This window comes from Dendrobates tinctorius, unplaced genomic scaffold (assembly GCF_039654945.1).
Source record: "Dendrobates tinctorius isolate UK_male_01 unplaced genomic scaffold, ASM3965494v1 ptg000138l, whole genome shotgun sequence".
NCBI lineage: Eukaryota > Metazoa > Chordata > Amphibia > Anura > Dendrobatidae > Dendrobates > Dendrobates tinctorius.
In genome coordinates, this window is record NW_027361806.1 from 8,987,521 (window position 1) to 9,131,699 (window position 144,179).

Here is a 144,179-nt window from a genome sequence, read left to right on the forward strand (position 1 = left end):
AAGGCTTCAAATGTGGAGCTGTAAAGGCCACCTGTTCCCCTGGATTATTGCTTTTTCAGCTGGTTGCTAGCAGACTTATTGCACCCACAGCATTAAGGCTGTGTTTTTTGCTTGTTTTAAACTATTAAATATATAACAAAACAAAAACACCCTGATGATGTATTATTACCTTGAAAAACAATGGTAGCTAGAGATCAGGGACAGGACTATAAACCAAGATGAGCGGGCGAGGAAGGAGGCGTTTGTAGAATACGGTGCATTTATTGGGGGGGAAAAAAAAAAGACCTAAAAATTAAAACAGATCAGTGCAACAAATCAAAAAAATAATATATACAACACAATGAATAAAAATCAATTGGCACAAAACAGAGAAAACTCTTCAGCCTGACCCCCGCTCACATCAGACGCTCCTAAACCCCAGAGTTCCCTTTGCACAATGATATTGTCGGGGTTCAGACAAATTCCAGTTATAATGAAAAAGGCAGAAATAGCGAAATCGTCCTGTGTTACAGACACCAGAGTCCTGTGCAGGTCACCGAAAAACAGCACCCTCCCCCCCTCCCAAATTGCATAGTGGGGGAAAATTTGAGGAGTAAATTGATGAAAGCAGAAGAACTATAGATCCAAGAGCCTTGCATCATGGTATATAACAATGTAATATGCAAAAACTTAAAGGGGCAGCACGACTTTTTACTGTTGCCTCCTAGTGGACAGCAGTATAACACCCATGGTTCTGTGTCCCCCAATGAGGCGACAGAGTAATTGGTATTCATGAAGCTAATCCAGCTCCCATGTCCCAGAGGAGGAGTGGGGTGCAGAAAGCACAGACTATTAAATGCAAATCATCTCTGCAGGTCGAGGAGGGGACATGACTTTTATATATTTTGATTCCCAAGGGGAAAAAAAAAAATCTGTTCTTAAAAACAGGCCCAATGTGTCGACAAAACGCGTTAAGTTTCCGAATGGCTGTGCACAATGAGGCTCTTGTATACGTCACATGGCGACATACAGGTCGGCGATATGATACAAAGCACAACTCACCGTAATGTTACCTTGATCGAGAAGGGAAAATTAGAAAAAAAAAATTCATAACATTTTGGCGGATATGTACAAAAAAATGTAAAAAATTACAGAAATCATGTTTATTACAGGACACATACTATCCAAAATCACAAAAGTGTTCCTCGGCCCTAGACCTAAGGGAGTAACTTATGCAGCGAGCACAGATGATTGGGATGATGCAGAATCGACCCCGCGCCTCGTGGAGTAATAAATATTGGGCTCGGTCTGTAATAATCAGGCGGCTACAGCACCGGCAAATGTGCCATTGCAGCCAGCAAGTCCCAATCCATCTCTCAAAGGGAAAATATCCGAATATTACATCGAGAGTTCTAGTAACGGACATGTCTAGATGGCAGAAACCAGCAATTTGGGTTGAGGTCTCTACAGACGGTCCCTTCGGGGTGATACAAACTCTTGGACTATCCAGATGAGATTCAACTCCAACATATAAGAAGATGTTAGTTCTCCAGAATTGCCCTTTTAACTAATTTTTGTCCCATACCACCTCCCATAAGCTCTGATAGGCTAAGTCCACTGTGAATAAGGCGTCAGCTCCACTCTAAAGAGAATTGGTCGTTTGCCGTAAATGTGGATTTAAAAAAAAAAAAAAATCCTGGAGTAAATGCCGTGGTTTTCTTGAATCCGGTGATGTTTTTATTTTCTTTCTGTGCCTCTCTGTTCGTGAAATATGGCCCCTTCTTTCCGCTCTATAAATATACCAGAAAAAGGGGCCACATATAGAGGAGGCCATATCTCAGGAATGGAGAGGAGCAGAGAGAAATACATTGGCAGATTCAGAAAAACAGCGGCATTTACACCAGGTAAAAAAAAAAATAATACAGATTTATGGCAAGAGTCATACACTTAAAATGAACCCGGTAAGTCTGTAACACGAGACGATCGGCTGTGCATTGATTCCTATGGCACACTATAAATTATGGGAGACGTTTAATATAAAGCATTGCTTTTTTCTTTTACTTTTCTTTAAAAGATCGGATCCAAACTAAATGTTTACAAGTCTCTTCCACGTATTTATACATCATTTTAATATTCCTATTATTGAAAGATTAAAAAGTTGCCGGACAGGACTTCAGTTTTTTTTTTCTTTTTGTTACACTTTGTATAAAACTGAAAAGGAAAAAAAAAAAACCTCCGCAGCATTACAGAAAAAGCAACAATTGTACATTCACTCCTTTAATGCTCACGAACTTTAAAAAAAAAAAAATTCAGCCACTTGCCGGTTTTTCAGGTTTTTTTTTTTTCAATAAAATTCTGAGAAAAATACTTTGTATCCGTTGTTTATGCAGCGATACGATTAAAGTTCTCCTTGATGCAACAAGTTCCACAAATGACCTTGGCGGTGAGCGTTGCTGTCCGGTCTCTTGGTGACCTGTAGGATACACGAAGCCGCGGACTCCGTATCAAAAGTCGAGATGAGACTAGTGTGGTCTTCAAAGTGCGTTATTGTCTTCACAGCGTGGCGAGCGCCTACTCGTCTCTTTGTACCTGGGGATTCAAGGATCGACGTCCTCAAGGTCACTTTTTGTGTCTCCAAGGATCATCGGAGAGTCGGGGCCCTAAATATATAAATTTAAAAAAAGCATCAGGCTTTGGAAACTGCCCCTGTAGGAAGGCACTAACGGGGCATTTGTTGACACGGATCATGGATGTAGTGAGGTCACAAAACCAAGAATTAGTAACTGTACCTCCATCCTACTCAGTGCAAAAAAAACACTGACCCCCTAAACTCCTTCCCGCTGCAGCCAATTTTTCTAATTTTTTTTTTATTCCAGATTCCAAATTCAGTGAAAAAATAATTTGCAAGTCCACCAATTTCTTTGTTACATTTTTATGATGTTCATTGTGCAGTAAAAATGACCTGACAACATGCTTTACATCAGTATATGATTGTTGCGATGCCAAAGATGCATGTTCCTGCACACGAAGAACAATGGCAGGTTTGGAAGGAACTACTCCTATCATCCACATATCCGCCCCATCACAGAGTGTGATACGGGTGCCACACCTGCTGCATGCTCCGCTCTCCATTCTCATTGGCTGGACTGCTCTCCGAACCATTGCTGCTTCCAGACTGGTCCTTCTCGTTCAGCAGGGCGGTGGCGTAGGCTAAGGTGTCCTGCACAGAGACCGCAGTCAGTGGCGATATTGTACATATATTAGACATATAGATGTGTATGTATGTGTATATACACACATATATATATATATATATATATATATATATATATATATATATATATATATATACACACACACACACACACACCGTGTGACCCAATCTGCCCACATCTCGGTCCCCTACCTGTGCAGAGATGGTCCGCTGGAAGGTTTTGGCGGTTGACGTCTCGTTAGACACGTTGCTCTGCGGCGCCCAGCAGTGCTCAGACATCTGACAGGAGAGAACATCACCGCAGGGTAATAAAGACTAAAGCTACAAAAAGTTTTCATAGTATAATAAAAAGTTCTGCAACTTTCTAGGAGACTTGGGGCGGATACATTAAAACAGTTTTCGGCAGAATTCTCTGGTGTAAAACTGTTTGAAATGTTACAACATTTTTGTGGAATTTTATGACTTTTGGCTCTGTCTCCTAATGCACCTTAGTTCGAATCGACTTTTCATCAAGACTGTAGGGAAAAATGTCAGTTAATTATCAAGGCCTTGCTGCTTTAACAATGCAGCACACTCAAGATCTCCACTTGCTGTCAGTGAGGAACAGTATTTATTTTTTTTCATATCCAGGGGCAAATAAAAAATGTCCTGACTTCATACTGATCACACAGATGATAGTTTTGTTAAACCATAAATTCGGTCTATAAAAAAATAAACTAAAGCAGCAATAATCTCTGCTCTCCTGATAGTGCAGCTAAATTATCCAGACTACAACTATATGATGTTTTTAGAGTGAGTGACAGCTACGGCACAGGAGGGCTGAAGATCAGGACTCACCTTCTTCTGCAACCACTGCACGGCCCAGCTCCAGTGCTGAGAGTTGTCCTTAAAATATTCTTTAGCGGCAGCGCACCTGTCACCAAACGGCAACCTTTATTCAGTATTAAGTTACATTAATCTTTTATAGTCAAAAAGTTCACGTCTGAAGCAGAAACACAATCAGGTGGTCACCCAAAGAGCTTACAATTAGGGAACCGATTTGCGTTAGGTCATAGATTCCTACGATCCTCCTGCTACCCGCTGGCATCCCCGGCTGATTAGTAGTCCCTGCACGACATCACGCATCTGCCACACTGTAGCAGTGACGTTTCGCCAGGCCGACTAAATCAGAAGAGGTGTCGGGGATTACCATAGGTAGGAGGTGGTTTGCAGGACTCCCGTTCAGAGGCCATGAACTACTCATCGTGATTTACAATCCATACAGACATCTCAGACTTACTTCTGGGCCAGGGTAACGAGGAACTTGACACACTGGTAGCAGCGGCTGCTGTCTATGTGATTGCTATGATGCATTAATGCTAAGGAAACAAAAGAAATGGAGAGATAAGTAAATGAACCCCATGTCAGAGTTGAAGGATTCTCAAATCTGATGCTTCATGGTCTGAAAATCCTTATATCCTGGGATGCAATTAAAATACAACCAGATTTTTTTGGATGCTTATGCTCATACACACAGAAACCTAGTGTGGAGAAGGGAAGGGGATCCAAGGGAGAGGTGGCAAGACGCTGACCACCTGGACTCACCCAGCAATCCATCAGACTCAAATGCAAACTTCAGCCTCTGCAGCTGAATGGGATCTTCAATCACCTTAAGGAGATAAGGAAATTTACATGAGAAACCATAAAGGGAAGAAAAACTGTGAAGCCCTCCAAGAACTTGTTTCACCTACCAGTATATCATGGAGGAGAGTGAACATGTTCTTCAGCTCATGCGGGGGCGCAGATTCCAGCTGATTCTGTGAAAAAAAATGTGATAAGCATATTCAGAAGGTATCTATGTGCCAAGGAAAAAAAAAATGCATCTTCTGTATTAATGCTGACAGCGACGCATGAGACGTCTTCATATGCTGCAGGTTTCATAAAGAAATGGCAGACACCATGCATGGAGGTAATGGAAGCATGGCGTCTGCAGGAGAACATATCCCAACCTGGATTTGCTGCCAAGGATATTCCCATACTTGAAACCTCCAGTAACCGGTCACCATACTCCTGTGTCGTGGTCCGGCGAGACTGTGGCAGCATCACTCACCTTAATGAAGTTGAGAGCAGTCAGGGAGAATCTCTCGTTACAGTAACAGCAATAAACCAGCATCTCCATTAGGACCGACAGGGACCCGGGCAGCTCCCGCAGTGCAAACATCACCTGGAAGTGCAGGCAGCCATTGAGGAGAGAATCCAAAATCAGACCCCCACCCCAACCCCCAAACAATCGTACAGGTAGCAGCATACCTCCAGCAAGTACGCCTTCCCATCCTGCATGAACATCAACATTTCCACCTCTGAATGCAGCGGCAGCAGAGCACAGAGCCTGCCCCCCAAAAGCTGCAGCCTGGACACCCCCGGAGCTGTCGTACAAGATCACATTCATTACTTATACATACCGTATTTTTCAGATTATATGACGCACCACCTTAAATTCCTCAGGAAGTCTTAACGAAACGTGCGTTGGGGCGGCAGGGACAGCGTTTTACTCCATTATTGCCTATTTTTGTAAGTATTACTCATTATTGACTTAGCGGTTCACATGGGAGTTCAACAGCAGGCTAGCAGCTTTCATAGGAGGCAATGAAATAATGTTTTTTGCACTGATGCACTTTATGATAGATTGTTTAATTTCAGTCCTTTCATGTTAAGTGCTTTTGACTAGATACTGCATGCTTATGGCTCTACACTCACTTTGCACAAAAGAAGTATATTTGAAAATTATGTGGCTATGTTCAATTTAGCATTTTTTATGGCTGTCTTATGGAGATAACGGGTCTCTGATTTTGTGGCACCTTGCAGTTCTGATGTAATATTTTGCTGTATTTTACATCAATAAATATTGGTTTGTGATTTATACGCCTGGTGGTGTTTTATCCACAAACATTTTTCTGCTCACAGGATCAGTAATGTAATGTATGTACACAGTGACTGCACCAGCAGAATAGTGAGTGCAGCTCTGGGGTATAATACAGGATGTAACTCATGTTCAGTAATGTAATGTATGTGCACAGTGACTGCACCAGCAGAATAGTGAGTGCAGCTCTGGAGTATAATACAGGATGTAACTAAGGGTCAGTAATGTAACGTATGTACACAGTGACTGCACCAGCAGAAAAGTGAGTGCAGCTCTGGAGTATAATACAGGATGTAATTAAGGATCAGTACAGGATCAGTAATGTAATGTATGTACACAGTGACTGCACCAGCAGAAAAGTGAGTGCAGCTCTGGAGTATAATAAAGGATGTAACTCAGGATCAGTATAAGATGTGAATTGTGACTTATCTGTTCATGTAGATTACAATAATAAAGTTCTTACCTACGGTCTGATGTGGAGAAATGTCAGAATGTAGAACCAGAAGTGCAATTGTATTGTGCAAGAAGCCAAACTCGCGAGCCTGTGCTGGGCTCCAGCGGCGATTCTGGCAATACATGAGAGTTTTATATCAGAAAGAGCACAGTGACAGAACAATGAGCCATTATAGGACGCTGTACACACACGGGGTAATAAGTAAATGTACGGTATAAAGAAACACAACGTCTGGATACCTGGTTGTTTTTACGATTGGGGCCAAGCAGGAAGTTGACGAAATATCGCAGCGCAGAGTATTTCAGTAAAAGCTCCACAGCTCGCACTCCTTGCTGAATGTGAGAGAATGAAGAATTATACACTGTTATAGCATGCACAGATTTACAAGAGGAGGGAGGTCCAGGACCGGTATTTTAATTTCAATCAGACCCCCTGAGTTCAGTCGTAGATAACACTCCTGGAAATGCCGGTTCTGAGACTAACTTTCAGTGTGAAATAATCAACACAAACGATAAAAATTATTTGACCGTATTTCTCTTAAAATACGGGTCAGGGCTTGATTTACTTACTGTTCTGCCATTTGGCTAAACTGTAAACTAGTGATTTACTTCTTGTAAGTGCCAGCGTGCCTCATTACGGACCTGGTGGTGCAATTACTTTTACAAATTACCTTTAGCACAAAGTTGTTGAAGAGGATGAAGTACTGAGCGCAGTTCTTGCAGTTCTCTGGTACATCCTTGTCCAGCAGACCGAGCAGCATCTCAATCAGCAGGTGGACTCCATTAACCTGCAGCACCACGAACAGACATGTGGACGATGTTTAATGTCCCCCCCACCCCATAGCGCATATTACAACTCCCATTACCTTGTCTCTGTGAAGTAAAGCTCCATCTAGTGTCTTTTCTAGAATAGTGGCCACGGCGCATCTGACCTCTCGGACACAGCATTCCAGGAGAAATACCCTGTTAAGGAAAACAAAGTGGCTATCAGAGGTACAGAAACGATTACATCCATGTATACCAGCACTGAACATGAAGACTCCACTAGGGGGAGCTCACTATAAACGGTATATACATTGGACTACAGTAAGCGCCACCTAGTGGTGGTCAGGAAAGCAAACTTATTTCTTATTCTCTGCAATGGATTTGGAGCTCTTAAAGAGAAAGAACAAAGATCCATCATGATGGTAAAAAAAAATAATCACGTTAGACCTACTTGACAAGTTCTCTGCCTTCTGATCCAACAAAATATTCCACAAGCCACTGACAGGCTTCACAGCTCTTTGAAACTAAGGCCTCGATGGTCGCAATCCATTCCTCTGTGTCGACCCTGCAACCAGAACACACGAGATAATGCACGGTACAAACAACGGATGTGTGAATACCATTTAGAACCATATGACGGGAAACGTAAATGAATGGTTTTCTTACTAAAAATCTTGCTAAAATGCATGCTGTCAGTGAATGGAATTTTTTTTTAACTAGTGTGATCCCATTGACCACAGATGGGTGTCATTCCTTACCTAAGTTTCCGTTTAGTCCGTAGGTAGGTGTGAAAGAGGAAATGGATGGCGAGCTGTGCTCCGACCTTGGCCATTGAGGGGTAGTTCGGATGCTTGAGCTTTGTCTGGAGGGACAGAGAAACTGGTGAAACTGTGCAATCACAGGTCCTGGTAAAAAACATATCATATAGTACTTACTGCATTCACAGATGCCAGAGAGAGCACAAAACTGAAATAGTCGCTGTTGTAAACATCCCGATTCTTCATAAACTTTAGATTTTCATCTCTCACCATCTGTAAATGTAATGCAGTAACTATAACCAGGGCACACATAGGTAAATATCACATGTACCATATGGAGCTACAAAAGCCACGTCCCCCCTGCCTAATGGACATATTCTGCAAGTGTCAAAGACTCTCAAATATTACCCCCTCCAAAGACTCTTTTAGAGGACAGATCCGACAGTTTTTTTTAATCGCTTTACATCTCTGCTCTCATTACTTACTGCATCTAGAAAAAACATTGTATCTGGCCGGAAAGCGGCGCCTTACCTGGTATATCCGAAGTGGCATCTTCTCCACAAATAGACCTTTCTTCTCCCCCTTTCTCACCAGCTTGGTTAATATAGAGAGGCGGTCATTGGTCCGATGTGGCCGAGGAGAGGACTGGGGTGAAACGTCAGGAGATGATGGTGCAGACCTGGAAAGATGGACATCAGCCACATATTAAACCAACTTTATCCATAAATAACAAACACTCAAAATCCTTTTGGGCGGGTTCATGTGACCATATCACAGCCATATTTAATAGTCTATATTATTCGGGTCGGCTGTGGGTCTCAAAACCTCAATTAACTGTATCACATATTCTGCGGATGCTGTTACTTCAGAGACTTGTGAATGGTGTTACAATAAGGTCATGTGAACCTTTCCTTCAGGTGGAATCACACATGTAGTTTCTGATGACCCAAAGCCAGGATTGGACATAATGAGGAATGATGTATTCTACTTTTTCATGCTGGCTTTGGCTCAAACAAAGGCATCAAAATCTGCATCACGAGAGTCGTGAGCTCTTAATAATATCTATCTGCGGAGGGTAACTACTCACAGAGTGAGATCCTCGGCCTCTTGGCGCACAACGCTGACTCGGCTCTTCTTTGGTAAAACTGGAGAGTTCTGGTCTGAAACGCGTTGGTAGAAAAGCATGTAGGCGTTCCAGTAGCGCCGGCGCACATCTGGGTAAGGGTTGGCTGTGCAGAAAAAGAAAAACGCAAGTAAACCGTATGCCCGGTATACCGTTACCTAGCGCACATTAGGGGACCAGCAACTTACACTGATCATACACTTTGGGTCTGTACTCTCCACCAAAGCATTCGTACTCTATGGTCTCATCGTTGAGATCAAATTCCTCCACCACCGTGTCATTGAACTTGAACCATTTGCTTTTTCCACAGCTCCTGTGGCAGGACACAAAAAGCGATGAGACGCTGATGCCGCAGTTTTTTCCTGGTCGTTTCACGAGCCCTGAATGGATTTACCTGCGATCTTTAATAAAGGAGTAATAGTGACCGGCATGAGCCTGACCACTGTGCACAATCACACCAACCAACTCGTAATTTTCCGTGGGGGCTACTTTCTTTCGTGGAGAGCCTCCGCTGGGGTCTGGGTGCCTTCCGTTGTCTCCCACCTCTGAGGAGGAGTCCTGACGGGCCATCCCGGACACAGTGTATGGCTCCATATTCAGAATCCAAGGAAACTAAGAAAGGCAAAGAAAGCAAAATGAAGAAGAGCAAAGTCAGTGCCTGAATGCTGCAACTACATCCAGTGCATTTGTGCAGCCTGTTCTGTGTCGAACCTTGATTTGCTCATCATATTTAATGGAGCGTCCACTCTCCCAGTCAAATCCAAATCTCATCAAATGAATGACGAGGACACTGGGCAACGATTTGATGCACGTTCTCTTCACCGTCGTCCTCTGAAAACAAAGAAAAAAATTTAAGACAGCAAAATGGTTAAAATTGGACATATTTTTCACTTTAAATGATACCTTGAAATCATAAAATATTTGTACACAGTGCCTCAAAGAGCAGAATAGTGAATGCAGCTCTGAAGTATAATTCAGGATTAGCACAGATTAATTTCATATCAACATATTACTTATCATCTGAGCACTCACCTTTTCTTTGCACTTCTCACAGTAATATGCATTGCTCCCCTCGAGAACCTCTCCTCTCACAAACTGATCTAGGGAAATTTCAAGGCTCTGGCAGGAAGTTACCCCTAAATTCAAAGCCATAAATGCTTCCTCTCGCTCATATCTGCAAAACACACGTATCTAGGTGAGAACAACGCACAATGGGAATGTTGCAGAATTGTTCAGCGATAAACAATACAGGTAGATGGATATGTTACCCGCAGCGTATATTCCCAGCGCTCACCTGTGCGGACAATCCTTGCAGATCTTTTGGTCAGAGTAGATTCCTTGGAAGGTGTTCTTAAATAATTGTTCACGTCCCATTTTCTGAAAGTGGAAGAAAAATCAGAAAGCTGAAGTGAATATAATCTTATCTTGATATGAAGTCAATTATAGGATTCGTCTCGTCTTCTTGAGAAGACTTCCAACATTGTTGCCTGCCTGGGCTGAACTTTGTACGCTTTCAATGCTGCTATATGGAAGCAAGTCAGTAATAATAAAATAAAGTAGAACTGGTGGGAGAACGGGGACAAATTTTAATAAAAAGCATGAGTACCTTTAGATATTCATCCATTTGATCTATGAGGCTGGTGAAGAATTCGTAGGCGTCCTGCTGCTCACGAACGTACAACTCTTTGTTCCACATCTTGAAAATCTAAAGATCGAGAATGGTGAGTCACAAATGTGCAATAAAACGCGTCAGCTATGAGAATACTACCAGAAGCTATAGAAATGCATCTTGCTATCCTCCAGCTTTTCTGTAACTCACATTTATCTCCCGCGCCCACAATAACCATTTGTGGTTATTTGACCTCACTGTTTCCCGATGCAGAAGTGAGCGGCATGTTTTTTGCAAAAATTACCACCTCTGGCTTGTAATTATTTTGTGTAACTTGATTCACATTTACCGTAAAAAGCAGCAAATTTTGCTGCTCTCAGTCTGATTTTTAGGTGTTCTCCAGTGTAAACAAGTGATCAATTATCCACAGGAGAAGTGTCAAGTTGGAGATTTGTTGTGGTCCGATCACTGCACTGATTGGAAGAACGGGGACTTTTTAACCTCAAAAGTGCAGCAGTGCCCACGCTTGACTGCTGCATTTTCTATGGGGCTGCCGATTGCAGTGCTTGGATTTTTCCAGCGGCCCCATAGAGAATGAATAGAATGGCATAGAGTGCGTCATTCCCTCCAGTTGTACTCCCTATGATCAATAAGTTATCATCTATCCAGCTGATAATTCATAACTAGTTTTCTATCCCATTCACAGACTATATGTGGAAATCACCTTCCAAAAGTTCTCAGGGACGTAGTACTGCAGTTTGCTCTCCATCAAATGGCCAAACAAGGACTGCACTTGGTAGAAGACACTGTCGTCCGTATTGTCAGTTTCATCCTCCATCGAGAGCAAGGCCTGGCGGAACAAGGAGGGGACCTCGTGTTAGAATAATGAAGTAATCTAAGAGCAGACAATTATATGAAACATATGCCACAGTTGATAATACAGCCAACTACTAAGATATCCTGCCGTAGATAAATGGCAGAACAGTGTCGGCCTGCAGCCACTACTAGGGGGCGCTCTGGGATAAGACTAAGCAGGAGATAACACAAAACAGAGTATAAGCGATTACCGGACCTCAGGAAGACCTGGCTGCATATACAGCTGCTGGAAGACGGCGTTCATGTAGCACGTGGCGCCTCCATTCTTAAGACCGACAAATCCAGAGTTCGACCTGCTGTCGACTGGGGGCAGAAACTGGAAAGTTAAAAAGAAGAAATATCAGATAAGAAGGATAAATCTACATAATAGAAAAGATCGAAGATGCCAAATCTGTGTGTGCCGGCAGATCTGCGGTAACTACACTCACATCAAACTCCTTGGTGAGTGCGGGATCCGGCTGATGGTGCATGGACAGCAGCTCTGTGGTGATGAGTTGTAGATTGGTAAGAGAACTCTCTGCAAGCATCACCAGCACCTCGTACGCTGCAAGACGACTGTTCACTGAGCTGCACCTGCAACGATCCCCGAGAAACACAAATGTGAGAATATAGAATATATATAATCTTATCTATAAAAAGCAGCATCAGAGTATTCTTTTAGGAGCAGCATTATAGTAGTTATATTCTTGTACATAGGGGGCAGTATTATAGTAGTTATATTCTTGTACATAGGGAGCAGTATTATAGTAGTTATATTCTTGTACATAGGGAGCAGTATTATAGTAGTTATATTCTTGTACATAGGGAGCAGTATTATAGTAGTTATATTCTTGTACATAGGGAGCAGTATTATAGTAGTTATATTCTTGTACATAGGGAGCAGTATTATAGTAGTTATATTCTTGTACATAGGGGGCAGTATTATAGTAGTTATATTCTTGTACATAGGGAGCAGTATTATAGTAGTTATATTCTTGTACATAGGGGCAGTATTATAGTAGTTATATTCTTGTACATAGGGAGCAGTATTATAGTAGTTATATTCTTGTACATAGGGAGCAGTATTATAGTAGTTATATTCTTGTACATAGGGGCAGTATTATAGTAGTTATATTCTTGTACATAGGGGCAGTATTATAGTAGTTATATTCTTGTACATAGGGAGCAGTATTATAGTAGTTATATTCTTGTACATAGGGACAGAATTATAGTAGTTATATTCTTGTACATAGGGACAGAATTATAGTAGTTATATTCTTGTACATAGGGGGCTGTATTATAGTAGTTATATTCTTGTACATAGGGAGCAGTATTATAGTAGTTATATTCTTGTACATAGGGAGCAGTATTATAGTAGTTATATTCTTGTACATAGGGGGCTGTATTATAGTAGTTATATTCTTGTACATAGGGAGCAGTATTATAGTAGTTATATTCTTGTACATAGGGAGCAGTATTATAGTAGTTATATTCTTGTACATAGGGACAGAATTATAGTAGTTATATTCTTGTACATAGGGGACAGAATTATAGTAGTTATATTCTTGTACATAGGGGGCAGTATTATAGTAGTTATATTCTTGTACATAGGGGGCAGTATTATAGTAGTTATATTCTTGTAGATAGGGGCAGTATTATAGTAGTTATTTTCTTGTACATAGGGGGCAGTATTATAGTAGTTATATTCTTGTACATAGGGACAGTATTATAGTAGTTATATTCTTGTACATAGGGAGTATTATAGTAATATTCTTGTACATAGGGGGCAGTATTATAATAGTTATATTTTTGTACATAGGGGCAGTATTATAGTAGTTATATTCTTGTACATAGGGAGCAGTATTATAGCAGTTATATTCTTGTACATAGGGGCAGTATTATAGTAGTTATATTCTTGTACATAGGGAGCAGTATTATAGTAGTTATATTCTTGTAGCTAGGGGCAGTATTATAGTAGTTATTTTCTTGTACATAGGGGGCAGTATTATAGTAGTTATATTCTAGTACATAGGGACAGTATTATAGTAGTTATATTCTTGTACATAGGGAGTATTATAGTAATATTCTTGTACATAGGGGGCAGTATTATAATAGTTATATTTTTGTACATAGGAGCAGTATTATAGTAGTTATATTCTTGTACATAGGGAGCAGTATTATAGCAGTTATATTCTTGTACATAGGGGCAGTATTATAGTAGTTATATTCTTGTACATAGGGAACAGTATTATAGTAGTTATATTCTTGTAGATAGGGGGCAGTATTATAGTAGTTATTTTCTTGTACATAGGGGGCAGTATTATAGTAGTTATATTCTTGTACATAGGGAGGAGTATTATAGTAATATTCTTGTACATAGGGGGCAGTATTATAGTAGTTATATTCTTGTACATAGGAGCAGTATTACAGTAGTTATATTCTTGTACATAGGAGGAGTATTATAGTAGATATACGCTTGTACATTGGAGCAGTATTATAGTAGATATACGCTTGTACATTGGAGCAGTATTATAGGAGTTTCATTCTTGTACATTCTGTCAGTAATACAGCAGTTTTATACTTTGCCTTAAGTCTTGCAAAAAGTGATAAAAACTGAAGCTGAATGTTAAATTCTCATAAACCTGGAGGATATCTTACTTGGGGTGGAAGTCTTGCTGACTCAATGCTCCACTACCGGCGGGCGAGTTGCTGTTTAGAATTATTCTTGAGGCACGGAAGAGGAAATCATCCATCAGCTGTTTAATAAGAGAAGGACCTGTATACCATACACAAAGCCATGATTCAGAGAGAGGCGGCACTATGGACTGCTGTGTGTGGGGTGACTGTAGCTTTGTTTATACACTGACCGAGCATTTCTTTTTCGCCACCGCACAATGACAGGAGCGTCTTGATGAGCCTGAGATGACCAGCCAGCCACACGTTGTCCGCCTCGCTGGTTTCACACTCCGCTGTTCGGTTTGGCTCGAAGTTATCCAGCCACATTATCTCGTCCTCCAACATGGTCGCAGGGCTGATGCTTAACTGCTCCATCTCCGAGGCTGAGGGGAATGAACACTGTGATCAGAATCGCCTCCATCAGAGATAGAAGCCATACAATAACAATGTTAAACGGAATGAGCCATGTTGAAAATTGTATCTGATCTGCAGGTGCAATGTTGCAGAGCTGGTCCGGTATCTAACTTCATACATGCCCTTTAAATTGGGCTCAACATTGTTGACCGTAACTTCAGTCGTTAATAACCCTCCCATGGGAATAGCGCCTATAGATAGGTTGATGTTTACCCCTTTCTAGATATAGTAAATTAATGTATATAGTTATCTATTGATTGCAACGACACCTACTTGTGAGGTCATCGAGGAGCTGACAACGTAAATCAAAATACTCAGTGCACTGGGCCAATAACCTAAAAAGAAGAAACATTGAGGTTTTCATTCATTTCCATCAATGATCCCTGGCTGAACATTATACCTTTATATAGAGAAGTCCTACAAGGCTCATAAAGCGGAATCCAGAGCCGACACACGCACAGGACTTACCTCTGGTTGATTCCTCTCATGATGCTGGTCGGCGACCAGAGCGGCAGCTGTGCAGACAGGATGACGTTGAGAAGGAAGAGGTTGGGTTTCTGGACCTCGAGGTACGTGGAGGTGTCGGTCTGACTCAGGGTGTACAGCTGGTCACACGCAACACGTCTGATCTGTGGGGATGCACAAATTGTGTATTTGTGACTGTGTACATACATCGGATGTGATTTAGGAAATGTTGGACATCTGGAAACAATCCCGGGAGCAACTTACCTCTGCACTGGGAGACCCCAGGAGAATATCGATGGTGAAGTCAGTAACTGAAGGCAGATTGTAGAAGGATCCTGCATGAAACAAAAAGCAATTAAGTAATAAAGATATGACTGCAGCAATAAAAAAAGGCATGGACAATTTGTGTCTGAAGAGCACTGTACTCAAGCTTTTAATTTCTATGCAAATACTATAGGAGGGAGTGTAGTAAAATGCAGCTTCCACCCCTGTTCCTGCTATATTTGTTGTACCAGCAGCCACCACTAGGGGGAGCATGCAGTTCTGGTTTAGACAGTTGCATTGGGAGCTACGATATATACGTTATACAGTCAGCTCCCTCTAGTGGCTGCAATGTGGCAATGAAAAAATGTGCATAAAAAATGCACCCACATTCGAGACTTATATTAAGTGACAATAATATTTACATGACATTAAAATTCAAGGCATATGATGATAAAGCTATGTTTGAAGACATTTAATATTAAGAGGTTTTAAGGAAGATGGGTTATGGCATCTCATATGTACCCAGCTGTTGGCTGCGGAGCTGAAGACACGTGACCAGCAGAGATAAGGCCTCTCCAGCAATAATGGCATCTTTGGTGGACACAGACTGCTGCCGGACGCAGATCCAGGCATGTAGTGAAATGGCTTCTCCCTCGCTGCCAGAGCTGCAGTTACTTCCTGCAATAAAGAGAAACATGTGCTGACCACGGACTTGCCGACGAGACTTATACATTTTTTTTCTCCAGTTTGCAAACTTGTTACATGAAATATAGAATTATGTCCTTGAGGTTCTTTGTAAATAGACTGCATTATGAATTCATTATGAATTCAAAGTCACCTTCAGAGCAGAAATCTTACATAATTTGAGAAAAAAGAAAAAACAAATCTGAACTGAGAAAAGTTAATGTGTATGCACAATGTAAGTGCATATTAACACATGACCATTAACCAGAGAAAACAAAAAGCAAAAAACACAAATATCCTGAACTAAAAAGTAAAAAAATATACTGCAAATCATGCTAAAGGTAATAATAATAATAATAATAAGGGTATTTAGTAAACATAATTTTGATCAAAATAATGTACAAGCCATCCCGCCACGTCACGGCAACCCTTGTGGGACAGTCCCTACTCTAGTATTTAAAACCTTTTCACTTGCCAAGTGGCATAAATGTGAATAAGGGTTATTATTATTACCTTTAGCATTATTTGCAGTATATTTTTTTACTTTTTAGTTCAGGATATTTGTGTTTTTTGCTTTTTGTTTTCTATAATTTGAGAAGTGTAGTATTTACACCAGGCTATGTACACCAGCATAATAGTGAGTGCAGCTCTGGAGTATAATACAGGATGTAACTCAGGATCAGTAATGTAATGTATGTACACAGTGACTGCACCAGCAGAATAGTGAGTGCAGCTCTGGAGTATAATACAGGATGTAACTCAGGATCAGTAATGTAATGTATGTACACAGTGACTGCACCAGCAGAATAGTGAGTGCAGCTCTGGAGTATAATACAGGATGTAACTCAGGATCAGTAATGTAATGTCTGTACACAGTGACTGCACCAGCAGAATAGTGAGTGCAGCTCTGGAGTATAATACAGGATGTAACTCAGGATCAGTACAGGATCAGTAATGTAATGTCTGTACACAGTGACTGTAGTCAGTAGATAAACAGTCGCACTCAAGTGTGGATTAATCTTGCCAAAAAATCTTGAAGATTGTGAAATTTTGGGATTTTTATTTTATTTCAAATACGAGTATGAGCATACTATGGTTACGTTTCGACCTACTAAAGATTAATTAGAGCATTTCAAGAAGTCCCAAACAGGGGCTGATGTTTGGGACTTCTTGAAATGCTCTAATTAATCTTTTCCTTGATACTACTTGAGTATGGTTTGAGAAAGGCCTCTTAGTAGGTCGAAACGTAACCATAGCATACTCATATTATTTATTGTTATAGCGCCATTTATTCCATGGCGCTTTACATGTAAGGAGGGTATACATAATAAAAACAAGTACAATAATCTTAAACAATACAAGTCATAACTGGTACAGGAGGAGAGAGGACCCTGCCCGCGAGGGCTCACAATCTACAAGGGATGGGTGATAATACAGTAGGCGAGGGTAGAGCTGGTCGTGCAGCGGTTTGGTCAATCGGTGGTTACTGCAGGTTATAGGCTTGTCGGAAGAGGTGGGTCTTCAGGCTCTTTTTGAAGGTTTCGATGGTAGGTGAGAGTCTGATATGTTGTGGTAGAGAGTTCCAGAGTAGGGGGGATGCGCGAGAGAAATCTTCTATGCGATTGTGGGAAGAGGAGATAAGAGGGGAGTAGAGAAGGAGATCTTGTGAGGATCGGAGGTTGCGTGCGGGAAAGTACCGGGAGACGAGGTCACAGATGTATGGAGGGGACAGGTTGTGGATGGCTTTGTATGTCATGGTTAGGGTTTTGTAATGGAGTCTCTGGGCAATGGGGAGCCAGTGAAGGGATTGACAGAGGGGAGAAGCTGGGGAATAGCGGGGGGACAGGTGGATTAGTCGGGCAGCAGAGTTTAGAATAGATTGGAGGGGTGCGAGAGTGTTTGATTGGAGGGGTGCGAGAGTGTTTGAGGGGAGGTCACAGAGCAGGAGGTTGCAGTAGTCAAGGCGAGAGATTATGAGGGCATGGACTAGGGTTTTTGCAGATTCTTGGGTGAGGAATGAACGGATTTGTGAAATATTTTTGAGTTGAAGTCGTATCTTGAACTCATATCCTGGATTACGATATTATACCCACACTTTGGATACTTCTTTTGTCTGCGGTGTTACACTATTTGATGTATTTGAAATAAAATAAAAATCCAAAAATTTCACAAAATCTTCAAGATTTTTTGGCAAGATTAATCCACACTTGAGTGCGACTGTTTATCTACTGACTATTGTTTGTGGACCCTCCACGTACAGTCAGCACCTATCTCCACAGCAAGAGTGCGCGTCTTTCTTCTTCTGCGTGTACACAGTGACTGCACCAGCAGAATAGTGAGTGCAGCTCTGGAGTATAATACAAGAGGTAACTCCGAATTACCAGAAGAGATGGTATTTTGCGGCTTAGCTATCTGTAAGGCTAGTTTCACATTTGCGCTTTATAGCGCAGCGACGGCCTGCGCACGGCCGCCACTAAGCCCCGCCCCCTGCCCGCCCCATCCGGTCATCGCCTCCTACTAGCGCACATGGGCGCTTGCGATCTGCGCACCACATCTTTAGCAAAGGGTGCGCAGATCGTGCGCTGGCCGTGCGCTAGCAGGATTTTGCCGTGCGCTGCGCACTTTTGAAGGTGCGCCCGTGTGCGCCGAACGCAGCATGTTGCATTTCGGCGCGCACGGCACACCTTCAAAAGTGCGCAGCGCACGGCAAAATCCTGCTAGATAACGGCCAGCGCACGATCTGCGCACCCTATGCTAAAGATAGGGTGCGCAGATCGCAAGCGCCCATGTGCCCTAGTAGGAGGCGATGACCGGATGGGGTGGGCAGGGAGCCGGCAGGGGGCGGAACTTAGCGGCGGCCGTGCGCAGGCCGTCGCTGCGCTATAAAGCGCAATTGTGAAACTATCCTAATTTGTATAATGACTGCCTCTCACCTGAGCTGCTTAGTCGGCTCCGCAGCCCGGCAGGAAACAGAGTGTTGTTACTTTCTTTGATAGGTTGGTTGCTGCCGACAAGGTCTAATCTTCCAGCGGCTGCAGCCCAGGACAGGCGCATGAAGCAGGCGACTGTGAGCGTGAAATCATTTACCTCCATGGTCTGCAAAGATACAAAAGGGGAAAATATATTTACTTAGTATGGAATGACACAACCCTGACCTAGAGGACACATCCTGATGTCAGAAATCACCTGAATAGCAACTCGAGCGGCAGGAATAATCTCCTCCACTCTGATAGACGACCGGTCTGAGACAGACAGCTGTCGATACGAGGACTTTTCTGGAGTCCCACAAATGGACATCTGTCTACTAGACTGTCGACCAGCATTCCGGAAAGGTCTTGATGACAGCCCCTCGACGCCGTCTTTTGCCAGGTCTTCATCGAATGCGGCTGGCATGGTCTGCCCCACCAGCAAAAACCTGAGAGAAAGGCAACTCATTCACAACACGGGAAGAATCGGCCTTATAGGTCACTGATCCCTGTTAATGTGCAAACCTGGCGAGCTGCAGACAGATGGAGTAGACTCCTTGTCTTGTCTCGTAGTCCACCTCGGAAGGGATTGAGTCTCTCTGCATGACGTTCACGACCAAACTGCAGGGAAACAAAAGGCGACAGCGTGAATCAGTGACATAAGGGACTATATGACGCCAAGGGGTAAAGTGTCGCCTTGCGGACAGTGACATGTCAAGCCTGTCATGTCAAGGTGAGGAGACTTTTAAGCCTTACAATGTAAGTCCTCCTCCTCCGCATGTTTTACATAAATTTTGCTTGGAGGTATTTATAAGTGAAACATGAAGTACTGGTTTCAGCTATAAAAAATGCACAGAACAAATGTTTTAGAAACCAGTTGTAAAAATAGACGGTTTCACTTTCAGACAGCAAGCAGAGAATTAGAAAGTTGTAGTGAGCAGGACAGTAGCCGACCTTAATCCTCCAGCTTTAAGAAAGTTTTCACAGAAGGACTTGGCGCAGTTTCTTGCCATCTCATCATCGGCCGTCGGCATCAACTTGGAGCTGAGAACCTGAATGGGAAACAGAAGTAGTCACCGGCCGAGCGATGAGCAAAGAAAACCTGAGAAGAGCAGCAACCTGCAATATTATCTACACTCTTCCAGGAATGGTCTATCATCAACTAGAATTGCTTAATAGTGAAGCTTGTATATGGCCTTTTGTAATGCCATAAACCTAAAAAGGGAGTACCGAAATCAGGGTATACTTCACAGAGAGAAGTCAGCCTGGAGAGACGGAAAAGACGACGACATCACCGAAATACATTTCACACCCCAATGCTGCTGCCGGACCACAAATCATTATGTGAGCAGATTCCTGTGGTGTTACTTTTTTCTCAAGGCCTGATTCACCAATGACTCCTCTGGCAGAATAGTGAGTGCAGCTCTGGAGCATAATACAGAACGTAACTCATGATCAGTACAGGGTAAGTAATATAATGTATGTACACAGTGACTGCACCAGCAGAATAGTGAGTGCAGCTCTGGAGTATAATACAGGATGTAACTCAGGATCAGTAATGTATGTACACAGTGACTGCACCAGCAGAATAGCGAGTGCAGCTCTGGAGTATAATACAGGATGTAACTCAGGATCAGTACAGGATCAGTAATGTATGTACACAGTGACTGCACCAGCAGAATAGTGAGTGCAGCTCTGGAGTATAATACAGAACGTAACTCATGATCAGTACAGGGTAAGTAATATAATGTATGTACACAGACTGCACCAGCAGAATAGTGAGCGTAGCTCTGGGGTTTAATACAGCATGTAAGTAATGTATGCACACAGCGGCTTTTATGTAGATCATATGTATGTAAGAATACATATGTTATTCAGAGGTAACATTCTGTGATTACCTCTAAATTGTACAGGACACGGAAGGTGGACATGCCAGGGGCAGAAGATCTGAACAGACTTTCCAGGATGGAGCTGGCGCTGGGTTGGTGATGATGTTTGGAGGACAGAGATGGGGATTTTGAAGGCTGGGACTCTGACAGAAGTGTCTTCTGAGTGGATAAGAAGCATTTATTAAAAAAAAAAAATGCTCAGTTAGATTGTGGGGTGCAATGACTTGAGTGAGTGGAAACTTCATTTACCTTCCTGCCCAGAGAGTCAAGCTGATCCAGTGCTTCCTGCACTGCTGGATCTGTAGGAATCAGCAGAAGAAGTTTCCGAACTCGTAGGGTGATCCTGCAGAGATGGACGTTCATCAGTGCACTCAGTATAAAGTAGCTTGATACATACAGTAACATTATGGAAGGCTGAGGTATAACGCACAATTACCTGGGCTCTTCCAGGTTGGCTAGTTGATAGAGCATGTCAAACACATTGCAGACTAATGCCATCACCACGCCTGGGAGGGACTTTTCCTGGAAAGAGGGATCGGAAACAAGTCACAAAGATACTCAATTTAAGTCCTCTAAAAATAAGTCCACCTATAGAGGAGCCATTAAGGGGTAAAAAGTATGCGTCGTCCTTACTGATGGCCCTGGACTTGTGTTGCTGGCCTTACCCTACATACCTGTTCCATAACATACGATGAGCTGAAGCCGGCGCTGCTGCTGGAAGCAGAGGAGGTTTCTGTGGAGCTCCCAGACGGGGTACCACTGCCTGTGGTCTTCACAGTGAGTGACTGGTCATCCGAAAATCCCAACTGATGGAGCAACTTCTGGTCTTTATTCACCGTCAGCTACAACAGAGCAGACGCCAGGTTACTGAAGACGTAAGAGTGAGTGCTGCTGACCCAAAGGTGATTTATTTCATGTAGTACCTGATAATGAAGAAATCACTCTCAAAAAGGTATTTTTACAGCTTTCTTAGAAGAGCAAAGGGACAATTCGGAGCTCAAGAACGCTACTTACCAAGCTCTCGTTAGCAAATATTTGCATGTTTTCTATGGGACAGTTCAGGTGCCGGGCTATCTTCCAGCGGACGCTGCCGATCGTCTCATTGCTGTGGGCCTGGTACATAAATGACAAGTCTTATCTGCCTGCACACATCACACAAATAAATATTCCCTGTATTACTTTTTACTGGTATATACCATAATGTGTTGGTTTCAGATATTTTGTTTGACTACACTAGTTTTTCCCAATATTATAATATATATTTGCATGGTAAATAACTGCTCACTGTATGGGGTCGGGTCCATATATTTCTCCTAAACAAGTTCTGCATCAGGACAGGAATTATTTTCTAAAAGTAACTTATTGCACACATTGGATATTCACGGTCCAATTACATACCACAATGTCTGGGTCGGCCATGGGTCTCCTGACCCAAACTCAACATCCTTGTTGTCATAAATGAGGCTGTCAAGATCAGATAAGGAGACACATAGCCACTCGGACTGTGAACGCTGGCCTTTTGAGACCGGCCAGGTCTGATACATCTCCCAACAGATGTTCATGGTATATCCACAAGACACCCATAAACGTCTAACAGAGGCAGGTCACACCTGTACGAGTATCTAGAGTCCCCGTTGGTGCTTGACCTGTAGTAACAGGAGAGGTGGCGCAGACTCTCTATTCACAGCTTTGGGATTTCCCAACACAACTGAGTGCACTTATTCTATCAGACATTTATGGAATATTTTATCTTTTTTCATTTTAATTTCCCTTGTAAATAACCAGAGCAATTACAACCCCTCGTAATCAGATACATCAGAATATTGACTCCTGTAACAGAGAAATAAATATATGAGTGCGCACAGACCTCTATGGTGAATGTATCTTTGGTAGACTCATAAGTAAGGTTCAGCGTCAAGAGATGCCCATGAAAAGAAGCACCGTGAGGTAGAATAGTTCTGGGAACAGAGTACAGATCCTGCAGTGGGAAAAAAAAAATAAAAGTCAACACCAAAGAAAAGCAGTGACGCTGTAGAGATGAGCACAACCCAATAATTTGCCAAAAAATGCAGCTAGTACAGCGTGTAACTGTCTGTGCAATACGGCTACTGTAGACTACCAACTTCTATGTTCCTATATTATCATACATCTCTAGCTCACCAAGGTTAGTTATTTTATGGCTATGGTCTTGTGTACCCAGAAGTGCCAATGGCCCATTTACCTCGATAGTGATCACATAGCGCTCTGCCAGCAAAAGAAGCCTCTCGATTATGACCAATTTGGTTGACCTGCCAAAGAAAAAAAAAAAAAGATGATTGCAATAATGTAAAAACCAAAGACAATCAGCAGTAATTGCATTGTAAAGGGACGCTAAACCTAAACATCAATGTGGAAAACACACAGCTTAGTTTAGGATGAAATAGGGATTTCTACTGCCATCTACGTCCCACTTGGCTCTGCGGACCCTCACCTGTATGGAGACTGCACGGAGGTGGCCACTGATGGCATAGCAGTGGCAGTCAGCATTTTTGTAGCTCTGGTGACTGCATGGGTGAGAGTGGGGCCTCCGAGTGCAGAACTTGCAGCCTAAAAACAGAAAGGAAAAACGTCTCTGCCTACAGCACAAAGCAAAAATAACCTGATGCGGTGAATTTTGCCTTACCGCATTCATCATTCCCACCCTCTAGTAGTATAGATCCAAAAGATTAGCACATTCATCTGCTGAAATACTCTGCGCTGCTCATGACCGTGCTCCTTTCACTATGTAACTTCCACTCTCCTCCTTACATGCTGACACTGAATGTCATACACACAACTGTCCTCCCTTACAAAGCAGCTTTTACATCAACGTCCTAAAATACTCTGTGCTGCTGTGATCAATCCATTTAACCTGAATAAGGGTAAACACATTACAAAAACAGGCAAAGCAATGCAAGCTCGATTCTTACCTCTAGCCGCGTATAGCAATCGGCTATGAATTTCTTGTGCAGAGAGACCGAATCCTGTAAAATAAATGGACACATATCTGGATTTCACCGATACACAGATTAAATTTCTATTTGCTCACAAGACATGCACTCGCTCACTTTTTTCAGCCGGGGGTTGAGACTGATGTAGCTGTAGTTGATGATCAGCTGTATAGCTTCGTTGGCGATTTCTTCATCGGGAGATTCCACTGCCACTTTCCAGATGAAATCCATGCCGATCAATTCCAGTTTCTCAACGTGCTGCCAAAAAAAGTGAATGATGAAGACCAAAAGAAATAATAAAAGAAGATAACTTATATGTTTCTTAACTCCCACCCCGGTACAATAAATGAGGGGAAGCAGAAAACAACTGCACTCACTGAAAGGCTCTGGCTAATGGTGAAGGATCTCCATCTATGGTGTCTATCTCAGCCCCATTACCAGGATACTGGTTCGACCCCCAGTAGTTAGTAACTTATCCCCCCATCCGAAAGAACAGCAATGATCACGAACTGCCCCATTGGTCAAACAATCAGTAGATTTGGTTTCCAGTACCATCTCTATGCTGATGACACCCAATTATACACTTCTCCTGATTTTACACCTGTCTTTTTAGAAAACTCCAGTGATTGTCTTACCGCTGTCTCTAACATCATGTCCTCCCTCTATCTGAAACTGAACCTGTCAAAAACTGAAATCCTTGTGTTTCCTCCCTCTACTAACCTACCTATGCCCGACATTGCCATTTCTGTGTGTGGTTCCACCATTACTCCTCAGCAACATGCCCGCTGTCTTGGGGTCATACTTGATTCCGAGCTTTCATTAACCCCCTCCACATCCGATCATTGGCTCGCTCTTGTTATCTGCACCTCCAAAACATTTCTAGAATTCGACCCTTTCTACTTTCGACTCTGCAAAAACGCTTACTGTTTCTCTTATTCATTCTCGTCTGGACTATTGTAACTCTCTACTAATCGGTCTCCCTCTTACCAAACTCTCCCCTCTCCAATCTGTCTTGAATGCGGCAGCCAGGATCATATTCCTCACCAATCGTTACACCGATGCCTCTACCTTGTGCCAGTCATTACACTGGTTACCCATCCACTCCAGAATCCAGTACAAACTTATTACCCTCACCCACAAAGCCCTCCATGGCTCAGCACCACCCTACATCTCCTCCCTCGTCTCAGTCTACCACCCTACCAGTGCCCTCCGTTCTGCTAATGACCTAAGGTTAACATCCTCAATAATCAGAACCTCCCACTCCTGTCTCCAAGACTTTTCATGTGTTGTGCCAATTCTTTGGAATGCACTACCCAGGCTAGTATGATTAGTCTCTAATCCCCACAGTTTTAAACATGCCCTAAAAACGCATTTATTCAGATTGGCCTACCGTCTCAATGCATTAACTTAACTTATCCCCGTGTTGCCCATACAAATTTTTTTTTTACCATAACCAGGTTCCTCACATCATGTTCTCACATGCTTTAAGCATTTAATAGCCCTCTGTGCCTGTATTGTTACATACTTAGGCTGATAACCGTTCATGCAGCAACAGGAACACCCGATTCTTACACTTTAGCTGGTCCGAACAACGAAAGCAATTGTTACCATGTACCTTTCGTGTCTCCCCTTTTTCCTCATAGAGTGTAAGCTTGCGAGCAGGGCCCTCATTCCTCTTGGTATCTGTTTTGATCTATGTGTCTAATGTTATGCTATAATGTCTATTGTCTGTACAAGTCCCCAATAAAATGTAAAGTGCTGCGGAATATGTCGGCGCTATAGAAATAAAAATATTATTATTATGCATTTGATTACATCAGGTCCATTAGTTGCCTGAAAGGTAAGCGGTGCCATAAGCGCCTGGCACAAGCACATTTTTTTCACCATCTCCTTGAACATTCATGTGGGAATCAAGGCGTGAAAGATTTTTATATCACAAATAAAGAAAAACTTCAGACTGCAGATTTGCGGTAAAATATTCCAGATCTCAGGAGCGCTCACCAGTTGTGTTCCCTGACGCTTCAATCGATGGTCACAAAGATTGACATTCTCAAAGAATGTCTTGAAGAGGTTGAAACCTGCAAGTGATATACAAGCATTAAAGGCAACATTATTACCTAACCCAGGATCTTCATATCACATATTCTAGATTACTGCATCGTTCTTAAAATCTATGTAAAATTTACTAGACAGTTAAAACAGGATTTTTGGGTTGCTTACCGTAAAATCTGTTTCTCGGAGCCTTCATTGGGGGACACAGAGACCTTGGGTGTATGCTGCTGCCACTAGGAGGCTGACACTATGCACAAAAAAAGATAGCTCCTCCTCCGCAGTGTACACCCCACCGACCGGCAGAGAATTCCTCAGTTAGTGAGAAAGCAGTAGGAGAAGTAACAGAATAGGTTGACAACATAAACAACTCAACTGTAACCATTCAACCAAAGTAAGAACAGGAGCTGTAAAACATGGGAGGGTGCTGTGTCCCCCAATGAAGGCTCCGAGAAACAGATTTTACGGTAAGCAACCCAAAAATCCTGTTTTCTCGTTCGCCTTATTGGGGGACACAGAGACCTTGGGACGTCCCAAAGCAGTCCCTGGGGTGGGAAACAAACTTCCATCAGGCCAGCGGACTCACCACCGCGGCCTGCAGAATCCGTCTACCTAGGCTGGCGTCCGCCGAAGCGTAGGTGTGGACTCTGTAGAATTTCACAAACGTGTGAACCGATGACAATGTTGCAGCTTTGCAAAGCTGCAGTGCGGAAGCTCTGTGGCGCACCGCCCAGGAGGCACCCACTGCTCGAGTAGAGTGGGCCCTGATACCCGGAGGGGCTCCGCGACGCTTAACACGGTAGGCTTCCAGGATAGCCGATCTGATCCAGCGAGCAATGGTGGCTTTTGACGCCGGGTGACCTTTCCGCGCTCCATCAGGGATAATGAAAAGAGACTCTGTCTTTCGCAAGGAAGTCGTCCTAGACAGATAGACTCTTACCGCCCTAACCAGGTCCAGCTTGTTCAAGGACCGCTCTCGGGGATGAGTTGGATTCGGACAAAAGGACGGGAGCACGATATCCTCGTTGAGGTGAAACGAGGACACCACCTTCGGAAGGAACGAGGGCGGAGGCCGCAGAACTACCTTATCCTGGTGGAGAACCAGAAAGGGAGAGCGGCACGAAAGAGCTGCCAATTCCGACACGCGCCGGACGGAGGTGATGGCCACCAGAAAGGCTACCTTCCAAGAAAGGAGAGAAAGGGAAATATCCCTGAGGGGTTCAAAGGGCGGACCTTGCAGAACCTCAAGAACCAGATTAAGATCCCATGGATCCACGGGCGCCCGGTACGGCGGGACCGTGTGAGCCACGCCCTGAAGAAAGGTCTTAACCTGAGGACGGGAAGCCAACGTTTTCTGAAACAGAATGGACAGCGCCGAAACTTGACCCTTCAGGGAACTGAGGGCAAGCCCCGCATCCAATCCTGCCTGAAGAAACGCTAGGACTGAAGGGAGCGAAAAGGACATGGGCGCGACGTCATTGGTCTCACACCAAGTGAAATAGGCCTTCCAAGTACGGTAGTAAATCTTGGAAGATGATGGCTTTCTGGCTCGGATCATGGTCTGAATTACGTGGTCGGAAAATCCTGCTCGTTTCAGAACCTCGGTCTCAACAGCCACGCCGTTAAATTGAGCGGCCGAGAATTGGGGTGGCAAATCGGACCCTGAGACAGCAGATCTGTTCTGTCTGGAAGCTTCCAGGGGGCGTCCGCGAGAAGGTTGACAATGTCCAAGAACCAAGACCTTCTGGGCCAATTCGAGGCGATGAGAATGACCGGAAGTCCTTCTGCCTTGATCTTCTTCAACAGCTTGGGAAGAAGAGGCAGAGGAGGGAACAGGTAGGGAAGTTCGAACTGGGACCAAGGAACGGCCAGGGCGTCGGCGCCCACTGCCAGAGGGTCCCGAGACCTGGACACGAATTGTGGGACTTTCCTGTTGAGGCGAGACGCCATGAGGTCTACATCCGGGGTTCCCCACCGAAGGCAGAGCAGATGAAACACTTCCGGATGTAGGGACCATTCTCCCGCCGCGAGACCCTCGCGGCTGAGAAAATCGGCGGCCCAGTTGTCTACGCCGGGAATGTGAACCGCGGAAATTGTCGGGACGGAAATCTCCGCCCAACGAAGAATCTTGGACACCTCCGCCAGGGCTGAAACACTCCGTGTTCCCCCTTGGCGGTTGACATATGCCACCGCTGTGGCGTTGTCTGTCTGAATCCGTACCGGCAGTCCCTTGAGGAGCCTTTCCCAGTGGACCAGAGCAAGATGGATCGCTCGAATCTCCAGAACGTTGATCGGTAGCGCTGATTCCCGATCCGACCATCGACCCTGAACAGTGTGGTTGCGGAACACAGCACCCCAACCGAGGAGACTGGCATCTGTGGTTACTATCTGCCAGTGAATGGGAAGGAAGGATCGACCCGATAGAATGAGAGGTGACGACAACCACCAGTTGAGACCGCTTGATCCGGTAAGAAAGATGGACAGGGCGATCCAGGGACCGAGGCGACCTGCTCCATTTCGACATAATGGCCTGCTGGAGAGGCCTGGCGTGAAATTGGGCAAAGGGAACTGCCTCTATCGCCGCGACCATCTTTCCCAGGACCCTCATGGCTGTACGGAGGGATGGGAATCGCGAGGTCTGCAGCGATCGTACTTCCTGCTGCAGAGAGAGAATCTTTTCTTGTGGGAGAAAGACCCTTGACCGACGAGTGTCGAACAGAAGACCTAGAAAGACCAGGCGTTGGGTAGGAACCAGACAGGACTTTTTCCTGTTGACGATCCACCCGAAATTGGAAAGAGTGTCCAGGACGATTGACAAACTTTGGTGAGCCTGTTGGAATGAGGGAGCCTTGATCAGAATATCGTCTAGGTACGGGAAAAGAACGAGGCCTCTGACTCTCAACAAAGCCATCAACGCAGCCATGATCTTCGTGAAGACTCTGGGAGCGGTGGCAAGACCGAAGGGCAGTGCGACAAACTGGTAGTGGTGCTGTCGAATCGCAAAGCGCAGGAACTTCTGATGTCCGGAGAAAATTGGAACATGTAAATAGGCATCTTGGATGTCTATTGAGCACATGAATTCCTGCTCCTCCATGGAGGCGATGACCGAGCGAAGCGACTCCATGCGGAAGTGGCGAAGGCGGACCCTCTTGTTGAGCAGCTTGAGATCCAAGATGGATCGAACTGCGCCGTCTTTTTTCGGCACTACAAACAGGTTCGAGTAGAACCCCGTGAAGCGCTCCGATTCGGGAACGGGCACAATCACCCCGGAACTGAGGAGAGCGGCGATAGCTGTAGAGAACCCCAGGATCAAGGCTGGATCCTTTGGAGGCCGGGATTCGAAGAAACGATCCCGTGGGAGAGAGACGAACTCTATCTTGTATCCTGAGGATACGACCTCCCTGACCCAGGCGTCCTCCACGGCGGCCAGCCAAACGTCCCTGAAGGAAAGAAGTCGACCTCCCAATTGGAAAGGCCCTTCGCGTGCCCGATGATAGTCATGCAGAAGTAGACCGTCCAGATCTAAATCTGGACGGTCTGCCCTGGGAGGAGTGGGGTCGCCAGGAAGGAGTGGGTCTGAAGGAAACTTTCCTTCTCTCCTGGCGAGCCTGCGGTCTCTGTTGGCTGGAGGAGTTGTCCGCCGTATTGAAACGGCGGAAAGTCCGAAAGGGTCAAAACTGACGCCTTAGTGGGGGTCTGCGAGGCTTGGACTGAGGGAGGAGTGAACTCGTGCCTCCGGTGGCGTCCTTAATAATCTGGTCCAATTGGGACCCAAAGAGGCGCACCCCCTGAAAAGGCAGGTTAGTGAGGGACTTTTTAGAAGACAAGTCCGCTTGCCATGCCTTTAGCCAAAGTGTACGTCGAATTGCAATAACGTTGCTTGACGCCTGAACTGCACAGGATGCAGCATCCAAGGAAGCGGAGAGAAGATAGTCCCCAGCATGGGAGATCTGATTGGCGAGATTGGCCAAATGCTCCGGTTGCGCCTTATCTAAGATGCCCTGCCGAAGGTCGTCTGCCCACGTGGCTATGGTCTTTGCTGTCCAGGATGAAGCAAAGATTGGACACACCGCCGCTGAAGCCGCTTCAAAGGCAGACTTCGCCAGGGATTCTATAATCCTGTCATTAGAATCCTTTAGGGACGCCACGCCTGAAAGCGGGAGAACCGTGTTATTGGATAGCCTGGACACGGGCGGATCGACCGAGGGAGAGGCCGACCAGTTGTCCGTGAGCTCCTTAGCAAATGGGTAGAGTATGCCGAGACGTTTTCCTCTTTGAAAGCGTCTGGTCGGATCCTCTCTTTCCTTGGTAAAAATTTTCCCAAACTGGGAATGGAAAGGAAAAACCCTGGAGGGAGTTTCTGCCCGTCTGAACGAAACCTCCTGATCTGAGGATTTCGCAGGGGAGTCAGCAATATCGAAGGTATGATGGATCGCAGCAATGAGGTCCTGCACTGTGACCTTCATGCTTGCATCCTGGTCTGAATCCAGCTCTAAAATCCCCTCAGATGACCTGTCCGAAAGCACTTCCCCTGACTCGGGAGAGGAGGCCCGAGAGGGAGACTGGTGAGAAGGGCTATGCGGTGAGATGGGACTAGGAGAGGATTCCGGCTGGGAATCTTGCCTGGGTCTTTTGCGACTACCGCTGGCTGATTCAGATGGAACAATTTGGGACCTGCTTGGCCCTGCTGAAGAGTCCAGGGGCAACTTATCAAGAACGGCCACCAGGGACTTAGACACCCTGGTGAGGTCTGCCACTGATTGAGATAGCGAGGAGGCCCAGCCAGGCATGGGGGGCTCACTCTCACCTGGGGCCGCAGATGGCTCCTGGACGGCGTCAGGCTGAATTGGATTGCTACAATCCAGGCAGAGGGGAGTGGACTGGCCTGAGGGAAGTTTGCGATTGCACGAAGAACATGCAAAGTACTTGACTAAAGTGCAGGGGGGGGCGGTAGAGCGGGTACGATCAGACTTAGACATAGTGAAAAGCTGAGGTAATGCCGGAAGGTTGGGGGACAGAGGGCGGAGAAGGGTCAGTCTGCAGTGCAGAGCTACTCACGGTCCGGTGTCCCCAGAAGCGATGCTCTGCGACCTGTCAGTGGATGCAGGTCAGAGCGAAATCAGGCTGACAGACTTCCTGAAAAAAACCAGCTGGAGAAGATGCTGTCCAGTGAGGAGCTGGTGCCCGGCTAACAGGCTGGGAAAATGGCGCCGTCCTGAGAAAAAGCGCGCCTTAGGAGAGGAGGGAGGGCGGAGCACCACGCAGGGTTAACGATTCACCGCCCTCTAGCCAATAACAGGCTGGGCAGGTGAAGGACAGGCGGTGGGAGGGCCTGGGAAGAGCGGGAGAGAAGCCCGCTTAGAAGAAAGGGGCGGGGGGCGTGGCCGCGACGCAGCGGTAGGCCCAAACTGAAGCCGGGGCCTAAATTAGTTGCGGCGGCCGCCTGTCAGCAGGGGGTCGGCGCGGAGGTCCGAAAAAGTGGGACGCCGCAGTCGCAAGTCGCTCCCAATGGGAAAAAACCCTGTGCTCCCTGTACCCAGAAAGGGGGGAGGGAAGCCCAGCAACATTGAGCTGCCTATAGCCTTGTGGCGACTGCGAACGACCGCAGCGCCTACCCCTGTGACCATTGAAGAGGTGACCGTCGGGAATGGGCAGCCAGGTAAATAAATATGAAGCCGGGGCCTAATACTCACCCATCCACGATCCGTTACCTGTCTGAAGAAGTCTTGCGTCTCATCCAACCGACAGGCTCTGGTAGGCGAGTGGGAGGGAGACTGGCGACAAGGACCCCTGGAGTCGCTGGCACGTCTTGTGTCGGCGTCCGTCTGGCTGGTCCTGCCGCGGAGAACTGCAAGGATACGGGGTGGCAGTACACGCCGTACTTGCAGACTCCATGTGGGAGTACAGATGTGACTTTTCACTCTGTATCCCTCTGTAGAACCTGAAAAGGAACGACGCACGACGAGGTAGATATGGGTCTAATAAAAGACCCGTGTCCACCTCCTACTGACACTAAGCTACTGACACTAAGCTAAACTGAGGAATTCTCTGCCGGTCGGTGGGGTGTACACTGCGGAGGAGGAGCTATCTTTTTTTGTGCATAGTGTCAGCCTCCTAGTGGCAGCAGCATACACCCAAGGTCTCTGTGTCCCCCAATAAGGCGAACGAGAAAAGAAAATACTATTACAATGAGTAGTTTTCATTCCGTTTGGCCTCATTCACACGTCAGTACTTTTGCATCAGCATTTCTATGTCAAAACCAGGAGTGTCTCCAAAACAGGTGTTAATCATAGATTTTCTCCAAGTTCCACTCCTGGCTTTGGCATACAAACACTGATGAAAAATTACAGACGTGTGAATGATGCATAAGGGTGTGTGCACACGCTGGGGATTCTGCTGCGGATCCGCAGCGGATTTGGCCCTGCGGATCTGCAGCAGTTTTTGCTGCATTGTACAGTACCTTTATTTTCTATGGAAAATGAAAAACGCTGTGCACAAACTGCGGATTTTTCCGCACGGATTTGCTGCAGTTTCAAATCCGCAGCATGTCACTTCTTTGTGCGGAATCCGCAGCAGTTTTACACCTGCTCCATTGTACAGGTGTCAAACCGCAGGGGAAAACCGCAGATAAACTGCAGGTCTTTTGACCTGCGGATTTTGCCAAATCCGCGCGGAAAAATCCGCAGCACAATCCGCAACGTGTGCACTTACCCTAAGAGTTTTATGAAAATGCAGGTTATGAATCTTTCTGGATTATTGCATGCTGTATTAAATGATGTTCACAAGAATAACACAAAAATATACAAATTTTATATTCCAGACAGGTGTTTGAGATCAGCATGTACCGTCTGCCCCCACCCCTTGATTTCTCATACCATTCATTGTGATTTCGTAAGACTCCAACTTTAGTATTTTCTCCTTAAAAAGTTGCTGCTGGACGTCGCTTTCGAGGTCATGCTGCCCTTTAGTAAACCACTCAAAACACATCTGGGGAAAAAAAAAATACAGTAAGAAACTGTGCAATATAATGAGCATCTAATATAAAAACATAGACAGTGCTCAATCAGACATCAGTGATTTTCCTTGCACACTAAAAATCGGTCTGAGTTTCGTCAGAGTTTCATCAGCTTCTCTCAGAGGTAAAAGAAAAATAAAAAATAATGCTAAACGTTTTTCCACCTTCTCTGATTTAACAGTCTGTAAAAAAAATGGACAGCACATGGATGGCATCCGAACGTGCTCAGATTTTTTTCACGAATCCATAGACTTGCATTGGAGAGTTTGAGCGTTTCATCCGAAAATAAATTGACATGTGAACTGCTCCATAGATTACAATAGGTAAAAGATCTACCAGTGAAAAACACGGATAGAAAACAAACGTGAAAAATGTACAAATGGCCAACATGAAACACATCCAATCGAGCCCTAAAGCCACATATGGCAAACGTAGCAGTATTGCAATCTTTTCAGGTACCCGGAGGGATACAGTATGAATAGTCACTACTAGAGTTGAGCGACTTTGGTCGGATCGGGTTTCATGAAACAAAATTTATTTCAGATGAAACTGGTCCGACTAGGGCAAAAAAAGTCGGAGTTTAGTCCGAAACCTGACCCCAATGCAAGTCAATGGGAAATAAAAGTCAGCTTTGAGCAGATGACATTCATCCACTCAATGCCGACTTTTATTCCCCATTGACTTGCATTGGGGTCGGGTTTCGGACGAAACTCCGACTTTTTTTGCTCTAGTCGGACCAGTTTCATCTGAAACAAATTTTGTTTCATGAAACCCGATCCGACCAAAGTCGCTCAACTCTAGTCACTACTGTACTCCTACGAAGAGACTATGAGTACGGCGTGTACTGCCACCCCGAATCCTCATACGTCTACTCGGCAGGACCCCAGCCCCTAACACAGAAGCGTGTTCACGTGATCCGGACCCAATCCTGCCTCCATCTCCCATCCACTCGCCCACCAGAGCCTGTCGGTTAGAGGAGACGTGGATGTCCCACAACGCAGCATTTTCGGACGTCCGATCTATTCCGGATGGGGAGGTACTTTTCTCTCCCTCCAGGTGCCAGTGAAGGAGTACAGAAAGAAGAGAAACCAAGAAGATAAGATCGAAGGGAAGAAAAAAACAAAACAAAACATTTTTTCTTTGTTTTAATAGAGGATTTTAGGGGTCTATCCCCTTTAATTCACGTATACCTTTGCAGCGTTTTTAGGGCCCTCCACTCCGCTCCCCATGCTCCAGCGGTCACCAGCTGTACTCTAGGTCCCAGCTTCACTCGGGCCTAGCAGCAGCGTTGGGCATTAGGGGGTCTTTCCATTTAATTCCAGGTGTATTGGGAGCACCAAACATCCCTTTACGGCGTTTTTAAGGCCCTCCGCGCTGCTCCCTCATGCTCCAGCGGTCACCAGCCGTAGTCTAGGTCCAGGCTTCACTCGGGCCTAGTTGCGGCGTTGGCTCCTCCCCCTTTCTTCCATGCACTTCGGACGGGCTTTTTTCCTGCCCGTCGCTTGAGGCTTCTGGACTGCAGCTAGCCCCGCCCCCTCAGCTTCTCTGCCTGGAGCCGGCGCCATGCTTGGCTACGCCCCCCCCCTCCGGCCTTACAGCGGGCTCTTTCAGCGTGCATCCCTGCAGTGCACGCTTTTACCCTTTCGATCCCTGTCATTCTCCTTGCGGTTGCCATTTTTCCCGGCTTGTGGATCCAGATGGTGGCCCTCTTCCTGCGGGACCCTACACCTTCACCGCTAGTGGCCCTACAGCCTGACAGCAGAGCTTCTCCCAGCACCTGGACCCAGAAGGCTGCGCTTGATCCAGGTAACAGGCGGGGTGCGAAGTATAAGCCAGGCACAGCAAACAGTTCAGACGGGTAACACTATCTGTGGGATCAGTGATTGCTGAGAGTCACCATCATTCCTTGGGGCTGGTGTATTAAATACTCTAGAGCAGTGCAGTCACTGGTGTAATATGTGCTCTAGAGCAGTGCAGTCGCTGGTGCAATGGTACTCTAGAGCCGGGCAGTCACTGATGTAATAAGTGCTCTAGAGCCGGGCAGTCACTGGTGTAATAAGTGCTCTAGAGCAGTGCAGTCACTGGTGTAATAAGGCTCTAGAGTCGTACAGTTACTGGTGTATTAATGCTCTGCATCAGTGCAGTCACTGATGTAATGTGTTCTAGTGCCGGGCACTCAACGGCAATGGGTACTGCAGTACTCCCCATGCTCTGCACCCTCCACAGTAAGAGGGGCCTTTATAAGTCATGCCGTACACAGTTTGCTCTGTAGAATTTTCTCTTGCAGTCTTCAGAGATTGCCGTTACGTCACGCTGCTGTTGTGATTTCTGCTATTACACATCTGTACCTTGATTTCAGCGGAGCATGGCACGGCTATTAGTCTACACATAAGGATGCTAGTGCAACTGGCATATCATATGCTTCTACACTCACAGGCACTCTCCCTGCATCTCCCAGCAGCCCCTCTCCTGATGCTAGAATACTCTGTAAGCAGAGAAATGAGCTGCTTAAGACCCTGTGACTTCTAAGATGAATCCCTGTGCCTTCTTTTCTCGAAAGTTCTCCCCATCTGAACGCAACTATGACGTGGGGAATCGGGACCCTTCACGACTGCAGTGTTGGGGGACCAACTTCCAGCTGTGTAAAAGTCTGTATTCTCCAGCAGGTCTGCCGTGGCTCAGTGGACAAAGAAACTGAACACAAATCGCAGGCCCAAGGGTTTTAACCCAGGTGCACAACAGAGAGTAGAGTTTAGTCTCCCCCTGATTTCAAGCCTACAGCTCTGCCTTCTGGAGAAATGACTGTACAGAATATACCTCAGGACAGACTGCGTGGTGTGGCTTACTACACAAGTGAGACTGTTATTCTGCCTAATGCCGTCAGGTATCCAGACCTAGACCGCAACACAGAATTGCCTCTCTCCCATACCCTTCTCCAGGGTTCTCTCCACGCTAATGTAGTCGCAGGATGCTGAGAGCCGATCGCAGCAGTACTCTTTCCACTATCCAGGTTTCCACGCACCACCTACCAGGTACAGTAGGGTAGTTTCAAACTATCGGATTTTCAGTGGATTGGATGGGTCTTGAGTGGACTGCTGCAGTGGTGCTGGTGTTCTGTACTGTATCAGGTGAGTCAGAAGAATTTTCCTTCATGTTCCCCGCGTTCAATTGCAACAGTACTCTATCTGCTATCCAGGATTTACAGGTGCCATCTACCAGACACTTTTGGTCAATACCGCCAGTCTTTCCAGTGGTTCAGATGTGCCCGAGGTCGAGTGCTGCATCGGTCCTGCTCTTCTGTCCTAGAGTCAGGTGAGTCAGGAACGCCCTCTTTTTCGTACCTTAGGGTCTTTTGCAACATCTGCCTAGGCTCCCTTCGGTTCACCACTCAGTGAGAGGCGGCAGGTATTCATTACTTCTGGTTGGCTGCAGCAGAGGCTACAGTCCGCTTTCAGGTTAGTCAGAGGCACCTTCTGCGTGTTTCATGGTCAATAACATCTGAGGTCTATTAACAGAAAATCTACCACGTACAACAAGGTGGATCTCAGCAGCAGCATGAGTGGCCAGGCCACTTTCAGACACACTGGTGTCAGGTACCGGATGGTCGCAGTTTTTTCTTCAGCCACGCACTGGGCCCTGTTTGCATGTTGCTCCCCAGGGGCCTGTCCACACCATCTGATTATTCGGGACTACCACTAACTATCCGTAGGTCAGTTTACAGTGCTCCTCAGGCTATCTTCATTATCCAGTGCATTACTCCTATCAAATGATTTACCAATTACTGTTTATCCGTTCTGGCTGTCTTTACTGAGTCAGCACCCATATGTATACCATGACTCTTGACTGTTCACTGTTCTGTCCTAGGGGCCATTGAGCTACCTCAATACCAGAGCTCGCTATCTATTTGTCAGTACTTACCTCTTCTTTCTTACAGACACCAGATAAAGTCTCGAGCAGCTCCAGGATTTCATTTCCAAGGGTGGCAGGATCAGGTTCTCCCACCTTGGACAAGAATTGGATCTCACTCTGCGCACGCATCAACCAGTGCGGGACGCTGCTCCAGGCCTGAATCCAATGAGGAGTTTGGTGATAACACGTTTCTTCCTTCAGCAAGATTCGTATCTTTTTCACTGGTATCTTCGGCTGTGTGGCGTCTTATACTTAGGTAAATGGGTCCACACACTACAATCCTCTCCCCTTTCCAGAGGGGCCAGGACACACAGGGTCGCCAATGTCATCATAGGGAAGGATCTTCCTTTCGTCAGTCAAGTTTCTTCTGGGGTCTATGTGCTCTTTCCTAGGGCCAACTTTCCATGGAATTTACATATTCCATGTTTTTTCATGGACTTTCCTCCTTCAACTGCTCACATTTTATTGTGTCTCCCAATACCCAGCTGGATCCTCATCCCTGTACGATTGAGTTTAGCTGCCAAATCTTCCAGTAGTTTACATTCTACCTGCTTATACAGGCAAGCTGTTGTCTCTTTAAACGGTTCTCATGTTCTGAACTGTTTTCTTGGTCAAAATAGAGCCTTCATTGCTGTGATGAGAACCAGGGACCACCCCCAAGGTCCCCTTTAGTACGTCTTCAGCGTCTTGCCATCTAGCAGGTCCACAGTAGCCTACTCTCAAGTCTTTCCTTGTCAATTCAATTTAATGGTCTTTCCTTGTCCTTTACTCAGAATCTTTAGTCCAGCCGCTTCCAAAGAGGGAAGCGCCTCGGTATCCTATATCTCGTCTCTCCTGAGCTCACTGCGAACTGGACCACTTCTGCGACTAAGGTCCCTATGGGTTTCCAGACTTTCCACCAATATGGTCTTTCCTCTCCCAGTCAGAGCATCCCTCAAGGATACCAACGGTGGACTCAGTCATTGGCAAGGTCAACCTTTGAAGCATCTGTCGCAGCATTGTGCCCTGCCTTTGCCTCCACCTGGGTAGCAAGTTTATAGTCGCAGAGACTAAGCTGTTCCTTCAGGGCATTCTTTCTAGAGCCTGATTGGAGGAATTGGCCACCCCCGCGAACCAAATTACCCTGGCAGGGAAGTACATGGTATCCGCCTTCCCCAGTCGCCGCTCAGGTGCTACTCGGGCATCCAGCAATACCGTGGAATTACAAAGAACCATTTGACTTACTGCGCGGCAGTAGAACTTAACCTCAAAGAGTCCCCTACCTACTTGCCTTTCCAGGGTTCCCATCAGTTTGGCTCCAAGTTGAACCACATTATTGAGATCACTGGAGGGAGAAGCTCTCGCCTTCCTCAGGCTAAACCTCGTTGTTCTCCTGGTGGCTTTTTTCCCTCAGCGTGACTCGTCGGGGATCTAAGATTGCTGAACGGAGGAGTCCATCCTTGTCTTTTCAGCATGAAATCTCTTTGTTCAGTAATTGCTTCCTGGGAACAGCATGAGCTTTCCTTTGTCCCATGGAAGCCTTTATCCAGGTCCTGATTTCTTCAGGGCATCGGATATTCCTGCGTTTTTGCGAGGAGCGCGTCCTTTTGCATTTTATAGCTTTCTCTTTCGGGCTCCCAACCACTCAGAGCTTCAGTGCTCTTCCTGTATCTCGCCGATGTTCTCCATGGCCCTGTCCTTCATTCCTCATTCTTTCCTTCGCCTGGCTCGGCCTCATTTTTCGTAGTGCTCTATCATCAGGCTACCTGACCAGGGCGATGTGTGTCTGTCCGGCTAAGTCCGCCCCCTCCCCCTTTTCAGAACACGGGCTCGGCGTATAGAGGTCCTCCGGCCTCCAGGTCGGCGAATGCTTGCTGAATCTAGTAGACATTTATAGGTTTACCAGGTCAGAGCAGAGCACCTTCTTCTGGGTTAAGGCACACACTACCCGGGCAGGAGGAGCTAGTGGTTTTTAAACATCAACTTTTTTTCTGAGAATGTTTTTCCTGGAGATGCTATATTGATGACGTCCTTTTGATTTGGACTGGCACTCTAGATGATTGTAAATGGTTTGTTGATGATTTGAACAACAATTCTCTCAACATCAAATTGACTTCTACTTTTTCAGAAACTACAATAGATTTTCTCGATATCAAGTTGATGGTTCAGGGTAATAAGATCAAGTCTTGCCTGTACCGTAAGGCAACCACAACCAACAGTCTCCTAAATTATGACAGCTTCCACCCAAGACATCTTAGAAATGGAATCCCAAAAGGTCAGTTTCTGAGACTTCGTAGGAATTGTAGTGCTCGGGAAGATTTTCAAATATGTGCTAAAGATCTTTCTTCACGTTTTACAAATAGAAAGTATCCAAAGAAGATAGTGGTTAGTGCCTATCAATATGCCAACAGTGTAGAGAGATCAGCACTTTTACAGACACGGACACCAGGAGAGACCTTGCCATAATTACAACTTATAATAACCAATGGACTGATGTCCACAAAATTTTGTCCAACAACTGGAACATCTTGTTAAGCGAGTCTAGACTTTCTAACTATATCTCCCCAGTCCCCAGAATGGTGGCCAGACGTGCACAAAATTTGAAGGATCAGCTGTGTCACAGCCACTATCAGAGACCAAAAGCCCACTTGGGGAGGGGTACTAGAGTCTATGGCACCTATGCATGTGGGGGGTGCAATGTATGCCAATATATGATCTCACAAGATGGCTTTTCTATCCCTACGATACAGTCTCCAATTAGACCTAAATTCTTTTTTAATTGTAGGTCTAAAAACATTGTGTAGCTCTTGATCTGTGGATGCCCGAAACCATATGTGGGTCAAACAACTCAGGAGCTAAGAAGACATGTTCAGCAACATCTATCTAACATCTCCACCGCCAAGAAGGACCGTGAGAAAAATAAAGCCATCTCTTCTGTGGCGGCCCATTTTCTGGACGTACATGGAAGCAGCACAAGAGGAATAAAAGTTATGGGACTTGAGCTAGTCAACATTAACATCAGGGGAGGAAACATCGTTCCCAAACTCCTGAGATGCGAATCTAAATGGATCTTTGACTTACGTAGTCTAGCCCCACTGGGCATAAATGAGGAACTTTTGTTTTCCGGTTTCTACAAGCAACTCTAACCATTGGGATTCATACGATGACTTCTATCTATTCATTGTTGTTTTTTTGTATGATCATAAAGTCATTCTATTGTGCTTGTCCTCTAGTATCATTATTAGAAATTTTTGAGACATGACTGGCTTTCGATTGTTCGATTCCGGATGGGATTCTACCTGTACGTTGGTGTTGTTGGCATCAAATAAAGCTTGTTATTTACATAAGTTGTATATTGAACATTAATGGTCTGACAAAGTTTGCTCTATTCAATTTCGGTGGTATAAATCCTGCCTGATTTTGTCATTTTCCCTTTCCCTTTCCTCCCTCCTTGGATTATTCCTTTTCTACTGAAGATTTTGCTTGTATCCTGAAGAAATCGTTAAACAACTCTTAGATATTTTGTCCACCCAAGGTATGCATGGCTGATCTTTGCCTCTTATTTATATTTTTAAATAATGGGCCTGTATCACTCCTTGTATCCTCCCTTATATTGTTGGCATCAAATATGGTCCTTCTATCCTTTGGGAAACCATCAAGGAATAAAGGAGATTTTTGTGTACTCGCCGTAAAATCTCTCTTAGCCTTTAATTGGGGGACACAGAACCGTGGGTGTTATGCTGCTGTCCACTAGGAGGCGACAGTATGCATAATCTGAAAAAGATTAACTTTGGCTCCTCCTCTGCAGTATACACCCCTGGACGGCGTCAGCCTTCTCCAGTTTTGTGCAAAAGCATTAGGAGGAATATACCAGAAACATAACCATGCCTGTAAGAAGGCTACTATAAACGACCTCAAACAACAATATGAGAACCCAACCGTAACAACGGCCCGCAAGGGCAACAGGGTGGGAGCTGTGCCCCCAATTAAAGGCTAAGAGAAAGAGATTTTACGGTGAGTACACAAAAATCTCCTTACTCTGTCGCCTAATTGGGGGACACAGACCATGGGACGTCCCAAAGCAGTCCCTGGGTGGGAAGCAGTGGACGAATATTGTGCTGACAGTCCCCTAGATTTGGGGTACTGCCGCCTGCAGGACCTGTCTACCCAGGTTCGCATCCGCTGAGGAATGGGTATGCACTCTGTAGTGTTTTGTAAATGTGTGCAGGCTAGTCCAAGTGGCTGCCTTACACACTTGATGTGCCAAGGTTTGATGCCGAATGGCCCAAGAGGCCCCTACCGCCCGCGTAGAGTGTGCCGTGATACCGGCCGGAAGAGAATTGTTAAGGCGGTAAGCCTCTTGTATGGTGGACTTGATCCACCTAGCAAGGGTGGCCTTGGAAGCCGGTAGGCCCTTGTGAACGCCTTTTGGAAGAAGGAAAAGTGAATCAGACTTCCGGAAGGGAGCAGTCCTAGACACGTAAATACGCAATGCCCTGACAAGGTCAAGCTTATGCAGAGCCTTCACTCTATGAACGGGAACCGGGCAAAGAGATGGTAGTGAGATTTCCTCATTGAGGTGGAAGCTGGACACAACCTTCGGAAGGAAGGATAGGACTGTACGGAGAACCACCTTGTCCTGATGGAAAACCAGGAAGGGTTGCCTGCAGGAAAGTGCTGAAAGTTCAGACACCCTGCGTAGCGAGGTGATTGCCACCAGAAAAAACCACCTTCTGTGATAGAAGGCGGAGTGAGACCTCCTAAAGGGGTTCGAAAGGAGGAGTCTGCAATGCTGTCAAGACCAGGTTGAGGTCCCACGTCTCCAATGGATGTTTGTAGGGGGGAACCAATCGGGAAACCCCTTGGAGAAAAATCCTAACTTGCGGCTTGTTAGCAATACGCCTCTGAAAGAGCACTGAAAGCGCTGACACCAGGCCCTTAAGCGAGCCCAGGGATAGCCTGTGAAGAAAGCCTTCCAGGTACGATAGTAAATCCTGGCTGAAGCTGGCTTTCGAGCCCTGATCATGGTTTTAACGACGTCCGGTGAAAAACCTGCTTGGGTCAAAACCCAGGTCTCAATGGCCACGCCGTCAAATTGAGAGCCCCTGTGTTCTGGTGGAAGAACGGGCCTTGTGACAGAATGTCGGGACGTGTGGGGAGACGCCAGGGAGCGTCTGCTGTGAATTGCACGACGTCGGCGTACCATGTACGCCTGGGCCAGTCTGGAGCAATCAGGATGGTGGGAACTCCCTCTTGTTTGATCTTCCTCAGGACTCTGGAGATCAGGGGGAGGGGTGGAAAAATGTACAGAAGCTGGAACTGGGTCAAGTCCTGAACCAGGGCATCTGCTCCGAGCGACCGCGGATCGCGCGTCCTGGCCATGAAATTGGGAACCTTGGCATTGAGATGGGATGCCATCAGATCCACGTCCGGGGTCCCCCAGCGATGGCAAATCTGACTAAAAACTTCGGGATGGAGAGACCACTCCCCCGAGTCCATTCCTTGCCTGCTGAGATAGTCGGCTTCCCAGTTGTCCACACCCGGAATGTGGTCTGCAGAGAGTACCGATCTCGCATTCTCCGCCCAGTGTAGGATACGTGTTACTTCGTTCATCGCCTGGATGCTGCGGGTCCCGCCTTGATGGTTCACGAATTGCGAATCTGAGGAATCTCTGATGGGCGGGAGCAATCGGTATATGCAGGTATGCGTCCTGTATGTCTATGGAGATATTCTCCTTTGTCCATGGACGCAACGATTGACCGGAGGGATTCCATGCGAAAGTGACGAACTCGAACATACTTGTTGAGTTGCTTGAGGTCTAGTATGGGTCGGACGCCATCTCCCTTCTTGGGCACCACGAACAGATTGGAGTAGAACCCTCGGAAGCGCTCGTCTGCTGGAACCGGTACTATGAGAAACCGCTTGATGGAAGGCTCGAGCTTTGAGTGGAGGTTTTGGAGGAACGGAGAGAAAGAACCTGTGCGGTGGGCTGGTAGTGAACTCGATCTTGTATTCTGAAGACACTATTTCCTTGACCCACTTGTCTTCTGTAATAGGCAGTCAGACCTGCTGAAAGAGTAGCAGTTGTCCGCCTACAAGTGGGGTGTTTTCCGGAGGGCATGAGTCATGATGAGGGGAAAGTCTGAGCTTTTCCTCCTTTGGATTTTGCCTGGCTTACTTTTGACTGCCAGTTCCTGTCCGGCCTCTGTGACGCCCGTGTGTTGTCTCTGCGGGGGGAGCGGTTACGATTTTGTGCTGGGCGCGAGACGGACCAGCCAGAAGAATTCCGAAAGGATCGGAAACGATATTGATTACGTCTTTTAAACATGCGTTTTGGTTTTAGTTGAGGGAGAGAAGTACTTTTACCCCCTGTAGCATTGGATATCATTGTATCCAGCTTTTCACCGAAAAGACATCCACTGAAGTACGGGAGATTTGTTAGGGACTTTTTTGAGGCCGCATCCGCCTTCCATTCTCTCAGCCAGAGAATACGGCGGATTGTGATGGCGTTTGATGCTATTCCCATTACCCCTCTTGCAGAATCCAACGCTGCATGGACCATGCAATCTGCCACTACTGCAATTTGCACCACCTGGTCCGCCAGCTGAGGGTTTGAAGCTTGGAGGCCCTGTTGCAAAAGATTAGCCCAGGCCATAATGGCCTTGGCTGCCCAAACTGAAGCAAATGCGGGAGCCAGACAGGCACCTGCCGCTTCAAAGATTGAACGAGCCATGCGTTCTACCTGTCTGTCTGCTGTGTCCTTGAGGGTTGAGCTGTCCGGCTGTGAGAGAAGTGTTTGTGCTGACAGCCTAGAGACTGGAGGGTCCACTTCAGGCGGATCTGTCCAATCCTTAGTGTCCTTCTGTGGGAAGGGGTACTTTGCTTCCAAGTATTTGCGATTGGCGAATTTTTTCTCAGGCTGCGAAAAATGCTAAGAAAATATTTTTTGAAATTCCGGGTGATTAGGGAAGACCTGACATGGTTTCTGTACACTTTCGAAGGAAATCTTGTGTTCTGGTGCTTTCGGGGTTGGATCAGAAATGTCCAGCACCCGAAAGATGGAAGAGATTATATTCTCAACTAGCGGCGTATTGCTAGGCGGACAAGGGACCAGAGTGTTCTCTGTTTCATTATCTGAGTTAGAGTCACATATGCCCTCTGAGTCTTGCGCATCGCTAAGGAGCTCCCTAGCGGGCGAACTAGGGCGGAGGTGTTCTGTGGTCTGGGATCGTTATGGAGATCCGCATTGTCTTTCTCTATCAGGGGACGGTCTCGGTGACCTGGAGACACTGTGTCTCTCCCTGGAGAGGGACGACCTAGTGCTATGTGAGGACGCAGATGAACGCGACCAGTGGGTCCGCTTACGTCTCAAACTGTCGGAAGCAACCTGTCCCCGAGACCGGATGTCCCCCTGTGCTATGGGTACAGTCCCGGCAGTGCGGGTACGTGCTGCCGCTGGGGAGAGTGGCCTTGCAGGCTGTGCAGACTGCATAAAAGCAGTCTTGTCTGGTCCTTTTCCTTGAGCCCGACAGTGTCTAGAGGCTAATTAGCAGAGGCCCTACATGGGTATCTACGCAGAGGAAAAGGAATAGGGGAGCGTTATAGGTTATATGAACTCACAGCTGAGTACAAAGAACCCAGCTGTGATCTTACCCCACCCCTGTGCGCCCCCTAGGTCCAGCGCCGATAAATCCCCGTCCTGTGCCCCCCAGAGACCGCTGTGCTGCCTTCAGCTATGTCTTCAGGTGCAGCACAATGGCCACCGGAATTCTGAGGTGGAGGGGGAAGAGGGCGGAGAGCTGAAAAGGGCGCGCGGAGCTATGTAAAAGCGCGCCCTTCCTGTCTCGATCCGCCCCTTCTATGACACTGCAGTGTGTCATTTTCGTCATCCGGGGGGCGGGAATAAGGTGGCGACTTCGGCTAGGCCGAAGCAGCGGCCTAAATTTGATACCTCATGCCGAGAAGGGCTCCAGGACGGCGCGGTTGTCCGGGGGGCGGGGCGTCGGATTCAAACCAGACCCCCCCGGATTGAACGGTAGGCTAGCGGTGGGGTCATGAGCGCAACCTGGGCCCTGTGGGGGGGTCCCTTTGAGGCGCTATGCAGCTGGTGCTGCCGCAGAGACAGGGGTGCAGGGAGCCCTGTCTCTGACAAGTGCCATGCCTGCCTGCACCTCCCCCAGTCCCATCAGGAGCCCGCAGCTGGGCTGGGGTCCCTGGACTTGTAAGTGGCCGAATGGTGCCTGGTACAGGCCCTACCTGCAGTGTCTCAACCTAATGCCCCCAGAGGGGGATTAGGGAGGGTGTTGCTGTCACCGTCAGGGGGCTTCATCCTATCCTCGACCTCAACCCAGAGCCCAAGCGAACTGGGGAAGGAGGGGGGGGTCTCGACTTTGAACCAGTACCCGAGGGACTGGGGAAGGAGCGACATGGGGGAAGAGCTATCTCGACCTCAACCGGGTACCCTTTAATAGGGGACCGAGGAGGGAGCCATGCCGGGAGTCTCGCTGGAGACCCGCTTTTCTTCATCTGTAGTCCGTTGAAAAAAAAATCAAGGAAAAAACGGATTAAGAAAAAAAAAATATCTTAGGTGTGCCTCCTTGCGACACTAAGCAAAAACTGGAGAAGGCTGACGCCGTCCAGGGGTGTATACTGCAGAGGAGGAGCCAAAGTTAATCTTTTTCAGATTATGCATAGTGTCGCCTCCTAGTGGACAGCAGCATAACACCCACGGTTCTATGTCTCCCAATTAGGCGACAGAGTAATTAGGGTTTGATGTGATATATTTTATTTGATTATGGTCATGTGATTTTTGACTGGTAGGCGATGTATTCTTACCATCGCATGATTTGTAGTCATATTTGGCAAAGTTATGTTTCTCAAACCATAGGGTTGGGCTATAAACTTTCCATCTGCTACCAATACATCAAAGCTCCTAGCTATGATCTATACCTTTGTATGGGCTGAAAGGCGAACGTAGCCTTTGTATAATGTACCATCCTGGATGATTATATGACGGCAGTCATTTATTATATATCTGCCTTTTGGTTTGAATCGCTTTTTGTCTCTTTTCAATCTCTGAGACCCAATAACATATGTATTGATTCATTATTACAGATGACCCTAATGTGACATCATTTATGTGATAATGGGACTCTTTATGAGACCCATTGATTGATATTCTTATTTTATAGACCTGGTGAACGTATGTCTGTAATGAATGTAAACAATAATGTCTATTGGCTTTAAACTCATTGGTGTGTGCTAGTATATTTATATTTTGCACTTCAAGTGAACCTCTTAAATAACACCGGTCCTTTTCATAAGTGTTGGGTCCCTATATGGAACTCATAGACCAATATGACAACTGTTTGGACTAAGTGAATACATATTTCAAAGTAAATTAAATGCGTATTCAAATCATTATCTTGGTGATTTGCCTTCTTTGGTATTTTAATCCGACGTGTATATGCCATAATGCCTATTTGTATGTACCAATGGTATTTTGCTCTATATTCCGATTGTACGTCTGGAATTATGCTGACATTGTACAAGTTTTGTCACCTAATGGGGAACTAATAGATGGACATGATCATTTCTGGGAGTTGGTGATCGTATGCCTTTGATGAATAAAAAGCACATTTCTTTACAACTTTGTGGGGCATGCATATGTTTTGAGCCTAATCATGTGTACCAAATTTATTCATGCTAAATACCCCTCTCAGGGATGACATCATCAAATTGCTGCTATTCTACCTTACCTATTTGACCATTTCTTATATGGTTATAATAGATGGAGTAATCTGTTTAAGTTCATGTGTTGGTAGTGAACTTAATATGAAGTAAAAAACAGGATTTTTGGGTTGCTTACCGTAAAATCTGTTTCTCGGAGCCTTCATTGGGGGACACAGAGACCATGGGTGTATGCTGCTGCCACTAGGAGGCTGACACTATGCACAAAAAAAGGTTAGCTCCTACTCCGCAGTGTACACCCCACCGACCGGCAGGGAACTCCTCAGTTAGTGAGAAAGCAGTAGGAGAAGTAACAGAATAGAGTGAAAACAGAACAACTCAACTGTAACCAATCAACCAAAGTAAGAACAGGAGCTGTAAAACATGGGAGGGTGCTGTGTCCCCCAATGAAGGCTCCGAGAAACAGATTTTACGGTAAGCAACCCAAAAATCCTGTTTTCTCGTTCGCCTTATTGGGGGACACAGAGACCATGGGACGTCCCAAAGCAGTCCCTGGGGTGGGAAAAAAACTTCCATCAGGCCAGTGGACTCACCACCGCTGCCTGCAGAATCCTTCTACCTAGGCTGGCGTCTGCCGAAGCGTAGATGTGGAATTTGTAGAATTTTCACAAACGTGTGAACCGATGACCAGGATGCAGCTTTGCAAAGCTGTAGCGCGGAGGCTCTGTGGCGTACCGCCCAGGAAGCACCCACTGCCCGGGTAGAGTGCGCTCGATGCTTAACCCGGAAGGCCTCCAAAATTGCCGATCTGATCCAGCAAGCAATAGTAGCTTTGGAAGCCGGGTGACCTTTCCGCGCCCCATCTGGAATGACGAAGAGAGAGTCTGTCTTCCGCAAAGGGGTCGTCCTAGCTAGGTAGACCTTCATCGCCCTGACCAAGTCCAGCTTGTTCAAGGACCGCTCCCGAGGGTGAGCTGGACCCGGACAAAATGACGGGAGAACAATGTCCTCATTCAGGTGGAAAGCTGACACCACCTTAGGAAGGAAAGAGGGTGGAGACCGCAGAACTACCTTGTCCTGGTAGAGTACCAAGACAGGAGAGCGGCAAGAGAGGGCCGCCAATTCCGACACGCGCCGGATGGAGGTGATGGTTACTAGGAAGGCTACTTTCCATGAAAGGAGAGATAGGGAAACTTCCCTGAGAGGTTCAAAGGGAGGACCCTGCAGAACCCCGAGAACCAAATTAAGATCCCAAGGATCTATGGGCGCTCGGTACGGAGGAGCCGCATGAGCAACACCTTGAAAGAAGGTTTTGACCTGAGGACGGGAGGCCAACGTCTTCTGAAATAAAATGGACAGCGCCGAAACTTGACCTTTTAAAGAGCTGAGGGCAAGGCCTGCATCAAGCCCTGCCTGAAGAAACGCCAGGACAGAAGGGAGCGAAAAACGCATGGGCGGAATGTCGTTGGCCTCGCACCAAGTGAAATAGGCCTTCCAAGTACGGTAATAAATTCTGGAAAACGATGGCTTTCTGGCCCGGATCCTGGTCTGAATAACTCGATCCGAAAAGCCTGATCGTTTCAAAACCTCGGTCTCAACAGCCACGCCGTTAAATTGAGAGGCCGAGAATTGGGGTGGCAAATCGAACCTTGAGACCGCAAATCTGCCCTGTCTGGAAGCTTCCAGGGGGCGTCCGCGAGAAGGTTAACGACGTCCGCGAACCAAGACCTTCTGGGCCAATTCGGGGCGATGAGGATGACTGGAATTCCTTCCACCTTGATTTCCTTCAACAGCCTGGGAAGAAGAGGCAGGGGAGGGAACAGGTAGGGGAGCTCGAACTGCGACAAGGAATGGCCAGAGCGTCGGCGCCCACTGCGAGGGGATCTCGAGCCCTGGATACAAACTGTGGGACTTTCCTGTTGAGGCGAGAAGCTAGCAGATCTACGTCCGGGTTCCCCAACGACGGCAAAGCTGAAGAAATACCTCCGGATGTAGGGACCACTCTCACGCCGCAAGACCCTCGCGGCTGAGAAAATCGGAGGTCCAGTTGTCCACGCCGGGAATGTGCACCGCGGATATAGCCGGGACTGAAACCTCTGCCCAATGAAGAATCTTGGACACCTCTGCCAGGGCTGAGACACTCCGTGTCCCCCCTGGGCGGTTGACATATGCCACCACTGTGGCATTGTCTGTCTGAATCTGGATAGGCAGGCCCCTGAGAAGTCTCTCCCAGTGAACGAGAGACAGAAAAATCGCTCGTATCTCGAGAACGTTGATCGGCAGGGCTCACTCCGGCGTCGACCACCAACCCTAAACAGTGTGATCGCGGAACACTGGTCCCCAGCCGAGGAGGCTGGCATCCGTCGTCACAATCTTCCAGTGAATGGGGAGGAAAGACCGTCCTAGGGAGATGAGTGGAGACCGCAGCCACCAATTGAGGGACTGCTTGACCCGGTATGAAAGACGAACTGGGCGGTCCAGAGGAAAAAAAAAAAAAAAAAAAAGACCTGTTCCACCGAGACAAGATGGCGTGTTGGAGAGGTCTGGTGTGAAATTGGGCAAAGGGAACCGCCTCTGTCGCCGCCACCATCTTTCCTAGGACTTTCATTATTGTCCGGAGAGATGGAAGTCGTAAGATCTGTAGCGATCGTACATCCCGCTGCAGGGAGCAAATCTTTTCTTGTGGGAGAAAAACCCTTGATCAACGAGTGTCGAACAATAGACCCAGAAACACAAGACATTGTGTCGGAACCAGGCAGGACTTCTTTTTGTTGATGAGCCACCCGAAATTGGACAGGTGTCGAGGACGATGATAATACTTTGGTGAGCTTGATGAAAGGACGATCAGAATGTCGTCGAGGTACGGAAAAAGAACGAGACCTCTGATTCTCAACAAGGCCATCAACGCCGCCATGATCTTTGTAAACATTCTGGGTGCGGAGGCGAGACCGAACGGTAGTGCAACAAACTGGTAATGTTCCTGGCGAATCGCGAAACGCAGGAATTTCTGAGGGCCGGAGAATATGGGAACGTGTAGATAGGCATCTTGGATGTCTATTGAACACATGAACTCCTGCGTTTCCATGGAAGCGATTACCGACCGAAGAGAAATGAAATTCGGAAATGACGCAGCCAGACTCTCTTGTTGAGTAACTTGAGGTCCAAGATGGGGCAAACTGTACCGCCTTTTTTCGGTACCACGAACAGGTTTGAATAAAACCTTGTGAAACGTTCTGATTCGGGAACGGGCACTATCACTCCGGAATTGAGGAGATAGGCGATGGACGCAAAGAACCCCGGAACTAAGGCGGGATCTTTTGGAGGTCGGGACTCGAAGAAACGATCCCGGGGACGAGAAACGAACTCTATCTTGTATCCTGATGATACAACCTCCCTGACCCAAGCGTCCTCTACTGAGGCAAGTCAGACGTGTCTGAAGAAAGGGAGTCGACCTCCTAATTGGGAAGGACCCTCGAGAGTTTGTTGATAGTGATGCTGACGTGGACTGTCCAGATCTGGATCTGGAGGATCTGCCCTGGGAGTTGTGAGATCGCCAGGAGGGAATGGGTCTGAAGGACACCTTTTCTCTATCCTGGCGTGCCTGCGGTCTCTGTTGGTTAGAGAAGTTGTCTGCCGCATTGAAGCGGCGGAAAGTCTGAAAGGGCCGAAACTGACGTCTTAACGGAGGTCTGCGAGGCTTGGACTGAGGGAGGAGGGAACTCGTGCCTCCAGCGGCGTCCTTAATAATGTGGTCCAGCTGGGATCCGAAGAGACGCGCTCCCTGAAAAGGCAGATTGGTAAGGGACTTTTTTGAAGCCAAATCCGCCTGCCAAGCCTTGAGCCAAATTGAACGTCGGATTGCTACCACGTTGCTTGACGCCTGAACTGCGCAAGACGCGGCATCCAAGGAGGCAGAGAGCAGATAATCCCCTGCATGAGAGATCTGTTTGGCCAGTTCGGCCAATTGCTCTGGTTGGGCTTTAACTAGGATGCCCTCGCGGAGTTCCTCTGCCCAAGTGGCTATGGCCTTCGCTACCCAAGATGAAGCGACGGCTGGGCTTAGCACTGCTGTAGCCGCTTCGAATGTTGACTTTGCTAAAGATTCTATAATTCTAACATTAGAATCCTTTAGTGACGCCACACCTGAAATCGGGAGGACCGTGTTGTCAGAAAGTCTGGACACGGGTGCGTCTACCGAGGGGGAAGCGGACCAGTTGTCGGTGAGCTCCTTGGCAAACGGGTACATCACGCCGAGGCGCTTCCCTCTTTGAGAGCGCCTGGTTGGATTTTCTCTTTCCCTGGTAAGGATCCTGCCAAACTCGGATTGGGAAGCGAAGACCCTGGAAGGTGTTTCTGCCCGTCTGAACGAAACCTCCTGTTCTGAGGATTTCGCAGGGGAGTCAGATTTCGAAGGTGTGTTTAATCACAGCAATGAGGTTCTGTACCGTAACCTTCATGCCCGCGTCCTGGTCCGAATCCAGCATTAAGATCTCTTCGGATGACACATCCGAAAGCGCTTCACCTGACTCGGGTGAGGAGGCACGGGAGGGCGACTGCTGGGAAGGACTATGTGGGGATGTGAGGCCAGGAGAGGATCCCGGCCGGATGTCCTGTCTGGACCTTTTGCGGCTTCTGCTGGCTGGCTCAGATGGAGCATCATGTGACCTGCTGGACCCTGCAGAAGTGTCCAGGGGCAACCTATCAAGGACGGCTACTAGGGACTGAGACACCCTGGTGAGGTCTGCCACAGATTGAGAAAGAGACGAGGCCCAACCAGGAATGGGGGGTTCGCTTCCACATGGCGCAATAGATGGCTCCTGGACGGGGTCTTGCTGAATGGGGTTGCTGCAGTCCAGGCAGAGGGGAGTAGGCTGTCCTGCTGCCGGAAGGTTGGGGAGTAGGCTGTCCTGCTGCCAGAAGGTTGGGGGACAAAAAGGCAGAGGAGGGTGTCAGTCTGCAGATGCAGAGATACTCACGGTCCGGTGTCCCTAGGGAACGTGCCACACGACTTGTCGGAAGATGTAGGGCAGCGGAGAGCGGTGTCCGGCTGACAGGCTGCGGAGAGCGGTGTCCGGCTGACAGGCTGCGGAGAGCGGTGTCCGGCTGACAGGCTGCGGAGAGCGGTGTCCGGCTGACAGGCTGCGGAGAGCGGTGTCCGGCTGACAGGCTGCGGAGAGCGGTGTCCGGCTGACAGGCTGCGGAGAGCGGTGTCCGGCTGACAGGCTGCGGAGAGCGGTGTCCGGCTGACAGGCTGCGGAGAGCGGTGTCCGGCTGACAGGCTGCGGAGAGCGGTGTCCGGCTGACAGGCTGCGGAGAGCGGTGTCCGGCTGACAGGCTGCGGAGAGCGGTGTCCGGCTGACAGGCTGCGGAGAGCGGTGTCCGGCTGACAGGCTGCGGAGAGCGGTGTCCGGCTGACAGGCTGCGGAGAGCGGTGTCCGGCTGACAGGCTGCGGAGAGCGGTGTCCGGCTGACAGGCTGCGGAGAGCGGTGTCCGGCTGACAGGCTGCGGAGAGCGGTGTCCGGCTGACAGGCTGCGGAGAGCGGTGTCCGGCTGACAGGCTGCGGAGAGCGGTGTCCGGCTGACAGGCTGCGGAGATGGCGGCCGCCTGAGAGGAGCAGGAGGAACGTGCGCTTTCAGAGGAAGAAGGGCGGCACTAGCCGCCGAAGCTGAAGGAAGGCACCGCCCGCTGGCCAAGAACAGGCTAGGATCAAAGAGAGCGGTGGGCGGGCCTAGAACGGGCGGGAGAGAAGCCCGCTTAGGAGAAAGGGGCGGGGGGCGTGGCCGCGACGCAGGCCCGAAATGAAGCCGGGGCCTAAATTAATAGCGGCGGCCGCCTGTCAGCGCGGGGCGGCGCTTAGGTCCCGCAGCGCTGCCGCGGCAACCGTTCTGCAGAACGCCGCTAATATCTGCTGCGCCAAGGACTAAAGGCGGGGGAAAACGCCGGGCAAGACCCCTACTGATGCCAGGGCCAGGAGTAATTGCGGCGGCCGCAGTGGCCACTTTGAACAATATTGGAGCCGCCGAGATGCCCATCTAGGGATGAGGAGGACGCGACTCGGCCCCCATACTTACCTCCGTCTTGTATTCAATAAAGGTACCTCATTATCCCACGCTGTCTGATCCGTCTCTTGTTGTGGCCGTGTCTCATCCAAACCGACAGGCTATGGTGGGCGAGTGGGTGGGAGACGGGGAGCGAGGACCATCTGGATCGCTGGCACGCACCCGTGCTGAGCTCTTGGTCCCGCTGTGGAGAGCTATGAGGATACGGGGTGGCAGTACACGCCGTACTCATAGCCTCTTTGTGGGAGTACAGTTGTGACTGTTCACACTGTATCCCTCCAGAACCTGAAAGGGAACGACGCACATCGAGGTAGATAAGGGTCTAATGAAAGACCCGTGTCCACCTCCTACTGACACTAAGCTAAACTGAGGAGTTCCCTGCCGGTCGGTGGGGTGTACACTGCGGAGGAGGAGCTAACCTTTTTTTGTGCATAGTGTCAGCCTCCTAGTGGCAGCAGCGTACACCCATGGTCTCTGTGTCTCCCAATAAGGCGAACGAGAAATACATTATTTTGGTGATCTGTCTCATGGTCTAATTCTGCGATCTGATGCTTATATGCTACGAGATGCATCCCTGTGCGACTACCTTACCATGTTTTGTATTTTGAATAATTGCCTCAAATGATGCTGACACTGTATAAGTATTGTGAGTTTCTAGGGAACTCACAGATTGACTTGTTTATCTGGTGTCCATATGCTATGAGACGCCTCCTTATATGCACTTTTAGTACTATGCTTTGCATTTTGAGTTATTACCTCAAACTATGTCGATACTGCACAAATGTTGTGAGTTTCTATGGAACTCACAGACCGACATGTTTATTTCTTGCTTATATGCTATAATATCCTTTTGTGCGTGTTTATAGCACTATGTGTTGCATTTTGAATACATTTCTTAAATAATGCCGACTCGATATAAGTTTTGTAATCTCCTTTGAGGGTACTTATAGATCGGCATGTTCAGTTTTTGGTGGATAAAAATGCAATATTTTGTCGCTGACACCTCTATTGTTAATTAATTGCGGTATATACCGTATGCCATGATTATATTTATGTGCATAATTCTGACCTATTCTTAGATGAGTGTTTTAAGCTGCCACTACTTGTGCTTATCTAATTTTTGTCTCATATGGTTATAATAGATAACCCCATTTGCCAAAGTAGCGCTAAACTGTTATAATTTCAATGCCACACTTTAATCATATGCATGGAATTCTTGATATCTGGTTCACCTACTTTATTTCATGTTAATAATGGAAGAACAGAGTGGTTTAAGCAGCGTTATTTTTCAGCATTAGGACCTGCCAGAATAGGTCACATGACAGAGACAGGACCTTCCAGCGCTATTTTGCAGGCGGGGAAGATATTGAGACTCACTACCTTTGTCTTGGGCAGACGCTGGTTTCATATAGCGTCTGTGGTCTCCATGGTAATAGTTTAGCATATGCGCCTCTGCACTTTCCGCCTCAGTGATTACATGCTGCCACCTGAAGCGTCCTCCTTGCGGTGAGTCTCCGCAGCTGTAACAACTAATGAGTATTGCTGTGCATATTTAAACTCAGTGGATTTACAAGTGCCATCACCTCATTGCGCCCGATTAAGTCACAGTTGTGACGACACGCGTCGGGTTATGGGAGCAATCCCTGGTCCTCCTACACCATTTTTATGCATGATGGTTATTTATACTCAATGAGCATGTCCGTCATTATTCTATCTGCCTGCCGCCTTGAGTGGTAAAGTATATGGGAGGGGAGGTGTATTTCTTATCTTGCTAATTATGCAAATTGTCTCTTCAGAGAGGAAGAGGACTAGAACTCTAGTGCCACCTATTGGAGGTAGCAATCCTTAAAGTCAATGTTGACCCTTTAACGAGCCTAGTTACATGACTTAGGATAAAAGCCAAACCAGAATCTCCATTTGCAGACACTGTTTCGGGGTACTGCCCCTCATCAGTGCAAAGTGGTAGATCTGGTTTGGCTTTTGGTTAACCCTATAGTTCCTCTTTGAATTTTTGAACACGGCTTAATATAGTGACCTTTATTATAGTTCACTATACTGGACCATTATTTGATGCCACAATACTCCATTCTGATTGATTTAGAACTTTTATGGTGTGTATTTTCATATACTTATACCCCTGTTTCCTCCTTCCCCTTACCTAAATATTTGCATGTAGGTTAAATTTGCTGCATAAAGCCAACCATACACATTGTGTGTCTTTTTGCCCCCCGAATGCATACTCATAAATATCTGCATTTTGGATTTGGCTCTTGGCGTATTTAAATTGATGTACCTTGCCATATTATATATCTAGATCCTTTGTATAGGGCTTAGGGTATTATACATATTATATCTGTTATGTGGACTTCCCACACACATTATATGTATATAACCGGGTGGTGTTTTGTAGGGCTTGTTATTGCTCCCAGGGTTATAGGTTATGCTAATAACCTTTGTCTATTTTAAATGTTTTTAATCTTTTTTTGGTGTCTTGTATATCTCATGTAATAAAATTGATAATTTTTCTATGGTGATCCCTGCTTTTGATGTATGTCTTCTTTGTTTCTCCTGGTGATTCTTCTGGGTTAAGGCACACTCTACCCGGGCAGGGGGTGCCTCGTGGCGGTACACATAGGTATTCCGCCCTGCACCTCAGCAGAGCAATGGTCTGCGCTCTGCCGACTTAGCTAGTAAGACCTTGCAGGTGTTGGAGGTGAGTTCTCTGACCTGATTGGAGTTATCTGCTGTTCCTCCCCTTGGGTACTGCTTTGGGAAGTCCCTTGGTTTCCTGTGTCCCCCAATGAGGAGATAGAGAAAACAGGATTTTTGGTTGCTTACCATAAAATCTGTTTCTAGGAGCCTTCATTGGGGGACACAGTGCCCTCCAATGTTTAACAGCTGTTTTCTTGTATTATATTGTGTTTTCTTTCCTTTTTTACATGTTGCTTCTACTGCTTTCTCACTAACTGAATATCCTAGGCCTGGTCGGTGGGATGTATACTGCAGAGGAGGAGCTAACTTTTTTCTGCATAGTGTCAGCCTCCTAGTGGCAGCATAGCGTACACCCCATGGTTTCTTGTGTCCCCCAATGAAGGCTCCGAGAAACAGATTTAACGGTAAGCAACCAAAAATCCTGTTTTACTGCAACTAAAAATGCAGTTCCCAAAAGTAGTCACGCGACATAATGTTGTGGAGCCTGAGGGCAGGTTCACATTGTTGTAGAACTGACCCACTCATCTTAATTAACCCAATTCAGATGACTGACAGTGAAAATTTTGCAACAAAATCTGCAATCATATGTATCGCCTTGCATCATCTTTGCAAAACTTGGTCATGGGGGGCATAGTCCGGCATCAACCTCCATATCTCAGTAACAGCCTGATAACCAGTGCCGGTCAGGATATGGAATAACGGTCAGGTGATAATCAGCAGGACTATGAAATGCAGTCATCTATTACTTACTTCCCGGTCCAGCTCACACACATCATGTCCGGTCACCAGACATTCCCAGATCTCTTTGGCGCGACTCCAGCCAAGATACAAAGTTGCTTCTTGTAGGAAAAACGCCAGGAATTTCAAATGAGCCTCTAAATACTGCAATAGGGAACAGAGAGGGCATTATTTTTTTTTTTTGATGGTGCATTACATATGTCATTCATGCAGCAAACTGAATATTTCTAAAACTGAAAGTACATTAATTAGGACAAGGGAAAAAAAACAAACATTTTTACGTAAAATGTTTGAATTTTAGAGAACCCAGATAAGCACAACATCTGCACTGTCTGAATGAGGCGACAATTCGCCTGCAGCTGTTGTGTAATCTGGGGGTTTTAAAGGGGACATCGCCCAAAACTTCTAAACTCAATGATGCATCTATTGGGGATGTTAGGATTCTCCCTATGGATGTGTTTCTAAATAATGTTTTTTCCCTGCAGCAAGACGTTCAATGTCAGATACCTCCCGGTAAGTGTATCTGCCGTCAACCAAAGATGATCCAGCCAGCCCACCCGGACCAACGGTGGATACCGCCAATCGATGGCATGCCACTAAACTCGCCGTCACCAACTTAACGATTTCAAAGTTCTTCTTCAGGTCCTGAATGATACTCTAGAACCGCAAAATAGAAAAAAAAAAATTAATAAATGCACTTCTCATGCCACATGAAAATCAGATCTAAACACCAGAATTAAGAAGTAACCAAAGGTTTCCATTTTACATAAAGCAAAAGACGTGAATCATATGCACAATGTTTAACGGGCCTTACCTTGTCTTGCTTTTGATAGGTTTGCTTGTTGAATGAGCGAGTGATCTCGTGGAGCTGACGTAAGGCAGGCACTACCCACACCACCTGAGGGTTGTTGTGCTGGGATGACTGGATCAGAAATAAGAAAGTAGCATTTATATTATTAATCTACATAATCATCATTTCATGCACTTCCATGATTATGCAGACTGTCTGATCCCTATGAATTTGCAAGCATCTACTGAACTACTTCGCTTGCAGTAAATATGGATGCTCAGCAGAACTGCACATGCATTTTTATGGTGGGGTTTGGGAAGATAGCGGTCAGGTGTGTCTGGCTAGTTTGTGGTTGATGCAAATGGGTCAGTCTTTTTCCATATACTCTATAAAAAGGGGTAATTCTTATATCAAAAGTTCACAAAATATAAAAGAAATACTAAAAAAAAAACCGTTAATATTTCATTTCACATTTCCCCTAATCTGTGCTTCCAATCAGTCTCCTTCCCCCTCTGGCAGCCGACAATGTATTCCCTTCTCATTTCTTAGTTGTACTGCAGAAGTTCTCCATGCGAAGCTCAATAGGAGGACATGCATATTGCCATACACCTTAAACACTAGGTGACGCCATATTATGTAAGTAAACGTCAGAACTCTTCCCTGGCGATATCAAGTGACCAAGCATCTTTCAGCAGGTGGACTTGAAGCTTTTGGAAAGAAGTTCTCTCACCTTCTTAATGTCCTCTATGCACTTTATGATATAACTTCTCTTAACGGTCTCTTTGACTGCATAGGCGTCACTAAGGATTGTCAGGTGTTCCTCTAAGGCTTGCTGGATTAAGTTAGATGGCAGAGTCGGCAGATGGGCGAGATCCCATAAGACTTCTAAGACCTGTAAGAAGACAGAGGTGAGTACTGCCGCGTCACAATCATGAGGCTTCTTATTAGCTATGAACGGTCACCTTTCCGGTCGTGGTTTCGTTGCGAGCTTCTCTTCCAATACGGCCTATGAGGCTTAATAATTTCTGCCGAACTCGATCAGACTCTATCTCCCAACTCTGTAAAAAGAGGAAAGATCGATGGTTACCAAGATGAATAGAAAACATGGTACAAGGGTAGAGGAAATAGCTGGTGCCATATTTACCAAGAAAAAGCTTATTACATATGTGATGCAGTGACCCCTGTTACAGCTAGGGGGCACTGTATGGGCTCCCCAGGACATGCATGCAGGCGGTTTCTTTATTGTGATGCGGAAACAGTGAGAGGCATGGTTGTAAATGGCCGATATGTATCACAGGGGTGGATGGCCTGTGATGGAAGCCTGGGCATGGTTTTGATCAGCAGATCTACTGCTGATGGTTTTTTGATTTACATTGGGAGGCATCCAGGTGACTTGGAGAGATGGGTGCGTCCAGTCACCTACATACCCACCCAAGGGCGTGTGTCTGAACACCCAAGATAATAAAGCCTGTGTGTGTGTGGCTTTGTGTAAAAGGACCTTCAGTGAGGTCATGACCATGTGATCTATACCTCACATGTGGGTGTGGTTACAAACCATATAATGTGACTGAGGTCTGGTCACAGGCGGAGAGTGCATGGACCTGATTGGTTTGTGTTTAATGTCCTGGAAGGCCTATGTGTTGGAAGGTGTGCTAACTTCCTGAAGAGCACATGGTGAGGCTCTGGACCTGGAGCCCGGTGTGTTGGGAGATCCTGGGAGCAGGATCGGATCCCTGAATAGCACCCGGTGAGGCCTGTGTGTTGGACGGTTCCAAGTGGGGACGCACGTCCTGAACAGCACATGGACAGGCCATGTGTGTTTGCAGAGTCAGTGATGGTACTGCATTGGGGGAGCTACTGTCCGTCTGAGGATCTGGACTGTCAGGTGGCCTGGTGAGCAAGTCATTGGCCAGGATGGTGATCCCAGTTCAGCAGCTTCCCTGGGGGAGAGCGTAATAACAGGAGTCAGCGTGTGGAGCAGGAGCTCCTGGAAGGTAACCCGGAGTAAGGTGAACTGTGTGCACTGACAGGGGGTCAGTTAATAAACTGTGCGGTCACCCATGGTAACTGGACGGAGTAAGGCCCAGCATGTTTAGAGACTGCAACCTAATGTCCTGTGTTGGTGCCTGTTGTGATCCATGGACATTAATGAACTGTTCGGCGTGCAGTCGCCCACGGTAACTGGACAAAGAGGTCTGGCGTGTTTAGTGACAGCATAGTAAAGCCATGTACTAAGAAATGTTATGGACTATGTGTTAAGCCTGTGAAGTGTTAACATGGCCTACAGTGCGGTTTATGATGGCATAATAAACTGCATTGGACTGTTTAAGTAAGAAAGTGTTCCTGTGTGCCTCAATATCGCAGCCAAGTGAGTGTCCTCCAATACAAACAGTGAGCACTATCTTACACATAATACACGAATAATAACAAGTCAATACACTTGGTCAGATACCCTAATGGTTCTGCATAACGGCACCACCATTAAAGGCATCTTTTAATTTGAAGGTGTTCGCCAACCTTCGGGTACAAGTTTGCAGTCACTATGTGCAGTACGCACTTTCAGGATTCTCCGGTGCTGGGAGTGTGACCACAACTGAGTTATGCATACAAGCCGACTAGATGGGTGCGGCCTCACTCAATGCGAGTGAACTGAGCTAGACAGGACACATTTAGTTGGAATGTGGCTGCAAGAATGAATGACCGCCCGCTCCCGGCGGTGAATTCTCACAGCGCGCACTGTACGCGATGTGAGGATTCAAAAGTCTGCAGTCACAGAGTGACTGCAGACTTGTACCCCAAGGCCCGACAACCCCTTTTACTATGGTTCTAACACTTACACCGTAAAAGTAGCACATCAGGCCTCCTGTATATAGTACATACTAGTACCCACAACTGAGGAGCAACACTGGCCCCAGAACCAATCAGGCCAGAGCAGCATCGGGCAACATTACCTTCTGAATAAGCACAAAAAGATGGTTGAGCTGCTCGGAGCTGAACTTTACAGCTGCAGCGGCAATGATGGTGTGGATATTTTCTATCACAGTGGATGATTGTCCTGACTGTTCAGAAAGGGAAAAGCGACAAAAGCTCTGATTAGCACAAACAGATCAGTGTACATACACACAGAGCATAGTTTATATGTAATATGCTAGTTAACGATTGACAGATGTTAAATGGGCTGGGGCAATTTAGAGGGCTCCTTCCATTCATTTGTATATGAGTTCTGTAGATCGTCGAGCTCAGTTTGCAAATGTGCTCAGCACATTGGGTTGCTTACCGTAAAATCTGGTTTCTCGGAGCCTTCATTGGGGGACACAGAAACTATGGGTGTATGCTGCTGCTACTAGGAGGCTGACACTATGCACAAAAAAAGGTTGGCTCCTCCTGCGCAGTATACACCCCACCGACCGGCACTATTTTCTTCAGTTAGTGAGAAAGCAGTAGGAGAAGTAACAAAACAGAATGAAAACAGGACAACTCAACTGTAATCAACAAATAACCTAAGAACAGGAGTTGCAGAATATGGGAGGGTGCTGTGTCCCCCAATGAAGGCTCCGAGAAACAGATTTCACGGTAAGCAACCCCAAAATCCTGTTTTCTCTATCGCTTCATTGGGGGACGCAGAAACCATGGGACGTCCCAAAGCAGTCCCTGGGGAGGGAAAAGCAAACTTCCATTAGGTCTGAGGACTCACCACCACCACCTGCAGGATCCTTCTGCCTAGGCTGGCGTCCGCCAAAGCGTAGGTGTGGAACTTGTAAAATTTGGCAAACGTGTGGATCGAAGACCAGGTTGCCGCTTTGCAGAGCTGCTGTGCAGAAGCTCTGTGGTGCACCGCCCAGGAGGCACCCACTTCCCGGATAGAGTGAGCTCCAATTCCAGGAGGGGGCACTCGATGCTTGACCCGGTAGGCCTCCAAAATTGCCGATCTGATCCAGCGAGCAATGGTAGCCTTACAGGCCGGCTGACCTTTCCGCGCACCATCTGGAATGACGAAAAGTGAGTCTGTCTTCCGCAAGGGAGACGTCCTAGCCAGGTAAACCTTCATCGCCCTGCCCAGGTCTAGCTTGTTCAAGGAGCGCTCCAGAGGGTGGATTGGACCCGGACAAAAGGACAGGAGAACAATGTCCTCATTTAGGTGGAAAGCGGACACCACTTTAGGAAGGAAGGCAGAGGCCGTAGGACCACCTTGTACTGATGGAGCACCAAGAAAAGAAAAGGGGGCGACAAGAAAGGGCTGCCAATTCCGACACGCGCTGGATGGAGGTGATGGCCACCAGAAAGGCTACTTTCCAAGAGAGAAGGGACAGGGAGACTTCCCTGAGAGGTTCAAAGTGTGACCGTTGAAGAGCCTCCAGAACCAGATTGAGATCCCATGGATCCACGGGAGCGCGGTACGGAGGTGCGGTATGAGCCACTCCCTGAAGAAAGGTTTTGACCTGCGGACGGGAGGCCAACGTCTTCTGAAAAAGAATGGAAAGCGCCGAAACTTGACTCTTCAAAGAGCTGAGGGCAAGGCCCGCATCTAGGCCTCTCTGGAGGAACGCCAGGACAGAAGGGAGAGAAAAGGACATAGGCGGAATGTCATTGGCCTCGCACCAAGAGAAATAGGCCTTCCATGAACGATAATAAATCTTGGAAGACGATGGCTTCCTAGCCCGGATCATGGTGTGAATAACCAGATCCGAAAAACCTGATCGTTTCAGGTGAAGTGGACCGTCCAGTTCTGGACCTGGAGGATCTGCCCTGGGAGGAGTGAGATCGCCAGGAGGGGGTGGGCCTAAAGGAAACCTTCTTCCTATCCTGACGGGCTTGCGGCCTTTGTTGGTTGGAAAAGGTCTCCGCCGTCGCGAAGCGGCGGAAGGGCCGGAAGAGCCGAAACTGACGCCTTGGAGGAGGTCTACAAGGCTTGTACTGGGGAAGAAGAGAGCTAGTGCCTCCAGTGGCGTCTTTAATAATTTGGTCCAGCTGGGATCCGAAAAGACGCGCTCCCTGAAAAGGCAGATTGGTAAGGGACTTCTTGGAGGACAAATCCGCCTGCCAAGCCTTGAGCCAAATTGTACACCGGATTGCAACCACGTTGCTGGATGCTTGAGCTGTGCAAGACGCGGCATCCAAGGAGGCCGAGACCAGATAATCCCCTGCATGGGATATCTGGTTGGCTAGCTCGGCCAATCGCTCTGGTTGGGCTTTATCCAGAATGCCCTGGTGGAGATCCTACGCCCAAGTAGCTATGGCCTTTGCTACCCAAGTGGAAGCGAAGGCTGGACTTAGCACCGTCGCAGCCGCTTCGAATGCTGACTTTGCTAGAGATTCTAGAGACGCCACACCTGAAATCGGGAGGACCGTGTTGTTAGAAAGTCTGGACACGGGAGCGTCAAAAGAGGGGGAAGCAGACCAGTTGTCGGAGAGGTCCTGAGAAAATGGATACAGCACGCCGAGGCGCTTCCCTCTTTGAAAGCGCCTGGTTGCATTTTCTCTTTCCCTGGTAAGGAGCTTGCCAAACTCAGAGTGCGAAGCGAAGACTCTGGAAGGTTTTTCTGCCCGTCTGAACGAAACCTCCTGATCTGAGGGTTTCGCAGGGGAGTCTGATTTCGAAGGTGTGGTTAATCGCTGCAATGAGGTTCTGTACTGTAACCTTCATGTCCGCGTCATGGTCCGAATCCAGCTCTAAAATCTCTTTAGATGGCGCATCCGAGAACGCTTCGCCTGACTCGGGTGAAGAGGCCCGAGAAGGAGACTGATGGGAAGGACTATGTGGTGGGATGGAGCGAGGGGAGGAATCCGGCCGGAGATCCTGCCTGGGTCTTTTGCGGCTCATGCTGGCTGGCTCAGATGGAGCGTCTTGTACCCTGTTGGATACTGCAGAAGTGTCCAGGGACAACTTATCAAGAACAGCCACTAGGGACTGACACACCTTAGTAAGATCCGCCACTGATTGAGAGAGAGAAGAAGCCCAGCCAGGAATAGGGGAATCACTCTCACGCGTAGCCATAGGGGGCTCCTGGGCGGCGGACTGAATGGGGTTGCTGCAGTCGAGGCATAGGGGAGTGGACTGACCTGAGGGAAGTTTGCGTTTGCAAGAGGAACATGCAAAGAACTTGACTAAAGTGCCCGTGGGAGCAGGGGGGCGTGCATGATCAGGCTTAGAGGTAGACATAATGAGAGACAGTCACTGAAGGAGTGCCGGAAGGTTGGGGGACAGGGAGGAGGGTGTCAGTCTGCAGAAGCAGAGCTACTCAAGGTCCGTTGTTCTGTGGATAACCCCAGTAAGAGATGCTGCACGGCTCGTCTTTATTTGCAGGGCCGCAGCAGAGTGCAGTGTCCGGCTGACAGGCAGGAAAAATGGCGGCCGCCTGAGGAATAAGAGAAGGAAGCGCGCTTTTCCTGAGAGGATGATGGGCGGAACTAACCGCCGCGCTGAGCAAGATACCGCCTGCTGGAAAATGAGGGCTGAGCGCCGCCTCCGGGCGCCTAGGAGCAGGAGGAGAGGCGGTGGGCGGGCCTAGAACGAGCGGGAAGGAAGCCCGCCTGAGAATGACGGCGGGGGGCAAGGCCGTGACGCTGGAGTAGGCCTAAAATGAAGCCGGGGCCTAAATTAAATGCGGCGGCTGCCTGTCAGAGCGGGGCGGCGCGGAGGTGGCGCAGCACAAACGCTGCTGACTGAAACATGGCCCGGGGAGAAGAAAGCGGGCTGTGGGGCAGAAGCGGAGGCTGCCTGGAGGCGCGGGGCGGCCGCGGAGGCTGCCTGGAGGCGCGGGGCGGCCGCAGAGGCCCGCAGCACTGCCGCAGCAACCGCTCCTAAAGAATCCCTGACACAGCGAACGACCGAGGAGGATGCGAATGGAGGCCCTATACTTACCTTGTCCAGGACCCGTAACCTGTCATGAATAAAGGTACCTGAACCTCCTGCTTGTCCTGATAGAAGTATGTCCGCGCCTCATCCAAACAGACAGGCTCTGGTTGGCGAGAGACGGGAGACGAGGACCATCTGGAGCGCTGACACGTACCAGTGTTGGCGGCCGCCTGAAAAGGCTGTTGGTCCTGCATCAGAGAGCTGTGAGGATACGGGGTCGCAGTACACGCCGTACTCACAGTCTCTTTGTGGAACTACAGATGTGACTATTCACTCTGTATCCCTCCTGGAAAAACTGAAAAGGAAACGACGCACACTGAGGTAGATATGGGTCTAATGAAAGACCCGTGTCCACCTCCTACTGACACTAAGCTAAACTGAAGAAATTAGTGCCGGTCGGTGGGGTGTATACTGTGGAGGAGGAGCTAACTTTTTTTGTGCATAGTGTCAGCCTCCTAGTAGCAGCAGCATACACCCATAGTTTGTGTCCCCCAATGAAGGCTCCGAGAAACCAGATTTTACGGTAAGCAACCCAAAAATCCTGTTTTTCAGGACACCTATCCAGAAAGATCGCTGAGCACATTTGCAAACTGAGCTCGACGATCTACACCCATGGTTTCTGTGTCCCCCAATGGAGCGATAGAGAAATAAGATTCGACATTGTCAGCCATTTATGGCATACATTAGAGATGAGCAAAAAGATTTACAGGACCCTGGGTCCAGCGACCATATAGGTAGTCCAAGTCAGCCAGGCCACCCTTCAAACCACTACCTACCTGCCAACATACCTCTGGCCTCTTCCGATTAGTAGGCCTGGTGTAACATCATGAGTGGTGCGCTGGGCCTACTAAACACAAGAGACGCCAGGGATGTCGGCAGGTAGGAGGAAGCTTGCAGGGCTATACAGTATTGACGTGGCCGGTGGACCAGGGTACTGCTCAACTGCAGTATACATATAGCTAGTATGCAGACCCCATTAAGAAATTAAGCCAGCAGCAAGAAATCGTTATAAAAAAAAAAAAAAAAAAGGAGCAGAACATTACTTACATGTTAGATCTTCTGCCCTCCAGCCTCGAAGCTGGATGTGGCTTAATACAGATTTATGAATAAGTTGTATGTTGCAGACTTCCCCCAGCGGTGGCTGAAGGCAGCTTGTATTTTATTTTATTGATAAGTTGTATAATGATATGATGTGATAACCCTTTAATACTCGCAAGACGCAATTAGGCTGCGAAATGTTAACAATTGAGAAAATGCAAACAATACCTGAATCTTCCAGATTTTGGAAAGCTCATCCAACGACAATTTACTGCCAAGCAGTTCAATGATTCCCTTTATCCGGTCACAGTATTGTGCCTGGTCGATATTACCTGATGAGAGCAAAAGATGAGGGATTTAGCAGTTTGGCATAGAGGAGTCTTTTCCCAGACATCACCCCTCCGCCCCTGGAAATACAGACCTTCCAGCGCTATTGACAGGACAGAATTCTCTACCAGCCAGTCTAGAAGCCGGTCTGTGTCTATGGCATTCTTCACAGATTTTGATAAAGTGCTGTCTTCAATTAATTTGGTTACCTCAAAAAAGAAATGTACAAATGTATAATTAGAGTGAGGCCTAAAATGGTGAAAATAATACTAAAATCCTTTTAGTGACTTTCGTGGCGATTATTAAACACATGGAGACCCATAACATAGCTGAAGAGCTCGCATTCGCTTTTCTGAATAGATGTTTCAGCCTTACAACATTTATTTATACAGTGTGGGTCCCTAAATCTTCTGCAGATTGGTGAGGGTCCGGGTCCTGAGACCCCCCACTAATTGATCAAAACACTGTTGCAAAGCGATAACCTCAGAAGAAGAGTGCCATTCTGGAAACAATAATGGTGAGGGTGTCAGACCCCCACTCAACTGAAAATGATGACCTGTACTGCAGATAGCTCATCAATATCACAGTAGTGAAACATGTTAATCTACCTTTGAGTATATTTTTTTTCTTGCTTACATGCATGTATTTTTGGCTAAAAGTCATTTTTGTGAAAAAAAAAAATTATACACCCTTTGCCTTCTGTAGTCTCTCTGTATTGCACTGTATACTGCTAACTGCAAAATGGGTAAACTAAGAATCTGTCAAGTGAGCTTGTTCTGATCTCTTATCTGTCTCCTCTCAGCTGATCTATAACTACAGACCACATCAAAGATGAATGCGGCAGAGAAGAAAAGAGCATGTAAAAGCCAAACAGTGCAAAATTATTAATGTAACCTAATATTACCCAAGTTTAAAAACTATATTTCTCTATCGCTTCATTGGGGGACACAGAAACCATGGGTGGTGTATTCTGCTGCCACTAGGAGGCTGACACTATGTACAGAAAAACGTTAGCTCCTCCTCCGTAGTGTACACCCCACCGACCGACACTAGTTTCCTCAGTTTAGCTTAGTGTCAATAGGAGGTGGACACGGGTCTTTCATTAGACCCATATCTACCTCAGCATGCGTCGTTTTTCAGGTTTTGCAGAGGGATACAGAGTGATTGGTCACATCTGTAGTCCCACAAGGAGGCTATGAGTACGGCGTGTACTGCCACCCCATATCCTCATAGCTCTCCACGGAAGGATCAAGAGCCCCGAGCACGGACGCATGTCAAGCGATCCAACTGGTCCTCTTCTCCCGTCTCCCGCCCACCAGAGCCTGTCGGTCTGGAAGAGACGCGGACATCCTTCGGCTGGATGATAGCGGTACACTTCCTTCCACAGGTACACAGAAGACACTGAAGAGCGGCAGGACTAGGTAGAGGGTAAGTATGGGTTCCCTGAGTAGCATTTCCCCCCCTCAGCATCCTCCCCGGCTGCACTTATCTCAGTGCTTGTTAGCAGCCGGTCTGCAGTCATGGCTCCTTTTCCCCCCAGGTGTCTCGGTCCCGCTCAACAGCCCCTTCCTCTCCCTGAATCTCCTCACCTCCCCAGCTGCACTTTTCTCAGGGCTCGTTAGCAGCCGGGCTACAGGCTTGGCTCCACTGAGGAGCGATCGCCGCTGCAGTGCGGCGCTGCCTCCGTGCCGCCCCGCGCTTCCAAGCGGCCGCCGCATGTACTACAGGCCCCGTCTTCAGTTTGGGCCTACCTCGGCGTCGCGGCCACACCCCCCGCCTTCTTCCTCAGACGGGCTTCTCTCCCGCCCGTTCTAGGCCCGCCCACCGCTCTCTTCCTCGGTGTCTGCGTTCCGGGGGCAGCGCTCAGCCCCCTACCCTGCCTATAGGCAGCGGGCGGTGACATCTACCGCCTCCTTACTGCGGTCAGCCCCGCCCCCTCCTTCCCCCTGTCTCCTCAAGGAAGCGCGCGCTTTTTTTCTACCCGACTCTTCTCAGGCTGCCGCCATTTTCTCAGCCTATCAGCCGGACTCCGTCTCCTCCATCAGGGGCTCTGTAGATCAAGTCAAGCTGTGCAGCATTGGGGGACACAGCAAGCGTTTGCTGGAAGCATCTACAGGACACCGGACCGTAAGCTCTGCTCTGCAGACTGACTCCCTCCTCTGCCTCCTGTCCCCTAACCTTCCGGCACCCCTCATTATGTCTAACTCTAAGCCTGATCGTGCTCGTCCCCCTTCTTCCATTTGCACGTTAGTCAAGTTTTTTGCATGTTCTTCTTGCAAACGCAAACTTCCCTCAGGTCAGTCCACTCCCCTCTGCCTTGACTGCAGCAATCCCATTCAGCCCGCCGCCCAGGAGCCCCCTATGGCTCCACGTGAGAGTGAATCCCCCATTCCTGACTGGGCTTCTTCTCTATCTCAATCAGTGGCGGATCTCACTAGGGTGTCTCAGTCCTTAGTGGCCGTTCTTGATAAGTTGCCCCTGGACACTTCGGCAGGATCCAGAAGGTCACAAGAGGCTCTATCCGAGCCAGCCAGCATTAGCCGCAAAAGGCCCAGGCAGGATCTCTGGCCAGAATCCTCTTCTCGCCCTATCTCACCACATAGTCCTTCCCAGCAGTCTCCTTCCCATGCCTCCTCACCCGAGTCAGGCGAAGCGTTCTCGGATGCGCCATCCGAAGAGATTTTAGAGCTGTATTCGGACCATGACGCGGACATGAAGGTTACGGTACAGAACCTCATTGCAGCGATTAACCACACTTTCGAGATCACAGACTCCCCTGCGAAACACTCAGATCAGGTGGTTTCTTTCAGAAGGGCAGAAGCACCTTCCAGAGTTTTCGCTTCTCACTCGGAGTTTGGCAAGCTCCTCACCAGGGAAAGAGAAAATCCTACGAGGTGCTTTCAAAGAGGGAAGCGTTTCGGCGTGCTGTATCCATTTTCTCAAGAGCTCACCGACAACTGGTCGGCTTCCCCCTCTGTAGACGCTCCCATGTCTAGACTATCTAACAACACGGTCCTTCTGATTTCAGGTGTGGCGTCTCTGAAGGATTCTAACGACAGGATCATAGAATCCTTAGCAAAGTCAGCATTCGAAGTGGCTGCAACGGTGCCAAGTCCGGCCTTTTCTTCCACTTCGGTAGCAAAGGCCATAGCTACTTGGGTGGAGGATCTCCGCCAAGGCATTCTTGATGGAGCCCAACCAGAGCGATTGGCCGAGCTAGCCAACCAGATTTCCCACACAGGTGAATATTTGGTCTCTGCCTCCTTAGATGCCGCGTCTTGCGCAGCTCAAGCGTCCAGCAACGTAGTTGCAATTTGGCGTACAGTTTGGCTCAAGGCTTGGCAGGCTGATTTGTCATCAAAAAAGTCTCTTACCAATCTGCCTTTTCAGGGAGCGCATCCCTTTGGATCCCAGCTGGACCAGATTATTAAGGACGCCACTGGGGGCACAAGCTCTCTTCTCCCTCAGGCCAAACCTCGTAGACCCCCTCCAAGGCGTCAGTTTTGGCCCTTTCGGCCTTTCCACCGCCTCGCTACGGCAGAACCCTTTTCCAACCAACAAAGGCCGCAAGCATGCCAGGATAGGAAGAAGGTCTCCTTTAGGCCCACTCCCTCCTAGCGATCTCACTCCTCCCAGGGCAGATCCTCCAGGTCCAGAACTGGACAGTCCACATCGGCATGACTATCAACAAAGCCCCGAGGCACCTTCCCAACTGGGTGGCCGACTCCTTTTTTTCAGGGACGTCTGGCTTGCCTCGGCTTGCCTCGGTGGAAGACGCTTGGGTCAGAATACAAGATGTAGTTCGTTTCTCGGCCCCGGGATCGCCTCTTCGAGTCCTGACCTCCAAAAGACCCCGCCCTAGTTCCAGGTTTCTTTGCATCCATCGCCTCCCTTCTCAGCTCCGGGGTGATTGTGCCCGAAACAGAACGATTCTCAGGGTTTTACTCATCTGTTTGTAGTGCCAAAAAAAGGCGGCGCGGTTCTACTGAACAAAAGGGTCCGCCTGCGACATTTCAGGATGGAGTCCCTTCGTTCAGTAATCGCTTCCATGGAGGCGCAGGAATTCATGTGCTCAATAGACATTCAAGATGCCTATCTGCATGTCCCCATTTTTCCCAGGCATCAGAAATTCCTGCGTTTCGCTATTCATCAGGACCACTACCAGTTTGACGCCCTGCTGTTCGGTCTCGCCACAGCGCCCAGAGTGTTTACAAAGATCATGGCGGCGCTGATGGCCCTGTTGAGGGTCAGAGATCTCGTCTTCTTTCCATACCTCGACGACATTCTAATCAAAGCTCCTTCTTTTCACCAGACTCTCCAAAGTCTTACCATCGTTCTCGACACCCTGTCCAATTTCGGGTGGCTCGTAAACAAAAGAAAGTCCTGCCTTGTTCCGACTCAACGGCTTGTGTTTCTAGGCTTATTGTTCGACACCCGTCGATTAAGGGTCTTCCTCCCAGAAGAGAAGATGATCTCTCTGCGGCGAGATGTATGAGCGCTGCAGAGCTCACAGCTTCCATCTTTCCAGTCTGCCATGAGAGTCTTGGGAAAGATGGTGGCGACGGCCGAAGCAATTTCCTTTGCTCAGTTTCATTCGAGACCGCTTCAACAGGCCATCCTGTCTCGGTGGAACAGGTCTGTTCTTTCCCTGGATCGGCCAATTCGCCTTTCGTCCCGGGTTAAACAGTCCCTCAATTGGTGGCTAACGTCACCTCTCATTTCTCTAGGCCGGTCATTCCTTCCGATTCACTGGCAGATTGTGACAACGGACGTCAGTCTTCTCGGCTGGGGGGCAGTGTTTCGTAATCAGACTGTTCAGGGCCGGTGGTCAACTCAAGAGACAACTCTGCCGATCAACATCCTCGAGATACGTGCGATTTTTCTGTCTCTCATTCTCTGGGAAAGGCTTCTCAGGGGTCTGCCAATCCGGATTCAGACAGACAATGCCACAGCGGTGGCATATGTCAACCACCAAGGGGGGACACGGAGCTCCTCGGCTCTAGCGGAAGTGTCCAAGATTCTCCACTGGGCAGAGGGATCACAGTCCCAGCGATATCCGTCGTGCACATTCCCGGTGTGGACAACTGGGCCGCCGATTTTCTCAGCCGCGAGGGTCTCGCGGCGGGAGTGGTCCTTACATCCGGGCGTCTTTCATCAACTTTGCCGTCGTTGGGGGACTCCGGACGTAGATCTGCTGGCGTCTCGCCTGAACAGAAAGGTCCCACAGTTCGTATCCAGGGCCCGAGATCCTCTCGCAGTGGGCGCCGATGCTCTGACCATTCCCTGGTCTCAGTTCAAGCTCCCCTATCTGTTTCCTCCCCTTCCTCTTCTGCCCAAGCTGCTGAAGAAAATCAAGGCAGAAGGGGTACCAGTCATCCTCATCGCTCCGGATTGGCCCAGAAGGTCTTGGTTCGCGGACATCGTCAACCTTCTCGCGGACACCCCTGAAAGCTTCCAGACAGAGCAGATCTGCTGTCTCAGGGTCCAATCTGCCACCCCAATTCTCTGCCACTCAATTTAACGGCATGGCTGTTGAGACCGCGATTCTAAAATGGTCAGGTTTTTTGGATCGGGTTATCCACACCATGATCCGGGCTAGAAAGCCATCGTCTTCCAAAATTTATTATCGCACGTGGAAGGCTTATTTCACTTGGTGTGAGGCCATGACATTCCGCCCATGTCCTTTTCTCTTCCTTCTATCCTGGCGTTCCTCCAGGCAGGCTTGGATGCGGGCCTTGCCCTCAGCTCTTTAAAGGGTCAAGTCTCTGCGCTTTTCATCTTTTTCCAGAAGATGTTGGCCACCCGACCACAGGTCAAGACTTTTCTTCAGGGAGTGGCTCATGCGGCAGCACCTCTGTACTGCGCTCCTGTTGATCCATGGGGTCTCAATCTGATTGTGGAGGCTCTTCAAGGTTCACCCTTAGAGCCTCTCAAGGAAGTTTCCCTATCGCTTCTCTCCTGGAAGGTAGCCTTTCTGGTGGCCATCACCTTCATCCGGCGCGTGTCGGAATTGGCGGCCCTTTCTTGTCGCCCCCCTTTCTTAGTGCTCTATCAGGATAAGGTGGTCCTGCGGCCCCAGCCTTCCTTCCTGCCTAAGGTGGTGTCCACTTTCCACCTAAATGAGGACATTGTTCTCCCGTCCTTTTGTCCGGGTCCAATCCACCCGTTCGAGCGCTCCTTGAACAAGCTAGACCTGGTCAGGGCGATGAAGGTCTACCTGGCAAGGACGGGTCCCTTGCGGAAGACAGACTCACTATTCATCATTCCAGATGGTGTGCGGAAAGGTCAGCCGGCCTCTAAGGCTACTATTGCTTGCTGGATCAGATCGGCAATTTTGGAAGCCTACCGGGTCAAGCATCGAGTGCCCCCTCCTGGAATTAGAGCTCACTCTACCTGGGCAGTGGGTGCCTCCTGGGCGGTGCGCCACAGAGCCTCCACGCTGCAGTTTTGCAAAGCTGCAACCTGGTCTTCGATCCACACGTTTGCCAAATTTTACAAGGTCCACACCTACGCTTCGGCGGACGCCAGCCTAGGCAGGAGGATCTTGCAGGTGGCGGTGGTGAGTTCTCAGACCTAATAGAAGTTTACTTCTCCCTCCCCAGGGACTGCTTTGGGACGTCCCATGGTTTCTGTGTCCCCCAATGAAGCGATAGAGAAAACAGGATTTTTGGGTTGCTTACCGTAAAATCTGTTTCTCGGAGCCTTCATTGGGGGACACAGCACCCTCCCATGTTTTGCAACTCCTGTTCTTTTGTTGTTTGTTGGTTACATTTGAGTTGCCTGTTCTGTTCTTGTTCTATTTTGTTACTTCTCCTACTGCTTTCTCACTGAGGAAACTAGTGCCGGTCGGTGGGGTGTATACTGCGGAGGAGGAGCTAACTTTTTTCTGTACATAGTGTCAGCCTCCTAGTGGCAGCAGCATACACCCATGGTTTCTGTGTCACCCAATGAAGGCTCCGAGAAACAGATTTTACGGTAAGCAACCCAAAAATCCTGTTTTTAGATGCGAATGCAAGAACAGTAATGTAAGAAAAAAAAGTCTCAAGAGGTGAACACCACCTTTATAAGCTCGAGTCATTAGGAGGGGGCTCTTACCTCTTTTAGAGAATTCATTTTTGCGCTGAAGTGAGGAGACTTGAGCATTCGGAGTAAGATATCCAGCCTGAGGTCGTCCACAACGTTCACCAGATCTGGCTGAAAACGCATGCAGAGTAATTTGATGGCAGAAAGAAGCTCAGGGATACTGACCAGTCTCTGCGGGGACATGGAGAACAGACAATTGTTATGTTCGACAACAAACCTCTAAAAAAATAATAGTAACAGTAATACAGTAATAGTAATAATAATAGTCATAGTAATAATACTAGTAATAGTAATACTAATAAGACAAAAAAAATTGAATATAAAACCTTGAATTGCCCTCTGTAATAGTTTTTTTTTTGCAATATTTACTATAGTTCCCAAAAAAGTTGTCACCTAAATTGTAAACATTTGCAGTTTTGCAACCATAGGGGAGAGGCTGCGTCGCTGCCAATCAGACCTCGCAAAAACAATCTGCTCTCAGGAATTTTGGAAAACCCCATTTAATCATTTGCAAAATGTGCATAAAACCCCATCAGGCGTGCTGTGTAAACAAGCACCACACTGCTATATTAACTAAAACTAGAGCCGACACGTGATTATCTGCATTAATGTGAAGTACACTGAAGGGGAGTTTTCTTATGTGGTTCCCCCTAAGAGAAACTATAGGGGATTTCTGACTCTACAGAAATAAAGCGTAAACATTGAATAATAAAACATTTCCAACCTAAATTGCTGTGTGCGATAATTTCTTAAGATTCAAGATCTCTGCCTGCAGTCAGTTACTTTTCAGAGGCCGGATACATCAGTGTGGATCATATGTCCAGTCCTGATCTCCAGGCTGATGTCTGCTACCACCAGTCATACTACACTGTAACGACTCGTCAGCTGTGTGAGCTAGGATAGATCTGGGTGGGAAAGGGGGTTATACAGTCTAAAAGTTTCCTCATCCACTGTCAGCAAGCACAAATCCTGACAATGCTGAGGAAACAAACACAAAGTTGTAAAACGTCATACAACAATTCATCTTTATTTACATAAAACCCCTTCTGTGCCGAATTGGAGTCAGCAACGTGCACTCCTCCAGTGGAACTCCAGTTATTGTAAAACTACAAGTCCCAGAATGCCCTGACAGCATAACATTACCTTGTCCTTGAGATCCTTTTCTTCCACGTTCTGCACGTACTTTATCATATTGTGTATCACTCGGTCCAGCATTGTCTGACAAGGAGAGAAGCAGAGAGCATTTAAGGGAATCTATCATTAAAATCTTTTTTCCTATACGTTATTTCACCTTAAACAAAATGGGAGTCCTGGTCCTGATCACCCCTAAAGACTAGGCACAGGCACTCATTTCTGCAAGCAGCGCTGTGCTCACGTATGAGCGGTGCATAGACCCAGCCTGTACACTGATTTGTCTTTGCACTAATCTGAGTGATGCTGCTTGGGGGGTCTCAGGACCCAGACCCCTGACCAAAAAAAAAAAAAAAAAAAAAGCAAAATGAAAGAATAGCCAAAACATATCAACGGATTACCACATAGCTTATTCCAAAGACCTGAGGTCACCCGTCTGTAAAGGGGATCACAAAATCACGCAATCTGGTGGGTGAGAAGTAGAGGCTGATCACAAAAAATAGTATGTACACTACGTAACACCATATTTATGGTTTGCGGAATAAAAAAAAAAAAAATAAAGTTACAAATATGTAAAAGGATTGTAGATAATGAAAGATTCTCAGCAATGGAAACATCCATTCTTTACGCTGCAAGGCTGCTTTTAAAAAAAAGTACAAAACTGCGCAAATAAATGCCTCCATAACAGGGCAGTTTTTATTGCGGGAAGGGGGGGGGGGGGGGTTTGGGGGTTGACCGAAGCAGATTAAAGTGCTATTTACATGCAGCTGCCGATGGTCAGTGACTGACAGATGAAAAACAGCAGTGATCTACTTTAAAATCATATCAAGATGGTATTACTCACCATCTCGTCTAGCTTTTATCAACCCTTCCACCTCCCCTCTCTGTTGGAGGGATTACGGGCAACATGGTAGCCTTTCCCATTTATTTTGGTTTTGTCCACGTCTTCGCCTTTTTTGGGACGACATCTCCTCTCTTATTTCTCATATTTTAAATCAATCAGGTTTTTCACTGACTCCTCAGTTCGCCCTGCTCTCGTTGGATGCAAGTCGTTTGAATCCTTCTGTTAGGAAATTGGTTATTCATTTACTTTTGGTTTCTAAAAATGAAATTGCGTTTTATTGGAAATCCACTCGAGTGCCCTCTTCACTCGATATTATTGCAAAGCTGACTTTACACAAATCATAGGAGCAAAAATTGGCATTGCTGAATGGCTGTCTTCCTTCCTTTATAAAGAAATGGTCTCGCTGGCTGGAAATGTTTCCATGAGTTGTTCTTATTATTTATAGTCTGGTTGTTTTTTATTTTTTCTTTCATGTGTCGTGAATGCCTCATGATATTGCATTTATGTATGCTCTGTTATAAAATGTTAATAAAATTGTTTGGAAAAGAAAAACAGCAGTGATTGGAGAAAGCTCATGTACAGGCAGATGCTGGCAATATAAGACAGTCGGCATCTGCCTGGAAATGATGTAGGCTCAGCTTCTGAGCTCGCCCCATAAATGTGTGACATACATATATACATCACCTGTTGTGGAAGGGGTTAAAGGGACATTTCAATTTTAGCCATAAAGACGGCTGATTTGCCATAACTTGTATTAAAGTGAACGGGAGCTCTGACGCTCGGCTATTTCTGTGAGTCCCATAGACAATGAATGGAGCAGCTACAGTCTAAAAAGTTAGTTCGGAGCCCATTTCTCCGGATCAGTGAGGTTTTCAGCAACTAGTTCTCGCTGTTCCACGTTTCCTTTAATGGCCCCTTCTAAGCTACAGAACCATGGACGAGAAGGTGAACCTTGCCTAGAGGACATGGGGCCACTATAGTCATCCCATCATGGACCCCACAAGTGGCAGGCTCCTCCAGCTTAGGACAACCATTCATCATCAAAATCAAGTTGCACTGATCTTACAGTTATGATTTTTTTTAATCAAAACTAACAGAAAAAGGTCCCGTACCTGTACAGTAGAGGAATTGAGGTATTCTGCACACACGCCAAGAGGTTGAACCAATGCTGAAACTTCCTGTACAAAAACATCACAGAAAGGAATAAATGCTGGTGCGAAATGTTTCTGCAACATAACAGAAAATTCAAGTGCAAACACCGTACAATGCAGCTGGGGGGGAATATGGCTACACTCAAAGGTGCAAATTGCATCATGAAACCACTATCCAACAGAGGCCTGAAAGGTGCCGGACTCTGATACATTAGGGTTAATCTGCAAAATTTAAAGGGGTCGTCTCCATTAATAACACTCGTCCAGAGGCCAACTATGAGCAGCTGGTTGTGACAGTAGTAATATGAATATACACCATGAATATATTAATATACACGACGGCCGCTGGAGCTCCTCTGTGTGACGGAGATTGCTGCATTGGTCAAATCAGGGCAAGAGTTCACTGACAGCAAGCATAGATTTAAAAAAAAAGGTGATAAATTGATTTATCTGTAAGAAAATATGGACTGAATGAGATTTACCGCAAGTTCTATTTCTTCAGAGTTCAGTTTCGTCTGAATGGCTGTTAAACCGCCAAGTTCTCCAAACTGCAGAATCAAGAGAGGCAGGAGAGACAATTATCAAAACTGATCTATAGCAATTATTACTCCAAGCATGCAACCTGCATCAGGGGACAACTCTCAACACTCCCATTCCCAGATGGTGTCCTCAAAAACAAGTTTTGGTCCCCGACTAATGTTCCCATAAGCAGCCATTATTACGGATACTGACAGAGATCCACAGATGGGAGCGGAGCTGACAGAACTAAAAGGTGACATTCTCTTTTAAATAACTTATATTTCAGTATCAGAACCCAAATTTTCCACTACTTACCCTGTTCACGAGGTCCACCAGCCACCCGTGCGGTTCCTGTGAAAGGCACAAGGAAGTAGAAATAATGGAAAAGATATAGAAATTACATGAGACGTTATCAATTTAATACATGTGATTTAGCTAGTGCCAGGTGCTGTAAATTCATGGAACAAGGAAGGAGCAGGCACAGGGGCTGTTCAACACCATCACCAGTGGATGCCATACAGTCATGGCCAAAAGTGTTGGCACTATTTAAATTGTCCCAGAAAATGAAGTACTTTACCCAAAAAATTATTGCAAATATAAATATATATAAATTTTTTTTTATACACAGGTTATTTCCTTTGTGTGTATTGGAACACCACAAAAAAGAACAGAAAAAAAGGGATTTTTGGTACTCACCATAAAATCTCTTTATTGGTGCTTTCTTTGGGGGACACAAGTAACCAGGGGACGTCCCAAAGCAGTCCCAAGGGTGGGAACACAAAGAATGCAAAGAAAACAGACTTAGGTTGGCCAGTGCGTAACTGCCACCTGCAGCACCTTCTTTCACAGGCCTGCATCAAACGAGGCATGGGTATGAACCCAGTAAAACCACCCAGGAAGCCCCCACCACCCGATTAGAGTGAGCCTTTATTCCCGGAGGAGGCTGTTTGTCTTGAACGCGGTATGCCTCCAATATTGCCGAACGAATCCAACTGGCAATAGAGGACTTAGAAGCTGGGAGCCCCTTACAACGACCGTCAGATGACAAACATGGAATCAGAGTGGCAAAAGGGAGCAGTCCTTGAAAGGTAAGCTCGGAAAGCTCTGACCACATCCAACTGGTGTATGGATTTTTACAGGGGATGGACCGGAGAGGGACATAGAGACGGAAGGACAATATCTTCATTAATGTGAAATTAAAAGACCACCTTAGATTAAGAAGGAAGGAACGGATCTGAAAACCACCTTGCCCTGATGTAGAATCAGGAACGGAGAATCGCAGGATAATGCTGCCAACTCAGTGACTCTGCTGATGGACGTAATGTCAACTAAGAAGTCAACTTTCCATGACAGGAGAGAAAATGGAATGTCTTGAATGGGCTCAAAAGGAGCGCACTAGAGTGCGCCAAGGACTGGTTAAGATCCCATGGGTCTATCTGAGGACGATAAGAAGGAGCCAGGTGGGCGACTCCTTGAAGAAAAAGGAGTTACCTGGGAACAAGTAGATTTCGTTGGAAAAGAATTCATAGAGGGGAAACTTGCCCCTTAAGGGTACTGAATGATAGACCAGAGTCTAGACCCACTTATAGAAAACCCCAGGATGGAAGGAATGGAAAATGACACAGGAACCAAATTGTTGTCCTCACTCCACCGAAAGAAGGCCTATTTGTGGTAGATACACAAGGATGCTGGTTTTCTTGCCCTAATCATGGTCTGAATGACCTGATGGGAAAAACCAGCCTCCCTCAGGACTGCGGCCTCAACGGCCATGCCATTACGCTCAGAGACTGAACTATGGTGGATGAGGGGGCCTTGTGAGAGAAGATATGGATGGTCTGGGAGCCTCCACGGAGGATCCATGAAAACGTTCACCAGCTCCGCGCACCAGACCCTTCTTGGCCAGTCTGGAGCTAAAAGGATTACAGGAATCCCTTCCACCTTTATCTTTTTCACAACCCTCAGACAGGCAGACAAAGATAAGGCAGTTGGAATTGCTAAAGCGTCGCAACTGATGGCTAGCGTATCCTGGGACCTGGCTACGTACCGAGGAAGCTTGTGGTTCATCCGAGGCGCCATCATGTCGATGTCCGGTGTGCCCCATCTCTGGCATATCTGGTTGAAAACGGCGAGGTTGAGAGACCACTCGCCCAATGTGAGACCGTGATGGCTCTGAAAATCAGCTGCACAATTTTCCATCCCCGGAATGTGCACGGCTGAAATGGCGGGAACGTGACGTTCCGCCCATCGCAGAATCCGTGTTACCACTACTATAATCTGTTTGCTGCGAATCCCACTTTGATGGTTTATGTAAGCCACAGCAGTGGCGTTGTCCGAATGTAAGCGGACAGGCTGGCCTGCAAGGAGGGTCTGCCAGTGGCGAAGGGCAAAGAAAATTGCCCTGATCTCCAGGAGATTGATGGGAAGGGCGGCTTCTTGGACATTCCAATGACCCTGCACTGTGTGATGAAGAAAGAGCCCTCCCCAACCAAGGAGACTGGCGTCAGGAGTGATGACCTGCCAAAGGAGAGGAAGAAAGGACTTCCCGCGCAGGACTGATCCTGATAGAGTCCACCAGGTCAGGATCTGCCTCACCTTGAGAGGCAGAAGCACAGGCCAGTCCAGGTTCACAGCCCTCGTCCCAAGCCGACAAGACGGCCAGCTGAAGAGGATGGGTATGGAAATGGGCAAAAGGCACGGCTTCCATGGCAGCAATCATCTTCCCCACAACTCTCATGCAGGACCCTAGGGGGAAAGGAGCTGGTCATTTTAGAGTGTGGATCTCCTGGAAGGAAGACATGGGCTTGGACCATGTCGAACCTCATGCCCAGAAACAACAGGTGCTGTGCTGGGGTTAGGGAGGACTTCTCTCTGTTGACAATCCAGCTGAGATGGAATTGAGAGTCCAAGGTGATCTGAAGACTCTGGTCGCAGTCTTGGCAGGATGCCCTTTGATCAGAAGATCGTCCAAGTAAGGGATTATGAGAATCCCCTTGGAGCAAAGGTTGACCATATCCGCTGCCATGACCTTCGTGAATACTCTGGGGGCAGAAGCCAGGCTGAAAGCAGGGCTGTGGAGTCGGTAAGCCACAGTTGCGACTCCGACTCCTGGATTTTATCAGGCTCCGACTCCGGCTCCTTCATAAATGGCCAATTCATAACAAATTTACTGTTGTAAAATATTAAACATCGTGCTTATTCAGTTTCTCACCATCATATAAGTAATCAGACCACTTAGAGCAAAAACTACATTTATTAGAATACAATTAGAATATAGCAAATAACTTTTATAAACTTTTCTAAACTGTAAGTAAATATGCAATAAACACTTTTATGCAGTTAATAAGAAGAAATCTATAAATTTGTCCTCAGAAAAAGTATTGCCTCTGTCAGATCCTCCTTCATGGATGCCCTCAAATCTGATCTAATTATTTTGAGAGCAGAGAACAACCTCTCTACACTAACTTGTGTTGGTGGCAAAGCAGTAACCACTCGGGCAACATCTCTGACAATGTCAGGATACAGAGGAATCGCTTGTTGCACTGTTATTTTTGATGAACGGTCAAATTTCTCAATTTCTTTTAGTGCACATGAAAAATTCTGCTGAAATGTACTGGCTGTGTTCCTTGATGGGGATGACTTTTCTTCTATGCGGGAACGCTTTGCACGGTCCTTGTGATCCAAATATTTTTCGAAATTAAATTCTTCATCAGTTGATGATGAGGGTGAAGATGTGGCAGGACGACCAAATTCTTCTTGTTCCTCCTGACTGTTCTGCAACCCTTTCATCCTTACTGCTATTTCAAACAGAGCTTCTTTTCCTTTACTTAGCTGTTGATCATCTAGAAGAATCCGATGCATAGGGTCTACATAAACAGCTGCCAAAAGAATGTTATTTTGTAATAGTAGCTCTTCTCTCCGTTTCATTGATGTAGCAATGCCACTTGCAATTAACCCACCTCTTTGGGACAGGCGAAACATCAGGTTCTTCCACTCCTTTAAGAAAATACCTGGAGTTATGTCCTCTGCTTGTAATTTTTTAGTCACTGTAAATGGGTGCTCTAGCAATTTTTCCAGCTCAGTCACCTGATTCCAATGACTTTCATTTACCGTCAGTTGAGGGTTAGCCATGTCTACAAGAAAGGTTTTCAGTTCAACCAAGCGCTGAATCATTAAGTAAGTACTGCCCCATCGTGTGGCTTGATCAATAATTGCCCCTTTTCCAGCACGTCTCTTCAAAATTGAGTCAACTTTAGGGGTTCTGGCAACAGTAGCCAATTTTCTCACCTTGCCAATCAGTGCAGCAGCATGTCCTTCTTGCAGACTGTCTCTTATAGCCAGCTGTAGCGTAAGCACAACACAGCGCATGTGATGAATGAAAGAACATATTGACATAGTTTCAACAAGATCTAAACTATCATGTTGCTGTTCATCTGAAGCAACTTCAGTTTGCTCCTCAGTTACAATACTGTGTTCCTCTATTTCAAACATTTCTGTGTCTGTGGACCCAGAATGTTCTTCTAGCTGCTGGTCACCATCATTACTCTCATTCATTAGCTTAATAGTACTTATCATATTTGAAGCATTGTCAGTTACGACAGAAAGAACTTGCTCTTTTTTAAGTTCATAGTCTTGCAGAACCTTTTCCACCAAGACCTGGAGAAACTCACTGGTGTGATGAGCTTTGGTGTCTTTTACTGCCAATGTCTTGGTAACTATTTAATTTGTCACAAACAAATCGGACATTGATGGCAAAATAGTTCACTCTGTGACGTGTGAAGGCATCCATTTTAAGAAACAGAAAGCGTCCCTTGAGAGTTTTTTTAAGTTCTTCCTTTTGTTTAAAAGCTTCTTCGATTACTAATTTTCTAATACTCTCTCTCTCCAGAGAAACACCAAGCTTGCGGGCCATTTCCCCATTCAGACACAAAAGCTGGTCGTGAAAATAATGAAATAGGCACACTATCCTTTACAACAAGCTCTATGATCTGTTTTTTAAATGTATCTACTGTCATTGTCACAGTAACTTTGTCACTGACAAAATATTTTGCAACTGATGGCTGCAAAGTTCTCTGCTCCTTTGTTTGGCTGGAAGAGCTGGGCACTGGTTCATTGGTTTGGATGCAGTATGTCTCATCCACTGCTTTCAGTACTTCTGGATGAAAGCGCTGTAAATGTCTCTTTAGATTAGAAGCTCTGGTAGGAGCATTTTTATCTTTGCCTGAATATGCACTCATCTTGGCTTCACAGCATTTGTTTTCGTCTGGATCATTTGTCATACACTGACAGACATAATGTTTTCTATCTTGAGTGATGGTGAAATGTTCAAATACAGCTGATTTAATGTGATGCTTCTTTGACATTCTCAGGTTTTTAATTCTGCATTCACAATCCAAATGACAATTGTTTTTCCTAAAAACAACTGTACAAAATTATTGCCAGGTTGTACAACTGATATAGTGGTCAGTAATACTGTTATTATTCCTCATGTACTCACAGTTAACTGATGCAAAGTTTGTTGAAAGGATAATACTTCTTACAGTCTTCCTCTTCTGAGTAGCAGGCAGCTGTGAGATGCTTGGAAGACGCACACCTAGTATGATCTAGTCTAGAGGAGGAGCTTTACTACTAAGAATTTGCAACACATTTTCACTTTCAGTTTCATACATTGTAAGTAGGGGGGTTGGGGCAGCATGAGGTTAACCAAGTATAAGATTAGATAAGGGCAGTGGAGAACAGTGACACACAAGAAGTAAGAAATGTCTATCTCCAGCAGAACTGCTTATCACTGTTGTTCATAGTTTGATAGAACATATATATTTGAGTAACATTTATAAAATTCATATGAAAGTTCAATTCTGAAATATTAATACATTTTTTTTTTTAAAGCTGGAGTCGGAGTCGGTACATTTCTACCGACTCCAACCAAAACTAACTCCGACTCCACGACTCCGACTGACTCCACAGCCCTGGCCGAAAGGTCGATTTTGTAACCGGAAGTCACTATCTCTCTGACCCAGGCATCGTCAACCACCGTCAACCATGATTCCCAGAAGAGAAGAGCCTCCCACCCTGGAGAGATTCTCGGGTTGGGGTGACCCATCACACTGAGGAGAACCTGTTGGCCAGAGACCCTGAAGGCTTGATAGAGCAACCCTTTGGTTGCCAATGAGGAGTTGGTTTGAAAGACGGCATCTTCCTTTCCCCTTGGGTGGAAGAGCAGTCCTGCTGTGAGGAAGTCCCTGAAGAAGAGAAGGGCCGAAAGGAACAAAATTGAAGTGACCTTTTTCTATTAAAAGGACGTTTAGGCTTGGACTGGGAAAGCGAGGTGCTTTTCCCGCCAGTAGCATCGGAAATTATTTGACCCAGTTTGAACACAAAGTCTAGAGCCTTGGAAGGCAAGGCTAATGAGGGACTTTTTTTGGTGGTGTATCTGCATTCCACGCTTTCAACCTGAGAATGCCGCGTATAGCAATGATGCTGCTGCTAGCCCTGGCAGAACAACCGGCAGCATCCAAGGAGGCGGTCAGAAGATTTTTACGGCAATCTGGTCTGCCAAAATCTGCTATCTCATCCAGAGGAGCTGCCGCTAGGAAACCCTGATGAAGCATCCTTGCCCAGGTAGACATGGACTTTGCCACTTATTTGGAGGCAAAAATTGGTTAAAGGGATAGAGACCATCTAGCTGCTTCCTTCCTGGGAAGTGCTTTTCAGGGTGTTCCCAATGTTTAGACATAATCGCCTCAAATTCCCTGCAATTGGGAAACGATTGGACGTTTTACCCGTTTGAAGGAAACTGAGTGCTCCTGAGCAGGTGCCACGTCCTACTTTAGATTCAGCGTTTGGGTAGTTGCCAAGATAAACCTATTGACCATATCCTGCATTTTTGAGACCTGATCTGTATCGGACTCGGACTCAGACTGGGAATCCACATCCGAGCCAAAAGCAGACTTTGAGGAGGGGGCATGGGGTGAGAAATGCATCCTGGAGGATGCAGAGGGATCCGGAGAACTGGAGGAAGAACTGGAAAAGGCACCCAATTCCTTTGCTTTGTACCCGATTTGTCCCTGCGAAGGTTGTGACCAGGTGCGCGCGAATCACCGTGAGAGGCGTTGGAGCACTGGTGGAGGTAGACAAATGTGGATGTCGCTCCAGGATCTGGACCAGGGACTGTGATACTTTTGTCAGGTCGGAGACCAACTGTGACATGGCAACAGCCCACTCCGGAGGGAGGGTGTGCTCTCATCACCGGGCGATAGAGGACACCTGTGGGGCAGACATGGTGGAAGGACTGCAGGACAGGCAGAAAAGGGAAACCTGGCTTGAAAACCACTTTCTTTTGCAGAGGGAACAGGCATAATGAATTACAGTAGGCTTATAAGGGAAAAAGAAGCCTCTCTAGGGTTGGGCATAAGTCGGGCCTTGGGATACTGCTGTGGAGGAACCAAGATAAATAGAACAAAGTCTACCCGATGCCAGGAGGAAAAAACTGTGAATGGCTGTGTCCCCCTGTGTGCAGCGTGTCTGCAGGTTAGATGCAGAGAGCACTGTATATGGCTATATAAATAAGATGATGTAGCCTCTGGCTGTGTTACCAAACTTCCAATGCACTGTAGTCAGCCGGACGGTATAAAAGAAAGCAAGAATTCTATTGGCTGACACGCTGGTGGCGTGAACAGGCAGGAAGATTTCTCGGCTGGTGTAAACGAAGGTCCCCTTCCGATTGGATGACACACTGGGGGCGTGAACAGCCAGGAAGGAAAAGCTCCGTGATAGGAGCAGAAAACACACCAAAAAAGTGCGCACTGCGGGTAGGGGAGGGGGGGTCGTGGCCAGACTGAGAAGAGGAGGCAGAAGAGACCTCCTATGGGATGGAAAGAGCACGCAACTCAAACAAGTGACTGGTCATAGAAAAAAAAAATGGGAAGGGGTGTGGCTTGAAAAAGAAGGGGGTGTGCCCACAAGCACTGAGACCGGCCATGGAGAAATGACCGCGCTGTACCGGCCTGTCCCTTCTACTAACGCCGCCCTGCTCGCGTTGCGATGAAGGGACAGTGTTCCCGGGAATGACGCCTGCAGCTGCAGAGGAAAAGGAAGGAGACATACCTATGCGTCGAGTCCTGGTCCCTCTGCAGCGACGAGGATAGCATCAGGAGCCCTCAGGTGGGTGAAAGTCGCTGGAATCAGGGATCCTCCTTCCCAGACCGTCTCCACACAGTGCAGAAGACAGCGTCAGCCCCTTACAAGAAGGGGGAAGGACACCACTGGTGACCACAGTCTTCATCAAAGGCAAGGACTGGTCTCCAGGAATCACCCTGAACCACCCCTAAAAGTGACAGGGGATTAGGTCCTGCCTTGCAGGCCCAAGAGTGGGCGATACCACACTGCTCTTTCGGACGCATAAGTACAGGAAAACAGGGTGAGAAATTACTCCCTGTTACCCTAAGAGAAAGGAACCTGAAAGACAAAAGGAAAATATTAATAAAAACACACAGGGAACCTGAAAAGGAAAATGTGGATGTGGGAATAGATCCAGGTCTGCCTCCTACAGACACTAAGCGTAAACTGAGGTGCTTTGTGCCTGTCGGTGGGTGTATACTGTGGAGGAGTAGTTATTTTTCTCTTTTTGCCTAGTGTCAGCTTCCTAGAGACAGCAGCATAAACCCATGGTTACCTGTGTCCCTGAATGAAGCGATAAAGAAAAGGCAAATTGGGCAAAGTTGTTGGCACCTTTCCAAAATTGTGGGAAAACAACTTTGTTTCAAGCATGTGATGCTCCTTCAAACTCACCTGTGGCAAGTAACAGGTGTGGGCAATATGAAAATCGCACCTGAAAGAAGATAAAAAGGGGAGAAGTTGACTCAATCTTTGCATTGTGTGGCTGTGTGTGCCACAACAAGCATAGAGAACAGAGAGAGAAGGGAACTGTTTGAGAACTTGAGAACCAAAATTGTTGAAAACTATCAACAATCTCAAGATAACAATTCCATCTTCAGAGATCTGCAAGTTTCTTTGTCCATGGTGCGGTACATAAACAAAAAGTTGACAACCCATGGCACTGTAGCTAATTTCCCTGGACGTGGACGGCAGAGAGAAATTTATGAAATGTTACAACGCAGGATAGTCCAGATGGTGGATAAGCAGCCCCAGTCAAGTTATTATTATTATTATTATTTATTGTTATAGCGCCATTTATTCCATGGCGCTTTACATGTGAGGGGGGTATACATAAAAACAAGTACAATAGTCTTAAACAATACAAGTCATAACTGGTACAGGAGGAGAGAGGACCCTGCCCGCGAGGGCTCACAATCTTCAAGGGATGGGTGATAATACAGTAGGCGAGGGTAGAGCTGGTCGTGCAGCGGTTTGGTCGATCGGTGGTTACTGCAGGTTATAGGCTTGTCGGAAGAGGTGGGTCTTCAGGCTCTTTTTGAAGGTTTCGATGGTAGGTGAGAGTCTGATATGTTGTGGTAGAGAGTTCCAGAGTAGGGGAGATGCGCGAGAGAAATCTTGTATGCGATTGTGGGAAGAGGAGATAAGAGGGGAGTAGAGAAGGAGATCTTGTGAGGATCGGAGGTTGCGTGCAGGAAAGTACCGGGAGACGAGGTCACAGATGTATGGAGGAGACAAGTTGTGGATGGCTTTGTATGTCATGGTTAGGGTTTTGTAATGGAGTCTCTGGGCAATTGGGAGCCAGTGAAGGGATTGACAGAGGGGAGAAGCTGGGGAATAGCGGGGGGACAGGTGGATTAGTCGGGCAGCAGAGTTTAGAATAGATTGGAGGGGTGCGAGAAAGTTCCAAAGAAATTCACGCTGTCCTGCTTGCTCAGGGAGCATCAGTCCAAGCACGAACAAACCATCCACATTTAAACACTATGGAAGGATACCCAGGAAGACCTCACTGCTGACACAGACATAAAAAAGCTAGGCTGCAATTTGCCAAAATGTATGTGAGTAATCCAAAACTCTTCTGGGAAAGCGTCTTGTGGACAGATGAGACCAAGATAGAGCTTTTTGGTAAAGCACATGATTCTATTGTGACTTAAAATGGAATCAGGCCTACAAAGAAAAGAACAGAGTACCTAAAGTCATATATGGTGGAGGTTCAAAGATGTTTTGTGGTTGTTTTGCTGCCTCTAGAACTGGGTGCCTTGACTGTGTGCAAGACATCATGAAATCTGAAGATTACCAAAGGGTTTTGAGTCGCAATGTAGTGCCCAGGGTCAGAAAGATGGGTTTGTGTCCTAGGTCACGGGTCTTCCAGCAGGACAATGGCCCTAGACATGCTTCAAAAAACACCAAGTGGTCCAAAAATCACAGTTCAGAGTTGTAAGAAGCTTGTTGCTGGTTAAAGGAAGTGATTGACTGCAGTTATTTATTCCAAACGATGTGCAACCAAATATTAAGTTGAAGGTGCCAATTTTATCCAGATCATTTTTGGAGTTTTGTGTGAAATTATATCCAATTTGAATTTTTCGCTCTGCTTTTTGTGATGTTCCAATAAATACAAAGGAAATAAACAAGTGTAGCAAAACATGTGTAACTGCAATAATTTTCTGGCAAAAATACTTCCATTTTCTGGAACAATTTAAAGGGTGCCAACACTTTCAGCCATGACTGTATATACAACCGAGTCTCTGCTGCTATGGCTGAGATTACAGCTAACTCCAATCCAGGCTGTTTAACCATTCCGATGGGTTCACTAGTGGCATCTAAATGGTTAGACTAATGGGGCCTCAGTAACACCCTGCAATGTGATAAAGGGGTGCCAATGGATTCAAATGGCAGCCGGGTGACAGAAACCTCAGCTTTGCCTTCAGTGTACACTGAAAATACCCTTTGGTGGCATAAAATGCTGCAAAAAAGGAGCATTGTGACTAATTATTGAAGTGATCGCACTGTTCAGGTCTCTAATATGATCAAAAGGTGTAAAGAAAGGAAAAAAAGGAAAGGTTAAAGGAAAATTGCTCAAAGATACAATATTTTTTTTCTCTCCTAAAATATAAATAATAAAAAAAATATGTATTCTCAGTTTTTATGTAAAGTATCTTCACCTTTTGCAGAGTGCTTGGAGGTGAAACGGCATACATGTTTCCTTCCCCAAAGACATCGGCCCAGTTCTTCTGACACATCTTCATCCGATTCTTGAAATGATATTCATTGTCGGGGTTAAAGGCCTGAAAACACAAAAAAACACAAAATATCCAGAACCATCAATCTAGGACGGTGACGTCTAGCTGCACAACATGCCGCGACATCTTGTAAAAGGTGAGGAACACTAGTTACCATAGTGAGGACGCCCAGGAGACCGGTAGGGATGGGATCCTGCTTGATTCGTTCCGCCACCAGATCCACCAGCAGCATCAGCATGTTGTAGATTCCCTCGTGGATCTCCGTGCCCCATTTGTGGACGGCGCTGGACGTCAGCAGCTGCAGGAAACAATACCAGAAGTACATCAGTGTGACAGCTGGAGCTGCCAGAACCAAGATTTTGCATATTTTTAATTCCTTGAAGGGGCATATGGAAGCCATAGACGGGGGTCCCCTGACTGTATAACCACTGCTAGGATGGGTTTCAGTTCTGGGGGATTCAAAAGATACAGTGTAATACTGCATGGGCTGGCGACGCCCAGGGTCTGGTGAAGAGCCACTATCTATAATAATAAGAAGTTATAAGACTTTCTGGATTATTACATGCCAAGATAAAGGGTAGTGCACTCAGATGCTGCAGCTAAACCCCTGTTGAACCATGGTGGGACCACGTAACAGCTGATTAACCCCTTTAGGCTGCGTTCACACGTTTTGTTTTTTCGCGGCGGTTTTTAACGCGCGTTTTTTGCCGCGAAAACGCAAAAAAAACAGCATCCCATGCAGTCCCATGGGATTCCGCAATGCTGTGCCAATGCTGCGGATTTTCCCGCGGCGAAATCGCATCACGGAAAAATACGCAGCATGCTCATTTTGTGGAATCGTGGCGATTCCGCACACATAGGAATGCATTGTTCTGCTTACTTTCCGCATGTGGCTGTGCCTACCATGCAAAAAGTAAGCAGAACATTTGTGGATGGTACCCACGGTCCGGAGGAGAGGAGATTCTCCTCTGGGCTCTGGGTACCATATCCCTGTAAAAAATAGAATTAAAATAAAACAATTGTCATATTCTCACCTTCCGATGTCTCTCGCAGCGTCACCAGGCTTCACTGATGCTCCCGGCAGGTCCCATTCCCAGTAATGCATTGCGAAAATGACCTTTGACGTTGCGGTCTCGCGAGGCCGCGACGTTATCATCAAAGGTCATTGTCGCAAAGCATCACTGGGAACAGGAGCATCGCGATGATCGGGAACGCTGCGTGGGACGTCGGAAGGTGAGAAAAACACAATTTTTTTATTTTTTTTTATTATTTTTACATTAGATCTTTTTACTACTGATGCCGCATAGGCAGCCTCAATAGTAAAAAGTTGGTCACACTCGTCAAACACTATGTTTGACGAGTGTGACCAACCTGTCAATCAGTTTTCCAAGCAATGCTACAGATCACTTGGAAAACACTAGCATTCTGCAAAGCTAATTATGCTTGCAAATCGCTAGTTTTTCCGCGGGAAAATCGCGAGAATTTAAAACGCGGTTTTCCCGCGGAATGGAATTACGGAATTCCCGCGGGAATTCCATAACGTGTGCACATAGCCTTAAAGGAATTTTACATTAAATTAATCCAATGCAGACGGCAGAACAAGAAAAAAAAAAAAAAACCCACAAAACTGCTGACTGCCACATTCTGAGAGCCTCTGGTTGCAAGAACGTGACACTTTCTAAGGAATCCAAGGCTTAGATGTTCTCCATTTTACCTTCTTGAAAGCTTCCGGCATGCATCTCTCCATAAACCTTTTGCAGTTTTCATCAGAATCGGACAGACCTGCCGAAAGGAGAAAGGAGAGCGTCAGTCACTAAGACTTGTAATCAAGTGGGGGAAAACATCTCATTGTGAAAGGGGCAAGTCTCACCTCAAGTGGCTGAAAACTAGAAATCTACATTGAAAGGAGTTGTCCAGGACTATTTTTTTTCATTGTTTACTATAATCCTAAAAACTAACAGGCAGGTAGCTGTTAACAGAGACAACTACCTGCCTGTTCTATCCATCGCCAGCTCAGAGCGGTCACCGGCTGATTCTGCCAGTGATGCAGCTGCTCTGTGTCTACAGAGCAGCTCCTCTTCTTCCAGAATGCTCTATTGACGGTTTGTAACTACTGGCATCAGGGTAATGGACAGCTGGCTCCCCGCAGTTAGGTAGTGGGGAGCCAGGTGTCACACAGGATGACATCAGCATGCACACTTCATCAATAATGCAGAGTGGATGAGAAGCCGCTACTATGGCGACATGATGTTAGCGGAAGCTACTGAATCGCTGGTGAGAGCAGTCTGTGACCACACTGTGCCAGCAGAGATTGGCACAACAGGCAGGTAGTTAGCAACTACAAACTACCTGTTAGTGCTTAAGCCTATAGTTATAAAAAAAAAAAATAAAAAAAAATTAAATTGTCCTGAATAACCACTTTAAGCGATTTTTGCTGCCTTGGAGCCTTTTCCATCAGAAGCCGCTTCAAAGAAGTGATATTAACTTTTGTTTCCCCACCAGGCGTTTTTCAAAACCTGAAGTGCGAGGGGAGCCCAAAAGACTAAAGACTGAACATATGAACAACAAAGTGTTTTTTCAATAGAAATGTATAGGAAGAGTCTTTCAAGTGTCTTTTTGGGTAATTTTTCTGATTCTTTTTGGAGCAGACCCCCTGCCGTGTGCACATTCTCTTAGAGAGTACAGCTACACAGGACTGATGCATTAAACATTTAGCAGTGTAAAAACAGCACAATATTCTGCAGAATTTTGCTATGGGAATTAGTTGCGGAAATGTCATTTTATGCTGCTGTGCAAATCCAAAGCAATAATTGACAAGATGACAGATTAAAGAAAAAACAAATCACTTTGCAGGTTTTTTGTTTTTTTTACACTGTGTGAGGAGGATATAATTTAGTAAAATCTCATCTATGATGCAGAAACTGAAACAGCTGCAGATTTTCCACCTGGAATATATATATTTACTAAGGTCCTGATCAAAAAGGGGTTAACGTACCAAGTTTTGCCAGGTATGTGGAGGCTATCAAGCACTTTCCCAAGGACTCTTCTCTCTTGTAGGGGATGGACCAGTGGTCCGTCAGCACCCGGCTTTCCAGTTCATACAGGTTTGTGGTTGGGAATTCGATGCTTTCTCCGGAGCAGTTTCCATTCTCGTCGTTTTTCTAATATGATGAAATTAAAAATTAGGAAAAACTAAAAATGCTAAAACCACACATGCTGATACATGTTACAACTTTAGCTTCTAAAAGGGCACAATAAGTAATTTATGGGGCAGGAGTCACGATTTCCCATTGCACCGTATTTCTATTTGAGGCTCTGACACTTTGTAACAAGCCCCAAACCTGCAGGATAATGACCTCTCTATAAGGCTACATTCACACGCTACAGACCGGCCACAGGTCTCCTGAAGTTTGGCTCTTTGCAGTCGGTGGCATTACACTCGGAATATGACAGGTGGATGTGTGAACACAGCCTTACCAAGAACGTTTCTATTCACTGACAGCAATCAGAAACAGTACAAATTGCGAAATAAAGCCTCCAAGAAAGCTCAGAACTTTCCATATCACAAGACGGAGGGTGTGCAGCCAGTGTCACATGAGCGGAGGGCACTCAGGATTTTGGCAGGGCGCAGAGTTGGCACAAGGTTTATTCTAAGCCAGCAGCACAGAGGAGCTTTGTCAGGGGCAGAGCGATGGGAAGGAGATTCAGAGACGGTCACAGCTTATAGCAGGCACAATGCTTGTAGCAACCCTCTGGGCAGAGGACCAAATTTAACATCTGATACGGTATAAAGAGCAATAAAGCTCGGGGTCTTCCTTTTTCCAACCTTCCAATATACTGTTGTAGAGATCCCTTACTTCCTAAAATAGCCAATGGACACACTCAGGAACAAGGAATGGAGCAGGGGGTCGAGCATGCACACCTCCGCTCCGTTTAAGACGCGGCTTATACAGAGTCTCAGGAATATAGAGTCCCAGCAGTTGAACCCCCAGAGATCAGTAAAGAGCCCCATAAACAGACTAAAGTCAGCCGAACCCGCTGACATCGGCCAGCAGTCTATTGTGTATAGGGGGGGGGGGCTCTCGACTCTCCCCCAACAGGTGAAGTTGTGGAAAAGACAAATCCAGCATGATATTTCCTTTTGGAGATAATTTGTCGCTGGAGCTTTTGGAGATAATTTGTCGCTGGAGGAGTCTGACAGTCGCCATCTCATAGAGGACACAGGTGTGCTCGCTCGGCAAAGTAGAGTGTTCCTAAGTAGGCAGATCTGGCATTCAGGAGTCTGGGAAAGCTGGGTACAACCCCCAATCATACTGCTGGTGACCCAGCTTTCCCAACAGGTAAAACTAAGAAGTGTCCGAACAGAAAATTTAACAACTTGACAAGAAAAAAAGTTGGGTGCTAAACAAAGCTCCTTCTCAGCGTCTGCAGACCCCAAAACCTGCAGGTGAGAGATAAGAGAACGTAGACTCCTTCATAACGGCAGAAGAGGACTCATTGGTCTGTTATATATCTACTTCTGGGCGTCTCCTATCTGCACAGAGGGGGGAAGATTTAGTGCATTAGGGTACCGTTACACCTAGCGATGCACCAGTGATCCCGACCAGCGATATGACGTGGTCAGGATCGCTGGTGCATCGCTAGGTGGTCGCTAGTGAGCTGCCACACAGGCAGATCTCACTAGCGACATCGCTGGGGACGGGGATCACTACTTACCTGTCAGACGCGGCGATCCTGCGTCCTCCCGCCCGGTTCCACGCGTCGCTCGTCGGCGCCACAGGAAGCGCCACAGGAAGTGACCGACGAGGAACGGTCCAGGAGCTTCTCGCGCGATCAGCGATAACCAGCGGTGGAGCCGGTCAGAGGTAAGTATCACATGCAGCGATATCGCTAGCAATATCGCTGCAACGTCACAAAATCGGTGACTTTACAGCGATAATGCTAGCGATATCGCAGTGTGTAACGGGGGCTTTAGATATAAGTGCACCTATTATCAGCAGAGCTGACATCCGCTAATCTGCACTGTTCTTCTGGTCACTTTGCGGGCGGATTAGCCAATGTCTTATTTACACAGGGTCCATTGATGAATTCAGCAGCGTGGCCCCCCGCTATCCTCACAGCTGGAGGAACAGAGTGGCAGTGTGAGAACTCGCAAACCGCAGCCGTGCAGCGCAGATCTGGCGCCTGCCACAAAGCCCATAGTCTATGTGATCATCCAGGAAGTCCGGTGACGTTCCCTCTCTCCATTGCTTTTTGCCCTTGCAATAGAACCGCTAGCCCAATTAATCAGAGATCATTCCTCCATAGAGGGTGTTCGAACAGATCGTCAGGAGTTTAAGATCAGTCTATATGCTGATGATGTCCTCCTGTCTCTCACTAATCCCTGCTCCTCTATTCCACATTTACAATCCCTTCTTCAAAAATTTTCCTCCCTTTCCTATTTTAAGATTAATGAGTCCAAATCCAAAATTTTCCAATTTAATCTCACCAGTTCTCAAATCAGGAGTATAAAGGCTGTCTCTTCTTGGGGTTGGGCGGAGAGGGAAATTGTTTATTTAGGTCTGTGGTTTTCTAGAAACCTTGGATCTCTGATTTCCACTAACCTAGATTCCCTAATTGCCTCCATTTCTAAAGGCCTTAATTTTTACACGGACAAAGAATTATCCTGGTCGGGAAAATGTCTAGTAGCCAAATCAATATTCCTTCCCAAAATCCTTTGTTTTCAGATCCCTTCCCCTGCTTGTTTCCACTTCTTATTTAACTAGTCTGCAGACACGCCTTAATTTATTTGGGGAAACAAAAAGGCCCGTATTGCTTCGAATCAGTTATACAAACATAAGTTATGTGGAGGTATGGGACTGCCTAACATCTCAGCTTATTATTACTCTAATCTTATTAAGCAAAGTCTATGTTGGTGGTCAGTTTTTTAAATTTAAGGCTATGTGCCCACGTTGCGTTTAAATCCGGACACTGAAAACCGGACTCCTTCCCAGAAATCGCGCGTTTTTTTCTGCGCAATTTTACCGCGATTATGTTCGTGATTTTCACGTGCGATATTCAAGCACTTTCCAAGTGATTTGAAGCATCGTTTGGAAAGTGATTGACAGGTCGGTCACACTCGTCAAACATAGTGTTTGTCAAGTGTGACCAGGTTTTTACTATTGAGTCCGCCTATGCGGCATCAATAGTAAAAGAAAGAATGTAAAAAATTTTAAAAAAAATTAAAAAAATCAGGGTATATTTACCTTCCGACGTCCCGCGCAGTCTCAGTGACGCTCCTGTTCCCAGCAATGCCTTGCGAGACCTGTGATGACGTTGGTCTCGCGTTGCTATAGCGATCTCACGAGACCGCTAGAGTCACGCGAGACTACGTCTTCACAGGACCTTGCCGCAAGGCATTATTACTGGGAACGCTGAGGCCCGGGAAGGCAGCGCGGGACGTCGGAAGGTAAAATACCCAGATTTTTTAATTTTTATTCTTTTTTTTTTTTACAGGGGTATGGTACCCAGGGCCTGGAGGACAGTCTCCTCTCCTCCACACCGTGGGTACCAACCGCACATGAGACGCTTAACTTCGCGCATGGTGGGCATAGCCACATGCAGGAAGTAAGCGATTCTCATGCATTCCTATGGGTGCGGAATCGCGGCAACTCTTTGCGATTCCGCACAAAAGAACGAGCATGTTGCGATTTTTTCCGCGATGCGATTCCGCCGCGGAAAAAAGCGCAGCATTAGCACAGCATGTGCGGAATGCCATAGGAATGCATGGGGTGCGTTCTGTACACGATTTTTAAACGTTTTCACAGCGTTTACGCGGCAAAAACGCTTAAAAATCGCATCGTGGCCACACAGCCTACAGGGTCTTCCCAACATGTGCAGTTATGGTGTCTGATATTGGTCTTCAGAGGGGAAACCTGCATCTGACACACATTGTCCACAGTCCTCTCCACTCACTTCTATGGAAACATGGCTACTCAGCTCCTTTTATAAAAATTGGACAGAGCCATGGACAAGTGAAGAAACCTTTACATCCACTGCGGTGACCTTTCTTCACATAGCTAAAACTGCCAGACGAAAGACCCACATCCACCATCCCGAGAATAAACTACAAGCATCTGCTGGAAATACCCCTAAAATGTAAACTGACTAATCCCAAACTTCATTATAAGTATTGTTCAATCTGGACAATCCCTCTAACACAGTGTAGTTGCTGGGCTGTGTGGCTGTGACCCGTCTGTTCGCTTTGGATTATTTGGCAGCACTTCATGCTGCAGCCGTTATTAAGTGGTGACGATTACACAATGTTCCCAAGAAGTTTCATTTCTCTTTGTGATAAAGATTTCCCATTAGTGGGAGATGACATTACCAGGAGGGGAGATTACTGCTGATGGAGAAAGAGAGGGAGGAAAGGCACAACCCAAAGGGAAAGGCTGAGCCCCAGACAATAATTACACAGCAGTCGAGCAGATGGGTCTGGGGCAGACTTCAGAGGAGAAAGCCACCTGTTACTTTCAAGAGCTGCACTCACTATTCCACTGATGCAGTCACTATGTATATACATTACATTTCTGATACGGAGTTACATCCTGTATTATACTCCAGAGCTGCACTCACTATTCTGCGGGTGCAGTCACTGTGTACATACATTACTGATCCTGAGTTACCTCCTGTATTATACTCCAGAGCTGCACTCACTATTCTGCTGGTGCAGTCACTGTGTACATACATTACTGATCCTGAGTTACATCCTGTATTATACTCCAGAGCTGTACTCACTATTCTGCTGGTGCAGTCACTGTGTACATTAGAATTATCAGTACTAGCATTAGACTTTTCCTCTGCTTTATATAGTATATTTTTTCCTCCTATGAGTTTCTGGACTAACAACTTTCCATTCTATAGAACTGGAAGTCTGCGGTAATGATTCTTTGTCCACATCTTCAGCTACGGAAACATGAACATCGGGACACTCAGCTACTGGCACTTTTCATTTACACAAAGCCAATAGTATGAGGACAAAAAAAAACAACAACTATAGGGCCAGCTCATCAAACATCCTGGATTATCAGAGTGCCAGACTATTGGAATATTTTGCTAATCATAGTAGGATTAGGTCTTACATCGCTGCAGACTGACCATTTCTAGCTGCAACAATACCAATATTGGCTTCCTGGCTCCTGGGATTTCAGGTTTGACTCCTGTATTCTGCTGATTTCAAAACTGGAACCTTGTACCTAGTCTGTGGGAAGCTCATCGGGGCCTTGACCCATTTATCACCTGCAGGACATCGCTCACAGACGCCAAACCTGCCCCATCAATAAGTAAGAGGCAAGGAGGATGCATTGCCCATGTAAGAATGGAAATACAGGCATCTCCAGTGAGGAGGAGGAGGTGAGCTGTGATATCACTTATTGTGAATGGTGAATTCTGCATTATCAACTGTATATAGAGGTGTTACCTGTCATTAGAATTCTGGCTGTGATGATAATGAAACTCCAAAAAAGTCATGTATGGAACATTGAGTTTAAGTCTAGTATTAGGACTTGTGTAAACATTTCAAGATTTCGGATTTTATCTGTAATATACATCGGGATATGAAAGTGAATTTGATCGCATTCTCTTAGACTCCATTTACACTCGCCTGTGGGCACTATATACTTTGGCATGTATTCTGTGTAAGGAGAGATACACTGGCTCTGTACTGAGACAGTCTCTGCATGCCAACAGAGAGCTTGTCTACGGCAGCCGGGTCCCTTTAACTGATCCTCGCTCTTCAGATCACATAGCAAAAAATAAAATTGCGGTTGCCGTGGGCTTGTGACAGACTTCTTCACAAAGGGAGAGAAGAGGGGGCTCATGTTTCACCCCAACGCTCTGACAAAACGCGGGGAGCTAACAAAGGCGTAATTAGCTTCTGCTTCAGAAATGATGTTGCTTCTGTTAATTAGCAAAGTCTGAGAAGCGGAGATTAGGGAATTATTTCATTACACAGAGCGCAGCTATGTACGATGGCGACAACGTCGCTCTACCGTAGATTATTATGTCACACTACAAACGGCTGGGCATGAAGATTAATCAGATCTCAGGACAGACGACCGATACGGGGATGTAGTGGTGGTAAAAGTAATACCATCCACTGTGCATTTCCAGAGCTGCACTCACTATTCTGCTGATGCAGTCACTGTGTACATACATTACTGATCCTGTACGACTCCTGAGTTACATCCTGTATTATACTCCAGATCTGCACTCACTATTCTGCTGGTGGAGTCACTGTGTACATACATTACATTACTGATCCTGAGTTACATCCTGTATTATACCCCAGAGCTGCACTCGCTATTCTGCTGGTGCAGTCACTGTGTACATACATTACATTACTGATCCTGAGTTACATCCTGTATTATACTCCAGAGCTGCACTCACTGTTCTGCTGGTGCAGTCACTGTGTACATACATTACATTACTGATCCTGAGTTACATCCTGTATTATACTCCAGAGCTGCACTCACTGTTCTGCTGGTGCAGTCACTGTGTACATACATTACATTACTGATCCTAAGTTACATCCTGTATTATACTCCAGAGCTGCACTCACGATTTTGCTAGTGGAGTCAGTGTGTATATACCATACATTACCTTATTGTACGAATTAAAAAGTACAGCCTTTATCACACTGCAGAGCTGAATTTACAAATCAGATGTAATAGGTGAAATCTCCTAGTATTACCTGCATATTCTATCTTATGTTTTCACCAGGCATGGTAGAGTCATCTCACAAGTTATAAGTTTAAAGCCCTGCTGCAACATTGGGCCTTCCATTCCCTACTAGAGAAAATGAACAAGTAGGGACTGGTGGGAGATATAAGCTCAGACATCTGCAGAACTATGAATACAGTTCTGGAATATTGGTTTGTACAAGGAAAGTAATGCACAAGTAGAGGATTCTGTATGTAAACAAGAAAAGTCCAGTAACAGCAGTAGGTTCTGCTCACATGTGTGTGATGAGGAACACCAGCAGTGTCTGACCAAGCCCCAATGATTTATACTGGGACAGGCAGGTTCTGTCAACGTGTCCTTTGATATGACAGAAAAAAAAAAGCAGCATGCGTGCGGTGTTATTTTTCCTATCAAAAGCATCAGAATCTGCCATGTAAACTCCTAGCGACGTCTCCCACACAGAAGTAATCGGAGGCTAACGTGACTTTCCATCCGCATTTGTGAGACGAGCCTCGTGCAGTGATCTGCAGGATGTGACCTTGCAGCTCATAGGAGCTGTGACCGTAATGCATTCCATGTATACTGGCATTTACTAGTATATACAGAAAGCTGGAGATCCTGAACGTGTCCACACAAGTGCACCGGACTAATACAAAGCGAGAAACTCTCCGCTCCGCAGGGCAATTAGTGTAGGATTTGTGGAAGAATATTTAGCCAGATTTACATACTTTCTATAGAATCCTATTACCCAGAAAACAGAATACTATTGTTTTACAGTCCCGATAAAACATTTGAACACTCCTGATCATGCAGTGGTTTTCTTTGTTCTTATTGGAATGTGAACATTGTAGATTCAGACTGAAAGCAAAACCACAAAACATGTATGGTAAAAAGGAGCAAAAGACACCTGTGAAAAAACAGAATATGTGTTATACCTTACAAATCTCAAAGTACCCCCCTTTTACTTTGCTTTACACCCCCTTGGCGTTCTTTCAAGCAACTTCTTTAGCTTGTCACCTGGAACGGCTTCCAGTGAACAGGTATGCCTCGCCAAGAGTTCATTTGTGGAATCACCTGCAGTGTTTGCGGCCATCCTGTGTGTTTTGTAGAGCAGTGTTGGTGCACAGCTTCATACAGTGCTGAGCTCTATCCCACATCAGTTCTACGCCACAATATGGCAAGAACCACTCAACAAAGAGAAACTTCAGTCCATCAGTACTTGATTAGACATGAAGGTCATTCAATATGGTAAGTTGCTAGATCCTTGAAGAAATCCTCATGTGCATTCATGAAAACCACCAGCTGCTGTGATGAAACCAGTTCTCTTGAGGACCAAGGAAAGGAAGACCGAGAATGAATTCTGCTGCAGAGGATAAGTTCATCAATTACCAGCTCCAGAAAATGCAAATTGAAAGCACCTCAGGTAACAACCCTCATAAATGATGCTCGGGCATCAAGTTGCAGACACATATCAGCATCAGATCTTCTAAAACGACCGTAGAAAGGAGGCATTTATGGTTGAATTGATGCAAAGAAGCCACTACTGAGGACCACAAGAAAAAGAATAAACATGTTTAGGTCAAGCAACATAAGGAATGGACATTAGATCAGTGGAAATCTCTACTGTGGTGTGTGAAGCCAAAATTGAGATTTGTTATACCAATTGCTGGGTCTTTGTGAAATACAGAAAAGGCGAGCAGATTGTTTCTACATGTGTGGTGCCCACCGTGAAGCACAAAGGCGGAGGTGTGATGGTGTGGGATGAGTTGCACGCAGAGTGAAAGCAAAGCAGCCAACATTGCCTCACAAAAAAAAACTGCAACATCAATCAACACGCTGCAGAATTACATGCAGAAATCAATCTCTGCTGCAAATTTGAGATGTGTATGTTTGAATGAGATCTAGTAAAATCCCATCCACTTTACTTCAATGCAAGTCCAGATAGAAAATCTGCACCATATCAGACATATGTAAACATGGAATCCTAACTAATCCCCCCAAAATTTACAGTTTTACTCTTGCAACCATGAATGTAATATCTGATCTCCATCATCAGCCAGCAAGAAAACCTACCAGCTCTCCGAAAAGAAAGAGAAATGAGAATAAATCACGGAGGGAAAATAAAAACAGTCACATGGTAATTCCCAAACATATCACATCACTGCAGGAAAGGTGGAAATCTGTACCATGGTGTGATGAGCCAAAATTTGATATTTTTTTAAACCAATTGCTGTGTCTTTGTGCAATACAGAAAAGGTGAGCAGATACAGCACCGCACATGTTAAAACCATCTTTTAGGGAAATTGGACAGCAGAAGTCAAATTCCCGTACAGCGCCATCTCAGGGGGGGAAAAAGTATTACAAAGTTCCATCATCAGGTTCCAAAGTGCTGGAACCTTCAGAGAGAAAAATGTAATCAGCGGATATCCTTTCATCCATTGCCCAAAGAAAAGTCCTACATGGAGCCTCCCTAAACAAATCAGAATTTACAAACGAAGTAGAACATTATTTTAATAACACCCTGTAAATATTTTCCCCTGTTCTGTTCCTAAAACAACGTGCAATAAAATCAATGTAGGTAAACCCGGCAGCAGAAAGTTCTGGGGGGGTTAAACTCTATTGTATCTCATTACTTGATTTGTCAAATGTCGCGTTAATTATTAAGCAGCATGTCCAGCGGTTACAATACAGGACCAGCAGCCGCTAATGGCCATTATGGGCCGTCCATAGAGACCTGGAGAGATTCCTACACTTGTCTGCAGTCTACATATAAATGCAAGAAACCTGCAAGAGTCTAATGTACATATGAACCTGGAGACCAAAATGTGAGAAACGAGAAAAAGCCCTGATTCATCATTTACACTTTTAATGGATTTTTTTTTTTTTTTAAATGTTTTTATTTTGTGGTAATTGCTGACAATTTTTGCACCAATTCTTCAAAAAAATGAGTGTGGGATGATGAGGTTTGACCAAACTTTTACCTTTTAGTACATTTTTTTTTTTTTTAATTTTTAGAAAAAGGGTGAATGATGTTCAGCCGTGCAGATATAAGATTAGACAGATTCTCTAATCCGGCATGTGACTAGGGTACAATTGCGCAAACATTTTGCAATATTTTGAAAAATCACAATTGATGAATTAGGCTAAAACATCCGGGCAAAGTAAATCACAGACAAGGTAACGGCAAGGAAAAAAAAAATACCGAAAGCAAGAAAAAAGTTAAATTAAATTATGAATGAGGAGTAATTAAGTCATTAATAAATAATACGTTTTTACTCCAAGAAAAAAAGGTGCAAAAACAATGATAAATCAGGGCCTATATGCTCATTATGCTCATCCAGGGCCTTCATGCTCATGCACTGGCATTGGCGAGGTTAATACAATACACAGTGAGACTGGAGGTGAGAGGGCTGACAGCAAGAGAATCAGATATTGACAAGTCCTTGCATCAGAGAATGTCCCACAGGGGGAAAAAAAAAAAAAAAAAAATCCTCCACACACAAGATTCATTAGAGAACGACTCATGCTGCAAGGCAATGACGAAAATACAAAATTCACATAAGAGAATCCATCTGATGGCCCTTTACATGGAGTAATAATAGGCAGACCACAAACTCACATCACTGCTGATCCAGTCTATCCACAGCTGAGGGTTTGTTACAAAAGCAGCCCCATCTAAACAATCCTCTGTGAGCTAAACACAGCAGCAATGCTAGTCTCTCTTAGTGTGCTACAATGTGTCAGTGCATGTACTCTAAAAGGGATTGTATAAATTAGATACAATTGGAGCACAACTGTGCAAACTAGATACAAATGTAGCAAACCCTCAGCTGGGAATAGGCCTTATGTTTGTAGGTTTGTAAACAAAAATGTTTCTATTTACTGAGGACAGGAGAAGAAATAACAAGGATCTGAACTGTGAAGTGTTTAATGAAGCAGCAGACCTGTAGATCACACATGGATTTCGCTTTATGTTATGTTGCATTTATGGAGAGCGCAGTCCCAGTGGAGGAGACGACTAGTCTCCTATGGGAGGTGATTTTTCCAGTACAAGCAGCAGATGTGCAGAGAACGTCCCTGAAGTCAAAAATGTCAAACCGGTCGCTGAGAAAAATCTGTGCCAGAGACATAAGAGCCACGAGTACAAACAACACAGCCCTATTACAGGGGGGAAAAAGCTTAATCCCACCACTGACATCTGTCACCGATTCTGAGAACGAAGGGGCCGCATAAGTGTAACTGTTAAAGTAACACTTCAGAATAAGCTGTCGTGTCTGCACAAGACGAGTAGCACTAAATCAAGCCATTATATCACTTGCATCCTGCATTTAGCACCAAGTTTCCACTATGAAGGCTTCATCTGTAATTTCAATTTCTTTCTGAGCTATTTTGCAGAGACTAGCTGCTATGATGCTCCTGGAGACGGGAGGGATTTCTGCTATTAAAATTCCTTTATTAGCACACAAAGATGAGCATTAGTTATGAGCGAACGTGCTCAGAGATCATCCGAGTATCTTGGGCGTGCACGGATAATATGTTCGAGTCCCTGTGGCTGCATGTTTTGTGGCTGTTAAGACGTGGATATTATACAGCAGTACTCCTCAGTGTAGATGTGAATCCAGCTCTGGGGTGAGGTAAAACACTTGTGTGGGTTTGTGCACAAGAAGTATTTTTGGAGCAGGTCAGCTCTAAAAGATGCCTGAAAACTTGTTTTAACAATTGTCAGACTCTTCCTATTCATTTCTATTTTAAAAACACTTTGCTGGTAAATATTTTCAGGCTTTTTGAGTGATTTTGCTCTGCTTCAAAGTTTGTAAAAAGTACCCTGACGAGAGGAAAAAAAAGGGCATGTCACTTCTTTGACACATCACCGAATAGAAAATGCTTCAAACTAGGCAATAATCAATAAAAAAAGGCTGCCATAAACACTCTCCTGAAGTGGTTTCCACTAGAAAACTATTTGGCTTTGACTGCCTCAAAAAAAAGTCCATGTGCACAAAATTTTAAAAGGCTCAGCATGATCTTTCTGTGTCCCCCTCTACAGAATATAATGGATTGTGAGCTGTCAGTCAAGCAGAGGAAGGAGGGGGATGAGGAGGTGCTTGGATACTCCCAGAGCACTTAAGACTCATTTGAATACGACTAAAAACAGCAATCCGACAGGGATCAACAAATTGATCAGTGAAGGTGTGGATCCGTCCTCTCCTAAGTTTTAGTAAATAATTGCATCACCCATGATATATTGTTTTTCTGCAGCATCTTCTCTGTTATGTGTTGTGCCGCTCCTCTTATTATTCCCACTAGAAATGTAGTTAGAAATATGACAACTGGGATGGTGCTACCAGTTGATGATGTGTCCAGACACAGCCGGATACTGTCCAAGCAGTGCTGACAAATTTCAGACACGTCACTTTGACACCCAGTAGTCAATGTATTCTGAAGTTTCTAGGAGGAATAACAGAGGAATGGCACAATACAAAGTTTTGAGGAAAGCAGCGCTGGAATTGTTATTGTATGAGGAATATAAGTACGGATAAGGTGAAACATGCCAGTCAGAAGAGCAGACAAAAATCAGGCCGGGGGCAGCCCCTACACTTGAGAGGGTGATCAAATACTTATTTCATGCAATTTCATTATTTAAAAACCATACAATGTGATTTTCTGGTTTTTATTTTTAGATTCTGTCTCTCACAGGTGAAGTGTACCTATGATAAAAATTACAGACCTCTATTCTTTGTAGGTGGGAAAACGTGCAAAAGCGGCAGAGGATCGGCAGAGGATCAAATACTTATTTTCCGCACTGTAGACGACTATCAAACCTTTACAAGATGCATCCACCGTACCATTTATATTCAATTCTGTGCACAATCTCGTGCGTTCTGAAAGCGACCTACATATCCGTTCATCCTGACTAGACTGATGAACAGACTGAAACGCAGGACAATGACAGAGAAGGCCGGCTACACAATAATGCAGCTTTTTATGATAACACTTGTGATGATCCCCGTGTGATGCACCTCGCACATACATGTAACCAGCGGACGTTCCTCTATTTATAGTGCACATCACGTCAGCCCCGCAAAGTCAGCACCTTCCACAGAGAGAAGTAATGTGACCACTCGCCAGACCAGAAACAAAACGCAGATTTAAAGGGACATTAAACTGCAGCTCTTTTACATTTGCTATGCAGATGAAGGCAATCTATTGTTCCCTGTTGTCAGCCAATTCCAGGCTGACTCTAGCGTTCTTTGATAGGTCACCTGATGAGAAGTCTGGAAATCTCTTTGCCCCATCACCACTACTTTATGCCAGAGACATTTGCATCCACATATAGCAGTATCCGCCTCTCTTCTCATAACGCTCCCGCGCCATTATAACCGGAGACATTTGTATCCTTATGTAACGGATATCGGCCTCTTATAACGCTCCAGCAGTATTATAACCTCGTGACTTTTGTAGCCCTTTGGCGTCTGATATTGGTCTCTCTCCTCTTATAACGCCCCAGCACTGTTATAAGCTGATGGTTTAGGTGTCTGTGGTGGTCTTATTGCCCAGTAGCAGTGATTCCAGCTGCTGATAACTCTTACTAACGGCGCCAAGTATCCGCACAGTGCAATCAGCTTACAGGCGGCTCTGATCCGCTCTTAGTTTAAAGGGATTTATGTCAATGATCTCGATGTGATATTCTCCTGTCTTCATGCTGCGCGGATATAAGAAACTGGATTATCTCCGCTGACATTGCTATTTTCCCTGGGATGATTTAACCACACATGCAGCTCTATGGCACGGAAAAAGATAACTGCAGACTTTAGTAATACTACAACTCCCAGCATGTTGTGGAGGAGGCACGCTTAACATGATTTCTGTCAGCTTGGGAATAATTTTTTTTTTTCAATGTAGGGTAATGACTGTGAGGGGGGCGATCGCACATATAAAGCCAACTCTCCTGCCTCCAGAGCGACGCTCTGATTATGTGATTGTGTCGCTCACTATGACCTGGTCAGGAAGTGGAGGAGTCTAACACAAGCTGACCACAGATATGTACAGTGCTCCTCCGTTCTACGAAACCAAATGCCCACCTACTCGGCCATTTCCTTCCCCGGCACGGCCGGGATCAAATAGGGAGGCTTAGTGGTTTATGAGTGATGTGGTGTGGTGTCCTGATTTTGAGGGGAAATATGGCAGCGGACTCTCATCCTGGAGAAGGAAGCATCTGGCAAGTGCAGGAGAGGCCAGAGGTGGGACCTGAACCTCCAGATGTTACAAGTAGCATTCACTTCTGTAGAACCGTTTCTTTAAAAAAAAAAAATACATACAACTGCTTCATAGACTCCCTCCCTTACTGAGGCCCTTTCCTCACAATCCTACTCTATAATAATTGTGCTCAAGGTGATGGAAATCCTCCCTCCATGTACTGACTGCCTGCTGAGCTCTTGCTTATAACCCAGTGACCAATCTGTGGTAGCGCTGCAGTGTAAAGTATGGAGAAGAACAGAAGAGCAGCCTGAGCTCCTGATTAGACAGGAGGTGAAAGACTACTACAGACACCAACACACAGTGCAGGTGAACTGGAGCCACTATTCAGAGATGCCTCGTAATAACAGCTGGCACCGAAGATGATAACGAGTGCAGCTCTGGAGTATAATACAGGATGTAACTCAGGATCAGTAATGTAATGTATGTACACAGTGACTGCACCAGCAGAATAGTGAGTGCAGCTCTGGGGTATAATACAGGATGTAACTCAGGATCAGTACAGGATCAGTAATGTAATGTATGTACACAGTGACTGCACCAGCAGAATAGTGAGTGCAGCTCTGGGGTATAATACAGGATGTAACTCAGGATCAGTAATGTAATGTATGTACACAGTGACTGCACCAGCAGAATAGTGAGTGCAGCTCTGGGGTATAATACAGGATGTAACTCAGGATCAGTAATGTAATGTATGTACACAGTGACTGCACCAGCAGAATAATGAGTGCAGCTCTGGGGTATAATACAGGATGTAACTCAGGATCAGTAATGTAATGTATGTACACAGTGACTGCACCAGCAGAATAATGAGTGCAGCTCTGGGGTATAATACAGGATGTAACTCAAGATCAGTACAGGATCAGTTATGTAATGTACAAAGTGACTGCACGAGCAGAATAGTGAGTGCAGCTCTGGGGTATAATACATCTCATGTCATTCCACTGCATCTCAGCCCCGAAACCGCGAGTGCCGACACTACGGGAACGGCGTCGGCACGAGAGGCAAGCATGGGCTTTATTATTTTATTGTGGCCAAAATTTAGTTTAAGAAGGAATTGTCATAGTAGTGGACAACCCCTTTAAGATTGTGTTCACATCAGGCAAAGACTACATAAATGTATAAGAAAAAATCAGTAAAAAAAAAAAAACAAACAAAACAAGGTAGAACGACACCAAGGTTTCATATTTTGGACTGCATTTGCCCAAATGAACTTATTTGGCAAAATCCAGAGTGGCTCACTTCTGCATCGAAGGTGAATAGTGCAGATGAAATTATGACCCCGCAAAGATCTGGAGGTTCTCTATTCGCATCCTGTGCCTTCGAATAGGACACACACAGTGTCTCTGGAATACGTCTCACACCTGGCTCTCAGGACGGCAACATACACTTTAATCGCTGTCTGAATTCCATTTTTTTTAATGGATTCAGGCGGAAGCCCCAGATGTGATCATGAATGTGAACTTGGGCTTACACTGAACGTCACCTGTGTGCGGACTAATCGCACTATACGTCAGCTACACGGCTGTAACATGAAGTGACAGTCATATATAATTTCACCAGTCGACAAGTTCATGTAGCCTGGACACCAGGACAATCATGTGTATGTGCTGCTGACAGGAGGAGTATCTCTATATATCCAGGCATCACAACAGAGGGCGGTGCATCCATGACAGAGAGACCCCCAAAATATCCATAAGTCCAGGAAGACCTGAAAACTGACAGCTCTGGGATCTCATCACTCCTCAAACTGGGAAGAACCCGAGATGAATAGAAGAACACAAGACCGCAGAGGAGCAGCCAATACTGCCCCCGAGAAGTCCAGACACTGGGAGGCCCCCCAGAAATGACAGGCACCGGAAGGACTAATATGTCACATATCCCATTCCCCCAAGTGTGTCACATACATGTCTCCCCATGTACACCTCCTGTCTCCATGCAGCCCCGTCACACATGTCCCCCCCTCGCTCTCTCCTCCTCACACACGTCCCCCCCTCCTCCTCTCACACACGTCCCCCCCTCGCTCCCCCCTCCTCCTCTCACACACACACACGTCCCCCCCTCCTCCTCTCACGTCCCCCCCCTCGCTCCCCCTCCTCCTGACACACACACGTCCCCCCCTCGTTCCCTCCTCTCACACACACACGTCCCCTTCCTCCTCCTCACACACACACGTCCCCCCCTCCTCCTCTCACACACACACGTCCCCCCCCTCCTCCTCTCACACACACACGTCCCCCCCCTCCTCCTCTCACACACACACGTCCCCCCCTCCTCCTCTCACACACACGCACGTCCCCCCCTCCTCCTCTCACACACACGCACGTCCCCCCCTCCTCCTCTCACACACACGCACGTCCCCCCCTCCTCCTCTCACACACACGCACGTCCCCCCCTCCTCCTCTCACACACACGCACGTCCCCCCCTCCTCCTCTCACACACACGCACGTCCCCCCCTCCTCCTCTCTCACACGCACGCACGTCCCCCCCTCCTCCTCTCTCACACGCACGCACGTCCCCCCCTCCTCCTCTCTCACACGCACGCACGTCCCCCCCTCCTCCTCTCTCACACGCACGCACGTCCCCCCCTCCTCCTCTCTCACACGCACGCACGTCCCCCCTCCTCCTCTCACACGCACGCACGTCCCCCCCTCCTCCTCTCACACGCACGTCCCCCCTCCTCCTCTCACACGCACGCACGTCCACCCCTCCTCCTCTCACACGCACGCACGTCCCCCCCTCCTCCTCTCACACGCACGCACGTCCCCCCCTCCTCCTCTCACACGCACGCACGTCCCCCCCTCCTCCTCTCACACGCACGCACGTCCCCCCCATCCTCCTCTCACACGCACGCACGTCCCCCCCATCCTCCTCTCACACGCACGCACGTCCCCCCCATCCTCCTCTCACACACACACGTCCCCCCATCCTCCTCTCACACACACACACGTCCCCCATCCTCCTCTCACACACACACGTCCCCCCCCTCCTCCTCTCACACACACACACACACGTCCCCCCCCTCCTCCTCTCACACACAAGTCCCCCCCTCCTCCTCTCACACACAAGTCCCCCCCCCCTCCTCCTCTCACACACAAGTCCCCCCCTCGCTCCCTCCTCCTCCTCTCACACACACGTCCCCCCCTCGCTCCCTCCTCCTCCTCTCACACACACGTCCCCCCCCTCGCTCCCTCCTCCTCCTCTCACACACACGTCCCCCCCTCGCTCCCTCCTCCTCCTCTCACACACACGTCCCCCCCTCGCTCCCTCCTCCTCCTCTCACACACACGTCCCCCCTCGCTCCCTCCTCCTCCTCTCACACACACGTCCCCCCCTCGCTCCCTCCTCCTCCTCTCACACACGTCCCCCCCTCGCTCCCTCCTCCTCCTCTCACACACACGTCCCCCCCTCGCTCCCTCCTCCTCCTCTCACACACACGTCCCCCCCTCGCTCCCTCCTCCTCCTCTCACACACACGTCCCCCCCTCGCTCCCTCCTCCTCCTCTCACACACACGTCCCCCCCTCGCTCCCTCCTCCTCTCACACGTCCCCCCCTCGCTCCCTCCTCCTCTCACACGTCCCCCCCTCGCTCCCTCCTCCTCTCACACGTCCCCCCCTCGCTCCCTCCTCCTCTCACACACACGTCCCCCCCTCGCTCCCTCCTCTCACACACACGTCCCCCCCTCGCTCCCTCCTCCTCCTCTCACACACACACGTCCCCCCCTCTCTCCCTCCTCCCACACACACGTCGCTCCCTCCTCCTCCTCTCACACACACACGTCCCCCCCTCTCTCCCTCCTCCCACACACACACGTCCCCCCCTCTCTCCCTCCTCCTCCTCTCACACACACACGTCGCTCCCTCCTCCTCCTCTCACACACACGTCCCCCCCTCGCTCCCTCCTCCTCCTCCTCTCACACACACGTCCCCCCCCTCGCTCCCTCCTCCTCCTCTCACACACACGTCCCCCCCTCGCTCCCTCCTCCTCCTCTCACACACACGTCCCCCCCTCCTCCTCTCACACACACGTCCCCCCCTCCTCCTCCTCTCACACACACGTCCCCCCTCCTCCTCCTCCTCTCACACACACGTCCCCCCTCCTCCTCCTCCTCTCACACACACGTCCCCCCCTCCTCCTCCTCTCACACACACGTCCCCCCCTCCTCCTCCTCTCACACACACGTCCCCCCCTCCTCCTCCTCCTCTCACACACACGTCCCCCCCTCCTCCTCCTCTCACACACACGTCCCCCTCCTCCTCCTCTCACACACACGTCCCCCCCTCCTCCTCCTCTCACACACACGTCCCCCCCTCTCTCCCTCCTCCCACACACACACGTCCCCCCCTCTCTCCCTCCTCCCACACACACACGTCCCCCCCTCTCTCCCTCCTCCTCCTCTCACACACACACGTCGCTCCCTCCTCCTCCTCCTCTCACACACACGTCCCCCCCTCGCTCCCTCCTCCTCCTCCTCTCACACACACGTCCCCCCCCTCGCTCCCTCCTCCTCCTCTCACACACACGTCCCCCCCTCGCTCCCTCCTCCTCCTCTCACACACACGTCCCCCCCTCCTCCTCCTCTCACACACACGTCCCCCCTCCTCCTCCTCCTCTCACACACACGTCCCCCCCTCCTCCTCCTCCTCTCACACACACGTCCCCCCCTCCTCCTCCTCCTCTCACACACACGTCCCCCCCTCCTCCTCCTCCTCTCACACACACGTCCCCCCCCTCCTCCTCCTCCTCTCACACACACGTCCCCCCCTCCTCCTCCTCCTCTCACACACACGTCCCCCCCTCCTCCTCCTCCTCTCACACACACACGTCCCCCCCTCCTCCTCCTCCTCTCACACACACACGTCCCCCCCTCCTCCTCCTCCTCTCACACACACACGTCCCCCCCTCCTCCTCCTCCTCTCACACACACACGTCCCCCCCTCCTCCTCCTCCTCTCACACACACACGTCCCCCCCTCCTCCTCCTCCTCTCACACACACACGTCCCCCCCCTCCTCCTCTCACACACACGTCCCCCCCCTCCTCCTCTCACACACACGTCCCCCCCTCCTCCTCCTCCTCTCACACACACGTCCCCCCCTCCTCCTCCTCCTCTCACACACACGTCCCCCCCTCCTCCTCCTCCTCTCACACACACGTCCCCCCCTCCTCCTCCTCCTCTCACACACACGTCCCCCCCTCCTCCTCCTCCTCTCACACACACGTCCCCCCCTCCTCCTCCTCCTCTCACACACACGTCCCCCCCTCCTCCTCCTCCTCTCACACACACGTCCCCCCCTCCTCCTCCTCCTCTCACACACACGTCCCCCCCTCCTCCTCCTCCTCTCACACACACGTCCCCCCCTCCTCCTCCTCCTCTCACACACACGTCCCCCCCTCCTCCTCCTCCTCTCACACACACGTCCCCCCCTCCTCCTCCTCCTCTCACACACACGTCCCCCCCTCCTCCTCCTCCTCTCACACACACGTCCCCCCCTCCTCCTCCTCCTCTCACACACACGTCCCCCCCTCCTCCTCCTCCTCTCACACACACGTCCCCCCCTCCTCCTCCTCCTCTCACACACACGTCCCCCCCTCCTCCTCCTCCTCTCACACACACGTCCCCCCCTCCTCCTCCTCCTCTCACACACACGTCCCCCCCTCCTCCTCCTCCTCTCACACACACGTCCCCCCCTCCTCCTCCTCCTCTCACACACACGTCCCCCCCTCCTCCTCCTCCTCTCACACACACGTCCCCCCCTCCTCCTCCTCCTCTCACACACACGTCCCCCCCTCCTCCTCCTCCTCTCACACACACGTCCCCCCCTCCTCCTCCTCCTCTCACACACACGTCCCCCCCTCCTCCTCCTCCTCTCACACACACGTCCCCCCCTCCTCCTCCTCCTCTCACACACACGTCCCCCCCTCCTCCTCCTCCTCTCACACACACGTCCCCCCCTCCTCCTCCTCCTCTCACACACACGTCCCCCCCTCCTCCTCCTCCTCTCACACACACGTCCCCCCCTCCTCCTCCTCCTCTCACACACACGTCCCCCCCTCCTCCTCCTCCTCTCACACACACGTCCCCCCCTCCTCCTCCTCCTCTCACACACACGTCCCCCCCTCCTCCTCCTCCTCTCACACACACACGTCCCCCCCTCCTCCTCCTCCTCTCACACACACACGTCCCCCCCTCCTCCTCCTCCTCTCACACACACACGTCCCCCCCTCCTCCTCCTCCTCTCACACACACACGTCCCCCCCTCCTCCTCCTCCTCTCACACACACACGTCCCCCCCTCCTCCTCCTCCTCTCACACACACGTCCCCCTCCTCCTCCTCTCACACACACGTCCCCCCCTCCTCCTCTCACACACACGTCCCCCCCTCCTCCTCCTCCTCTCACACACACGTCCCCCCCTCCTCCTCCTCCTCTCACACACACGTCCCCCCCTCCTCCTCCTCCTCTCACACACACGTCCCCCCCTCCTCCTCCTCTCACACACACGTCCCCCCCTCCTCCTCCTCCTCTCACACACACGTCCCCCCCTCCTCCTCCTCTCACACACACGTCCCCCCCTCCTCCTCCTCCTCTCACACACACGTCCCCCCCTCCTCCTCCTCTCACACACACGTCCCCCCCTCCTCCTCCTCCTCTCACACACACGTCCCCCCCTCCTCCTCCTCCTCTCACACACACGTCCCCCCCTCCTCCTCCTCCTCTCACACACACGTCCCCCCCCTCCTCCTCCTCCTCTCACACACACGTCCCCCCCTCCTCCTCCTCCTCTCACACACACGTCCCCCCCTCCTCCTCCTCCTCTCACACACACGTCCCCCCCTCCTCCTCCTCCTCTCACACACACGTCCCCCCCTCCTCCTCCTCCTCTCACACACACGTCCCCCCCTCCTCCTCCTCCTCTCACACACACGTCCCCCCCTCCTCCTCCTCCTCTCACACACACGTCCCCCCCTCCTCCTCCTCCTCTCACACACACGTCCCCCCCTCCTCCTCCTCCTCTCACACACACGTCCCCCCCTCCTCCTCCTCCTCTCACACACACGTCCCCCCCTCCTCCTCCTCCTCTCACACACACGTCCCCCCCTCCTCCTCCTCCTCTCACACACACGTCCCCCCCTCCTCCTCCTCCTCTCACACACACGTCCCCCCCTCCTCCTCCTCCTCTCACACACACGTCCCCCCCTCCTCCTCCTCCTCTCACACACACGTCCCCCCTCCTCCTCCTCTCACACACACGTCCCCCCCTCCTCCTCCTCCTCTCACACACACGTCCCCCCCTCCTCCTCCTCCTCTCACACACACGTCCCCCCCCTCCTCCTCCTCTCACACACACGTCCCCCCCTCCTCCTCCTCTCACACACACGTCCCCCCCTCCTCCTCCTCTCACACACACGTCCCCCCCTCCTCCTCCTCTCACACACACGTCCCCCCCTCCTCCTCCTCTCACACACACGTCCCCCCCTCCTCCTCCTCTCACACACACGTCCCCCCCTCCTCCTCCTCTCACACACACGTCCCCCCCTCCTCCTCCTCTCACACACACGTCCCCCCCTCCTCCTCCTCTCACACACACGTCCCCCCCTCCTCCTCCTCTCACACACACGTCCCCCCCTCCTCCTCCTCTCACACACACGTCCCCCCCTCCTCCTCCTCTCACACACACGTCCCCCCCTCCTCCTCCTCTCACACACACGTCCCCCCCTCCTCCTCCTCTCACACACACGTCCCCCCCTCCTCCTCCTCTCACCTCTCACGACACACGTCCCCCCCTCCTCCTCCTCTCACACACACGTCCCCCCCCCTCCTCCTCACACGTCCTCTCACACACACGTCCCCCCCTCTCCTCTCCACCTCTCACACACGTCCCCCCCTCCTCCTCCTCTCACACACACGTCCCCCCCTCCTCCTCCTCTCACACACACGTCCCCCCCTCCTCCTCCTCTCACACACACGTCCCCCCTCCTCCTCTCTCTCACACACGTCCCCCCCCTCCTCCTCCTCTCACACACACGTCCCCCCCTCGCTCCTCACCTCCTCCTCCTCCTCTCACACACACGTCCCCCCCTCCTCCTCCTCTCACACACACGTCCCCCCCTCCTCCCTCCTCTCCTCTCCACACACACGTCCCCCCTCGCTCCCTCCTCCTCCTCTCACACACACGTCCCCCTCGCTCCCTCCTCCTCCTCTCACACACACGTCCCCCCCTCGCTCCCTCCTCCTCCTCTCACACACACGTCCCCCCCCTCGCTCCCTCCTCCTCCTCTCACACACACGTCCCCCCCTCGCTCCCTCCTCCTCCTCTCACACACACGTCCCCCCCACGCTCCCTCCTCCTCCTCTCACACACGTCCCCCTCGCTCCCTCCTCCTCTCTCACACACACGTCCCCCCTCGCTCCCTCCTCCTCCTCTCACACACACGTCCCCCCCTCGCTCCCTCCTCCTCCTCTCACACACACGTCCCCCCTCGCTCCCTCCTCCTCCTCTCACACACACGTCCCCCCCTCGCTCCCTCCTCCTCCTCTCACACACACGTCCCCCCCTCGCTCCCTCCTCCTCCTCTCACACACACGTCCCCCCCTCGCTCCTCCTCCTCCTCTCACACACACGTCCCCCTCGCTCCCTCCTCCTCTCACACACACGTCCCCCCTCGCTCCCTCCTCCTCCTCTCACACACACGTCCCCCCCTCGCTCCCTCCTCCTCCTCTCACACACACGTCCCCCCCTCGCTCCCTCCTCCTCCTCTCACACACACGTCCCCCCTCGCTCCCTCCTCCTCCTCTCACACACACGTCCCCCCCTCGCTCCTCCTCCTCCTCTCACACGTCCCCCCCCCTCGCTCCCTCCTCCTCCTCTCACACACACGTCCCCCCCTCGCTCCCTCCTCCTCCTCTCACACACACGTCCCCCCCCTCGCTCCCTCCTCCTCTCTCACACACACGTCCCCCCCTCGCTCCCTCCTCCCTCCTCTCACACACACGTCCCCCCCTCGCTCCCTCCTCCTCCTCTCACACACACGTCCCCCCTCGCTCCCTCCTCCTCCTCTCACACACACGTCCCCCCCTCGCTCCCTCCTCCTCCTCTCACACGTCCCCCCCTCGCTCCCTTCCTCCTCCTCTCACACACACGTCCCCCCCTCGCTCCCTCCTCCTCCTCTCACACACAACGTCCCCCCCCTCGCTCCCCTCCTCCTCCTCTCACCACACGTCCACCTCCCCCTCGCGCCCCTCCTCCTCCTCTCACGACACACGTCCCCCCCTCGCTCCCTCCTCCTCCTCTCACACACACGTCCCCCCCTCGCTCCCTCCTCCTCCTCTCACACACACGTCCCCCCCCTCGCTCCCTCCTCCTCTCACACACACGTCCCCCCTCGCTCCCTCCTCCTCCTCTCACACACACGTCCCCCCCTCGCTCCCTCCTCCTCCTCTCACACACACGTCCCCCCCTCGCTCCCTCCTCCTCCTCTCACACACACGTCCCCCCTCGCTCCCTCCTCCTCCTCTCACACACACGTCCCCCCCTCGCTCCCTCCTCTCTCACACACACGTCCCCCCTCGCTCCTCCTCCTCCTCTCACACACACGTCCCCCCCTCCGCTCCCTCCTCCTCCTCTCACACACACGTCCCCCCCTCGCTCCCTCCTCCTCCTCTCACACACACGTCCCCCCCTCGCTCCCTCCTCCTCCTCTCACACACACGTCCCCCCTCGCTCCCTCCTCCTCCTCTCACACACACGTCCCCCCCTCGCTCCCTCCTCCTCCTCTCACACACACGTCCCCCCCTCGCTCCCTCCTCCTCCTCTCACACACACGTCCCCCCCTCGCTCCCTCCTCCTCTCTCACACACACGTCCCCCCTCGCTCCCTCCTCCTCCTCTCACACACACGTCCCCCCCTCGCTCCTCCTCCTCCTCTCACACACACGTCCCCCCCTCGCTCCCTCTCCTCCTCTCACACACACGTCCCCCCCTCGCTCCCTCTCTCCTCACACGTCCCCCTCGCTCCTCCTCTATCACACACACGTCCCCCCCTCGCTCCCTCCTCCTCCTCTCACACACACGTCCCCCCTCGCTCCTCCTCCTCCTCTCACACACACGTCCCCCCTCGCTCCCTCCTCCTCCTCTCAACACACACGTCCCCCCCTCGCTCCTCCTCCTCCTCTCACACACACGTCCCCCCTCGCTCCCTCCTCCTCCTCTCACACACACGTCCCCCCCTCGCTCCCTCCTCCTCCTCTCACACACACGTCCCCCCTCGCTCCTCCTCCTCCTCTCACACACACGTCCCCCCCTCGCTCCCTCCTCTCTCACACACACGTCCCCCCCTCGCTCCCCTCCCTCCTGTCACACACGGATCCCCCTCGCTCCCTCCTCCTGTCACACACGGGTCCCCCTCGCTCCCTCCTCCTGTCACACACGGGTCCCCCTCGCTCCCTCCTCCTGTCACACACGGGTCCCCCTCGCTCCCTCCTCCTGTCACACACGGGTCCCCCTCGCTCCTCCTCCTGTCACACACGGGTCCCCCTCGCTCCCTCCTCCTGTCACACACGGGTCCCCTCGCTCCATCCTCCTGTCACACACGGGCCCCCTCGCTCCCTCCTCCTGTCACACACGGGCCCCCCTCGCTCCCTCCTCCTGTCACACATGGCGGAGGTCTGACAGCTACTCTCACCTCGGGCTCCACCACCTCATGGTAGGCGGGGGGCGGGTCGAAGCCTGTGCTCCTGCTGCTGTCACTCCGGGAGCCGCTGTCCATGGGCTCATAGCCGTAGTCCAGGCGGGCCGCTCGTTCGTCAGCAGAGCCACCGCCTCGTTAATGTCGTTCTTTGCCAGGCGCAGGGCCTTGCGGATGGCGCCAGGGTCCGAGAATCCATGCAGAGCAGCGTAGTCATGTGCTGCTCCTCCTCCGTCTCCATGCTGCAGCCTCCGGGGGCGGCCCGCTGCACACACCGGGAATCACGCTCTGCGCCTCACGGGAGAGTTTCTGTGCGCCGCCATGTTGACTGGCAGCCCTCACTGTCCGCCCCGGGACACGCCCACACTCTGCTGGAAACGAGGGCGGAGCGAGCCGTGTCAACTGACTTCTCACGTGATGGACCGCCATATTGTGGTTGGAAGAATGCTGTGAATGGCGGGCGTAGCACGTGATGTAATCATGTGACCCTAAGCCGGATGTGGCGGAAGCCATCTTGTGAGTGGAAGAATCTTGGCAACCATATTAAGGATGGCAGGATAATTTTTTGATGCTTACAATAATAGGAAGTTTTACAATAATAGGGTTTACAATCTGCAGAGTGTGCTAAAAAAAATCATGAGTTCAGGATTTCTTTGTCTTCTGTTTACTTTTTTTTTTAATTAAAATTTCTGTTGTTCCTCCTGAAGCGGAGCACAGTCAGGACATGTAACCGCTGCACCCGATCATTAGCTGCAGTGATGTCGTTGTAGTAGGCAGTGGACGTGGGAAGAGATTCAGTCAGATTTAATCCATTCTGAAAAATTTCTGCACACTTTCCTTCCTCGGCGTTATGTTTTCCAAGAGCTTTTTAAAAAAAAAAAAAAAGAAAGACACAAAAAACTTTAAAGCGTTAATGTTAAATGTAGAATTTAACCCCTGTGTTCTATAGGGAATGACGTCCTGTCCAGAAAAGAATGATGGATTTGAAGAATCCAAAAACTACAAAGAAAAAAAACGCAACGTGTGCACAGAGCCTAAAGGTCAATGTTAGTGGCAGGAATTATACACAGAAGGTTATTACAGTAAATATCTAATTTTATCACTTAGTTATTCTTCGGTCCAACATTCTATACCGTTATTGCTGCTGAGCCCCATATTTTCTGATTCAGAGCACCAAATCCTCTGTATAGACAAAAAAATAAAGGAGTGGATATCCCGGAAAAATATTTTATAAAATAGATTTATTTTGTTGCACTTCAGGGTGGGGCACTTTTTTTTTGGGGGGGGGCGGTGGCGTTCTCCTGTGCTGTGTATTTCCCCCGACTGATTCCTACATTTATTAGGCTGCAGCAAAGAAAATTAAGGAGAAGTGAAAAGCTGCGCCATGTGGAGTGTATGCACAATGAGGGGGCGGCACATACAGGGTTAATATATAGTCTGTAATTCCGCAGAATGATTTCTGATGGATCCGTCCCACAGATGAGTAATACGCTGGAGTGTCTCTACAGTCGTGCGCCAAATGAATCACAGTGAAGCAAGTGTTCACCGCTGACATATTCCCCGACCTGATTTACATTCGTTCTCTGTGCAAATTCTAAAACATAAGAAAAGCCAAAAAATCACAGAAGGAATCCTGGAAATCCATGAGAATTAGTGAATACTGAGCACAAAACAGAGATGTAAATGTATAGTGGATAGATATGAAAAAGATAAAAAGATAGGGGTGAGATGGAGACAAGATATATAGATAGATAATAGATAGACATATAGATATACCATAATAATAGATAGCCAATAGATGATAGATAATTCCCCACCATCCTGTAGCATGTAAGCCCGAAAGGGCAGGGTCCTCTCTCCCCTTTGTATCAGTCAGTGATATCTGTAATCTGTATGTAACCCCTTCTCATCTACAGCACCATGGAATCAATGGTGCTATATAAATAAATAATAATAATAGATAGATAGTAGATAGATAATAGACCTGTAGATAATAGACATATAGATAATAGATAAATAGATAGATTGAAAGTAGATAGAGAATAGATACAAACAAGAAAAAAAATCAGAGCAGCACAAAAATTGCAATAAGGGTGCAAGGCCCCCCAGGCATATACCAAACCTTATACTGGAATTCAAAAATGGATGCAGCACACCGTTCACATTCATGGATTTAAGGTGCTTAAATTTAATAGCCCATCACAGCAACGTTTCGGTCCTAGGTGTGGATCTTGAGGCTTGAGAAAGGTCCACACCTAGGACCAAAACGTTGCTGTGATGGGCTATTAAATTTAAGCACCTTAAATCGATGAATGTGAATGGTGTGCTGCATCCATTTTTGAATTCCTAGATAATAGATAGAGGAGGATGGGGGGGGACGTGTGCATGTGAGAGGAGGAGGGGGGACGTGCGTGTGTGTGAGACGTGCGTGTGTGTGAGAGGAGGAGTAGGGAGCGAGGGGGGACGTGTGTGTGAGAGGAGGAGGAGGGAGCGAGGGGGGACGTGTGTGTGAGAGGAGGAGGAGGGAGCGAGGGGGGATGTGTGTGTGAGAGGAGGAGGAGGGAGCGAGGGGGGGGACGTGTGTGAGAGGAGGAGGAGGGAGCGAGGGGGGGGACGTGTGTGTGAGAGGAGGAGGAGGGAGCGAGGGGGGGACGTGTGTGTGGGAGGAGGAGGAGGGAGCGAGGGGGGGACGTGTGTGTGAGAGGAGGAGGAGGGAGCGAGGGGGGGACGTGTGTGTGAGAGGAGGAGGAGGGAGCGAGGGGGGGACGTGTGTGTGTGAGAGGAGGAGGAGGGAGCGAGGGGGGGATGTGTGTGTGTGAGAGGAGGAGGAGGGAGCGAGGGGGGGACGTGTGTGTGTGAGAGGAGGAGGAGGGAGCGAGGGGGGGACGTGTGTGTGTGAGAGGAGGAGGAGGGAGCGAGGGGGGGACGTGTGTGTGTGAGAGGAGGAGGAGGAGGAGGGAGCGAGGGGGGGACGTGTGTGTGTGTGAGAGGAGGAGGGAGCGAGGGGGGGACGTGTGTGTGTGTGTGAGAGGAGGAGGAGGGAGCGAGGGGGGGACGTGAGTGTGTGTGTGAGAGGAGGAGGAGGGAGCGAGGGGGGGACGTGTGTGTGAGAGGAGGAGGAGGAGGGAGCGAGGGGGGGACGTGTGTGTGAGAGGAGGAGGAGGAGGGAGCGAGGGGGGGACGTGTGTGTGTGAGAGGAGGAGGGAGCGAGGGGGGGACGTGTGTGTGTGAGAGGAGGAGGAGGAGGGAGCGAGGGGGGGACGTGTGTGTGTGAGAGGAGGAGGGAGCGAGGGGGGGACGTGTGTGTGTGAGAGGAGGAGGGAGCGAGGGGGGACGTGTGTGTGTGAGAGGAGGAGGAGGGAGCGAGGGGGGGACGTGTGTGTGTGAGAGGAGGAGGAGGGAGCGAGGGGGGACGTGTGTGTGAGAGGAGGAGGAGGAGGGAGCGAGGGGGGGACGTGTGTGTGAGAGGAGGAGGAGGAGGGAGCGAGGGGGGGACGTGTGTGTGAAAGGAGGAGGAGGAGGGAGCGAGGGGGGGACGTGTGTGTGAGAGGAGGAGGAGGAGGAGGGAGCGAGGGGGGGACGTGTGTGTGAGAGGAGGAGGAGGAGGAGGGAGCGAGGGGGGGGACGTGTGTGTGAGAGGAGGAGGAGGAGGAGGGAGCGACGTGTGTGTGTGAGAGGAGGAGGAGGGAGCGAGGGGGGGACGTGTGTGTGAGAGGAGGAGGAGGAGGAGGGAGCGACGTGTGTGTGAGAGGAGGAGGAGGAGGAGGGAGCGACGTGTGTGTGAGAGGAGGAGGAGGAGGGAGCGACGTGTGTGTGAGAGGAGGAGGAGGGAGCAAGGGGGGGACGTGTGTGTGAGAGGAGGAGGAGGGAGCGAGGGGGGGACGTGTGTGTGAGAGGAGGAGGGAGCGAGGGGGGGGACGTGTGTGTGAGAGGAGGAGGGAGCGAGGGGGGGACGTGTGTGTGAGAGGAGGAGGAGGGAGCGAGGGGGGGATGTGTGTGTGAGAGGAGGAGGAGGGAGCGAGGGGGGACGTGTGTGAGAGGAGGAGGAGGGAGCGAGGGGGGGACGTGTGTGTGAGAGGAGGAGGGGGGGGACGTGTGTGTGTGTGTGTGTGAGAGGAGGATGGGGGGACGTGTGTGTGTGAGAGGAGGATGGGGGGGACGTGTGCATGTGAGAGGAGGGGGGACGTGCGTGTGTGTGAGAGGAGGAGGGGGGGCACGTGCGTGTGTGTGAGAGGAGGAGGGGGGGACGTGCGTGTGTGAGAGGAGGAGGGGGACGTGCGTGTGTGTGAGAGGAGGAGGGGGGGACGTGTGTGTGTGAGAGGAGGAGGGGGGACGTGCGTGTGTGTGAGAGGAGGGGGGGACGTGTGTGTGTGAGAGGAGGAGGGGGGACGTGCGTGTGTGTGAGAGGAGGGGGGGACGTGTGTGTGTGAGAGGAGGAGGGGGGGACGTGTGTGTGTGAGAGGAGGAGGGGGGGGACGTGTGTGTGTGAGAGGAGGAAGGGGGGACGTGTGTGTGAGAGGAGGAGGGGGGGACGTGTGTGTGAGAGGAGGAGGGGGGGGACGTGTGTGTGAGAGGAGGAGGGGGGGGACGTGTGTGAGAGGAGGAGGGGGGGACGTGTGTGTGAGAGGAGGAGGGAGCGAGGGGGGGACGTGTGTGTGAGAGGAGGAGGGAGCGAGGGGGGGACGTGTGTGTGAGAGGAGGAGGGAGCGAGGGGGGGACGTGTGTGTGAGAGGAGGAGGAGGGAGCGAGGGGGGACGTGTGTGTGAGAGGAGGAGGAGGGAGCGAGGGGGGGACGTGTGTGTGAGAGGAGGAGTAGGGAGCGAGGGGGGACGTGTGTGTGAGAGGAGGAGGAGGGAGCGAGGGGGGACGTGTGTGTGAGAGGAGGAGGAGGGAGCGAGGGGGGACGTGTGTGAGAGGAGGAGGAGGGAGCGAGGGGGGGACGTGTGTGTGAGAGGAGGAGGGGGGGACGTGTGTGTGAGAGGAGGAGGGGGGACGTGTGTGTGAGAGGAGGAGGGGGGGGACGTGTGTGAGAGGAGGAGGGGGGGGGACGTGTGTGTGTGAGAGGAGGAGGGAGCGAGGGGGGGACGTGTGTGTGAGAGGAGGAGGGAGCGAGGGGGGGACGTGTGTGTGAGAGGAGGAGGGAGCGAGGGGGGACGTGTGTGTGAGAGGAGGAGGAGGGAGCGAGGGGGGGGACGTGTGTGTGAGAGGAGGAGGAGGGATCGAGGGGGGGACGTGTGTGTGAGAAGAGGAGGAGGGAGCGAGGGGGGGACGTGTGTGTGAGAGGAGGAGGAGGGAGCGAGGGGGGGACGTGTGTGTGAGAGGAGGAGGGGGGGGGACGTGTGTGTGTGAGAGGAGGATGGGGGGACGTGTGTGTGTGAGAGGAGGATGGGGGGGACGTGCGTGTGTGTGTGAGAGGAGATGGGGGGGACGTGCGTGCGTGTGAGAGGAGGAGGGGGGACGTGCGTGCATGTGAGAGGAGGAGGGGGGACGTGCGTGCGTGTGAGAGGAGGAGGGGGGACGTGCGTGCGTGTGAGAGGAGGAGGGGGGGACGTGCATGCGTGTGAGAGGAGGAGGGGGGGGACGTGCGTGTGTGTGAGAGGAGGAGGGGGGGACGTGCGTGTGTGTGTGAGAGGAGGAGGGGGGGGACGTGCGTGTGTGTGTGAGAGGAGGAGGGGGGGACGTGCGTGTGTGTGAGAGGAGGAGGGGGGACGTGCGTGTGTGTGTGAGAGGAGGAGGGGGGGACGTGCGTGTGTGTGAGAGGAGGAGGGGGGGGACGTGTGTGTGTGAGAGGAGGAGGGGGGGGACGTGTGTGTGTGAGAGGAGGAGGGGGGGGACGTGTGTGTGAGAGGAGGAGGGGGGGGACGTGTGTGTGAGAGGAGGAGGGGGGGACGTGTGTGTGAGAGGAGGAGGGGGGGACGTGTGTGAGTGAGAGGAGGAGGGGGGGACGTGTGTGAGTGAGAGGAGGAGGGGGGGACGTGTGTGAGTGAGAGGAGGAGGGGGGGGACGTGTGTGTGTGAGAGGAGGAGGAAGGGGACGTGTGTGTGTGAGAGGAGGGAACGAGGGGGGGACGTGTGTGTGTCAGGAGGAGGGGGAGCGAGGGGGGGACGTGAGAGGAGGAGGGGGGGAGCGAGGGGGGGACGTGTGTGTGTGAGGAGGAGGAGGGGGGGACGTGTGTGTGTGAGAGGAGGAGGGGGGAGCGAGGGGGGGACGTGTGTGAGAGGAGGAGGGGGGAGCGTGTGTGAGGAGGAGAGAGCGAGGGGGGGACATGTGTGACGGGGCTGCATGGAGACAGGAGGTGTACATGGGGAGACATGTATGTGACACACTTGGGGGAATGGGATATGTGACATATTAGTCCTTCTGGTGCCTGTCATTTCTGGGGGGCCTCCCAGTGTCTGGACTTCTCGGGGGCAGTATTGGCTGCTCCTCTGCGGTCTTGTGTTCTTCTATTCATCTCGGGTTCTTCCCAGTTTGAGGAGTGATGAGATCCCAGAGCTGTCAGTTTTCAGGTCTTCCTGGACTTATGGATATTTTGGGGGTCTCTCTGTCATGGGGCAGCCTCCTCATCGGATGCACCGCCCTCTGTTGTGATGCCTGGATATATAGAGATACTCCTCCTGTCAGCAGCACATACACATGATTGTCCTGGTGTCCAGGCTACATGAACTTGTCGACTGGTGAAATTATATATGACTGTCACTTCATGTTACAGCCGTGTAGCTGACGTATAGTGCGATTAGTCCGCACACAGGTGACGTTCAGTGTAAGCCCAAGTTCACATTCATGATCACATCTGGGGCTTCCGCCTGAATCCATTAAAAAAAATGGAATTCAGACAGCGATTAAAGTGTATGTTGCCGTCCTGAGAGCCAGGTGTGAGACGTATTCCAGAGACACTGTGTGTGTCCTATTCGAAGGCGCAGGATGCGAATAGAGAACCTCCAGATCTTTGCGGGGTCATAATTTCATCTGCACTATTCACCTTCGATGCAGAAGTGAGCCACTCTGGATTTTGCCAAATAAGTTCATTTGGGCAAATGCAGTCCAAAATATGAAACCTTGGTGTCGTTCTACCTTGTTTTGTTTGTTTTTTTTTTTTTTACTGATTTTTTCTTATACATTTATGTAGTCTTTGCCTGATGTGAACACAATCTTAAAGGGGTTGTCCACTACTATGACAATTCCTTCTTAAACTAAATTTTGGCCACAATAAAATAATAAAGCCCATGCTTGCCTCTCGTGCCGACGCCGTTCCCGTAGTGTCGGCACTCGCGGTTTCGGGGCTGAGATGCAGTGGAATGACATGAGATGTATTATACCCCAGAGCTGCACTCACTATTCTGCTGGTGCAGTCACTTTGTACATTACATAACTGATCCTGTACTGATCCTGAGTTACATCCTGTATTATACCCCAGAGCTGCACTCATTATTCTGCTGGTGCAGTCACTGTGTACATACATTACATTACTGATCCTGAGTTACATCCTGTATTATACCCCAGAGCTGCACTCACTATTCTGCTGGTGCAGTCACTGTGTACATACATTACTTTACTGATCCTGAGATACATCCTGTATTATACCCCAGAGCTGCACTCACTATTCTGCTGGTGCAGTCACTGTGTACATACATTACTGATCCTGAGATACATCCTGTATTATACCCCAGAGCTGCACTCACTATTCTGCTGGTGCAGTCACTGTGTACATACATTACATTACTGATCCTGAGTTACATCCTGTATTATACCCCAGAGCTGCACTCACTATTCTGCTGGTGCAGTCACTGTGTACATACATTACATTACTGATCCTGTACTGATCCTGAGTTACATCCTGTATTATACCCCAGAGCTGCACTCACTATTCTGCTGGTGCAGTCACTGTGTACATACATTACATTACTGCCAGAATCTTTCTCAAACACAACTCAGGCCGCTCTTTGATCGACCTGGGTTGTGTCTTATGGTCTTTTATACACTGCTCAAAAAAAATAAAGGGAACACTAAAATACCACATCCTAGATATCTCTGAATGAAATATTCCAGTTGTAAATCTTTATTCATTATATAGTGGAATGTGTTGAGAACAATAAAACATAAAAATGATCAAAGTAAATCACAATATCCCATGGAGGTCTGGATTTGGAAGGATGCTCAAAATCAAAGTGGAAAATCAAGTTACAGGCTCATCCAACTTCAGGGGAAATGCCTCAAGGCAAGGAAAACATGCTCAACATTGTGTGTGGCCTCCGTGTGCCTGTATGACCTCCCTGCAATGCCTGGGCATGCTCCTGATGAAGCGGTGAATGTTCTCCTGAGGGATCTCCTCCCAGACCTGGATAAAAGCATCAGTCAGCTCCTGGACAGTCTGTGGTGTAATGTGCTTACCACGAGACATGATGTCCCAGATGTGCTCGATTGGATTCAGGTCTGGGGAACGCGCAGGACAGTCAGTAGCATCAATGTCTTCATCTTGCAGGAACTGCTAACACACTCCAGCCACATGAGTCCTAGCATTGTCATGCATCAGAAGGAACCCAGGGCCCACTGCACCTGCAAATGGTCCCACAATGGGTCTGAGGATCTCATTCCAATACCTAATGGCAGTCAGGCTACCTCTGGCTAGCACATGGAGGGCTGTGCAGCCCTCCAAATAAATGCCTCCCCACACCCTTACTGACCCACTGCCAAACCGGTCTTGCTGGAGGATGTTGCAGGCAACAGAACTTTCTCCACGGCGTCTCCAGACTCTGTCACGTCTGTCACATGTGCTCAGTGTGAACCTGCTCACATCCATCAAAAGCATAGGTCAACAAGGTCAAATCTGCCAATCTCAGTGTTCTCTGGAAAATGCCAATTGCCCTACATGGTTTTGGGCTGTAAGCATAACACCCACTTGTGAACATCGGGCTCTCATACCACCCTCATGGAGTCTGTTTCTGACAGTTTGAGCAGACACATGGGTAATAGTGGCCTGCTGGAGGTCATTTTGCAGGGCTCTGGCACTGCTTCTCTTGTTCATTCCTCCTTGAACAAAGGAGGAGGTAGCGGTCCTGCTGCTGGGTTGTTGCCCTCCTACGGCCCCCTCCACATCTCCTGGTTTACCAGCCTGATTCCTGGTATCTGCTCCATGCCCTGGGCACTGTGCTGACAGACCCAACTACCCTTCTTGCCACACAGTGTATTGATGAACCTTCCTGGATGAGCTACACTACCTGAGCAACTTCTGTGGGTTGTTCTGTAGATACCGCCTCATGCTAGTGTACTGTACCTCTAGGGATGAGAGCAATGAGAAAATGCAAAAGTGACCAAAACAGCAAAAACAATGAAAACAGAGAAATGGTCTGTGGTCACTCCCTGCAGAACCACTCCTTTATAGGGGTTGTCTTGCTAATTGCCAATTTCTACCTGTTGTCTGTTTCACTTGCACAAGAGCAGGGGAAATTGACTCACAATCAGTGTTGCTTCATAACTTTACGGGTTGAATTCAAAGAAGTGTAATTGATTTGTAGTTACATTGTGATGTTTAAGTGTTCCCTTTATTTCTTTGAGCAGTGTATAATCATATGTTACATATATATTTTTTAGTCACCACAAGCCCAGGCCCTATAGATCAGAACTAAGCGTGCCATTAAAAACTGCACACCAGAGGGCAGTGTGTTTCTACAGAAATCTTCACTTTAGAAATACAAAATCTCGAGAACAATCTCCCTGTGATTTCTGGAAAACACAAAAATCAGACTAGATCACTAATGGCGTCCATCTGCTGTATTAACCTTGGCCTTTTGGTCATTAAAATGTCCCAAATGAGTGCAAAAGTTTATACAAAATAATGTGAAGTTACATTGTAACAAAGGTGAGGCAGATGATACAGTGGCATACGTCACACACAGGATACAATCATACAGACCTTTTGCACAGCCTGCATTTCTTCTTTCCTGTATAGTAAAAATACAGGGCTCTTTACAGTGAGAGAGATGGCAGACTGTGATAGATTGCCAGGAAGAGGGGAGTGAGCAACTATGAACTATCCAGTATGTTACACACCTGTCACAAATCTGTACTTTGCTTCCCTCTCCCCGGTCTGCTAGATCTGTTGTGCTCCACATTGGGCTTTGCAGATGGTCTGGCATGAACCCATGGGAGCACCTGCCCGGACCGGCTCACTAAGACTCACATCTGTGTCTTGGTATTAAGTTTTCACTACTACTAAGATTCTGAGTTGTTCTAAGCACCCAGTCCTGCTCTGCTGCCAATCTGCAGTCTCCTGGACATCTCCTGCCTGCCAGCAGTTTCCAGCATTTCTGCTGCCTATCTTCAGTCTCCTGGACATCTCCTGCCTGCCAGCGGTTTCCAGCATCTCTGCTGCCTATCTGCATTCTCCTGGACATCTCCTGCCTGCCAGCGGTTTCCAGCATCTCTGCTGCCTATCTGCAGTCTCCTGGACATCTACCTGCCAGCGGTTTCCAGCATCTCTGCTGCCTATCTGCAGTTTCCTGGACATCTCCTGCCTGCCAGCAGTTTACAGCATCTCTGCTGCCTGTCCATGGTCTCCTGGATGTTTCCTGCCTGCCTGCAGTTTCCAGCATAATAGCTATCCATGTCCTGCGTTTCTCACCCATTTGCTGAACTGATGCCCATGGCCCGTGTGCCCAGCTGGAACTTGGGCATGGAGAATCCACCCCACCTGTTCAAGTTGTGCAGGTTGTGGATAGTCTTGGGGACAGTGTTGAAAATATGAGAAGTGAGATGTGTCTTTGTTGTAATCTCTGCAGCCGAGTTCTGGCTGGAGAAGTTGTCATGTAGGTCTGGGCCAGATGGAAAAGATGGGAAAATAAATGACTCCAACAGAAAGAACGTCACCTGAAAGTCACCATCTATAACTGTGCTGTAATCTCTTATATGTTCTGTAGGACTGGTATTTACCACTGACCATATGGCGGTAATTTCCATGTTGGTCTTTGAATATAGATTTTTATTAGTAACAGTGCGGTCATCTGCTGAGGTTCTCCTACATCCACTATTAGGGTTTACAACCATAATTGTAATCAGGATTACTTGGTTGCGGGGTCCTCTCTGAAGTTTCGCCCCCTCTGAACCCAACCCCTAGATATGCCTCTGTGTTTCAGGGATTACCAGTGCCGTCTTCTGAGCATCATCTACACCAGACCATGGCGCTCCGGCTACAGACACATAAGAGTGAACAGCTGAGATCTACGTATATAGATCACACAGCAGAGTTTTAAATACAGTTATAATTAGTCTGGACAGTAAATACAGTGGAATTTCTTTCCAGGTGTGTTACAATGTATCAGTGCAGGAAAAATGTATCATGACATTAAGATGTAGAGAGGGCTGTCTAGACAAGCTCCAGTTGTAACAAAATCTGCTCTGAGAAATATCAGGTCTGAAGGAGTTGGTCCCTTCAAGTACTATGTTAGGCTCACCAGGTTGAATTTAGATCGTAAGCTTCTTTGATGAAGATTAGAGTTGAGCGAAACGGGTCGAACAATTTCAAAAGCCGCTGACTTTTGGCAAAGTCGGGTTTCATGAAACGAAACCCGACCCTAGGATGAGGTCGGCCACGAGGTCGGCGACTTACGCGCCAAAGTCACGTTTCAAAAGTTTGTTTAGCGCTCTTTTTCAGCCAATCAGGATCCACGGACACTGTGGGCAACGTGATGACATAGGCAGGGGTCACCACCATCTTTCAGAAGGGCATGCAAGTGATTGGCTTGCTTTGGTGGGCGTCACAGGGGTTATAAAAGGGCGTGCACGCCGACCGCCATCTTACTTCTGCCGATCTTAGCATAGGGAGAGGTTGCTGATTCTGTAGGGAGAGCGTTAGGCAGGGAAGAAGACAAAAAAACTGCTTCTGCTGCTAGCGATTTTGCCTGTACAACACACCAGTCACTGTGTGTGCAGTGCAAGGGGAGGCTATATTGTGGTGGATTAGCGGTGTTGGTTGTTAGGCTGCCTTCTAAGGCTTCCTGACAGCTGCATTGCTGTTTCCCCACTGCTCTGCAAACTGCTTTTTTAAAAGCAATCCCAATTTTTTTTTTGTCCTGCTGAGGTACTGAGCGTGCATTTATTCACACCATACAGCGGTGTACGCTCCTCACACAGTACCGTGTAACGGCTGTTATCACAGCCACAGTGAAGCTATCTGTGTGTCACTGTGGAAGGATAAGTGGAGGACTTGTTCCGTTCTTACAGACCTACACTCTAGGGAGATTCCTATTCTGCCCAATTCTACAATTCACTTTTTTCACACCTGTGCCATCGAGCCTGTGACATAGCGCTCTGATATTCAGTGGGCCTCACACAATCCAAAAGTGTCCAGTGTCCACAAGTGTCTGCAGAAATTCAAAATCTCCCTTATCCTGTAGTCACTTTTTTCACACCTGTGCCATCGAGCCTGTGACATAGCGCTCTGATATTCAGTGGGCCTCACACAATCCAAAAGTGTCCAGTGTCCACAAGTGTCTGCAGAAATTCAAAATCTCCCTTATCCTGTAGTCACTTTTTTCACACCTGCTGCATCGAGCCTGTGACATAGCGCTCTGATATTCAGTGGGCCTCACACAATCCAAGTGTCCAGTGTCCACAAGTGTCTGCAGAAATTCAAAATCTCCCTTATCCTGTAGTCACTTTTTTCACACCTGTGCCATCGAGCCTGTGACATAGCGCTCTGATATTCAGTGGGCCTCACACAATCCAACTGTCCAGTGTCCACAAGTGTCTGCAGAAATTCAAAATCTCCCTTATCCTGTAGTCACTTTTTTCACACCTGTGCCATCGAGCCTGTGACATAGCGCTCTGATATTCAGTGGGCCTCACACAATCCAAAAGTGTCCAGTGTCCACAAGTGTCTGCAGAAATTCAAAATCTCCCTTATCCTGTAGTCACTTTTTTCACACCTGTGCCATCGAGCCTGTGACATAGCGCTCTGATATTCAGTGGGCCTCACACAATCCAAAAGTGTCCAGTGTCCACAAGTGTCTGCAGAAATTCAAAATCTCCCTTATCCTGTAGTCACTTTTTTCACACCTGTGCCATCGAGCCTGTGACATAGCGCTCTGATATTCAGTGGGCCTCACACAATCCAAAAGTGTCCAGTGTCCACAAGTGTCTGCAGAAATTCAAAATCTCCCTTATCCTGTAGTCACTTTTTTCACACCTGCTGCATCGAGCCTGTGGCATAGCGCTCTGATATTCAGTGGGCCTCACACAATCCAAGTGTCCAGTGTCCACAAGTGTCTGCAGAAATTCAAAATCTCCCTTATCCTGTAGTCACTTTTTTCACACCTGCTGCATCGAGCCTGTGACATAGCGCTCTGATATTCAGTGGGCCTCACACAATCCAAGTGTCCAGTGTCCACAAGTGTCTGCAGAAATTCAAAATCTCCCTTATCCTGTAGTCACTTTTTTCACACCTGTGCCATCGAGCCTGTGACATAGCGCTCTGATATTCAGTGGGCCTCACACAATCCAAAAGTGTCCAGTGTCCACAAGTGTCTGCAGAAATTCAAAATCTCCCTTATCCTGTAGTCACTTTTTTCACACCTGCTGCATCGAGCCTGTGGCATAGCGCTCTGATATTCAGTGGGCCTCACACAATCCAAGTGTCCAGTGTCCACAAGTGTCTGCAGAAATTCAAAATCTCCCTTATCCTGTAGTCACTTTTTTCACACCTGCTGCATCGAGCCTGTGACATAGCGCTCTGATATTCAGTGGGCCTCACACAATCCAAGTGTCCAGTGTCCACAAGTGTCTGCAGAAATTCAAAATCTCCCTTATCCTGTAGTCACTTTTTTCACACCTGTGCCATCGAGCCTGTGACATAGCGCTCTGATATTCAGTGGGCCTCACACAATCCAAAAGTGTCCAGTGTCCACAAGTGTCTGCAGAAATTCAAAATCTCCCTTATCCTGTAGTCACTTTTTTCACACCTGCTGCATCGAGCCTGTGGCATAGCGCTCTGATATTCAGTGGGCCTCACACAATCCAAGTGTCCAGTGTCCACAAGTGTCTGCAGAAATTCAAAATCTCCCTTATCCTGTAGTCACTTTTTTCACACCTGCTGCATCAAGCCTGTGACATAGCGCTCTGATATTCAGTGGGCCTCACACAATCCAAAAGTGTCCAGTGTCCACAAGTGTCTGCAGAAATTCAAAATCTCCCTTATCCTGTAGTCACTTTTTTCACACCTGTGCCATCGAGCCTGTGACATAGCGCTCTGATATTCAGTGGGCCTCACACAATCCAAAAGTGTCCAGTGTCCACAAGTGTCTGCAGAAATTCAAAATCTCCCTTATCCTGTAGTCACTTTTTTCACACCTGCTGCATCGAGCCTGTGGCATAGCGCTCTGATATTCAGTGGGCCTCACACAATCCAAGTGTCCAGTGTCCACAAGTGTCTGCAGAAATTCAAAATCTCCCTTATCCTGTAGTCACTTTTTTCACACCTGCTGCATCGAGCCTGTGACATAGCGCTCTGATATTCAGTGGGCCTCACACAATCCAAGTGTCCAGTGTCCACAAGTGTCTGCAGAAATTCAAAATCTCCCTTATCCTGTAGTCACTTTTTTCACACCTGTGCCATCGAGCCTGTGACATAGCGCTCTGATATTCAGTGGGCCTCACACAATCCAAGTGTCCAGTGTCCACAAGTGTCTGCAGAAATTCAAAATCTCCCTTATCCTGTAGTCACTTTTTTCACACCTGTGCCATCGAGCCTGTGACATAGCGCTCTGATATTCAGTGGGCCTCACACAATCCAAGTGTCCAGTGTCCACAAGTGTCTGCAGAAATTCAAAATCTCCCTTATCCTGTAGTCACTTTTTTCACACCTGTGCCATCGAGCCTGTGACATAGCGCTCTGATATTCAGTGGGCCTCACACAATCCAAGTGTCCAGTGTCCACAAGTGTCTGCAGAAATTCAAAATCTCCCTTATCCTGTAGTCACTTTTTTCACACCTGTGCCATCGAGCCTGTGACATAGCGCTCTGATATTCAGTGGGCCTCACACAATCCAAGTGTCCAGTGTCCACAAGTGTCTGCAGAAAATCTAAATCTCCCCTGTCCTATAGACACCTTGTACCTTGTTTTACATTACTATATAGTTTGTTGGATTTTGTCTACATTTCTACCAAAAATGAGGAAGGCTGGTGGAAGAGGCCGTGGAATTGGGCGGGGGTTGGCAGCTGGTAATGATGGTGTTGGTGGTGGATCTGATGGTAGTGGCAAAAGCAAAATAGGACCGAATGCAGGAGGTGTTGAGCCTGCGTCATCGTCTGGCTCCATAAGGCTTCGAAGGCTTTGTTTTCTAGGAGTTGGCAAACCGCTTTTAACGCCAGAGCATCAGGAAAAAGTTTTGTCTTACATTGCTGACTCAGCCTCCAGCTCTATCGCCTCCTCTTCTGAAGTTGTAAAAAGTAAAAGCACAGAGTCGTCATTGGAGGCTCATGTTCATGAACCACACCTTTCCTTGTGTCCTTCACCCCAACCAAGATTGAAGGATGACGCAGGCCATACTACTGATTACTCCATGTTGCTGTTTTCACATACCATGCCTGGATTATCAAGTGAAATGGTGAATTACCCAGGCCAAGATGAATCTGACATGGAGTGCACTGATGCACAGCCGCTGATAGATGATTCTGCTGGTACATTCACTCAGAGCACTACATTGTCCTCGCAGTGTACAGAGCCAGATTCTGACCCTGATGAGACTCAGGTGCCCCTTCCCGCACACTATACCACCATACACGGTGACACAGAGGAAGGTGCACATGACATTGAAGAGGAGGTGATGGATGACCCAGTTGTTGACCCAGATTGGCATCCATTGGGGGAAGAGGGTGCTGCTTCCAATAGCTCAGATGAGGAGCATCCACAGCAGACATCGACATCGCAACAGCTGTTATCTGGCAGGCCCGGAGCACTCCAAAGACAGGTTCCAAAAATCAAAAGAGTGGCTGGACAGCTTGTCCAGAGGGTCAAAACATCACAGCGTGCTAGGCCGCAAAATGTCTGTCAAAGTAGGAAGAGTGCAGTGTGGCACTTTTTTGAACAAAATCCTCATGATCATGCCAAGGTTATCTGTAAGAAGTGTGCAAAGACCTTTAGCCGAGGGAAAAATCTGAAAAATTTGAATACCAGTTGCATGCTTAGTAGTGTTGAGCGATACCGTCGGATACTTAAAAGTATCGGATCGGATGGTATCGGCCGATCTAAAAAAAATATCGGGTATCGCCGATTCCGATACCGGAAGCCCCATTCAAGTCTATGGGACTTCCGGTATTGGAATAAGAAAATCCCTATTTTTGCCTTGTACAGCCTCTCTGGGGTCTGTACGGGCCTTTTGGGGGGTTGTGCCGGCCTGCCGGGGGGTCTGTGCAGGCTCCGGTGGTCTGTGCCGGCCTGCCAGGGGGCTGTGCCAGCCTGCCGGGGGGTCTGTGCAGGCTCCGGTGGTCTGTGCTGGCCTGCCGGGGGGCTGTGCCGGCCTGCCGGTGGTCTGTGCAGGCTCCGGGGGGCTGTGCCAGCCTGCCGGGGGGTCTGTGCAGGCTCCGGTAGTCTGTGCATGCATCGTCCGATGGGACTACAAATCCCATTGGGCGATGCCTGCTACCATGACAGTGATTGACACATTAGCCAATGATGGGACAGTAGTAGTCCCATCATCCGGCTAATGTGTTGAATGTAAAAAAAAAAAAAATTTTACATGCTACATACATACAACATGCATACTACATATATACTACATGTAACATACATACTACATACATGCTACATACTACATGCATGCTACATACTACATACATGCTACATACATACTACATACATAATACATATATACTACATGCATGCAACATACATACAACATATATACTACATGCATGCAACATGCATACTATATATATACTATATATACTACATGTAACATACATACTACATATATACTACATGCAACATGCATACTACATACATGCTACATATATGCTACATACATACTACATACATAATACATATATACTACATGCATGCAACATACATACAACATATATACTACATGCATGCAACATGCATACTACATATATACTATATATACTACATGTAACATACATACTACATATATACTACATGCATACTACATACATACTACATACATGCTACATACATACTACATACATGCTACATACATACTACATACATACACTACATGCATGCAACATACATACAACATATATACTACATGCATGCAACATGCATACTACATATATACTATATATACTACATGTAACATACATACTACATATATACTACATGCATACTACATACATACTACATACATGCTACATACATACACTACATGTATGCAACATACATACTACATATATACTGCATATATACTACATGCATGCAACATACATATATACTACATACAATACATACATATAGACATACAGTACATATAACATAGAGTACATACTCACCGTCACTTGTCACTTTGATCCCTGAAGCCATTGTCGCCTGAGGAATAAATATCAAAATAAAAAAACACCAATATACTTACCCCGATCCGCAGAAGTCCACGAGGGTCCCACGTCCATCTTGCGTGGAGAACAGCAGCATCAGCTGATGCTACCGTTCTCTACCAGCTCCAGGAATACAATGACGGAAGGTAGGTATCCTTCCGCACTGTATTCCTCCACCACTGTAAAAAAAAAGTCCCTAGTCTCACTTTATGCCATTGTTGCGTGGGAATTTCTCTTGTAGTCCCATCGGACGATGCCTGCACAGACCCCCGGAGCCTGCACAGACCACCGGCAGGCCGGCACAGCCCCCCGGCAGGCCGGCACAGCCCCCCAGAGCCTGCACAGACCACCGGCAGGCCGGCACAGCCCCCCGGCAGGCCGGCACAGACCACCGGCAGGCCGGCACAGCCCCCCGGCAGGCCGGCACAGACCACCGGAGCCTGCACAGACCACCGGCAGGCCGGCACAGACCCCCGGAGCCTGCACAGACCACCGGCAGGCTGGCACAGCCCCCCGGCAGGCCGGCACAGACCACCGGAGCCTGCACAGACCACCGGCAGGCCGGCACAGCCCCCCGGCAGGCCGGCACAGACCACCGGAGCCTGCACAGACCACCGGCAGGCCGGTACAGACCCCCGGACAGACGGCACAGCCCCCCCGAAGGCCCGAACTGACGGCGCATCATGATGCGCACAGACAGCGCATCATGATGACGTCATTTCGGCAGCCAATCAGAGCCACAAAAGTGGCTCATTGCATTTTGGACTTCCGATTCCGGTATCCGATACGAAAAAAGTATCGGTACTCGGTATCGGAATTCCGATACGACAAATATCGGCCGATACCCGATACTTGCGGTATCAGAAAGCTCAACACTAATGCTTAGACATTTAACCAGCATGCACTTGCAAGCGTGGACACAACACCAAACCTCAAGTGCTACATGTGCAACTGATCACAAAGAAGGTAGTCAGCAACGCTACATTGTTTCCCTCACTGTAAGCCCACCGGTTAGCACAGCAGCAAATGTTGAGGTGTCGTTGCAAGGCCACAGCAGTCAGGGAATCCCACTGTTATATCAACGAAATACTGAATCTAGGCCATCAGAAAGAACATCAACTCCATCACCATCATCAACCCTCTCTCAGTCCGCCCTGTCCACCGCTACTTCCACCATATGCAGCTCTCAAGTCCAGCTCACCCTCCCAGACACTATGAGTAGGTCAAGAAAGTACTCAGTCTCTCATCCGCATACACTGGGTTTGAACGCCCACATTGCCAAACTAATCTCGTTTGAGATGATGCCCTTTCGGTTGGTGGAAAGCACAGCTTTCCGCGAACTCATGGCCTATGCAGTACCACGCTATGACCTACCCAGTCGCCACTTCTTCTCTCGCAAAGCCATCCCAGCCCTCCACCATCATGTTAAAGACCGCATTGTCCATGCACTCAGGCAGTCAGTGAGTGTAAAGGTGCACCTCACAACTGATGCATGGTCCAGTCGGCATGGCCAGGGCCGTTACGTGTCCATCACTGCGCACTGGGTTAATGTGGTGGATGCAGGGTCCACATGGGACAGCGGTGGTGGGACAGTGCTGCCTAGCCCACGGTATAGGAAACAGTTGGCTGTAGGCGTTCCACCCTCCTCCTCCTCCTTCTCCAGAAGCGAAAGCTCGTCCACAGAGCGCAGTCGTACGAGCACTCCATCTGCAGCTGCCACTGTTGCACACGAGGTGTCCCCCTATCGAGCAGCTAGTGGAAAGCGTCAGCAGGCTGTGTTGCAGATGATGTGTTTGGGCGACAGACACACCGCCGAGGTGCTGGCTGAGTACTTTCAGCGACAAACTGAGTCATGGCTGGGCAGTGTACATCTTGAGGCAGGCAAGGTAGTTAGTGATAACGGCCGTAATTTTGTGGCAGCCATAGCCCTTTCAAAACTCAGCCACATACCTTGCTTGGCTCACACCTTGAACCTGGTGGTGCAGTGCTTCCTCAAAAATTATCCAGAGTTAACAGCCCTGCTCCATAAGGTGCGAAGACTGTGCGCGCACATCCGCCGGTCGCCTGTACACTCCGTTCGTATGCAGAAGCTGCAGCGATTGCTCCACCTTCCCAACCACCACCTCATTATCGACATTGCAACAAGGTGGAACTCCACCCTGCACATGGTGGAGCGGCTGTGCGAGCAGAGGCAGGCCATAATGCATTTGTGGGAGGATACACAGCCAGGCACTTTGAGAGCAGACATGGAGTTGACAGGTGTGCAGTGGTCGAAGCTGAAAGACCTCTGTAAAGTCCTTCAGTGTTTTGAGGAATGCACACGGCTGGTAAGCGCAGACGACGCCATCCTAAGCATGAGCATCCCACTTATGCATCTGCTCATGCAAACTTTGACGCACCTTAAGGAGCAGGCGTCTGCAGCCAATGTTGACGAGGAGGAAGAGGTGGAGGGAATCCTTGATGACATTCAGCCATTGTCTGCTCATGGACCTCTCCTGGACGAGTTGGAGGAAGAAGAGGAGGAGGAGGATGATTACTTAGGGGAGGAGGATGCATCTCGTGGGGCAAGTGAAAATGTTGGCGTGGCAAGGTCTGGTACAGGGTTTGTGCGTGACTGGAGGGATGTGGATTTGCCAGAAAGTGCTCCTCCAACCAGCACTCGCAGTGCATCATTGACACCGGGTACATTGGCCCACGTGTCAGATTATGCCTTGCGGATCCTAAAAAGGGACCCCCGCATTGCCAAAATGATGAACGATGACGACTACTGGTTGGCCAGCATCCTGGATCCACGCTATAAAGGCAAATTACAAAACATCATGCCACAGGAGAACCTTGACCTAATATTGGCTAATAAACAAGCAACTCTGGTAAATCGGTTGCTTGAGGCATTCCCAGCACACAGCAGCGGTGATGGTTCTCATACGAGCCGTACGGGCCGGGGGCAGCTTGGCAGAGGTGTTCATGGTGCACACAGCAGAAGTGGCATTGGAGACAGGGGTTTCATGACAATGTTGTGGACTGATTTTTCAAGTACCGCTCACACAACTGGTAATACTGCATCGATGGAAAGTGACAGGAGACAGCAGTTGTCAACTATGGTTACAAACTACTTTTCCTCCCATATCGATGTTCTCCCACACAGGTCATTCCCCTTTGACTATTGGGCCGCTAAACTGGACACCTGGCCTGAATTGGCACAATATGCCTTACAGGAGCTCGCTTGCCCAGCTGCAAGTGTTCTATCGGAAAGAGTCTTCAGTGCAGCTGGATCAATCCTGACAGAAAAAAGGACCCGTCTGTCAACCCAAAATGTGGATGATCTAACCTTCATTAAAATGAACCATGCATGGGTTTCCAAGGATTTTGTCCCACCTTCCCCTGATGACACATAGGGTGACAGAAAAATGGCTTGCTTTGGTCCACCACTTCCTGGGACTTGAGCTATTTCTCCTTTTGCGTCAGCTGAATGTCCAACATCAACATATGCCACTTTCTAAAACTCCCTAACTGTGCTGCCTCCCCCCACCATGGCCGGGGTCACCACCTAGCGCACGAAACCGTGCGAGTGCCGTTGCCCTGGACAGGTGGGTAGGCCGACTCTTGGGCGCGGGCACTGTCACAGGGTCCCTCATAGTGCAATCAAGTGTCTCTGACGGTGGTGGTGCACACCCGCGGTCAGACACACCGCCGTACTATGAGGGGCCCAGTGCCAGTACCGACGCCCACGAGTGGGCCCCCCTTGCTTGGGCAGGGCCCCAGCATTTGCAATCTTTACCTCTCCCTGCTCCTCCGCTGTGTAGTCTGGGCCGTCAAATCCATACTGTGCCTGACACCGTCTGAGCCTGCCTCCTGATGTATAGACATATATTTTGAATGTGTATGCTATCCATACATGTTATCCGGGGATACGGTACCCTTTCTCACCTTTGTGCAATCACTTGCAAGCCATACTGGGCCTACCACCGTCTGAGCCTGCCTCCTGATGTATAGACATATCTTTTGAATGTGTACGCTATCCATACATGTTATCCGGGGATACGGTACCCTTTCTCACGTTTGTGCAATCACGTGCAATCCATACTGGGCCTAACACCGTCTGAGCCTGCCTCCTGATGTATAGACATATATTTTGAATGTGTACGCTATCCATACATGTTATCCGGGGATACGGTACCCTTTCTCACCTTTGTGCAATCACGTGCAATCCATACTGGGCCTAACACCGTCTGAGCCTGCCTCCTGATGTATAGACATATATTTTGAATGTGTACGCTATCCATACATGTTATCCGGGGATACGGTACCCTTTCTCACCTTTGTGCAATCACGTGTAATCCATACTGGGCCTAACACCGTCTGAGCCTGCCTCCTGATGTATAGACATATATTTTGAATGTGTACGCTATCCATACATGTTATCCGGGGATACGGTACCCTTTCTCACCTTTGTGCAATCACGTGCAATCCATACTGGGCCTAACACCGTCTGAGCCTGCCTCCTGATGTATAGACATATCTTTTGAATGTGTACGCTATCCATACATGTTATCCGGGGATACGGTACCCTTTCTCACGTTTGTGCAATCACGTGCAATCCATACTGGGCCTAACACCGTCTGAGCCTGCCTCCTGTTGTATAGACATATATTTTGAATGTGTACGCTATCCATACATGTTATCTGGGGATACGGTACCATTTCTCACCTTTGTGCAATCACGTGCAATCCATACTGGGCCTAACACTAGAGTTGAGCGAAACGGGTCGAAAAATTTAAAATGTCGCCGACTTTTGGCAAAGTCGGGTTTCATGAAACGAAACCCGACCCTAGGATGAGGTCGGCCACGAGGTCGGCGACTTACGCGCCAAAGTCGTGTTTTAAAAGTTTGTTTTGCGCTCTTTTTCAGCCAATCAGGATCCACGGACACTGTGGGCAACGTGATGACATAGGCAGGGGTCACCACCATCTTTCAGAAGGGCATGCAAGTGATTGGCTTGCTTTGGTGGGTGTCACAGGGGGTATAAAAGGGCGTGCACGCCGACCGCCATCTTACTTCTGCCGATCTCAGTATAGGGAGAGGTTGCTGCTGATTCTGTAGGGAGAGCGTTAGGCAGGGAAGAAGACAAAAAAACTGCTTCTGCTGCTAGCGATTTGGCCTGCACAACACACCAGTCACTGTGTGTGCAGTGCAAGGGGAGGCTATATAGTGGTGTATCAGTGGTGTTGGTTGTTGGGCTGCCTTCTAAGGCTTCCTGACATTCCTGCATTGCTGTTTACCCACTGCTCCGCAAACTGCTTTTTTTAAAAGCAATCCCAATTTTTTTTTTTTGTCCTGCTGAGAAGAAAAAAAAACTGCTTCTGCTGCTAGCAATTTGGCCTGCACAACACACCAGTCACTGTGTGTGCAGTGCAAGGGGAGGCTATATTGTGGTGTATCAGTGGTGTTGGTTGTTGGGCTGCCTTTTAAGGCTTCCTGACAGGCTGGCATTGCTGTTTACCCACTGCTCTGCAAACTGCTTTTTTAAAAGCAATCCAATCTCCCTTATCCTCTAGTCACTTTTGTCACAGCTGTGCCATCGAGCCTGTGACATAGCGCTCAGATATCAGTGGGCCTCACACAATCCAAAAGTGTCCAGTGTCCAAAAGTGTGTGCAGAGATTCAAAATCTCCCTTATCCTCTAGTCACTTTGGTCACAGCTGTGCCATCGAGCCTGTCACATAGCACTCAGATATTCATTGGGCCTCACACAATCCAAAAGTGTCCAGTGTCCAAAAGTGTGTGCAGAGATTCAAAATCTCCCTTATCCTCTAGTCACTTTGGTCACAGCTGTGCCATCGAGCCTGTCACATAGCGCTCAGATATTCATTGGGCCTCACACAATCCAAAAGTGTCCAGTGTCCAAAAGTGTGTGCAGAGATTCAAAATCTCCCTTATCCTCTAGTCACTTTGGTCACAGCTGTGCCATCGAGCCTGTCACATAGCGCTCAGATATTCATTGGGCCTCACACAATCCAAAAGTGTCTAGTGTCCAAAAGTGTGTGCAGAGATTCAAAATCTCCCTTATCCTCTAGTCACTTTGGTCACAGCTGTGCCATCGAGCCTGTCACATAGCGCTCAGATATTCATTGGGCCTCACACAATCCAAAAGTTTCCAGTGTCCAAAAGTGTGTGCAGAGATTCAAAATCTCCCTTATCCTCTAGTCACTTTGGTCACAGCTGTGCCATCGAGCCTGTCACATAGCGCTCAGATATTCATTGGGCCTCACACAATCCAAAAGTGTCCAGTGTCCAAAAGTCTGTGCAGAGATTCAAAATCTCCCTTATCCTCTAGTCACTTTGGTCACAGCTGTGCCATCGAGCCTGTCACATAGCGCTCAGATATTCATTGGGCCTCACACAATCCAAAAGTGTCCAGTGTCCAAAAGTGTGTGCAGAGATTCAAAATCTCCCTTATCCTCTAGTCACTTTGGTCACAGCTGTGCCATCGAGCCTGTCACATAGCGCTCAGATATTCATTGGGCCTCACACAATCCAAAAGTGTCCAGTGTCCAAAAGTGTGTGCAGAGATTCAAAATCTCCCTTATCCTCTAGTCACTTTGGTCACAGCTGTGCCATCGAGCCTGTCACATAGCGCTCAGATATTCATTGGGCCTCACACAATCCAAAAGTGTCCAGTGTCCAAAAGTGTGTGCAGAGATTCAAAATCTCCCTTATCCTCTAGTCACTTTGGTCACAGCTGTGCCATCGAGCCTGTCACATAGCGCTCAGATATTCATTGGGCCTCACACAATCCAAAAGTGTCCAGTGTCCAAAAGTGTGTGCAGAGATTCAAAATCTCCCTTATCCTCTAGTCACTTTGGTCACAGCTGTGCCATCGAGCCTGTAACATAGCGCTCAGATATTCATTGGGCCTCACACAATCCAAAAGTGTCCAGTGTCCAAAAGTGTGTGCAGAGATTCAAAATCTCCCTTATCCTCTAGTCACTTTGGTCACAGCTGTGCCATCGAGCCTGTCACATAGCGCTCAGATATTCATTGGGCCTCACACAATCCAAAAGTGTCCAGTGTCCAAAAGTGTGTGCAGAGATTCAAAATCTCACTTATCCTCTAGTCACTTTGGTCACAGCTGTGCCATCGAGCCTGTCACATAGCGCTCAGATATTCATTGGGCCTCACACAATCCAAAAGTGTCCAGTGTCCAAAAGTGTGTGCAGAGATTCAAAATCTCCCTTATCCTCTAGTCACTTTGGTCACAGCTGTGCCATCGATCCTGTCACATAGCGCTCAGATATTTATTGGGCCTCACACAATCCAAAAGTGTCCAGTGTCCACAAGTGTCTGCAGAAATTCAAAATCTCCCTTATCCTCTAGTCACTTTGGTCACAGTTGTGCCATCGAGCCTGTCACATAGCGCTCAGATATTCATTGGGCCTCACACAATCCAAAAGTGTCCAGTGTCCACAAGTGTCTGCAGAAATTCAAAATCTCCCTTATCCTCTAGTCACTTTGGTCACAGCTGTGCCATCGAGCCTGTCACATAGCGCTCAGATATCAGTGGGCCTCACACAATCCAAAAGTGTCCAGTGTCCACAAGTGTCTGCAGATTTTCAAAATCTCCCCTGTCCTATAGACACCTTGTACCTTGTTTTACATTACTATATAGTTTGTTGGATTTTGTCTACATTTCTACCAAAAATGAGGAAGGCTGGTGGAAGAGGCCGTGGAATTGGGCGGGGGTTGGCAGCTGGTAATGATGGTGTTGGTGGTGGATCTGATGGTAGTGGCAAGAGCAAAATAGGACCGAATGCAGGAGGTGTTGAGCCTGCGTCATCGTCTGGCTACATAAGGCCTCGAACGCTTAGTTTTCTAGGAGTTGGCAAACCGCTTTTAAAGCCAGAGCATCAGGAAAAAGTTTTGTCTTACATTGCTGACTCAGCCTCCAGCTCTATCGCCTCCTCTTCTTCAGTTGTAAAAAGTAAAAGCACTGAGTCGTCATTGGAGGCTCATGTTCATGAACCACACCTTTCCTTGTGTCCTTCACCCCAACCAAGATTGAAGGATGACGCAGGCCATACTACTGATTACTCCATGGAGCTGTTTTCACATACCATGCCTGGATTATCAAGTGAAATGGTGAATTACCCAGGCCAAGATGAATCTGACATGGAGGGCACTGATGCACAGCCGCAGATGGATGATTCTGCTGGTACATTCACTCAGAGCACTACATTGTCCTCGCAGTGTACAGAGCCAGATTCTGACCCTGATGAGACTCAGGTGCCCCTTCCCGCACACTATACCACCATACACGGTGACACAGAGGAAGGTGCACATGACATAGAAGAGGAGGTGATGGATGACCCAGTTGTTGACCCAGATTGGCATCCATTGGGGGAAGAGGGTGCTGCTTCCAATAGCTCAGATGAGGAGCATCCACAGCAGACATCGACATCGCAACAGCTGTTATCTGGCAGGCCCGGAGCACTCCAAAGACAGGTTCCAAACATCAAAAGAGTTGCTGGACAGCTTGTCCAGAGGGTCAAAAGATCACAGCGTGCTAGGCCGCAAAATGTCTGCCAAAGTAGGAAGAGTGCAGTGTGGCACTGTTTTGAACAAAATCCTCATGATCAGGCCAAGGTTATCTGTAAGAAGTGCGCAAAGACCTTTAGCCGAGGGAAAAATCTGAAAAATTTGAATACCAGTTGCATGCTTAGACATTTAACCAGCATGCACTTGCAAGCGTGGACACAACACCAAACCTCAAGTGCCACATGTGCAACTGATCACAACGAAGGTAGTCAGCAACGCTACATTGTTTCCCCCACTGTAAGCCCACCGGTTAGCACAGCAGCAAATGTTGAGGTGTCGTTGCAAGGCCACAGCAGTCAGGGAATCCCACTGTTATATCAACGAAAGACTGATTCTAGGCCATCAGAAAGAACAACAACTCCATCACCATCATCAACCCTCTCTCAGTCCGCCCTGTCCACCGCTACTTCCACCCTATGCAGCTCTCAAGTCCAGCTCACCCTCCCAGACACTATGAGTAGGTCAAGAAAGTACTCAGTCTCTCATCCGCGTACACTGGGTTTGAACGCCCACATTGCCAAACTAATCTCGTTTGAGATGATGCCCTTTCGGTTGGTGGAAAGCACAGCTTTCCGCGAACTCATGGCCTATGCAGTACCACGCTATGACCTACCCAGTCGCCACTTCTTCTCTCGCAAAGCCATCCCAGCCCTCCACCATCATGTGAAAGACCGCATTGTCCATGCACTCAAGCAGTCAGTGAGCGGAAAGGTGCACCTCACAACTGATGCATGGTCCAGTCGGCATGGCCAGGGCCGTTACGTGTCCATCACTGCTCACTGGGTTAATGTGGTGGATGCAGGGTCCACAGGGGACAGCGGTGGTGGGACAGTGCTGCCTAGCCCACGGTATAGGAAACAGTTGGCTGTAGGCGTTCGACCCTCCTCCTCCTCCAGAAGCGAAAGCTCGTCCACAGAGCGCAGTCGTACGAGCACTCCATCTGCAGCTGCCACTGTTGCACACGATGTGTCCCTCTATCGAGCAGCTAGTGGAAAGCGTCAGCAGGCTGTGTTGCAGATGATGTGTTTGGGCAACAGACACACCGCCGAGGTGCTGGCTGAGTACTTGAAGCGACAAACTGAGTCATGGCTGGGCAGTGTACATCTTGAGGCAGGCAAGGTAGTTAGTGATAACGGCCGTAATTTTGTGGCAGCCATAGCCTTTTCAAAACTCAGCCATATACCTTGCTTGGCTCACACCTTGAACCTGGTGGTGCAGTGCTTCCTCAAAAATTATCCGGAGTTAACAGCCCTGCTCCAGAAGGTGCGAAGACTGTGCGCGCACATCCGCCGGTCGCCTGTACACTCCGTTCGTATGCAGAAGCTGCAGCGATTGCTCCACCTTCCCAACCACCGCCTCATTATCGACATTGCAACAAGGTGGAACTCCACCCTGCACATGGTGGAGCGGCTGTGCGAGCAGAGGCAGGCCATAATGCATTTGTGGGAGGATACACGGCCAGGCACTTTGAGAGCAGACATGGAGTTGACAGGTGTGCAGTGGTCGAAGCTGAAAGACCTCTGTAAAGTCCTTCAGTGTTTTGAGGAATGCACACGGCTGGTAAGTGCAGATGACGCCATCCTAAGCATGAGCATCCCACTTATGCGTCTGCTCATGCAAACTTTGACGCACCTTAAGGAGCAGGCGTCTGCAGCCAATGTTGAATCCTTGATGACATTCAGCCATTGTCTGCTCAGGGACCTCTCCTGGACGAGGTGGAGGAAGAAGAGGAGGAGGAGGAGGATGATGGGGATGATTACTTAGGGGAGGAGGATGCATCTCGTGGGGCAAGTGAAAATGTTGGCGTGGCAAGGTCTGGTACAGGATTTGTGCGTGACTGGAGGGATGTGGATTTGCCAGAAAGTGCTCCTCCAACCAGCACTCGCAGTGCATCATTGACACCGGGAACATTGGCCCACATGTCAGATTATGCCTTGCAGATCCTAAAAAGGGACCCACGCATTGCCAAAATGATGAACGATGACGACTACTGGTTGGCCAGCATCCTGGATCCACGCTATAAAGGCAAATTACAAAACATCATGCCACAGGAGAACCTTGACCTAATATTGGCTAATAAACAAGCAACTCTGGTAAATCGGTTGCTTGAGGCATTCCCAGCACACAGCAGCGGTGATGGTTCTCACACGAGCCGTACGGGCCGGGGGCAGCTTGGCAGAGGTGTTCGTGGTGCACACAGCAGAAGTGGCGTTGGAGACAGGGGTTTCATGACAATGTTGTGGACTGATTTTTCAAGTACCGCTCACACAACTGGTAATACTGCATCGATGGAAAGTGACAGGAGACAGCAGTTGTCAACTATGGTTACAAACTACTTTTCCTCCCATATCGATGTTCTCCCACACAGGTCATTCCCCTTTGACTATTGGGCCGCTAAACTGGACACCTGGCCTGAATTGGCACAATATGCCTTACAGTAGCTCGCTTGCCCAGCTGCAAGTGTGCTATCGGAAAGAGTCTTCAGTGCAGCTGGATCAATCCTGACAGAAAAAAGGACCCGTCTGTCAACCCAAAATGTGGATGATCTAACCTTCATTAAAATGAACCACGCATGGGTTTCCAAGGATTTTGTCCCACCTTCCTCTGATGACACATAGGGTGACAGAAAAATGGCTTGCTTTGGTCCACCTCTTCCTGGGACTTGACCTATTTCACCTTTTGCATCAGCTGAATGTCCAACATCAACATATGCCACTTTCTAAAACTCCCTAACTGTGCTGCCTCCCCCCCCCATGGCCGGGGTCACCACCTAGCGCACGACACTGTGCGAGTGCCGTTGCCCTGGACAGGTGGGTAGGCCGACTCTTGGGCGCGGGCACTGGTACAGGGTCCTTCATAGTGCAATCAAGTGTCTCTGACGGTGGTGGTGCACACCCGCCGTCAGACACACCGCCGTACTATGAGGGGCCCAGTGCCAGTACCGACGCCCACGAGTGGGCCCCCCTTGCTTGGGCAGGGCCCCAGCATTTGCAATCTTTACCTCTCCCTGCTCCTCCGCTGTCTAGTCTGGGCCGTCAAATCCATACTGTGCCTGACACCGTCTGAGCCTGCCTCCTGATGTATAGACATATATTTTGAATGTGTATGCTATCCATACATATTATCCGGGGAAACGGTACCCTTTCTAACCTTTGTGCAATCACGTGCAATCCATACTGGGCCTAACACCGTCTGAGCCTGCCTCCTGAGACATATATTTTGAATGTGTACGCTATCCATACATGTTATCCGGAGAAACGGTACCCTTTCTAACCTTTGTGCAATCACGTGCAATCCATACTGGGCCTAACACCGTCTGAGCCTGCCTCCTGAGACATATATTTTGAATGTGTACGCTATCCATACATGTTATCCG

The 144,179-nt window shown here is 48.5% G+C and overlaps 1 protein-coding gene across 1 annotated transcript; it reads right to left on the minus strand.

Annotated features, from left to right (window-relative positions):
• Window positions 1–238: 238 nt before the first annotated feature.
• Window positions 239–115,040, minus strand: USP24 (ubiquitin specific peptidase 24). Its single transcript, XM_073544547.1, is given in 69 exon segments — window positions 239–2,639; window positions 3,089–3,199; window positions 3,386–3,472; window positions 4,031–4,106; window positions 4,473–4,551; window positions 4,778–4,841; window positions 4,924–4,989; window positions 5,283–5,396; window positions 5,483–5,598; window positions 6,556–6,658; window positions 6,786–6,878; window positions 7,217–7,333; window positions 7,412–7,508; window positions 7,762–7,875; window positions 8,069–8,172; window positions 8,246–8,341; window positions 8,600–8,747; window positions 9,156–9,297; window positions 9,380–9,504; window positions 9,586–9,803; window positions 9,903–10,022; window positions 10,224–10,365; window positions 10,486–10,568; window positions 10,798–10,896; window positions 11,525–11,650; window positions 11,873–11,992; window positions 12,105–12,249; window positions 14,314–14,431; window positions 14,523–14,714; window positions 15,019–15,080; window positions 15,214–15,374; window positions 15,475–15,545; window positions 15,997–16,152; window positions 19,092–19,254; window positions 19,345–19,573; window positions 19,650–19,745; window positions 20,079–20,176; window positions 21,023–21,172; window positions 21,263–21,356; window positions 21,450–21,535; window positions 21,688–21,855; window positions 22,028–22,126; window positions 22,881–22,991; window positions 23,235–23,301; window positions 23,484–23,599; window positions 23,962–24,015; window positions 24,100–24,240; window positions 25,984–26,060; window positions 32,907–33,018; window positions 56,148–56,279; window positions 56,643–56,792; window positions 56,950–57,057; window positions 57,656–57,817; window positions 57,888–57,983; window positions 59,877–59,984; window positions 65,048–65,151; window positions 65,241–65,355; window positions 72,242–72,400; window positions 73,373–73,447; window positions 75,317–75,382; window positions 75,838–75,903; window positions 76,190–76,225; window positions 86,929–87,051; window positions 87,161–87,304; window positions 88,721–88,788; window positions 90,002–90,167; window positions 114,665–114,771; window positions 114,774–114,866; window positions 114,869–115,040. Coding segments are annotated over 69 exon segments (7,707 nt in total). The 5' UTR covers window positions 114,909–115,040; the 3' UTR covers window positions 239–2,576.
• Between the last annotated feature and the right edge of the window lie 29,139 nt (window positions 115,041–144,179).